Source organism: Lasiodiplodia theobromae (genome assembly GCF_012971845.1).
Source record: "Lasiodiplodia theobromae strain AM2As chromosome Unknown scaffold_60, whole genome shotgun sequence".
In the NCBI taxonomy this organism is placed as follows: Eukaryota; Fungi; Ascomycota; class Dothideomycetes; order Botryosphaeriales; family Botryosphaeriaceae; genus Lasiodiplodia; species Lasiodiplodia theobromae.
The window spans coordinates 731-135829 of record NW_023336542.1 but is presented as its reverse complement, the minus strand read 5'-3'; the positions used below and the strand labels follow the sequence as shown (position 1 = coordinate 135829).

At 54.2% G+C, this 135099-nt stretch overlaps 36 protein-coding genes across 36 annotated transcripts; 17 read left to right on the top strand and 19 right to left on the bottom strand.

The window, feature by feature from the left end:
• Positions 1-710: 710 nt before the first annotated feature.
• Positions 711-1605, bottom strand: LTHEOB_12277 (Pap2 domain-containing protein; the record flags this gene model as incomplete). Its single annotated transcript, XM_035509126.1, has 3 exons — positions 711-1168; positions 1305-1494; positions 1558-1605. 3 exons carry the CDS (start codon positions 1603-1605, stop codon positions 711-713), a joined length of 696 nt encoding a protein of 231 aa, XP_035364782.1.
• Positions 1606-4653: 3048 nt separating this feature from the next.
• LTHEOB_12276 (G protein signaling regulator protein) lies at positions 4654-6423 on the bottom strand (the record flags this gene model as incomplete). Its single annotated transcript, XM_035509125.1, has 3 exons — positions 4654-5636; positions 5689-6211; positions 6262-6423. 3 exons carry the CDS (start codon positions 6421-6423, stop codon positions 4654-4656), a joined length of 1668 nt encoding a protein of 555 aa, XP_035364781.1.
• A 6189-nt stretch (positions 6424-12612) lies between these two features.
• On the bottom strand, positions 12613-14256 carry LTHEOB_12275 (uncharacterized protein; the record flags this gene model as incomplete). The annotated part of the gene is made up of 1 exon (XM_035509124.1): positions 12613-14256. The coding sequence occupies one exon, from the start codon at positions 14254-14256 to the stop codon at positions 12613-12615; it is 1644 nt and encodes a 547-aa protein (XP_035364780.1).
• Positions 14257-17192: 2936 nt separating this feature from the next.
• On the bottom strand, positions 17193-18649 carry LTHEOB_12274 (uncharacterized protein; the record flags this gene model as incomplete). The annotated part of the gene is made up of 3 exons (XM_035509123.1): positions 17193-17988; positions 18094-18570; positions 18624-18649. 3 exons carry the CDS (start codon positions 18647-18649, stop codon positions 17193-17195), a joined length of 1299 nt encoding a protein of 432 aa, XP_035364779.1.
• Positions 18650-21170: 2521 nt separating this feature from the next.
• On the bottom strand, positions 21171-22415 carry LTHEOB_12273 (uncharacterized protein; the record flags this gene model as incomplete). Its single annotated transcript, XM_035509122.1, has 1 exon — positions 21171-22415. The coding sequence occupies one exon, from the start codon at positions 22413-22415 to the stop codon at positions 21171-21173; it is 1245 nt and encodes a 414-aa protein (XP_035364778.1).
• Positions 22416-23340: 925 nt separating this feature from the next.
• Positions 23341-24416, top strand: LTHEOB_12272 (S-adenosylmethionine-dependent methyltransferase; the record flags this gene model as incomplete). Its single annotated transcript, XM_035509121.1, has 2 exons — positions 23341-23615; positions 23666-24416. 2 exons carry the CDS (start codon positions 23341-23343, stop codon positions 24414-24416), a joined length of 1026 nt encoding a protein of 341 aa, XP_035364777.1.
• A 3920-nt stretch (positions 24417-28336) lies between these two features.
• LTHEOB_12271 (uncharacterized protein) lies at positions 28337-29973 on the top strand (the record flags this gene model as incomplete). The annotated part of the gene is made up of 2 exons (XM_035509120.1): positions 28337-28466; positions 28658-29973. 2 exons carry the CDS (start codon positions 28337-28339, stop codon positions 29971-29973), a joined length of 1446 nt encoding a protein of 481 aa, XP_035364776.1.
• A 1917-nt stretch (positions 29974-31890) lies between these two features.
• Positions 31891-33985, bottom strand: LTHEOB_12270 (MFS allantoate transporter; the record flags this gene model as incomplete). Its single annotated transcript, XM_035509119.1, has 9 exons — positions 31891-32502; positions 32595-32913; positions 32983-33013; positions 33111-33179; positions 33253-33354; positions 33421-33458; positions 33520-33580; positions 33635-33710; positions 33764-33985. 9 exons carry the CDS (start codon positions 33983-33985, stop codon positions 31891-31893), a joined length of 1530 nt encoding a protein of 509 aa, XP_035364775.1.
• A 3001-nt stretch (positions 33986-36986) lies between these two features.
• On the bottom strand, positions 36987-38201 carry LTHEOB_12269 (uncharacterized protein; the record flags this gene model as incomplete). Its single annotated transcript, XM_035509117.1, has 1 exon — positions 36987-38201. One exon carries the CDS (start codon positions 38199-38201, stop codon positions 36987-36989), a length of 1215 nt encoding a protein of 404 aa, XP_035364774.1.
• A 1308-nt stretch (positions 38202-39509) lies between these two features.
• LTHEOB_12268 (Kinesin light chain) lies at positions 39510-40232 on the bottom strand (the record flags this gene model as incomplete). Its single annotated transcript, XM_035509116.1, has 1 exon — positions 39510-40232. The coding sequence occupies one exon, from the start codon at positions 40230-40232 to the stop codon at positions 39510-39512; it is 723 nt and encodes a 240-aa protein (XP_035364773.1).
• A 4289-nt stretch (positions 40233-44521) lies between these two features.
• On the top strand, positions 44522-46434 carry LTHEOB_12267 (Het domain protein; the record flags this gene model as incomplete). Its single annotated transcript, XM_035509115.1, has 2 exons — positions 44522-46318; positions 46372-46434. 2 exons carry the CDS (start codon positions 44522-44524, stop codon positions 46432-46434), a joined length of 1860 nt encoding a protein of 619 aa, XP_035364772.1.
• Positions 46435-50297: 3863 nt separating this feature from the next.
• LTHEOB_12266 (Cellulose-binding protein) lies at positions 50298-51850 on the top strand (the record flags this gene model as incomplete). Its single annotated transcript, XM_035509114.1, has 3 exons — positions 50298-50993; positions 51046-51711; positions 51764-51850. The coding sequence occupies 3 exons, from the start codon at positions 50298-50300 to the stop codon at positions 51848-51850; spliced, it is 1449 nt and encodes a 482-aa protein (XP_035364771.1).
• A 3781-nt stretch (positions 51851-55631) lies between these two features.
• LTHEOB_12265 (Heterokaryon incompatibility protein or allele) lies at positions 55632-58042 on the bottom strand (the record flags this gene model as incomplete). Its single annotated transcript, XM_035509113.1, has 3 exons — positions 55632-57033; positions 57088-57761; positions 57812-58042. The coding sequence occupies 3 exons, from the start codon at positions 58040-58042 to the stop codon at positions 55632-55634; spliced, it is 2307 nt and encodes a 768-aa protein (XP_035364770.1).
• Positions 58043-59030: 988 nt separating this feature from the next.
• LTHEOB_12264 (Ubiquitin-protein ligase) lies at positions 59031-59833 on the bottom strand (the record flags this gene model as incomplete). The annotated part of the gene is made up of 2 exons (XM_035509112.1): positions 59031-59090; positions 59144-59833. The coding sequence occupies 2 exons, from the start codon at positions 59831-59833 to the stop codon at positions 59031-59033; spliced, it is 750 nt and encodes a 249-aa protein (XP_035364769.1).
• Positions 59834-62288: 2455 nt separating this feature from the next.
• LTHEOB_12263 (Heterokaryon incompatibility protein) lies at positions 62289-64820 on the bottom strand (the record flags this gene model as incomplete). The annotated part of the gene is made up of 1 exon (XM_035509111.1): positions 62289-64820. One exon carries the CDS (start codon positions 64818-64820, stop codon positions 62289-62291), a length of 2532 nt encoding a protein of 843 aa, XP_035364768.1.
• Positions 64821-66493: 1673 nt separating this feature from the next.
• Positions 66494-66982, top strand: LTHEOB_12262 (Heterokaryon incompatibility protein; the record flags this gene model as incomplete). The annotated part of the gene is made up of 1 exon (XM_035509110.1): positions 66494-66982. One exon carries the CDS (start codon positions 66494-66496, stop codon positions 66980-66982), a length of 489 nt encoding a protein of 162 aa, XP_035364767.1.
• Positions 66983-67143: 161 nt separating this feature from the next.
• On the bottom strand, positions 67144-68418 carry LTHEOB_12261 (Pepsinogen c; the record flags this gene model as incomplete). The annotated part of the gene is made up of 2 exons (XM_035509109.1): positions 67144-68271; positions 68326-68418. 2 exons carry the CDS (start codon positions 68416-68418, stop codon positions 67144-67146), a joined length of 1221 nt encoding a protein of 406 aa, XP_035364766.1.
• Positions 68419-70337: 1919 nt separating this feature from the next.
• Positions 70338-71956, top strand: LTHEOB_12260 (Cytochrome p450; the record flags this gene model as incomplete). Its single annotated transcript, XM_035509108.1, has 3 exons — positions 70338-70646; positions 70698-71060; positions 71123-71956. The coding sequence occupies 3 exons, from the start codon at positions 70338-70340 to the stop codon at positions 71954-71956; spliced, it is 1506 nt and encodes a 501-aa protein (XP_035364765.1).
• A 1871-nt stretch (positions 71957-73827) lies between these two features.
• Positions 73828-74644, top strand: LTHEOB_12259 (Pectate lyase; the record flags this gene model as incomplete). Its single annotated transcript, XM_035509106.1, has 2 exons — positions 73828-74332; positions 74400-74644. 2 exons carry the CDS (start codon positions 73828-73830, stop codon positions 74642-74644), a joined length of 750 nt encoding a protein of 249 aa, XP_035364764.1.
• An 894-nt stretch (positions 74645-75538) lies between these two features.
• On the bottom strand, positions 75539-76973 carry LTHEOB_12258 (uncharacterized protein; the record flags this gene model as incomplete). The annotated part of the gene is made up of 3 exons (XM_035509105.1): positions 75539-75730; positions 75848-76027; positions 76101-76973. 3 exons carry the CDS (start codon positions 76971-76973, stop codon positions 75539-75541), a joined length of 1245 nt encoding a protein of 414 aa, XP_035364763.1.
• A 3433-nt stretch (positions 76974-80406) lies between these two features.
• Positions 80407-81635, top strand: LTHEOB_12257 (Formylmethionine deformylase-like protein; the record flags this gene model as incomplete). Its single annotated transcript, XM_035509104.1, has 2 exons — positions 80407-80757; positions 80817-81635. 2 exons carry the CDS (start codon positions 80407-80409, stop codon positions 81633-81635), a joined length of 1170 nt encoding a protein of 389 aa, XP_035364762.1.
• Positions 81636-82951: 1316 nt separating this feature from the next.
• LTHEOB_12256 (Formylmethionine deformylase-like protein) lies at positions 82952-84510 on the top strand (the record flags this gene model as incomplete). The annotated part of the gene is made up of 3 exons (XM_035509103.1): positions 82952-82975; positions 83034-83176; positions 83226-84510. 3 exons carry the CDS (start codon positions 82952-82954, stop codon positions 84508-84510), a joined length of 1452 nt encoding a protein of 483 aa, XP_035364761.1.
• Positions 84511-84622: 112 nt separating this feature from the next.
• On the bottom strand, positions 84623-85747 carry LTHEOB_12255 (uncharacterized protein; the record flags this gene model as incomplete). Its single annotated transcript, XM_035509102.1, has 1 exon — positions 84623-85747. The coding sequence occupies one exon, from the start codon at positions 85745-85747 to the stop codon at positions 84623-84625; it is 1125 nt and encodes a 374-aa protein (XP_035364760.1).
• Positions 85748-88875: 3128 nt separating this feature from the next.
• LTHEOB_12254 (Succinate-semialdehyde dehydrogenase) lies at positions 88876-93097 on the bottom strand (the record flags this gene model as incomplete). The annotated part of the gene is made up of 8 exons (XM_035509101.1): positions 88876-88999; positions 89049-89310; positions 89365-89999; positions 90053-90422; positions 90482-90542; positions 90940-91968; positions 92015-92829; positions 92881-93097. 8 exons carry the CDS (start codon positions 93095-93097, stop codon positions 88876-88878), a joined length of 3513 nt encoding a protein of 1170 aa, XP_035364759.1.
• A 667-nt stretch (positions 93098-93764) lies between these two features.
• LTHEOB_12253 (Succinate-semialdehyde dehydrogenase) lies at positions 93765-95053 on the top strand (the record flags this gene model as incomplete). The annotated part of the gene is made up of 4 exons (XM_035509100.1): positions 93765-93919; positions 93968-94287; positions 94338-94682; positions 94851-95053. 4 exons carry the CDS (start codon positions 93765-93767, stop codon positions 95051-95053), a joined length of 1023 nt encoding a protein of 340 aa, XP_035364758.1.
• A 570-nt stretch (positions 95054-95623) lies between these two features.
• Positions 95624-97523, top strand: LTHEOB_12252 (Flavin-containing amine; the record flags this gene model as incomplete). Its single annotated transcript, XM_035509099.1, has 2 exons — positions 95624-96388; positions 96456-97523. 2 exons carry the CDS (start codon positions 95624-95626, stop codon positions 97521-97523), a joined length of 1833 nt encoding a protein of 610 aa, XP_035364757.1.
• A 1170-nt stretch (positions 97524-98693) lies between these two features.
• LTHEOB_12251 (MFS transporter) lies at positions 98694-100538 on the bottom strand (the record flags this gene model as incomplete). Its single annotated transcript, XM_035509098.1, has 7 exons — positions 98694-98923; positions 98984-99293; positions 99345-99659; positions 99709-99722; positions 99776-99956; positions 100005-100168; positions 100217-100538. The coding sequence occupies 7 exons, from the start codon at positions 100536-100538 to the stop codon at positions 98694-98696; spliced, it is 1536 nt and encodes a 511-aa protein (XP_035364756.1).
• Positions 100539-106122: 5584 nt separating this feature from the next.
• On the top strand, positions 106123-107233 carry LTHEOB_12250 (Aldehyde reductase; the record flags this gene model as incomplete). Its single annotated transcript, XM_035509097.1, has 4 exons — positions 106123-106431; positions 106486-106590; positions 106643-106818; positions 106870-107233. The coding sequence occupies 4 exons, from the start codon at positions 106123-106125 to the stop codon at positions 107231-107233; spliced, it is 954 nt and encodes a 317-aa protein (XP_035364755.1).
• A 3271-nt stretch (positions 107234-110504) lies between these two features.
• On the top strand, positions 110505-111179 carry LTHEOB_12249 (BZIP transcription factor; the record flags this gene model as incomplete). The annotated part of the gene is made up of 1 exon (XM_035509095.1): positions 110505-111179. One exon carries the CDS (start codon positions 110505-110507, stop codon positions 111177-111179), a length of 675 nt encoding a protein of 224 aa, XP_035364754.1.
• A 3588-nt stretch (positions 111180-114767) lies between these two features.
• Positions 114768-116164, bottom strand: LTHEOB_12248 (Erythromycin esterase; the record flags this gene model as incomplete). Its single annotated transcript, XM_035509094.1, has 2 exons — positions 114768-115986; positions 116037-116164. The coding sequence occupies 2 exons, from the start codon at positions 116162-116164 to the stop codon at positions 114768-114770; spliced, it is 1347 nt and encodes a 448-aa protein (XP_035364753.1).
• Positions 116165-117141: 977 nt separating this feature from the next.
• On the top strand, positions 117142-117894 carry LTHEOB_12247 (uncharacterized protein; the record flags this gene model as incomplete). Its single annotated transcript, XM_035509093.1, has 2 exons — positions 117142-117663; positions 117715-117894. The coding sequence occupies 2 exons, from the start codon at positions 117142-117144 to the stop codon at positions 117892-117894; spliced, it is 702 nt and encodes a 233-aa protein (XP_035364752.1).
• Positions 117895-118566: 672 nt separating this feature from the next.
• LTHEOB_12246 (Transcription factor) lies at positions 118567-120925 on the top strand (the record flags this gene model as incomplete). Its single annotated transcript, XM_035509092.1, has 6 exons — positions 118567-118572; positions 118677-118769; positions 118839-118898; positions 119107-119616; positions 119681-120715; positions 120767-120925. The coding sequence occupies 6 exons, from the start codon at positions 118567-118569 to the stop codon at positions 120923-120925; spliced, it is 1863 nt and encodes a 620-aa protein (XP_035364751.1).
• Positions 120926-122281: 1356 nt separating this feature from the next.
• LTHEOB_12245 (Ph domain-containing protein) lies at positions 122282-123752 on the bottom strand (the record flags this gene model as incomplete). The annotated part of the gene is made up of 3 exons (XM_035509091.1): positions 122282-122617; positions 122677-123471; positions 123534-123752. The coding sequence occupies 3 exons, from the start codon at positions 123750-123752 to the stop codon at positions 122282-122284; spliced, it is 1350 nt and encodes a 449-aa protein (XP_035364750.1).
• A 557-nt stretch (positions 123753-124309) lies between these two features.
• On the top strand, positions 124310-127895 carry LTHEOB_12244 (Elongation factor 2; the record flags this gene model as incomplete). Its single annotated transcript, XM_035509090.1, has 6 exons — positions 124310-124372; positions 124425-124445; positions 124522-125447; positions 125539-125833; positions 125972-127098; positions 127187-127895. 6 exons carry the CDS (start codon positions 124310-124312, stop codon positions 127893-127895), a joined length of 3141 nt encoding a protein of 1046 aa, XP_035364749.1.
• An 816-nt stretch (positions 127896-128711) lies between these two features.
• Positions 128712-130625, bottom strand: LTHEOB_12243 (Glycerol-3-phosphate o-acyltransferase; the record flags this gene model as incomplete). The annotated part of the gene is made up of 1 exon (XM_035509089.1): positions 128712-130625. The coding sequence occupies one exon, from the start codon at positions 130623-130625 to the stop codon at positions 128712-128714; it is 1914 nt and encodes a 637-aa protein (XP_035364748.1).
• Positions 130626-133097: 2472 nt separating this feature from the next.
• Positions 133098-134868, top strand: LTHEOB_12242 (Sugar transporter; the record flags this gene model as incomplete). Its single annotated transcript, XM_035509088.1, has 3 exons — positions 133098-133406; positions 133460-133851; positions 133905-134868. The coding sequence occupies 3 exons, from the start codon at positions 133098-133100 to the stop codon at positions 134866-134868; spliced, it is 1665 nt and encodes a 554-aa protein (XP_035364747.1).
• Between the last annotated feature and the right edge of the window lie 231 nt (positions 134869-135099).

Here is a 135099-nt window from a genome sequence, read left to right as displayed (position 1 = left end):
TGGTGGATGCAAGAACGACAAAGAGATCAGACCAACTATTTCTACTGAAGGTGTACCTTCCGATGGCGGCGAGGAGAAGTACTTTTGTGTGCGTGTTATTATCTCCCATAAAAGATAGATTGAATGCTAACTATGCCATATAGTGCCGCTGCGGATGTGGTCCGCTGTTGGTTAATTTATACCCTGCTTGTATAGAATGCCATCATTGGAGGTGTTCTGATTGCCGAACCGAGTGAGAATCGCGAAAGGCTGGGAAGAATTAAACCTGCTTGAAGAGTGAGACAATCAGGTTCCTATCTGTCTGGCTATGCATATTTAGCGAAGTAGGGGCGAATGGGAAAGCAATATCTTTATTCCTGCAGTTGCAATGAAGCTTTGCCGTTCCTTGGGAAATGGTACATAGCAATTGGCAATAACGGTGGTAGAAAACCTACAGCACTATGTCTCAACTATTGTCTGCTCTTCATTTCTAATTTTCGGTATGTACAGTCCAGTCCATGATCCATAGAACTGAGAACACTGAAGAGTAAGGGGAAAGCACCTGCTCAGAGACAAGCATTGTTACAGCTGCGCCAATACTTTACATGCTTTTCTTGACCCAAAAGGATCGATCTCCAACTGAATGTGGTTCAGGAGCCAGAAAGTCCTCCCCTCCAGATGCCATTCCACAACGTCTCATTATAGAAACCCTCCAGAAAAATACCTACCGTCTACCGCACCTTCTTCCCACCATCCACACCCCTCCTCAACTTCCTCCGCTCCTCCCAGCGCGCCCACCCCGCATCCACCAGATCCTCCTCAACCACCAGATCCCTAAACCGCAGCGCCTTCGCCAGCCCCAGCTCGAGCCCCCACTCCAACCAGCCGCTCCGCCTCAGCCAACTGGTGAAACCGAACCACAAGAGGGCGAACACGGCGCCAGCAGCGCAGCCCACCAGGACTTGCTTGTCGGTGTGGTAGGAGAGGTAGATGCGGGAGAAGGCGACGGCGGCGGCGGAGGCGAGGGCGAGGGTGGAGAGGGCGAGGCGCTGGGCGAAGGTGGTCGGGGTGTGCGTGTGGGTGGGGTGCGGCTGGTGGCGGAAGAGCAGGAAGAGGGCGAGGTAGAGCGAGAAGAAGGAGACGAACTGCGCGTGCGACGAGGGCATGCCGTAGCCTTTGCCGTACATTTCTGTATTTTTGGTCCTTGAACGTTAGCCGTAGGGAATCAGGAGGAGCGAGGTGGGGGAGGGAGACGGAGGGAATGGGTTGGAGAGAGCGGGGTGAGTGGAGGGCATAGCAGAGAGCAGGGCAAGGCTGGAACGTACGGCGCGGACGCTCTTCTTTGATCAACCGCTTCAGACACCAGTTCACGGCCTCGCAAGCCAGCTGGCCGGCGAACATGAGGGCGACCTCGGCTTCGCGGCTGGACCAGATCAGAGTGGTGTAGACGACGCAGAGGCCTTGGGGAACGAGGGCCAGCCAGGCACACAGGTACGAGAAGCGGTCATTGGGATCCTGTGGGTCTCTCGGTCAGCGCGGGCGGTGAGCGGGCAGCGGCGGGTGAGGGTTGTGGCTCACATAATGGACGTGGGTGAGGGAGAGCGAAGCGAGGACGGGTTCTTCCATGGCGAGCGGCTGAGAAGGGGAGGGGAGAGAAGGGGGAGAGAAAGCGAGGGTGTGTCGCGTGGGATGTCTGCGGCGCGGGTGTCTGCGGCGCGAGTTGGCGAGCTGCACAATGATGATGATGCATGGATGCTTGTTCGGCAGTCGGAGCGAGAGATTGCCGAGAGATTGTTATCTTATCTCTGATTGATGTGCGTCGATCCCGCACACCTTGCTTTCACTGCATCTCATCAAACCGCGTCTTTCGACCCTGCTGGATGCTTTCATAGCTGCGGATGCCAGAGAAAGCTACGCATGAATTGTTCACCAACCTCGACATCTATCGCACAGTCTCGGCGGGAGACACAGATGTGTAGGAACAATCTCCCGAAACCTTCACCCTCCATACCGACGCAGCCATTCATCCGAGGTGGGATCCAGCAGTGATGCGATACTGCTGCTACCAGAATGTGGATTCCAAGCGGATGTTTGAGCGCATCTGCTCAGGGATTGCGACGATATTGACGTCCTGAGGACTCCACCACTCGCAAACCTGACACTCCGGGCAACCGACCGGAACGCGCAACCACCATTGCAAAGATGACATGTTGCCATCAGCAGCCCGCCATCATGCTCACTGCGCTCATCCAGCTCTTCTCCCCAGACTCGACAACACTCGAGCAACCACGCGCACGTCCGAGGAAGTCAGACGCAGCCCTACCGTCCACTCTGGCCCCCATGCGGTACGGAATTCCTTCGCTACGATGCGGGACCGGGCCGCCGCTTATCGGTCGCCGGTGCTTATGCGCCATCGAAATAAACCCTTGTAACTTGCTAGCGCTGGGGTCCAGAAAACGACACGCCACAAGTCCTTTTGACCGTTTGGGTCCGGGGTGGCGCTATTGGCGCCATGAGTCGTGTAGTGCTAAACTCCTCCAACCCAGAATGATAGACACACGCCATGGACAAAGGAGCGGACGGCGCCTGAGCCTACCCTTTCTTTTGGGCCCTTTTGCTTTAAGGTTCTTTGTTGGATGCTGCGATCGACGTCGGGGTCCCGTTCCTGCGAGCAATAGCACAAGAGCGCGCACAGCGTTTCCTGGCACATGCGTTACTAAAGAGAAGTACACCCGGAGCAGGCTCCGACCGCCAGACGACGGAAACCTCCCGTTCAGCCAGCCAGCAGCAAAATCGAAACCCACATAGCTGCGAATGCGACCGCAAAACGCGTGATTTAGGGATTGAGAAAGAGCAAAAAGGGGAAAATGCAATACTTGACTACTCCGCAGATAAGCGAGAATCAGGCCACTGCAACTACCGACGAAAGCCGCAACGCAGACAGGCGGACGCGGCCTGCCCGTCTTGTCTCCACCAACGCTGCCGCAGATGCAAGCCCACGCGGGCGCCACGAACGCCTCAGCAACGCTGATGCGTACGGAGAACCGGCATCGAAAAAGGCAAGGAGCGCGAGAGAACCCATCGCCCCACCGTTTGTTCAGCCAGCCCTGAGAGAAGTTTATATTTCATAATCAAAGCACTCGTTTCACCATCCACGACACTTGCGCGTCGTCACATGCCCAAACACCGGTATCGGGCGTACTACCAAGCTGCTCATCTCTGTAGCCTCTCGCATACCTTTAATCCCGACCGATATTCCCTTCGCGACCTCGAGACGAAGCTTATAATTGCTCTCGCTTGTTGTACCTCTAGCCTCGGCGACACTCATTGCAACTCATAATACTGACGACACATCCTCACGTGATCGACGTCGAGCAAAAGCCAGCAGCGAACGCTCGTGCTCTGCTTTTTTAGTACATGCCCTAAGATCTGGGGGGTGGCTTGTGTGGAAGGGATGGCCGGGCGACCGGGGGGGATGGAGGCGGCCGCCGCCGGCGGCAGGCACGCGGCCCTTTTTTCGGCAAAAGCAGACAGCACATCGCAAGCCCTGCGCGACTTTGCTCTCTCTGCCCTGAGAGCCCTGCCCTTCCTTCCCGCTTTCCGACGGCGCGGTCCTGCTCTGATCTGGCCCCTTCCAGCAGGATGGTAGAAGGATGCGTAGTGTCCCGGAGCTGAGTGCGATAATTCTGACAGCACTACTACAGTTTTTCTTTTTTCTTTTTTTTTTCCTTTTTGATTGGAACAACATGCGGTCTGTCAAAGTTGATTCCTTCGAGGGAATGAGAATATGACGATGATACTATTCGGCCCTCCGCTCGGCGCCATTTTTTTGGTGTGTGACGAAAGAGAAATGATGAGCCGTGTGATCACTGTTGACCGGTACTAAGTAAAGTGGGCAACAAGCTCCAGATCATCAATCACATGTTCTCTCCTTCCGTTTCGGGCATTGAACTACTGTATTCATTTGTTTTGATTGCGATTACTGATCTTTTAGGCAATTCAGGCCCGGGCCTAAGTGCCAGGTGAAGAAAAAAGTGCTGTGCGGTTGGCACATCGTAGACATCAGAAGACACCTGCTTTTTGCGTTGCTACCTTCATAAACTGTGTGAATGATTGTATTAGAGAGAGACAGTGATCTGGTAAATGTACCTTTGTCCAAGCGAGTTCTTCTGAAACGGTGGCTGAAGAAATTATGTATGCATGTTCAGAAAGTGCGCCATTTAGCGGCATGGCTACGGACTGCAAGGAGATGACCAGGAGCACAGAATTTTCGCGACATCATCAAGACTGACATAGATAGAAAGAAAGGATTTTTGCATGTATTTTGGGGTGATGGATTAACGAATGAATTACTGCTTTTCCCAATATTAAACGAATGTCTTCGCCCTGGAACTCCTTTTTCCCCCGGCCTGCTATCCTAAAAGACCGTTCCGGGCCCAATCATCAACTAAAAATTTTCCTCTTCATCAACAAAAATATCGGGAAAAGACATCAGAAGTAGACAGCCACTCAGATATTAATAAGTAGTAGTCAAAAAGGGAAACAAAGGGGTGGTATCGTGCAACGGTCAATCTAGCATCAAAGAGACAAGCGACAAGAGTGCGGATCAAGCAACCAAGGAAAAGCACAGGGTATCAACGACGGACTCGTGCATCTCTCTCTCCAATCCCACACCTAGTACAGACACGCTCCGGGAAGGGCGAGGAAGACGGCCGTTGTCGTCGTAGTGATGATCATGCTCCAAATCTGCGCACCCTTGACAATCTTATCCTGGATGATGCGCACGCTCGCCTCCTGGACCCAGGTTTCCTTGTCCCAAATCTTCTCCTTGAGGGGCTTCTTCTCGTAGTTGGAGACCCACGCCTCGCTGTCGAACGAGTTGCTGCTGCCGAATGTGTCCATGCTCCAGGCGCGCCTCATCATGTTCGGCGACCTGTCGTTGCCGTTCAGCGTGGCTTCCTCGTCGTAGTCAAAGGTGCTGGTCGAAGTCTTCTTCATAAGCGAGGGGTCTTGAGATGGGGCGAGACTGTTGGTCGAAATCCTCTTTAGGCGCGCGGCGTCCTGAGATGGGGCGAGGCTGTTGGTGGAAATCCTCTTCAAGCGCGAGGGGTCTTGAGCGGGAGCGAGGGTGCTAGGGGGCTTCTCGTTGGTCGCGGTAGCGTTCGAGGAGGTGTTGCTGACTTCGCTATTCATGCTGACGCTGTCTTCTTCCTCCCAAGGCTTGAGACAACGCTTGTGTTCTTTGTGGAGGATGACACAGAGACCCTTGTAGGCCGCGATCATGGTCGTCGTGCCCATGAACAGGACGGGGAACATGAACAGGCGCCACCAGCGCGGGACACTGGACAGAAGGAGAAGCAGGCCAATGATCAGGCCGCCCGCAATGTGCGAGACACCCATAGTGCGGACGAAGAAGACACGGGGCTTGTTGCCGTTGCAGATGCTCCAGCGCACGAAGTTGGGGTGCGCCTGACCGCGCAGTGTCGCCTCGACCATTTCAGCCACAATCTTGAAAGCCGACGGGTGCGTCGTGTGCTGCAGTGCGTGCAGCACAGCAGACCGGTCACGGGCCGAAAGGTTGAGCTCACGCGGAGCGCCCGGCGCGATATAGTGCGCGATGACACGGTCGACCTCCTGACGAAGGGGCTGGACAGAGACTAGAGGTTGTCAGTAACGTGACACGTGGACGTTCAAGCATAGTGAACTTACAGCCCTGCCACTTGAGACCGGCAGAAGCGTTGGCTTCGTCAGCGATTTCACGGACTGACTCCTCGGAGAGGACGGGCTCGCCATATTGAGATGCCTGGCCTGTGAGGGAGACGGTGGGAACGCTGTGCCTATCGCCAAAGGTGGCCTGAGTAGGAGACAAAGTGTCCTGCCTGCTGAGGCCTGGAGAAGGCATGCAGTCGCTCCTGGGAGTAACTGGAGTAACGACCATCTCGTTCAGTCCAAGAGCGGCGGCTTCAGCGGGCTTGTCAAAGTCGATCTTGGGCATGAGCGGCGGAGGACGTCTCTTCCTATTTCCCATGACAGTGCTCATGGAGGCGCGTTGAGTAACCTTCTCCTCGACTGGTGGCTCTTCTTCATTCCATTCCGGAGATAGCGTCTTGCGGTCTGCCTTGAGAGCGTTGAAGCGCTCGGTGTAGTCCTGAAGCCAGAGGTAGAACTGAAGATTCTCGGCATCGTGGGTCACATAGACCAGGTAGTCCATGAAGTCGCGAAGCTGGCATGGCTTCGAGGGCGGTCAGTATCAGAAAGGCCGAGTGGCGTCGATAGACATACCGGCAGGGCCTTGTTGGCGATGATGTTCTCAAAAGAGAGCTCATCGGGGATGCCTCTCTTGCCGTTGGCAGTCCGCTCGACATAGCGCTGACATTCCTTCCGGTCAAGCGGGCCGTTGGACTTGGAAACGTAGTCGGGACGACGGTAGAAAAGGATAGACATTGTGAAATGAGTGTGGAGGAATTTGTCAGACTGAACCCGAGAACGAGGGACGAGGGTCCAACTAATAGAGAATGACAAAAAGGTCAGCCACAGAGGATGACGGTCAAGGTGACCGGTCTGATATACTCTGGGAGACTAAGGAACGACTGTGGAGGAAGGAAGAGGACGAACGGACTGGCGTGGGCTAGTAGTTAAGCCCGGGTGCAGAGGCTGCCGTGCAGCTAAACCGTTTCGCAGGCAGGGCATAATGGTTCTCAGCTCGCAATTCACAGTGCCAAGGCCATTTTCCCCTGCGTCCTGACGTGGGGTGTAGGGCGGAGTCAGGCCAATGGAGAGACTTTCCGAGAAGGTAAGGTCACAGCGGCGATCTAGGCTAGTAGGCGGTGGTTAGCAGTCTATCGACGCAGAACATCGCTAGGGTATTGACGCGTGTAGGGCCCCAGCGCACGCTTAACTAGCACGGCTCGAGTGTAGTGTGCCGTTAGCCAAGGGAGCCAGCTTCCCCAACAGGCATGATGGCAATCTGAGACGGGTGGTCGAAAATGAGCCAGTTCCTGAGGTTTAACCATGCTGGTCCTGTGCTAGGGCTGTGCAGGCTCAACGGAGACATGCCGAGATGCAGCGACCCGGTTCGCGGCCGTCGTCGATTGGCGCCGCACCGCGAGCCAGATCAGGCAATAGGCTCGGGCGGTCCGCGAGTAACGAGCGGACAAGGTTTTCCTACGGCGTTTCGGTGTAGCAAATTAAGCGTACAACGCTCTCGCGGGCAGAGGTGGGTCTCGACGCGTGGGAAGTGCTGGTGGCCCACGGAAAAGGGCGTGCAGCGGCGAGTCAGGATAGCGAGACGGTGGTCGATTCAGCTGGACGTTGAAAGAGAATGTGATGGGCGCCGGGATGGCAGACTGCTTGGGCCAACAGCGAGAGATCGGCGCAGGCAACGTCCTTGGAAGAGGCAGCACACAGTGTGCGTCGGCGTTCACGCATCCGGGTGCATTTCTTCAGGCGGATGGGTGGTGGCGCAGACAGGGCCGTGAGGCTCAATGCAAGCGTCATGGTGCAGTCACGGGCAGGCAGCCGCCTATTGCTGCTGATCGTCATCTCAGTGGCTTGCGGCCGTGGCATTGCCGGCGAAGCAGAGGCTCCCGTAGGTACCAAAGAAGCACCGATTCTTCAGCCTCTTTTCTTTGAATCCTGGCGTTCCCGTTCGGTGCCATGCTGGCGGTATTCCAGGCGAACGGCGCGCGGAGGGAATCCAGGAACGGGTCCTCTGCGCCCTGGATTTTCGCATCTGCTGATCGCGGGCGGGTGCGCCGGAGATGGTAGCTCCACTGGGCAATTGCATCGACGATGAGAGCAACGGCACAGGTACATCGCTTCCCAACCGACAGGCGGCCAGCAACCGTGAGGCCGAATGCGGAGAGGCGCGACGAGCGGTTCAGGAGGCTTTACGGGGAACGACAACGTTAGCTGTCAACGCCGTCGCGTCAGCCGGCCGGAGCGCGGCGTTCAGCTTAACGTGTTTGCAGCTGTCATGAAACCGAGTAATGGTGTTCCCCACTGGCGAGGTGATCTCTTCCCAGCAAGGGCGGCTGATCGGCGCGGACCACAGATCCAGTGCGGCGGGCGAGCCAAATGGGCTCCCCTGAGCGCGGTGCAATCTCGTAGAAACGGCAGTTGAGTGGCAGCCGAGTCATAAGCGACGCCGGTGAGGCTGTGGAGACGCCGCCACCCGAGCGAGAGGCAGCTGAGCAGTTTTGCCGGCCAATTGCAGCCATGGCGATGCTCTGCACGCGCAGCGCTGGTGTTTCGACAGCTGTATCCCGTCCCACTGCTCGTGCGCTCAGGCTGCAAGGCGTCCAGGGTGCGCGGCACAGCGGGCAGCTGGGGGGCTGTGAGAGCGGCCGTCTCTTGCGGGCGGCAGGATCGCGAGGGAGCAGCGCAGGATCTCAGGCGGCATAGATGGCAGTGCGCGGGACGGGGAACAGCCGCCAGCTCTGCGAATGAGGGCGCGGGGACTTGTCGGACCGGGAGCGGCGAGGGCGAGGGGTGGCCCGAGGCAGGGGAGACAGAGAGATTATTGGGGCGGGTCGGCCTCATGATCGCGGGTGCGGCTGATCTGATCCCGCGCCGACGGCCTGCGACCTCCCGATCGGACCTGGACCCGTACCATCGCAGCCATCTCAATCCTCCACCCAGCTACTCCGGCCCTACGTCAACCGTCATCTCATTTCATTCGTCTGGCCTGCCTGACCCAACGTTGGACGCGAGTAATTCGCCGAAGCCTCCCGCCGCCGGGTACCAGTGCAGCGCACGGCGCGCCCACCGCCTAGCCCCATTTCCGTTCTCCCATCGCCGCCTCAGACGCTCTCATTTGCCAACCCGCGGGAGCTTGAATACCCCGGACCCAAGGAGGTGGAAAGGAGACGATCGAGATGACGATATCGCAACGCATTTCTTCATCTCCTCTCTCTAGTGACGCTCCGCCCAACGGCCATTCGCTACCAAGCCCAATTGCCGGAATCATCTCCTCCAATACGGGGCCCATGTCGTGTTCCGCTTCCTATCACTTCGCCCACGACATCCTGCAAGCCATCACCAATAACTGTGTCTCATTTACTACTCATTGGCGCAGCCAAACTCCTTTGTACGCTTTTCTCGCACCAATCTCCAGTCGAACTCTCACCAAGCTGCTTGGCGAATGACCATCTCGTATGCTGTCACATGCTCGCCAGATGCGTAATTCCTCTCACTGTAACCTTCCTCCAACCCTCAAGACTTCACGCTGTGGTTCCAATCCACAATATTGGTTCGCCCCACCACTTCATTTCCTGTTACGCAAGCTTTTCCACGATGAATCACCACACAGCCTCACTTGTAAATTCTCCTAAATCCTAACACCCTCTAACCATGGCCACGCCAGAGACACTTCTCCTAAGAGCCAGGGCAGTCCCAGATTTTTTTTTTCACTCACGCATTGGCAGTGCACGCGCACTGGCATTCCTCCGGGTCGAAAAAGAAGAAAAAAAGTACCCCGGTGAATCCTACTCACGCAGATCCAAGGACTACTGTAGCCATTCTCACTAATAGAAAGCCCCATTGGATGGCCTCCCAAAACTACGCTTGTTGGTGGGTGATAAGCGCATCGTTTGTTGACAATGCAGCTGACAGTGACAAAATGGGCGTATCAGTCAACATACCCAAGCCTACTGTTCCCGAGTTACGATTCCATGAAAGCCCATATTTTCCATTAAGGTGCCGCCCGTATTGGAACAGCCTGTGCTACTACGCACAACGGAGCTGAACCCCCTTCCGCAGGATGGACAAACGGAGATCTCGTCTCGAGGCACACAACTAAAAAGCCCATCCCCCATGGCAAGAGAAGACCGTACGATGCACAGTGCATAAATGGCGCACTCGGGGAAAACTTGGTCTCGGGCCGCCCTTGAAGGAGTGGTGAGGAATGGTAAGCTGAATCGTGTGGTACCAGCTCACCACAACCTTCATCTTTCGCATACATTTCTTACGTCAACAATTATGAACTGCACTCTCTTTCGAATCAGAGGTCGCTATATTACTCTGTCTTCCTGAAGAGCCGTCCGAAGCCAGTGGAAATCTGATGCTTTAGACGGGTGGATCCATGAGAGCCCCTTGGCCATACTCCATCTCAGACAGGGGTTAAGCGGTGGACGTGTGCCACGCAACAGAGGCGTCTTAGAATCGTCTGGGCATTGCTTGTTCCCCGCTCAAAGGATTCTTTTTTATCTTTTTTATCTCAAGCCACTCTGCGACGAACGCGCCGGCCTTGCTTGGCGATCGCTGTGACGCCACCGCAGGATCACGCTTGACCCCTTACCCGCTCTGTGGCGATGCAGGGTCCCGGAGATCCTGAGAAAATCGGAAGGCGCCCTTCCGCCAGATGCAATAGGCTGCTCGACATTCCTTCAAACTAGCTGGCCTTCCCTAGAACGACAAAGCCCTCCCCTCGGTCAAAAGGGATTTTGAACGCACTATAGCGCTCGCTTCCCAGTAATTGGTATCATTTCGCAACAATTGAATCACGAAGACACGGTTAAAACTACTATTTTTCTTGGATAAACATCTTCGACGACTATTTTGAGCACTCCGAAGGTTGTTTAGCTAGTATGCTCTCTCGGGCCGAAGCTTAAGGTAGGCTTCGGACCGGTGAATTGACAGCTTGGCAACAATCACGTGTCAAACCCTCATGGAAAAGAGGGGGAATACTTGTGTCCAATCCAGCATTCAACACAACCTTACTCCCTCTGCTCAGGAGTATCCGCCATAAAGTCCCTCGACCCCTTTCTGTTTCGAAGTTTAGAGCATACCAAGGCTTGCCTCATTAAAGGTTAAGGGATCTTCCCTCTATGGTTGTGCATTTTACTTTTTGTCGAGCATATTGGTAAAAGGCTCCGGGCTAGTTACCGCCATACTATACTGATCTTCCGCAGGTAAATAGGGTTATCTTGTTGAACACACATATTCCTAGAGATAGGAGAGCAAGCCACGTCAGGCTCTGGGTGACTATCGCGTAAACCTTCTATCACTTGACAGGCCCTAGTAACGGTTCAATAGCCTCAGCCCACCTCACCAGCTACGCTGGAATCTTTTACGATAATTTAGTTTAGCTTAGTGCAGCATCTTTAGGCTAAAACATCTCACTCTGAACCTTGAACACGTTGACAGAGTTGCTGTGCTTACAACATGGTACTTCCAACGTACCGACCCTTCGTTAATTCAGTAGATGTACTATTGCCCGAAGCCTCAGCGTCCTTTTGTCCAGCCTGATCAATACGACGCCGATCATTCATGGCACGGCCGTAAAGGATGGCATCGTGGGCAATGCTACCATCTTCCATTTGGTATTAATCAGTTCTACATGCAGCAGTCCAATGTGACATTGATTACTCTTCAAGCTGCTTTGACGGGCCCACTTCACGCTCGTGCAGCAAAAAGCAACATCTCCTTGGGAACTCCGCGGAGCCTAAAGATAAGCGTCGCTTCCGCGATTCCTTCTGCTCTTTGCAGCATCTAGGAAGTGGCAGCCAGGCAGCCGTGATGCGGCTAAAATGGAGTCGATAGGCACGATTTCCGCCCTGGCCGCAATCCTTTCCGCCCCATGGTTCGGATAGATCTGGCCCCTGGGTGATCCAAGAAGCTTCGCCTCCCCAACGCCGTGGTACTGTGCGGCTCCACCACAACCTGGCACGAGCTTTGCTCAGCCTTCCGTCTTTCCGGTCAGAAGCGTTTCGTGCTCAGTTTCTTCCAGGGTTCTCATGATTCCAACTCTCCTTTGGTAGACGACCCACAGTACCAAATTCATCCCCGGCCAAGTAAATGGGCGAAATCCAAAGCTGCACAAATGATACTACCCAAACAATGCAGCATATAGAAACTGGCGATGCTTCTCCTACCAGAACCACGGATAAGCGCGACAAGGTCTTCGCCATGGCCACACTCTATCGTAAAGAAGATGTCTGTCGTGACCATCCGCTGTCGGGCCGACTCCGAGACGATCTGAGTAGCTTTGTGGGTGCTGGACTTGGGCCTAGCATTGACATACACCGACTTTTGCTACGATAACGCGCCAGACGCTACTCTGCATACACTATCAGGCTATGGATCCAGAGCATCAGTGTGTAGACCTAGCTAGCAGAAGGCTTCGGACGAAGATACTAGCGTTTTCATATTCGAGGGCAGGATCGATTGCAAAGTGATAGCGAAGAGAGCTATACATTGTCGGGTCAGGTGGTTTGGTCCATGGAGTGTGTCAAGAAACGGGGACATTGCATGGGCAGTTCACCTCATGTAGTTCGACTGTTCATACAGCTACAAAGTTATTCTAGAAAGACTACAGTTCTATAACTCCGTCTTGTTGGACATTAAGTCGACATTAATCCGTAATATGCCTCCGTCAATTCGTCTTCGGGAAGCCATGAATACAACAGCCTGAGATGTAACCTTTCAACCAACCACACCATCTAACCAATATTCAATCTCCTTAGACGCTAGTATCGAAGACGCAGCCTAAGGGTCCGCAGCAACAGCCTGAGCATTCATGGCCATGAGGCAGACTACCAGGACCACAACTCGTTTCTTCGCAAAGAAGATCATACCTCCTGTACAAGAACGGTGTTAGCAAACCTTCTTAATATCGGTGGTAAGATCTAGAGCTTACGGAATGTTCAGTTGCTTCACACGGGGAAAAGTGAGCTTCACCTGGGCGAAATCGTGGGGAGGGGGAATGGGGAAGTCCTCGTAGCGACGTCCATCCCATCCCAGGATATCCCACATCAAGGCGCCCTCATCGTTGTTTTCCCCCTCCCTCAGGAACTTGAGGAACATCTCAAGTAGCTGCTCACTGACACACCCCAGAATCCGCACTTCCTTCATACCGGCCGTCAGTCCCGCCAAGCCCAGCAGAATCATGCCGGTGCAGAGTCGATGGCACTTCCGGGACCCCGCGTACGTAGTGACCCTAGTCGTGTTGACATTCTTATGTCCCAAGAACACGGTGAACGTCTTCAACCCCGGCAGGTCAAACAACCACTTCCCAGCGACGCACTCGTCGCTGAACCGGCCCCTCTGCTCTCCGAGCAGCACCTCATTCAACCCCAAGACATTCAACCACGTCGGCGTATCCAGATCCAGCCTTAACCGCGTCAGCGTCCCGACCGCCCCCGCTCTCGCCTCCACCGTCCTCCACTTCAGCAGCGGCGCCCGCTTCACCACCACCTTCCCAAACAACGCCGGCGAATTAACAACGGCATGCACATCTGCAAAACAAAACTCGCACTCCCGCCTCAGCACCTCCGCAAACTCCCGCGACACCTGCCTGCTCGCGAGCAGCAGGCTCAGCACGGGCGCGACGGCGGCATACGGAATATCATCGTCGGCGCGCGAACAGAAGCCGTAGACGCGCTCGGTGTAGCGCATGATGCTGGTCAGGAATTGTGTCGGCACCTTGCGCGGCAGGTACTCCCAGCCGCCTGCGTGCATGAAGCGCGGGTAAACAGCCGGCGCGCAGCACGCGGCGTAGACGGCGTCGCGCTGCTCGCGCGGCAGCGCGAGCAGCGCGAAGGGCTTGCCGCTGGTGGCCCAGATGGCCGACGCGTGCCAGTGCGGCGAGCCGATGCCGCGCGCGTCGCTGCGCGGGACGGCGCCGTAGAGGGAGACGAAGGCGTTGGGGGTGATCCAGCCGCCGTTGTCGGACGACGCGGCGGCGGCGGCGGCGGCGGAGGTGGAGGTGGTGGTGGTGGACAAGGTTCGGATCAGGACCCCGGCGCCGTTGTTGGTGAGCTTGGCCATGATCTTGGCTCGGCGGAAGTTCTCGGGGCCGAAGTCGATGGGCAGGTAGTGCTTGGTGATGACGTAGATGCCGTACGAGCGCGGCGAGCTGTCGGCGGCGGCGGCGTTGTGGTCGGGAGGAGAGGGCGAGGGCGGCGCCAGGGTCTTGGGGGGAGGCACTTCGATGACCGAGTCTCTGGTCACGGTGAAGGTCGGCTGTTCTAGGGTCTTTTCCTTCCTGGACCACCAGATTTGTGACATGAAGAGCTTGCGCAGGATATCCAGGACAGGATCGACACCAGAAGGCAAGCCGGGATCGGGATCAATGTAGAGGCTCCTTACGGTGGAAAGCAGTGACCTTGGTATGTTGGGGTTCTTCAAAGGTGCTTCACGCTTCTTGCGCACTTTTTGAGGCGCCTTAGCATCCAGGCTATCATCGTCGGCGTGAGCTGAGCGTATGACGGTGGGTGCCGCACGCTCAGGTACTTTGTCGACCAGCCTGTGGTCGTGGAGGCCAAGATCAAAGCCCATGGTGTGGTTCGGTATTCGCGTATTCCGTGTTTCTGGTAGGACGTCGAGGTTGGAGGTCGAGTGTAAGAAGGTGTGGAAGTGTAGATGGCCTGAACCAGAAACAAAATGCCATCAAACCGCGCACGGACACCCTCAGGCAGGTGACAGTCTTCAATCACTGACGAAGCAAATGATCAAGGCAAGCTTAGTACGCAATATTGCTTACCTAACACATCTCTGCGTCGACGCCCACCCTCTTTCGGTAATGGTATCAAAATCTTACGCACATCGTCACTCGAAACCCAAGAAGAGCTGTGGGTAAAGACAAAATCTTTACACATTCGAACAGCAGGAGTTGCGCAGCCGTGATCCATGGTTTGCTGGACCCTGTATGTAGAACTATCCAAATTTAAACTCGGACAAATTTTCTGGGAAATAAGACTTTTGACCATCCGATTTCTACATAAACCCCTTGTTCCTTCATATTTGAGCCTACAACTGCTTCATGCACTGCTAATAAAGCACAGCCGCCAGCCGATAATACCTCAGACTTCTATCGCACTACGAAACGCTTAATAGCCTCAAAATGGCATCTTGCAATAAGCGTTCTCCATTCCTTAGCCTCCCCGGTGAGATCCGGAACCGCATCTACGAACACCTCCTCGATCCTTGCAATCCTTATCATCACCAGTATCGGTCTCATCCCAAGTGTCAGCCTAAACCCCACCACATGCCACTCATGCTCAGCTGCCGTCAGCTCTGTCATGAATATTCCTCGTTCGTCTGGCGCAATGCTATCTTCGTTTTCAGGGAATACGAGGATCTTCGCCGCTTCACCAGCCTTACGGTCTACCGCTCGCAGAAGCACTCCAAACTCCCGTACCCGGCCCACCTTGCACTAAACTTTTCCACGCTCAACCTTCTCACGTTCACCCGCCATCCTTTTCAGCTTTCTCTCAAACCTTCTCCTTACGCTCATGCCTCCAAGCTGTTCAACCTGTGTCTGGTTGGCGGGCTGGAGACGCTGATGATCAGAATACCGTGCCGAACACAGTCAAACAGGCACCGCATAGACTCGTCGCACATATCATTATTCTACACGCTACACAATATAGCACCACACTCGACGGTGACAGGGCTTGCTCTCATAACGTTGCTGCCTTATCTCAAGGACATCCCGGAGGTGCGTTTGGAGGGATGTGTGACGGAGGAGCAGAAGAAGACCTTTGAACTTGTACGAAGGGAGTTTAATGAGAGGACTGGAAACAGCAGGGCCAGAGACACAGCCGATGATCCAGAGCATCACTCCACAGCGGCGTGGATGCAGTTAGTGAAGCCGCCGGATGCCAAGGACTTCCCTTCTTTGGACTATTTGCTTCAGCTTGATCTTTCACAGACGACCTTGCCGGCTCATCTGGTCACCCCGAGTTTGATACCGTGGGCGGACCTGTCGCCAAGGTTGTGCGGGCTTTCTTTCTTCGATTTGCTTTTGATGTTAGAGCAGCATTACACAAACGTATTTCTGGAGTTGAGTGGAGCTATGTGGTTTTGCGACGGCTTAGACTGCGTATCGAAGCCAGGTTACGATCACGAGAGGGTGTTCGAAAGGGAACGGCTTACGTGTAGATCACAGGCTCGCAGCTTTTATACCGCCTGAGATAGCAGTAAACATCACAGCCACTAAGCAAAAAGCACAGAAGTCTATTCTCATGTCATCAAATAAAGGGAATGTGTACCCACCCAACTGCGTTTGTAAGGGGTTTCCCTTATTACGCTATGCCTCCCCGAGGGTAAAGAAGTGCTCGAATAACCTAGTTATTGAGGTTAAATGTGGCGTGCGTAGTTAACATACTGGTCTGTAGTAGTGTTCATGCTGAGATATTAGTGTAAGCCAATCTACGGGAGTTTCCAACTATTAAATGCTACTTAGTGATGAAGTCCTCATGCTCTTCTTTTCTGGTACTGACTGGAAGACCCTTTTATTGATCAAGAGACCGCTGGTAAATAGACCAGCACCGCTAAGGTCAGTCCCTTGTTTAGTGAGCTTCAACTCGAGCAATTTGGCCGATTGATATTCACAAAAATTGCTGATGCTTATTCACGGGCTGAGTGGAGTTGATTTAAACTTTTTGGGGCATGGCACATTCGGAGATGCCCACGCACGCATGGAGAAATGCAAAAGAGATGTTGCCTGCAGCGCATGCACAGCGTACAATCTCCCTGAGGGGAGCGCAAAAAGATATGCCCCCTATCGGAGTCGAACCGATGGCCTCGACATTACTAGTGTCGCGCTCTACCACTGAGCTAAAGGGGCCTGTTGACAGCTTGTTGACTGCCTGTGGACTGATCACATGACTTTAATTTGGTTGCTACGAAACAAGTACATGGAATCATGGAGTCCATCGCCTCAAGAGGAAATTTACAGCCTCAAAGTTGTTGGTCAATATGTTTTGTGCATGAACAATGGCGGCTGTACCTCGGTGCAGATGGATTCGCTGTACCCCACGAACAAGCAAACCACAAAAAGGTACGGAAATTCACTAAGCAACTGTATGAAACACATGTTCATCCAACTGGGGTTTTGTGCTACTACAAAATCCCTTGCCTGCTAACCTATTCAACCATAGTTAAGACTCTAACAGGATTTTGACCGTCCATGCATGAAATGACCCTTGATGACCTTCCTCCCATGAACAAGAGTGTCGCAAGTAAGGTATGTTGAATGACAACGCTGGAATGAGTATCGAAGAGAGGACGTATGCGGCGGCCCGCCCCAGTAAGAAAGCCGAGTATTAAACCTCCAGCTGTCGTTCTGCCATACAATTGCCGTCTGTACATCCGATCTGGCTATAGCAGTTGTGTTTCTCACCGTCACCTATATAGACGCACATGGTGTCGTTATCGCTTCAAAAGATTAGCTTTTCACATTGGTGCGAGGTGGCAGTCGTTGTGTTTACTTACATTTCCATGGGATCCAGAGTGTACAGGCCATGTTGCATCCATGACCTTCCAATGCTAGACAAGTACGAAGAAGGGCCAATGACATCCCATTCTGTCAGCGTCGGTGTTGCCCCAGTATGGTTTTCTCGGTGTAGCTGCTGGAACTGTGCGGCCATTTTTGAGCTGATGCAGCCCATGACTTGGACATGTGGGATCATTGAAAAAACAGTACTTGCGTGAAGAACAATGTATCCGACAAGGACATGTGGGCACGAGTTGTGGAGAGGGCTGTCCTCGCTCGTATACCTCCACTCTGCCACGTTTCCGACCTGATGACGGATGTAGATCGTCAGGTGCGATAGGTTCATTGTCTGTAGCAACTGAGCGATCGGACTAAGCTGTCCGAATTGGCGCCAGTGGTCAGTAGGTTGCCATCGAAGAGGGATGCCCAGCAACTTGATCCAGTCCAGAATAGGAAGCTCTAGAGTGATGCGCGACAGTTCGGTGTACTCGGAAACAGCCCGTACCAGGCGTTGGCCACCCCATATGACGTTAGAAGAGGCTTGGGTGGCTGAGAAGCGGAAATCCAACTTCGCCCACATGACGTCCTTGAACTCGTCGTATACCTGTCTATTCACAAGGAGCAGGCTGAGGGGAGAAACCGCGCCGTTGAGAATGCGGCCTCCATCTTGACCTTCCGTCCGCACCAGGGTACCGCGTGGCCCAAACTCGCTCTTGAGAAGCTCATCCATGGGACTTGGTCCAGAGGAATCAAGGTAAGGGAAGTTATTCCATCCCAGGCCCCACCCTCCCCTGAAATCGCGATTCAGATAGTGGAATGTCGCACATGCTTCGTAAATCTCGAGTCGCATCTCCGCGGGCAAGTCCAGAAGGCGGAAACACTTCCCACTTATATACCATAGGTATTGGTGCGTCCAGAGAGGGGAGCCCAGACCGATGGGATCCTGTTGAAGACGCGGGAAGACGGAGATCATCCAATCTCCGAATTCGACCCATTTCCGACCCTTCCACGCGACAACATGTCCTTCATCATTGAACCTCATGCGTCCAGTTACCGTTTGACTTTCCTCTCCCCTGCGCGAAGTCCAGCGTGTTATCTCGTAGAAACGCCCGAACTCTGCCGCAGCTCCCCATGGGGTTGGAGCGGCGGCAGCGACAGTGTATTCGGTTGAAGAGCTGTACCTCCGTGGGAACTGCGAGGTCAGGCCGAGAAGCTCGGTGATGGCATCGAATACGGGGTCCGGTTTGGGTACGATCGCAGAGCCAGGTGCTTCAGTTGTGATGGGTCGTGGGAGTGGCCTTGGTCGTTGCACCATCCTTCCCTGCGCAACCATCGCGTATGATGGTCGCTGTCCACTTAAGCTCAGGGAGTCCCTAGAAGTCCTTGTCAATGATTTCAGACCGTCAACCTTAGGACAGGTACATACCGGCCCTGCTTTGTAGGCTGCTGCATTGTTTATGGGTGTGGGTGTGCCTGGGTGGGAGTTCAATGAATGACGAGCACAAGCGCTGCTCAGAGCTGGAGTTTAGTCTGAAAGAGTGATGAAGGTTTGGTAGCAATAAGCGAGAGAGCGACGAGTGGCGAAATGAGTGAGGAATGCAGTCAGTTGAGATGCTCGGATCGAGGAGTCGGTGCTTCAAAACGGAAGGGCTGGAAATATATAGACCGAGAGGCCCTGTGACCTGCAGCCCGACGCTAATAAGCGGGGGAAAAGTGAATGTAGTGCCAGTAACACTTCAGGCGCGTGTGTTCGCAGACGTACGGGATAGCCCACACCGCAACTTGCCATCACTGGTTGATGCTTGCGATCCGCGCAGGCAGTAACACCCTAACGTTGAGAACCCTCATCTTGCAGCTTAAAGCAGTCCAACAATACGAAACCATTCTCGATTTACTATGCCGCAAGGAGTACGAAATAATTCTATCCCAGAGAGACAACTCCTGCTTGATTCCTTTCTGTCCAGCCGACGGTCCATGTTTATATACCCGCCGCTGGCCAAGGCGCCATCTACAAACAGCGCGCCGCAAGATTTCCAACAATCTGCCTTCTCCAGCTGATCACGATCGTATTTCGACAAACTCTCTCAAGCCCTGACGCAATTGCCGACATAGCAAAAGCCAAACAGCGTGTTAATGCCCGAGATGGAACGGCTGGGTCAATGTGCGACGGACAACAGCTACGAGCCTGCGATGGTTTGCCAAATGATGAACCGGCAATGATACTCCCACTAACAGCCACCGATTCTTAGAAGCTCTTCGCATCACGCGCAAGGAGAGCCTGCTCTCATAGCAGCTCTATCCACAAACTCCCCTAACAAAACGTCTCTTTTCAAAAAATAATCAAATTTCATATCAGACCCAAGCCCAAGTCTTCTATACAATCATTCAAGGGGATCGTCTGCCAGGAGACGAAGGCAATTCGGACAAGCTCGAAAGCCCTACTTTTCCAGTACTATCCATCTCACACCTGGCTTGACCATCTGCTTCAGGCAGCCTTTGACTCATGTGCCTCTGAACTGCTGCCTCGGACGACCCTTGCGAGGAGTTCGGGTGGGTTGGTCTCAAGCAGCGCCGTCGCAGGGGTATCCAGACAGCAGCAGTAACCGCCGCGATGGCCAACCCAACAGCAATTCCAACGCCCATGCTCGCACCTGAGCTGAGATTAGGCCCGTGCGCAGCTGCGTCCGTGCCAGTGGCGCAAGCAGTCGGGGAACTGGCGACGGCGCTGGTGGCGGCGGCCATGGAAGTGGCGGCGGCCGTGATTGTTGTGGCTTGGATACCGCAAGCCTCGCCGGTGGCTGACGGCACCCATGTCACGGCGGGAGTGGCCTTGACGTTTGTCACGTCGATCCAGCCGCTGTCAACGTAGTTTTCGGTATTTGCCTGGTTGACAAACTGCCAATGGCAAGGCGATGTCCATGATGAATTCACGACGAATACATGATTGCCGTCGCCGCCGAAGCCGGGGAGGGTTTCCACTGTGTGGAGAATGAGCTGATTGGATATGTGTTTGAGAAGACGGGGACGATGTACTTAATGAGCCACCACACCAGTGGTATAGTATCGCCTGGGTCTGAGTAGATTTCCACGTGACGTTTAATGTATCGCCGTTGTGCACTGTTGGCACCGCAGCTGCTTTTAACGGCCATGAAAAAAAGTCCGAGTTGATGGTCACAGCTTGGCAACAGGCGGCGAAGAGGCCGAGGGCCCCAACTGTGCGGAGGGATGCCATAATGATGTAGCTGCGCCGAGGAGAAGAACAGAACAAGCTCGAGTAAAACAGTGGAATAGGGCGGGGAAAAATCAAGAGGGACAAAGGAAGAAGATACAGCTGCTGTGCCGCAATATGTCCCTACAAAGCTTAGCGCCGGCGCTAAACACCCAGCAGCATGGTAAAGCTGCAGAACGAGTGATCGGAGAGTCTAAGCGCTGGGGATTCTTATTATAGCAGTCGAACAGTGGAGAGCATGACTCGGACAAGTATAAGAAGTAGAAGAACGGACGATCACACAGGTGGGGCTTGACTTCAGGCAGAATAAATTCCAACTACCAAGCGCAAAGTTCAGACTGATTCCTCCCACAACACTACATGGGTATCAAACCGCAAGAGAAATCCCTTCTTTGGCCGTGACGCCAAACAATAAAACCCACAAATAACAGGTGAGCGAAGAGCAACAACGCTACATCTCTTCGTTAAATCTCGTTTGGAGCGCAAAAAACAAAACAATTCAACGGCCGTGAAACAAAACCCGGACGCATCGCTTCAAACAAACGGCGCAGCCGGCGTGGAAGCGGGACAACAAACGGCCATAATCTGCTTTTTGCGCGTGAAATCGTTTTCGGACAGGCAGAAGTCATCGGTGCAAGGACCCATGTCCGCACAGCTATGCTCGTGATCGAGGAGCTCGCAGCCGAGTCCACTATTATTCTCTGTCAGCGTTTCTCCGCACTCCCCGGGGAGATCAGGGTGCACTTACGAGTCCGTCCTGACCAGCCAGCTCTCACCCCTGTCGACCAGCTTCGCCGACTTGCCGATGACGTCCCACTGCGTAATGGCCGACGGCACCTTCTCCTTCTCATCCGCCAACAGCTGCAGGAACGCCTCCTTGACCTTCACCGGCACGCACCCCTCGACGCTCACAGTCGAAACATCCTTGACGTAGTCCTTGGCGGCCCACAAGATCAACCCGGCCAGCACGCGGTGGCAGCAGGGCGCCAGCAGGGCGTCGAGGCGGTAAGCGCCGCTGCCGTCCTCGGCGGAAAAGTTCTCGCGATGACCCAGACGCAGCTCGAGCTCGTTGAGGCGCAGGCCGCGCAGGCAGCGGGCGTCGGGCTCGCCCCAGGGGCGGGCGGCGCGGTGCAGCCACACGCCGAAGAACTTGACGAAATTCCACGTCGTCATCTGCAGCGTCACCTTGGCCAGCGTGCGGAAGTCGGGCTTGCACTCGAGGAAGCGCTGCAGCGGCCACGCGCCCTGGAACCGGAACTCCATGTTGCGGTACAGCCGCGCCGAGAACTCCGAGTTGACCTGGCGCGAGGTTTGGAGGAGGGCGAGGACGGGCCCGGCGCCGTTGAGGACGCGGCCGCGGCCGAAGAGCTCGGCGCGCAGGTGTGTGCCCGTGCGGCCGTACTCGCGGTAGAGGAGGCCGTCGGTGCCGGCGGCGGCCATGTAGTTGAAGCCGTGCTCGAACTCGTAGGGGTAGCAGAAGGACGCGCAGTAGTCGTAGATCATGTTGCGGATCTCGCCCGGCAGCGACATCAGCGGGAAGTGCTGGCCGTTGGTCTTCCACTCGAGCGATTGCAGCCAAGATGCCGAGCCCGGCCCTTCCCAGTACTCCTTGACCGGCGGCAGGTGCGAGAGGTAGTCGCCGAGGGGGAGCCAGTAATCGCCATCGCGCACTTCGACGGTGCGGCCCGTCAGCCGGATGCGGACCACCGTGTCCCACATGCCGTCGTAGTTGGAGTACTCTGGGTAGTTGCCGAGAAGGGAAGCACGGGAAATGCGGTAGTAGCGGCCATGGTTGTGGTCGAGAGAGGTATAAGGAAGGGCCTCCAGAGACAAAGGAAGGGAAACATGGCAGAGGATTCTGTTCTTCAGGTTGTTCAAGGAGATGATCCTCTGTGCGGCCTTCAGGACAGGATCTTCATGGTCTTTTCCAGGGAGCGTGGATCCAAAGAGCGGGTGGGAAACCGCGGTTGATTGTATCGTGGCCGGCATGGTGTTGAAAGAGCTCAAACGAAGGAAGAGAATGAAAGAGAGACTTTCCGTAAGGCTCGAAGCGAGAGAGGGACGACAAGGATATAGCTAACGGCAACGGAGATCGGAGAGGGGGAGATAGTGTATTAAAGGGGTGGTATGCCGTTGAAACCGACGCTTGGGCCAGCGCTAGCTTGTGGTCGAGCTGAGATGGATATAAAATAAGCGTTATCGGGCAGCCCTATGCGATTGGCAGTGTCAGCGTTGCACAGGCTCGGCCCTACTTCCGCTTCATGAGAAATTGCCGCGCCCAATGGGTGGCCAGTGAAAGTAAATCAGCAAATAAGCCGGAGGGAGGTTTCCAGAAGCATTGAGCGTGATGAGAAGTCGGGATATTTGGGCGATCATTTCGCAGGCGATCAGACACTCCGAGACTCGATCGCAAGTACCGTTTGCAATGCCGCGGCTTCCACGGATGGAAGCGAGTGGTTGGGTGCGCGGGGGGCTCTAGTGTGTGGCTTGCGGGAGGTTGGGCCGAACACGAAGCATGCGGAGAACCGGCTAGTGAGGCTGTGTGCCAACGTCACGTCGTCCCGAGAGAGGGGGGATTGTCACTTGTTGCGTTTTGACTACGCAGCCACAAAGGTAGAATCACCGAAAGCGTCGAAATTAACAGCCTGCGCAATGGGGTGAGACGGAGCAGACAATGGTTCGCAGCGGATTAAACTCATCGGAACTCTCGTGATAGCAAAATGAGATCAGATTAGAAAATGCGTCTGAGCTTATCCCGAGTTAGAGTTGGCGTAGGAAATTGTTGCGAGGAGGGGTGCAGCGATGATGTTCAGGGGCAGTGAGGCTCGACCCGAGATCCGCGCGCGGCTCCAGCCTGCTCCACTCATCCCGCGCCCGCCATGCCTGTCATTTCCCCGACTCTCCCGGCCCTGCCATGCCACGCATCCCGCATCGCCTGCTACGGCACGCACGACGCGCCCACGAGCTCCTCCCCAGCCTCCTGCTCGCCTGTCGCGACATCGCCTCTGCTCGCAACGAGCTGCGCTGGCTGAGCGAGCATGCCGTAACCGTGGCCCCCGCCTCCTGGCGCGCGCGCCTGCGCGCCATGGTCCTTGACCGCTCCGCCGGCCGGCCGCTGCAGTACATTCTCGGCACAGAGTATTTCGGCGACTTGGAGATTGCCTGCCGGCCGGGCGTGCTCATTCCAAGGTCAGTCCGCTCGCCAATCGTCTGCATGCACCGCTGATCTTGCTTGTCAGGCAAGAAACTGCGGCTTCCGTTACCTATCTCACCGAGCGCCTCTCCTCGGCCGGCCTCCCTGAACGACTGCGCACCCTCGACCTTTGCACCGGCACCGGCTGCATCCCACTTCTCTTCGAAGACCTGCTTGCCGGCGTCCCGGATATCCGCTTGCTTGGCATCGACGTCTCGCCGCGATGCGTGAGCCTGTCTAGGCACAATGCGCGCCGTTGCGGGTCGAGGCGAACGAGCTTCGCACTGGCCGATGTCTTATCGGGGGGCATGGCTGGCCAGAGCTCCGTGCCTCCTCCTCTCATGACTCTGCTACGGGAGAGAAACATGCTCAACTGGGACGTCCTCATATCCAATCCCCCCTACATCTCCCCCCAAGCCTTCGTCCGCACCACCACCCGCTCGGTGCGGAACTACGAACCAAAGCTGGCCTTGGTGCCTCCCGTCTCGCCGAACGAAAGCTTGGACAGCGGGGACCTGTTCTACCCGCGGCTCCTGGAAATTGCGGATCAGGTCCAGGCCAAGGTCGTCTTGTTCGAGGTCGCTGACATGGACCAAGCACTCCGCGTTGCTCGTATGGCCGAATCAACACACTCCTGGCACACGATTGAGATCTGGAGAGATGAGCCCCAAGGCAAGGACCTCAACTCCAAACAAATCGTTGACGATATCCATGGCTTCCGCACTCTGGGCTGTGGGAATGGCCGCAGCGTTGTTTGCTGGAGGCACGAAGCCTCGCAATGGTCCAATACCAGATAGACATGCAAAAAGTGAAGAGGAGGAATAAAATCTGATAAGACTATAATTGCGCCAACCGGCCGGTCTCTGGTTTGTTGTTGAGGTGTGGTGAAGTCCCCACTGGCAGGCTGACATTATAGAAATGACCACGGAACACCAAGCCCACGAACGCTCAGATCATGGCCAAATTCCTGTAATTGGAGTGTTTTGGTAGGTCTTCACCTTGTTTCCTGGAAAGAATAGCGCCTGGCTCCATATCGTCACGAAACGGCCAACCTCTCCACACGTTCGCGACCGTTGTCCCGCAAAACTAGTCCATCGGCCCGGCCCTGACGAGGGTTGAGCCCCACCACTTTGTTCGGAGTTCATGGTTTCGTCGCGGCTATCCGGCAGTCCGGAAGTGTCAATTCCATCAGCAATCCGGAGCTCGGCACATGCCCTTATGCCTACTGCCCGTTGTTCCCGGAAATTCCACTGAAGTAGGCAAGCTTATCCACACTCGAGTCCTTCATGAGCCGATTGCCTTTGGTGTTGGCTGCGGAGAGCGTCTTCGGCTCTTTTCCGGATCTGGAGATGGTCCGAGTTGAGTGAGAAATTTTCGACCTCGACATCCACGAATCCGCATAACCAGGGCTTACGGATGTAATCTAAGCTGCGGGATATACGCATACGCTTGCATTGATCATGGTAGGAGTGTTTGTGGGGTTGGCGTTCTACGGTTGGTAGTATAATGCTGCCCTGCCAGTCCGGACTCCATCACACCTCAACAACAAACCAGAGACCGGCCGGTTGGCGCAATGGTAGCGCGTGCGCCTCCTAAATAGGAGTTGAAAGCGCAAGGTTGCGGGTTCGAGTCCCGTGCTGGTCGCTATCCAGTCAACTGGTGGTGTTGAGGTTGTAGATGATTTTTTTTTGTTGTTCAAGTTGGTTTCGGCCTTACGACGGACGTCATAGCAGCGCCACACGCGCAATGCGTTCCTTTTGCTTTCGTTTTGCCGCAGTAGGCGAGGGCTGCAAAGGAATTAGTTCTCAGAATGATACAGTGCCGGACTCCAGGGGCTGAAGTGGTAGGCATCCGGAACTTATCGAAGCTCAGCACACTTGAGATGAATACAGCCAAGAGGGCATGACTCAAATCATCTGGTCCGTTGCTGGAAGCATGACTAAATGGCGAGGTTGCCAAGCACCTATATCGCCGGCCTTAACCCCGAGCTGGGATGCCTTTTTGCATCAAGGCCTCCCCAAACACTGACACGTCGATCACGTACTCCCTAGTCCAACCAAAGGTTCAGCTAGCAAGCTGTTCCGTATTCCAGCTGTCAAGTTAGCGCGCAAATCAGCCGTTCGTGTTTCTGCGTGGATCCCATCGTGAAAAAAAAAATAAAAGACTTGGCTACAGTCGGGCAGGTCCGGTTTCGCTTCCACCAGCGATTCGCGCAGGGCAAGTAGGTTAGAGGGCGTACGGTGAGGCCCGGGAGTACGGGTCCCAAGTCCGGATTCTCCCGTCGTTCTCTCCTGATTTCCTGGCACTATTCTCCTCTCTCTCGGGGACGAAGTGGCTAGCCACCAGTCCGCATCGCCGGACGACTGTACATCAGTCTCCGCGCGAATGTTAAGGATAGGCAAAAGGAGAAGATCGCAGGCAGGAAGCCGGACGATCAGAAGGAAGTCGGGAAAGAAAAGCGAGCAGAATCCGGGATCCTTTTGGGGCGAGAGCGGTCTTTGGGAAGGGAAGGTGGTCGCGGTGGGGCCAATGTCGATTGCGTCTTCGCTGTTTAAACTATTTCCGGCAAAGGCGTCGCAGAGCTAGAAGAGAAAAAAAACGTGGTCGGGCGAGTTCATCACTGTTCGTTTCGTTTTTCGGTTCCATCCGTCCAGGTCGTTCGTTCGGTCGGGCTCCGTGCGTGTATGGTCTGCGTATGCCTTTGTGGCCGGCGTCGTCACCGGCAGACGTGGAAGGAGGCGTCAAGCCACCTTCAGGAGACAGGGCGGAAAAGCGATTCATTGGCGTGCATGGCGCGTGGCGGTGGATGGGGTGCGGACAATTCATATTGCTCGCGGGAGGGTTGGTTTGGACAGCTCAGAGGAGGGGTGTGCGTATGTTAGCAAGGCAGTCATGAATGATCGGCGGCACATGTGAGCGAGCCCCTGGAAGCGAGAGCGCAACAACGGCGATGTGATAGTGAGTCTTTTGCTGATCGGCGGGGCTCGGCGGCTTTTTTGGTTTATCAGGGGCATGGCCAGCAGCCAAGGAAGCAAAGAAGGAATGCGGCGGGGGGTTGTGGACATGAGTCTCTTCCGGCTGTTATTCTGAACTCGGGTCGCCGCGAGTGAATTGGTCTCCACGGCAGATTGCAATTATACTGCGGCCGTCGGTGATTGCTGGCAGCGTCATCGTCCAAAAAAAAAAGGGCGTTGCGGAAAGCGGCACACGAAACAAGATTGCGCCGGGGCGGTTGTGAGTCTCAGCTTGATGGGCATGTGCATTGCGATGCACACAGCTGACGACGGGCATCAAAGCCAGCTGCTTTTGATGTGCTGCCCGGCCCATGGACGGGAAGGCTCGCCTCGCGCCGCAGCGGGGCCTTTATTCTTTCTCTTTGCTCGGTATCTTCGTCATTGGTCGAATGGTCGTCTGCGAGCTGAAAGGTTTTAGTAATGACAATTCGCTCGTAGGCCTATACTGAGTGCAATCGCCGGGTGGCCAGCCCGGTCCGGGCTCCGCGATACTACGCCTCTTCGCCGTCTGATATTTTCATGGGCAGAGTAGCATCGTGAAGGATGTACGAGCGGCGGCACTTCCCCTATCCCGACAGGCTGGATCACGCTCCGCGGTAAAGAGGCGAGAGAATAAATTTCTGACAGGGCAGCAGGGTTGTCATGCAGGAGATGCCGGGAAAAAAACCTGACTTCCTTCGCGCGCTCGGCGTACTGGATGGGGCATAGAGCGGGCATGTCAACCCTTGTGGCGTTGCCTCTTGGAGGGTAGAGATGGAGGGCACCGCACAGGAGGGCATTAGGAAAAGGAGGACTCGAAATCAACGTCTTAGTAGAGCGGTGGTCAAATATAGTGGCTGCGGCATGTCACAAAAAAGGCTACAGGTCATAAATAGCAAAGCACGTCCAACACGGTCGGAACAGGCAATCCAACAGGAACAGGATCGATTTAGGCAGGGCGGGTGTAGTGCTGACGGCAGCTAGGGTGGCTTGCCCAAGTGCCGGCGCCATCTTTCTGCACCCTCGAAGCCGACCCCGGTTACGCGGCAGCCACGCGGGCGGCCAGCGTAGTGCGGCTCCTAGAAATAAAATGTCTTGGGAGAGCTTGGGGAGCCTGCAGGCTTGGGACGGCGACTTGGCCGCCTGCGCGTGCATCGGCTGGGCGTGGATGCGGGAGGGTGTTCTCGGTGGGATCAGCAGGGCATCGGCAGGCCAATGGGCTCACCGCATCCGGCGCCTTATCGCGCGCAGTGGGGAATGCGGCCTCCAACGCGCTCGCAGCGCAGCAGGCGGTTCGGGCTGGTGTGGAGGAGGCCAGCAGTCGCAGTGAGGTCAGCAAGCAGCGCACCGGTCACACACAACGGGCAGCGATCTCGAGGGCATGGCGCGTTTCACGGGGGCTTCCTGCCTGACTCGCATTTGGGCGGGTGGCAGCGCGCGCACACTCGCGCCGTCGGCTTACGCACTCGACAAGCCTCCACTTCCCTCTCCGCCCGGGGGGCCCAGCGGTGCCAACTCCCAATCGGGGCGCTCCGCCAACAGCCTTCAAGTATTCCAAGGCCTCAGGTTTGACACTTTTCACTACACAACCACCAACCTCCGTCTCCTGCCCGCGCCGGCCGTTGGGATCAACCACGCTCCCGCTGAGATTCGCGACGCCATACCCCTCCAGTACTCAGGCCCCCTCCCACCCATTAATCCACTCGCCTGCCCACCGCACCCCCATGGCCTCGTCCTCATCCTCCCGTCAGCGCTCCTACGACTCGCTGGCCAGCTCCGCCTCCATGTCGTCCGACTCGTCCGCCAAGCGCATCCGCCTGGAGCCCGCCCATTTCGACGACGAAGATGCTCACGGTGCGTACAAGACCAGAGCGACCCGCTCGACACGAACCCCCCGCTCGCCCCAGGCCCTGTGCACCCACGCCCGTGTCACCTCACCATCAACACCATCCACCACTGCCCTTTCCGTCTCCTCGTCTTGGCATCAACTTCTTGGATCGTCCAATTTTTCGGTTTTTCTTTTTTCGCCTGCTGACCATGATCAGTCCTGACATGCCACTCGCTGGAGCACAGCATGCGGTTAGCGCCAGAGCACGACGAAGCGCGTCTGCAGGAGATTGAGCAAGAAGAAGACGAAGAATTGCAAGCGTCGTCGGTGCGCTATGTCATCGACACCAGCAGCCGCCCGCAAGAAGCGCGCCCCCAAGAGCCGCTGCAGGTCGACCGCATCCAGCCACGTGACAAGTCGCGCGAGGAGTACGTGCATGCCCTGCAGCTGGGCTACAACCAGCTCATCGACGTGCTGCTGCGCGACGTGCAAAAGGCCACGGACGCCCTGGTCGGCAGCAAGCACGCGTCGGTGCGCAAGATCTGCTACGACATCCTGGCCAGCACCGAGAACTGCGTGCTGCACGCCCTGCTGGACGGCAACCTGGCCTGGGACGCCGAGCACGACGTGACGACGGGCCAGGCCCTGGACCGCCTGCGCGAGCAGGCCCAGCACCAGCCGTGCGTCTACCAGCGCGTGCTGGTCGACGAGCTGTGCCAGTCGCCCACGCCCGCCGAGCTGTTCGACGTCATCGAGGGCCTGCGCCGCTACGCCCGCACCGGCGAGTGGAGCCTGGCCGTGCAGGTCGACAGCGTGCGCCAGCCCGACAACTGGAACGAGAACCTGTCCAAGGCCGGTCGCCGCAAGTACCTGGCCGCCGCGGGGAGCCCGTACGAGGCGCCCAGTCCGGCGCGCCTGGCCGAGCTGGAGATGTTCTGCCAGCGCCTGCACGCCCGCCTCGACCGCATCCCCACGGCCGAGTGGCAGGAGCCGCTGCGCTTCCCGCTCGTCGACGTGGCCTACACGGTCAACTACGAGGCGCGACTCGCCGCCAACGAGCAGCACGCGTCGGCGCGCGGCTTCCTGATGAACCTGGTCGAGGCCATGTGCGCCGTGCTCTTCCCCAACCGCTACCGCGCGCGCCAGTTCCCCGTCTACCTCGTCTTCGAGGCGCAGCAGGCCGTCATGGCCGACCTGGTGCTGGGCCAGCTGTCGCAGGCACTGGCCGCCACGGGCGGCGGCTGCGCGTACTGGGCGACGGACCTGCTGCACGGCTCGGCCATGGCCGTCGACGACAAGAATTGGGCTCGTTACGAGAAGTGGGCCGTCGACCACTCGCCGTACGTGGCCAATTGCCGCGCCGACGCGCCGCGGCAGAACGAGGAGCTGGACCGCATCAAGCGCATCATCGAGGCCAAGAAGCGCGAGATGATTGAGCTGAAGAAGGAGTACAACGAGGGCCAGCTGCAGATGCGGTTGGCTGCCCGCGATATCACGAGGCGTGTGGCCAGGTGTAACCGCTACAACTTCTGAGTGTGTGTCATCGTTGTTGTTGTCTCTTCTTCAGACTCTTTCTTTTCATCCTTTGCTTCAATGTCCCCTTCCTCGTTCCTTTACGGCCTTGCCAGCATCCATCACCGCCGCCCCATCCCTTATTATGATTGTGTGTCGTGTGTCGTGATCGACGGCAACCGAACGATAGAAGGCTAGAGGAAGGCGGGCAGCAGGCAACGGCGCGGCTTTGAGGAGGACATTTTCGTCTCGTAATAGGGAGATGTCGCGTCGGGTCTTGTTTTATCGCGTCGGGGATCTCGGGTGTACCGGCTTTGCAACGGGGCGGCGGCTACCGATAGTGGGTACATGCCGGGGACGGACGCGGGATAGCGGGTTGTGGGTTTTAACGCGGCGTAGCGAGAGATGTGAGAGCAGGCACCAGTATGCGTGAGAGTGAGAGAGAGAGAACGGTCAGTCAGACATGGGGCAGATCGGAGCCAAGGTTAGCTCGTTGGCGACTTTTTCTTGGGTTGGGAGTCATATTGGCGTCTTTTTCGGTCTTTGGGGGTTTCTTTAGGAGTTCCTTTTGGTATCTTTCGGGATTTTTCTTCGCGTCTGGGAAGCGGGAAACATAGCTGAGACTGGCTGATATGTAACGGTTTCGCCGTTTAGGAAGGGCCCGGAAGATGGGTAGTAGTAGCTTCTTCTCTCATGACGAAGGAGGCTGGAAACGAAGTGTCGATTTTGATCCTTTTTCCATCCTGATGAACGGTTTGCCTGTTGGTGTGTGTGTGGAGTATAGAGGGGATGGAAAACCAGTGGGACGGGGCAGTGTGTGTGGCTGTCAAATACGCTTTTGTTTGGGGGGAGGAGGGGAGTTGGTTTGGGGAAAGGGACAGATCTTCTCGTTTCGGGCACTAGGGTCAGATTGCGACATACGGACGGTTGATTTTGCTATCATGCTCTCTGTCTCTTTTTTGCTCTGGGCGCGCGAATGAGCGGGCGTGACGGCTTTGCGCTTGCTGAGCTGGTGGCCGATTGCGTGCGAGCGGCCTCCCGTGACGCGAGATCAACCCATCATCATCGCTGAGCCGCACTCCCCGTTCCAACCAACCCCTGGTCAGCAACCTGCCGTTCGCGCGCAACATGCCGCGTCCTGCTTCTTCCATATCACTCGCAGCGGGATGTTCGACTCTCAGGATCTGGGGGATCGCCTTCTGTTCATTAGTCGGGCTGGATTAAGGTTTCTCGCGCTGCGGGGAGAACCCGCGGGCGCTGATTGCGCGGGGCTGGATGGCCGGCCCGTCAGGCACGCTTCGATCGAGACAGGTCCCAAAAGCAAACATTTCTCACCAGTGGTGAGCTATGCTCGCTGAATGATTTGCTCCTTATCATCGTACCAGATCCAATGCTTCCTGTGCGATAACGATGGTGCCACAGTCGCGGCTACACGGCAGTGCTTGGTCAATCACCAATATCGGCGCTGTATCGCGTGCTTCATCGTTTTTCGTCTAGCCTCCAGAACGAACGCTCCCGGCATCTGGCTAGCTTGGATCTGGTACGAAGGATCGCCTCAGAACCCCAGGAACCTGGTTGAAGGGTCGTCCAGTTCGCATTTGGATCTACGTTTTAGTGCGTGGTTCCTGGCGGGTGCAAGTGCTTGCGCTATCTCGGCTGCACGCAAGCGGAACCAGGAAATCGTTCCCGCTGGCTCCCTACGCTACGGAGATTTTCTTTGAGGCTCTGAGAGACGTTCTAGTACTCGGATTTTGGCGAATAGGCGTCGAGTGGTCACGTTCTCGGGAGAAAATGCATGTATGTTGATGACATCAATGATCGCGCGTTCCTTTTTTTGCCTACCAAACGCAGCCCTTTTTTGAATATTTATCCGTACTCCTCTTTTTCTCCCTTTCTCTCATATTACAGGGCTCAAAACTTGGCTTCGCTGAAATCACTCTACAAAATGTACCTGAACCCCTTATTCTCCAACTCGGTCATATCCCGCATACCCGCCTCGACGGCCTCCTTCTCCCTCTCCTCCTCGCTCATACCGGCCTGCTCGCGGTCGCGCTTCTTGTTGACGCTCCACATGTAGATGTACAGCACAACAACAGAAAGCAACTTCACGATGTAACCAACCAGCATAGCAATATAAGCCGAGTGGTACCCAGGAGCCTCGTTATCCTTGAACGTCTGCGGGCCGATGATGTTGCCGATGCAGTACCCCGTGAAGATCATGGCGCCCGTCAGCTGCTTCTTGGTGTAGCCGCTGATGTTGGAGCTGATCATGGTCAGCGACATGCTGAAGCCCAACCCCTGGAAGTAGCAGAGCCACAGCGCCACCAGCCGGCCCCACTTGTTCGTCGAGGGCAGCCCGACGAGCAGCGCCGAGCCGATGATGCAGATGCTGTTGGCGACGATCATCGTGATGCACCGCGAGTTCGGCCAGTAGGTGCAGATGAAGCCGCCGGAGAGGAGAGCCGCGAATTGCACGAAGCCGCCGGGGATCTGCAGGTATTGCGTGCCGAGCGTGTCGAAGCCGAAGGATTTGACGATGAGGGAGGTGAACTGTGTGGGGTATGTCAGTAAGTGGGGAACGTGGTACGACTTGACGGAAGGGGGGATTGAAAAAAAAAAAAAAAAAAGAGGGAAATACTCACGCTCGTCAAGGCCGAATTGGGCACCTGGGCGCCGATGGCCATGATGAACAGGATCCACGTCTTGGGGTCGCGCAGGAAAGCGATGGCCTGGTCCTTCTTGAAGGCCGTGTTCTTGACGCCCTGGCGGTTGGCGGCCACGCGCTCGACGGCCACGGCGCGCTCACGCTCGGTCAGGAACTTGGCCGTCGACGGCAGGTCCGGCAGCACGAGCAGCGACACGACGCCCCACGCCACCGAGCACGCCCCGAAGATGATGAAGACGTACATCCACCGCGCCAGCGAGCCCGACGTGATGTGTCCGATGGCATAGCCGATGAGACTGCAAAGAGGCGGGGTTAGCTATCAATTCTTTCCTGTTTTGGGAATGGAGTGCGGAGCTTTGACTTACCCGCCGAACATGGTGGCGATACCGTTCGTGCCTGGTGATTAGGAGATCGAATTAGCATGCTTTGATCTGGGAGGCCTGAGGATCCACCTTTGAGCGGTGGTGGTGGGGAAATGGGAAGTTTGCCGTACAGTAGTAGGCCTCCAGGCGCAGGGGCTGCTCCGCCGACGTGTACCACATGCCCATCATCAGAACGAAGCCTAGACGCAGATCCGTTAGTCTCTCTTCTCCTGCAGCGGGGAAGTGGGAACGGAGAAGGACGCGCGTGCATACCGGGATTGACGGCGGCCTCAAGGGCGCCCAGGAGGAAGCGGTTCACCGCTATGCCGCCAAAGTTGTGGCATGCCGGGGTGGTTATCAGGACGATGCCCCATGCTGATGAGAAGATTTTCGGTCAGCGCTCAGCTGCAAGGCAGGGGATCTTAGTGGAGAAAGTCTCACCGATGGTGGTCAAGCTCAGGAATTTGGCGATTGGGAATCTAGATTGAAGTCAGTACGCGTAGGCAGTGGGGTTGCAGAATGGGTCGAGGTCGCGCATACCGTTGCATGAGGTACCCGGACGGATACTGCGTCGCAAGGTAACCAAAGTAAAAAATGGAGCCTGAACAGGGTCAGCGTGAGGTTGCAGATGCATGATGGAAAGTGAAGTCTGTACCGAGCCATGAGTATTGACTGCCGTTGATGTGGGTACCGGCCTTGAAACCGTAGACACTGGCGTAGTTGATGCCATTCTGCATAAACGGTCAGTACTGTGGACACACATAAGGCTAGCGTGGCTACTGACCTTGTCGAGGTACTGCAGCATGTAGGTGACAAACAGGACGGGCACGATGCGAAAGTCGATCTTGCGGAGCACTGCTTTTGCCTCGGCCTCGGTATACTGCAGGTCCTTGTTCTTCTTGTAAATCTCATAGCTGTCGTCCACTGCAGTGTCGCTTGTGGAGGAACCACCAGAGGCCACGGCCGACTCGATGTCGTACACGGGCTGCTTGTCGTCGGTCGTCATTGTTTCTGCTGCCACTGGGGGGAACCGCTCGATCGGAACTTGCAGCACAAGAAACAAACTGGAGAAGAGAGGGACTCAGTCACGGCAGGAACAGGAAGGAAGTGGTGAGCACGGCGGCGGGTTTTGTCGCGCCCATCCTGTCAACTTCTTGATGGCGTGCTTGCCACGGCCGCGTCTGCGCTCTGGCTGGTGGAGGCTCCTACGTGCAAATGGCTCCGACGCCCTGCCGACACCGATAGCCACGAGGCTGCCCGCACTTCAATCCTATTGTGGCCGCCCAGACGCCTACATTTGCCGGACGCATCCCACGCGACCGACGGGTACGAGCCGCGGGTGCAGGTCTCCGCGGAAGGGGGCATGGGGCAGCTGCAGAAACGCTTGGATTATGACGGGCGCGGCGCGTGGGCAAGCAAAAACCAAGACGTTTGATTGGTGTTGGCGGAGGCTTGATGGCCATGCTGCCCTGCCGCGCCGCGATCACGACATTCGCGTCTCAATCACGACATGCGCCTGGCGACTCTCTTTTCCGAACGTTGCATCCGACGCACGCAGCAAAAGGTGAAATCCGCCATCTTACGTGCGGGCGCCTCACCCGGAGAGAAGATATTCCAAGCCTTGGGAAGGGTTTTGGCGGTCGGCTTGTGAACTTGGCGCCGTGTTTGAAGGCGCATTTGCCGCCGTCGGGTTGCTATCGTCGGCAATTTCCTAGGACGATGCTCATTAATGCCCGCTAACCAGTAGCGGGGACGCCGCGCTCCCTGTAGAGGGTTATCATTGTGTAAAAAGTATATGCGCTGCGTTCACCTTCAGCAACGTCCGCCACGACAAGTAAACAATCCGTCCATGATGCCATTGGCCCGCGGATCCTCCCAACGGGCTCTTCCGGCACCAATCCGGTTCCTGGCATCCGAGATTGGTCCATGGATTTCGATCAAGTCTCGTCTTGGGCGCGAGCTCCACAGATGTGAGGGCGGGCTCGTGTGGCGGTGACGATCTTTGGTGGTGGTGAGGACGCTTAACGCCGCGAAAAGCGGTTCGGACTTTCACGACTCGTGCAATTCACTAAGTTATAAGTCAATGAGTCGGGTCCACCTCTCAACAGGCTCAAACAAGCGTGAATTTATTTTTTTCGGTCGTGTTGTAGGCATTTGAAGCTATCATCCGGATGTAAATGTAACATTAATAATTATACATTCTTGTCCGGACGATGACTTCAAGTACCCCAATATGTTAGATTATATCAGGAAGAGAGAAAAAAAAGCACCATACACAAGCTGAAGGATAGTCACGGCCGTGTTCTAAGCGTAGTAGGCATTGGCCGAGGGAATACATTCCAGTTTCCGGCAGAGCGAAGAGACGAAGAATCAATTCGACCAGATACCAGCACTGGCTGACGTGGCGTTTGATGATGGGTAGATAGATGAGGATTGGTGGTTCCGTGGCTGGAGCAGGGCAGTTGGTAACTTCTTTGCTTTCCAGAAATGGCCCTTTCGGCAAGAACACAGTCATATGAAGGTGCTTTCTTAGGTAGCTTTCTTAGCAATAAAAATCTATTCTTCTTTTCTTCTACGAGTCGAAGCCTCACTGACGGCGCTCTTTGCCGTTTTCTTCCTCCTTCTTAGTACTCTATTGCTTCTACTGATCGTTGACTAAAGCTGCCGTGAAAAGCAAAACCTCCGCAGGGTCCTCTTCAGGCAAAGATAACTAGAAGCTATAGCAATTAGAAGCCTAGATGGTATAATCTATCTACTGCTGTCTCTATAAGTATTTCTTCAGAGTGGAGAAGTGTAATGCGGTCAAAGAACTGTTGCAAGGACACCTGCTCAGCCTTCCCACCCCCGCTGCCTTGGCTTACTGTTTTCTTTCTCTGTGTAGAAACTGTAATCTTGTTGCATCGTAAGCTGCGCTCTGTATATTCGAGATTGAAGGTGGTTAATGTGCCAAAACCCACAAAAAGAACCGCAGTCTAAGTTATATAATGCATGATTAATTGCTTTATGACTGTATTTTGAATGCTTTCTCCACAGGCTTACTTTAGAGCCGATGCGAGAAATCCTACCAGCGCACTTGAAAAGCATTCAACAGGTGATCATAGTATAAGTTTCACCATTTTCAAGAGCTCTCTAATTGTAGGTAAGAAGTTTAGCTTGAAGATCATATTAGACAATCTATCACGTCATTTTATCTAGCAACTTGGCCTATAGACTTGCGATGGAGATCGAATGCCTTTTACTCGACAATTGTATGCACACTGGCCCAGGAACTTCACACAAAAGGAAATCCATGCGAAAATGTGGAACCCATGGACAGGCCCGTCATTGTTACTATGAGCAATAGCGAAAGAGGATTATAAGCCTACAACCGATACACATACTGCGACAAGTAGGATACGGGGCTGATGATCTAGATGCGGGCATGCTCGAGAATTCTCCGTGCTTGAATGAATAGTTTGACAAGCAAGAAGCTACCGAGGGAGTCGGCAGCTTAGGAAACTGGAGCTTCTACGAATTTATTACTTAGGGCATTATAAATAATGTCCTCAATTTCACTGACGCTAGCAACCATTGTCAAATACAAATAGAATTAAGCGAATAATCCCAACGTCTTGTAGACGTCTAGTACATCTTTCAATAATTCTGCATAGGATTCATATAAACAAGCACCACCAAAGCTATCAGACTGTTTACACAAATTTCCTTAAATCAACGTAAAGCGCAACTGGGAAATCAATCTAAAATAATAGGCAGACCCGGGCTACGGAAGAAAAGGCTGTGAGAGCTGAGAACGCGTATTTAGTTCGTTATCTGAATGGCCGTAAAAGTTGAGATCCCTATTATATCATCCACACTGTAAAGCTTCTGAAGGCTTCGAAGAAATAAAGTGGGGAAAAGAAGTCACAGCAGTACATTTTCGTCAAGATGTAAAATACCGGCTCCCAGTCATAAGTGTGATACCCGAACAGTGCCAAATATACAGCATGACTCAATGCCAGCATTGTTCATCATGCTAACCCGGGTGAAACTTGATAGATCATGTCATCTGGGTCTGTTTCCTCGTAGCTTCTGTCACGTCTTTCAGTACTTCTCATGACTTGCTCCGATACTGAACTGGCTATTCTACTGTCCATATCGGTCGGTGGATATTTCGAGACGCTATGAAGCCCCTCATCTGTACTCATGGAGTCTGGCGTCAGTGGGCGCGGTTTTTCAAAGTCCCAACGACTTCGTGGGGAGCCTCGTCTTTCGACTTCTCTCATTCGCATCTCGTCGTAATCATGCCTGTCACCTTGCCACCACTTCATCTCGTCTCCCGTCAGTTCGCCGGGAAAGAAGTCTTTCAACAAAGGCTTGATGAGATCAAATCGGCGAACAGTGTTACTCTCCTCATCATTCTCGAGCTTCACTTCGAGATCCATTAGCGCATCCATGGCCTTGTAGCCGTAGATCACCTCCTTGAACAGGAGTGATATTGGTTGTCCTTCAGGATTGATGCTGACGCCGGCAACGAAAGCATTCTGGAACATGCCCATGGCGCCGATGACGAGCAGATACCAAGTATTCGATTGAATGCCGGCGACCAAGATTAATAAGCCCAGCCAGCAAAGTGCGAGGAAAGCGCAAATGATGCGAGTAAGCCAGAAGTCCACTGGAAGACCACTGAAGGTTATGACTCGTGTGCTGGTCTTATCACTGTGTTTGAAGATACCCCAACGCTCCCACGGACGCGTTCCACGAGGACCTTCAGCCGCAGCAAGACGCTCAAGGTCCATCCCTGAACCGGTTCCTCGCACAATAATGATGTCCTTCGACCCGTTGCCGGCAGTTATGGCAATCGTTTTGTCGGATTCCAGTGTTGTTGGGAATTTCTCGGCTTTCCATTGAGGGAGCAATCCCATGGTCGTGGCTAGCACGGTGCCAGCTGTCGTAACCAATAGAGAACTCCAGTCCCCGTGTAGGACCAAGGGGATAACAGCAATTGCGAGTTGAAGAAGAGCCACAGTCAGGTGAACTGGCCTGATAATGTTTTTGGGGATGTGCGACGATGGGTCGTATATGGCGATTCGCAAGGCTCTGCTTTTCTCATGCTTGCCTTTCAGCCTTTTCGTCATGAAAGCCTCATTGTCGCGCATCAGGCGTCCGATTAACCAGCTCTTGTTTTCCCTGTAGTATCCGTTGCTCAGATTGATAACCTTGCAAGCATAGTCCGGCGTTGGCATAAGGCGCCCATCTCCAAGGAGATTGACAAGAGAGATGAAGGAGTAAGAAACCCATCCAAAGCTGAAGCAAACAGGGGCAGGGCCGGATCCCGACACCTGTGCCATGGCCTTCTGCACAATGTCACCGCCGATAATCAGCAGAACAGACAAAATATCACTTGGATTACGGAACTGTGCCCCTAGCTCCGTCGTCGTCGGGCTAAACGTAAACATCCCATTCGTTGACCGTCGTGCACTGGGAAACGCAGGCTGAGGCGCATGGTATGGAGCCATTCTTTTAAATACAGCCTTTTGAAAGGAGTAGATGAAGAGACTGAAGAAAGGGGCGCCTCGTCGTGAATCCCTGGAGTATACGTTCAGACCGGTTGAGTTTGGATCGTGAGGCTGAACAACCTGGGTGAGCCGGGAATCCGCCTGAGGGCCGAGCACGAAGCAGCCCCCCACCCCCCCGGCAGGCATCAACAAATATCAGGCAAACGTCAGCCAACAGAAGGCAACGGGTCATGCATTCCGTCAGACTTGCGCATTATCGTTCTGAAGATATCGCCGATGCACTTTTTGTCAGCGAGTGAGCTGGATTGATGGCTTGCAAGCCCCCTTGTCTTACATGGTGTGTTCTAGCCCCGTATCATCCCCACTCTCGAGCCTCGTTGCATTTAGCGCTCGGTTATGCATGCAGTTCCATTCTTCGTTCGCTACGTATGAGATAGAGGCAAAATGCGATTCGAAGCCACACACGTAGAGAGGCTTAAAGGAGACGAACATTGATTCTCACGCATATAAATTTTTCAGACCAAAATTGGCTCAATGGTTCCACTACTAATCGGTACCCTAGTGACGCTCCGAGCGGGTCGAATGCTGACATGCAGATTCGACAGCGTGGAGATCTTTTATTGGATACGGGTATCCGGATGCATGACGCGCATCGGTACGCAATAGTGCCACACCCGCAGTAATACGTTCAGCCAATAATACAATCGGAAAAGAAAAAGAAAAGAAAATAAGAAACAGGAAGCCCGGAACGGCGCGTGGAAGCAGAGAGCCTCGTGGTTGGGGGGCCTAGGTGCAGGGGATTAAGCCACATGGCCTTTTTTACGTAGTATCAAGCGAAGTGGCGTAAAGTTCAGCGTGGCGATGGTGTGCAGGAATTCCAGCTGAAATGCAGGATGGGCGGGGCAAAATCCACATCGGCTTAGCCTCATATGATCCATCATCATGTGAATTGAGACAAGAAGTATCGTACACAGGTTAGAGATACTGAAGAAATTTCTGGGCCTAAGGCGACAAAAACAAATAGAAGACTAACATCTATAGTGTTTGATCAGACGTCGCACAACCAGAATCTCGTCGCGGGCCGCGATTCGGGGTATTCCGCACTTGTGCTCCCATTGTCCTTTCATCAGAACCCTTCTTCCATTCCTGGAGCTTTGCATCCATAGCTTTGCTCTCGATGTGATCTTTTCCAACCAGTTTCTCCATATTTTCAAGTGCTTTGTTCAGTTGCTTCTCCGCCTTCGGATCTTTTCCTCGCTTTTTAAGGATGAGTGCCAGGTTGAATCTGGATGTTATGGTCTCCCGATTCAGTTCTCCATACGACTTATCCCTTTTCAGAATATTCTTAACCTGGCGTTGAAGCTTTTCTGCCTCGGCATACTTTCCCCTTTCCACGTAGAGAGATGCTTTGTTGGACTTGATGATCATGTGAAAAGGGTCTGCGTTCGAAGAGGTAGCTGTGCATCTGTTCTCCAGTTCCTCATCAATCCTACAATATTCCTGTTCTGCAAGCTCGAGCCGATTCAACTTTTGATAGATGAAGGCAAGATCATTTCTAGTAGCAAGATGGTTGCTCCTACCCGTGGATTCAATGACAAGTTGCTTCTGAAGCTCCAGGGCCTTTTCGTGCTCCCCAAGCTCGAGTAAGACGTTTGCCAAATTGCCTTTGATGGAGAGTATGTCGAAAGCCGGAAAACTGTTTGGACGCTTGCTGATGGTATCATGAGCGTGCGTCAAGTGCATAGCGGCCTCTTCCATTTTGCCTACGCACCAGAGGATTGGAGCCAGCTGTAGCCTGCTTCTCAGGACATCCGGATGAGACCTTTCGAAAGCCTGAAGCCGAGCTTCTAGGGCTTTAGTTTCAAGTCGGCGAGCATCCTCCCATGCTCCAACACTGGCGTAACTCAAAGAAAGCTCATGTTGCATCGTGGCAATTTCTGGATGTGAGTTCCCGTTTCCGGAACGTCGTCGCATCAGAATTGCGTGCAAATTCTCCAGGAGCTTTTTGTCGACCTTTTCCTCTTCATCACGTTCTATGAGATATTTTTCAAAGAGCGTTGACAGAGAATCCGCATGATCCTTTCCAAGAGCACTATTATAGAACTTGGTGGCTTTTTCAAGGTGGGCTTTTGCGATCTTGAAGAGTTGACGAGAAGACAACTTGGATCTCACACTAGAGTCCCGATCTCTTGAATCTTCCTCAGCTTTATAGCGGCTTGCGAGCTTTCTCGCCACAGATCCTATAGTTCTTTCAACCGTAGCGATGCTCAATGAGTGATCGTCTTGCTCCATAGTTCCCTCCAGGTAGTAGTTCACGTCCTGAACTCGTTTTTCGGCTTCTGAGAATTTACCTGCGTTGTAGCACGCGCTAGCAAGCCGACTTTTGCTGACGAGGGTAGTGGGGTGGTGTTGACCAAAAATCTTTTCGCACTTGTCATGAACGCTCTTCTGGAACTTCTCCGCGGTGATTGTCTTCCCAAGCAATGCGAGCAAGTAGGCAAGATCCACCTCGCTTTCGATTGTTTGCGGGTGAAGTTCGCCAATTGAAGCCCTGTTACGGACCACAAGCCCTTCCGCAATCTCATGTGCTTCTCTCCATCTGCCCTGGCTAAGGTATATCTTAACCAATATCCCAATGAGGTCCAGGGTAATGTAGTGTTCAGAACCGAGATGGTCCGCCATGCACCTCAGAGCATTCTTGCATGTTGCCTCAGCCTCTTTGAAATCCTCTCGGAGTAGAAGAAGCCTCGAATGAAGTCCAGAGGCTCTTAGAGTAACCACATGACTTGGGCCCCATATCGCCCTCATGTTTTGAAGGACCTCTACATTCTTGGAGAGTGCCTCTTCAACTCGCCCAAGCTCTGTAAAGATCCTAACAAGTCGAAATTTGCTATCTAGCAGGTTCTTGGCTGTATTCTCAATTTGACCTTCCAGGTGCGCTGACCGTTTGCCAGTGTCTTTGTGAACGAGGCCGGGCTCTTCAGACACCACTGGAGCCTTTAACTTGGAGGTACGTCCATTGTCCTCTTGTTGTTGGCAATGACATGTCCGGCTGCCAACTAGTCTTTGCTGTTCAGTACACTGTAGGTTGTGCTGGTCGCCCTTCGAAGAACGATGAAATTCTGACTGCTGGGTTTGCAACACTTTTTCCCACTCAGATACCGCTTTGGAAGCAATCAGCTCCGCATTCCTGCTCTCACCCAGCAGCAATTTGAGAGAAGCTAGACAACCATAGTTCAAGACCATTTGAGTTGTGTCGCTTGAAGATTGCTGTTGGGTGTCTTTGTAAGTCGCGTTGATGGTTTCCAAACATTCGACAACTTCTCTGTAAGCTTTGGCAGAAGTGCAGCACATACTTCGACATTGAGCTAGCACAGATCGAAGGTTTAGCTGGCCTGGACCCGCCGATATGCTGTTCAATGTTCGCCAAGCTTGCTCAAACTGACCAAGACGGATGTATGTGCTCGCAATGGAAATCTCAATGTTATCCTGACGGTGACGGGAGATCTCATTTGAAAGCCGCTGTCGAGCCTTCTGATACCAATGCAGAGCAGATTCGAGATCCCATTTGTCAAAATAGACTCTAGCAATCCTCTCTTCCTCCATGGTGGCATGACTTCGTTCTTCCTTTGGCAATGGAATTGGAGAGCTTGATGAAGAATATGGTTTAGGTCGCGGGCCGTGTCTTTGATCATCCTTCTGGAATTCCTCAGGAATGGCGAAAATTGCGGATACCCGACCTGACTGTTGTGCCTGAGAATGGTCCTGAGCTTGTGTATGACGAATTTCGGGCTGCCATTGCATGCTGAATCCTCCGGGAGCCGTTGCTGTTCTCCTGATTCGAAATTTCAGTGAAGAATTAGGAGGAGGGTCTGTCTTAACCCTTTGTGGGGCTTGCAGCGGCTCATTGTGTTCGAAGGCTGAGTTGACAAGTGTCAGAACCTCGCTCCTGATGCTCAAGAACCTTCTCAGTGTAGTTTCTTCAGGCCCAGAAGACACGGAACTGAGCTTTCGAACCATCTGGATAATGGTTAACTCAGCCCTTTTCTTCATAAACTGTACTGTTCTTACCGGCTTGCCACTTGGGAATATATCCTTCTCAAGGATGGATTCGAATTTGCCTGTAATTTCACCCAACGGTCCGTCGGATGCGTTGGATAATGGCGCGAAAAGGACACCGACTGTGTTGGACAAGACATCTCTTACTCTCTCTGAGATGCTATTGCTCTTCACTGATCCTCCAGCTAATGCTAGCTCAAGGGTCCAGGCTGCATCTCCACAGCCAAGAAGTACAAGTCGACAAGACTCCTACAGTTTTATTTGATCAGAAGCGCAAGGCATAGAATAGAATATGGGGTCTTAAATCGAACCTGTTCAGTCACAACATGGACAAGTCCACGTATGAGTCGCTCGGCCATGATTTCACGTTCACAGTGACGAGTATTTCCTTCGATGGCCAGAGCTACCTTGAAAGACACCACATCTACTTGGCGTGTTGTCTCAGTTCGCGACAAATCCTTCTCGATACAGGCTTTGATGTTTTTGAGGCCTTTTTGATCCAAGTCGTGGACGATTATCCAGAGTCTGTAATGGTCAGTCGATCAATTCAAGTGATGGAAATAAGCGGGAATACCTTTTGAGCTCTCTTGTGCGGCGAAGAGGAGAGTATTTCCCATGATGAAGAGTCTGAGCTGTGAGCGGTGGAACCCCGTTCCGCGACCGCAAAGCGTCCAAAAAGGGCCAAGTAGAATTTGAGCTCTTAAGATCAACCGTTTCAGTATCTATGACCCACTTCTAGAAGCTGGGAGCTTGAAACTCACCTTTTGGGGCATATTGAAGCAGCAGAGATAGGATCGGAGCCGAGGCTGTAGTGGACTGTGGCAGGGCGAGGGAAAAGTGGGCGAGAAGCGAGGGGTATATGCAAATCGGGGCCTGCTTCCAGCTGACCGATCTGGTGCAGCTTTCACTTAGTTTGATTGGTGGAGTTACACGTCAGCCGAGTAACCCTGCATCAGCTGCAGCTTTGTGGCGCTTTGCATGTGGAGCTGAACGGAAGGCAAGGACAACGCGCTCGAATTTCGAATCCGTGCGCTGTGTCCACTGTCGTATGCGCAGTAATCAAAAATCCCTGTCATAGTGTATGAGCCACCGTGTCAGCCTCGCAACCAACAGCTGCTCTTCTCAGCCTCGTGCGAGATATGTCGCCAGTCGGTGTCATTTAAAAAGGAGGCAAACCATTAATGCTCACCTGCGAACTCAGCCGCAGCATCCGGAGTTGCCTAGCATTTACGAAACACGTTAGCCTCGACAGCAAACCCGCCCCGTGTAGCTGGGCCCCACGATTGGTTGAAAATTCTTTCCTCGCCTCAAGACCGGTCAGCACCTCCCTCATGGATCACTTGGGCTTGAAGCTACTTAGCAACCTCGATAAAATACCTTACCTAGACGGCTGCCGATATAACCCCCGCGTTGGATTTCATGCTTTCCCTGAGGAAGTTGGTTGGAAAGTCAATGAAAATCATGGCTGCGAAGCTGCGAAAGGTGTTCATGATGACTTCGAGGATTTCCTGCAGGCTTGGCTCTTCTTTGGTCTACTACACACCGTTTTGGTGGACTCAGACACGAGTATAGACGTATACGACAAATTCATCAGCGATGGAGGATGGATATCCACGAAAGATCTTGAACACAGCCTTGAAAGGTGGAGGCATCATGAGGAAGAGCAGTGGGAGAAATCACAACGTGACCAACGCATCAGAGAAGCGTATAGCATGCGAATGGTCCGAATTCAGATGGCACTCAACCGCGCGAGAGGAGTTTTGAGGCGCTATTGCTCGTTCGACGGCCCCGATCCCACTAGGAACGAATACCCCTGCCCTAATGGAGAGCAAAAGTCGTTTGACTTAGTATCGGTCTCATTGATTGTCTTGGGTGAGACACTGTCGCATGCAAAAGTCAAGATCGTGGAACAGATTGGGTTCAAGATTCGGGGCTGGCATGATGAAATTGCTGAAGGCTGGGGCACGAGCAGATACATAAAAAAGAAAATGGAGGCTGAATGGTGCCCCAAGACTCTACATGTTCTGGAAGGCCAGTTTCGCGGCAACACAACCGGTTTGCTTGCTGCATACTCCTTGCAGCCTTTCCTTGGCCAGGACCATAGAGACTGCACAAAGGAGGATTGTCAACTCACTACCGTGGGTGGCGCCAACGAATACAAGGTTCGGCATCATCTTACTTGCAAATGGACAAGCGGACCCGACTGTGGATGGGCGGGTACTGAGTCTCAAGCTTTAGGGGCCATAATCAGGCGTGGCGCTATACCCCTTCTGGTCTTGCAGCAGCAAAGTGGTGATCCAACGTCCAGAATCACCGTGAGACTTACGGATAACCTCGAGTGCAAGGAGTACGCAACCATATCTCACGTCTGGTCGGACGGTTACGGCAATCCAAAGGATAACAAGCTTCGTCAATGCCAACTCAAGTTCTTGAAACTCGCACTGGATAGTGTTGACAGGGGTCGGAACAAAAGCAAAAAGATTGCATTCTGGATGGATACCCTTGCTATCCCGGTTGAGAAAGACTTCAAGGAAGAACGGAAGATTGCGATCGGAAGGATCCACGAGATCTTTGTTCGATCCCGTTACACCATTGTTATCGACCAGGGTCTCTGTCAAGAAATGAGCGGCGAGAAATACCACGAGATAGCGATGAGAATCCTGGCCAGTGGATGGATGCGTCGCTTGTGGACTCTTCAAGAGGCATATCTGAGCGAAAGAATCTTCTTCAAGTTCAAGGATGAAAAGGCCCTCGATTTGGAAGATCTGGAGGCAATGTACCCTTCTGCCAACGACACATTGAATTCGTGTATACCTGCTATAGCGCGAAGCTACTTTCACAGTCTGCTTGGAACGGCAAGAAGGGCTCGGATTCACGATATGACTCCCAAGGAGGGATTGAGTTTGATTGCCTCGGTTTGGAAAGCTACACAATGGAGGACCACGACACACAAGCAACACGAAGTGCTAGCTCTGGCAACACTTTTCGATCTCAACACCGGCAGATCGGACGATGCAGAATCCCTCAACCAAGCGTTCATAGTCGGGGAAACAAATAGCCAGTCTTTGGATGAAAATATGTGTACTCTGCTCAGGCTGTTGGAGGAAGTTTATCCGGGATCCATTCCAGCTGGGATTATATTCCTTCCTGGAAAAAGGTTATCGAAAAAGGGTTATGGGTGGGCTCCAAGAACGTGGACATCAGGTCAGACCGTGGATTACCCCGACCCTCTGACTATCGACACGCCAACCACCAGATTCATTCCTGGCCAGGGGCTCTACGTTGAGTTTCCCGGTTTCTTGTTGCATTCATCTCCGGAGACCAACCCAATCACTCAGATGAGTGTAAACGTGTTTCTCCGCTTTCCTGTCGATAGCACGCTTACGGAGTGGTACGAGATCAAGTCCGCCGCCGATGAAGAAGAGATGGGGAATGGGCCGAAGGACCTGAATGCCAGAAACAGTTCGGCTTCGCGAGGTTATGCCATCATACTCCCGCGTCAACGTCCCCGAGATGTTGATGAGATCGCATTGTTGGTTGAGACTAGACCACCGGTCATTCAGCGTTCGTTTGACAACAAGAAGGAGACTCAAATATTCCATGTCTCCGTCGTCTTCAGAATCTGGATTAAACGGGTGATGAAAGTTGACGAAGATGACATCAACAAGTTTTACCCTAGGCCCAGTATCCGAGCAGACGAAGATGGCGAAGATGTCATTAGTAGGCAGATCTTTGGTGAGGCTTTAGATCATGGTCAGAAATGGTGCGTGGATCAGGACCACTATGTAAGTACTCCATCGGAGGATTCAACTTCAGATTCCTCTACTCTGGAAGACAGGAATGTGGTAACAAAAGATCTGAACTCATTGATGGGTCCTACCACTGCGAAGAAAATGAGTGATGGCTCTGACAGAGCAAGTACACGGTCGGGGTCTTCAGTGTTCGGTGGGTTTTTCAGAAGATCGGCAACGAACAAATTTTAGTTTGCTTCGACGGTTGAAGCACAACTCTTTTAAAGCTTTTTGGATTTCTTTGACAACAATCACTTAGTACAGTGGAGCACTACACAACAGTATGTCGGATCACCGGAATAATTTTTTCTTGATTTGTATTTGATTTCATGTTGCAGACTCCAGCAGCTTAGTGGAATATATATATGGAAGTTATCGATCATGAAACACGACATACCCCAATTTATGCACTCGAAAAAGGGGAGGGAAAAAAAAAAAACTCCATTCGCCAGAAAGGGCATATAACACAGGCAGCGCAACCTATTCTCAGAACCTTCTACTCTATTAATAATTTTCTACTGATGCCCGTAAATTTGCTTTAATTAATGAACATGTACGCGTTCATTATCCCTTCCTTCCACCTCCCTAACACCGGTGATTGCTCCAAACTCCCACTATCAGACTCCAGCCGAGAGTGAAACTCGTACTCCCACTAGCTTTTAAAACCGTCCACCATAAACGCATTTCCATCGGCATCCACAACGGCTGGACCGGGCTCAAGCCTATCTCGAACACGAGCCTGGCGCTAGTAAACTCATCCACAACGTCAAGTGTCCAGACGCCCGTGCTAGACACCTGTCTAGCACGCGTTTGGCAGAACTGCTGCGAATGAGGCACCCGGAAGGCGCCGGAGAGCGCCGATCTGGAAGACGTAGTAAAGCAGGTCGAGCCGGTCCTGCTCGGCCGTGGCTTGGGTGAAAGGCATGCGCCCGCGCGGGAGCTGTTGTAATGTCGCTCACTCCCGTACGCGTAGTTGCCCGCAGTGGGGCCGAATGTCGACGGTGTTGAGGGCGTCGGTCTCTGCGGTGGGGATGTCTCGGGTGTTGACGTTTGCGTTCGATTTTGGGATTCGGTAGGTTTGTGGAAAGTGAGCTTCTGGGAACAACAAAGAGGAATATTGCAGCCGAAGGCTAGCTTGAATTAATTTTTCGCACATTTCATAGGCAGTTGAAGCTATCGTCCGGACGAAAATGTCGAATTTAACAATTATATATTCACATCCGGACAGTAGCTTCAACTGCCTACATAAGTCGAATAATTTTGCAAATATTGTGGAAAGAATCATCTCTCTTCCAAAGCCCAGTTGTTTCTGACGCTGGTCTTTGGCGGCAGAACCCCTGTAAATGTGGGGCGGCTCGAGCGGGAGGATGCGGCACAGTCGAACCAGAGACGTTTATCTGGCACTTGCGGGAAAACAGACGGCAGGATTCTCGGCGAAGCGAGATCCGAACGCTTGAAGGTGGGGAATGTGGACGCCTGTCGATTAAGTTTTTGCTCGGTCCATGCCTTTCGGTTCCGGCGCCTTGGGTTGTCGTGTCTGATTTCACTTCGTACGAAAGCACCCGACGACCTTGGCTAGAGATGAAACTGCAAATGCCTCTTCAAAGCTCTTTGCGTTTTCTTTTCATCTAATAAACGCTAGACACGCATGGTTAGGTTTGAGAAGTAGTCGTGGTAACCTTGGAATGAGTCAGATCCACTCGCCAAGCCAACGTCGGGTAAGAAGGTGAGCGCAGGAAATCCGAGCAAAGCCGATCCAGACAAGACCGGCCGAAAGTCGAAGGTGAGATTCATTGCCAGTCGGAAGGCAGAATAGAGTACCAAGTGTTGGTGAGAAGCTTGGATCGAGGCAAAAAATGGCTATGTTGATAGAGAGGGGAAAAAGCCGAGAAGAATAAGGTTGCAGAGGTAAGTGTGATTTAGAATTCCGAATTAAGGAGCAAAAATCAGATCCGTTGTACTGTAATACCTGAGGGCGCTTAGAAGGGAGACGTAGCGCATATCTGTGTTTGTTACTTTGCAGATATAAATACTTTCGAAGGTATAAAAAAGAAAAGAAAGAGATTGAAAGACTAAAGGACACTGCAAACCATCTGGATTTAGGGAAAAATCACTTCAGTTGCGGAATCTACAACCCGCATTAAAAGAAATGATGTAAAAGGTTGAATAAGGCATAGTAAGAGGTGGGATAAGACTTTAAGGAGATGTTTGTGACTTATTGCGTAGAACGGGAATAATGGAGAGGCACAAAAGGCACAACGTTTAAGAAACTGTCAACTTTGAGAAAATTCTTACACACTACGAGTTGTAGGCGGGCGAGTGATTTTTGGATAGAAGAGATGAGAGTGTACGCCGCCATCACCATGAGAAGAGAAACGGCCAGGGGCTACCGCGTCGCTTCATCGGCGGACAGTGCGTGCAAGGTCACTTGGACCCTATACCTCAAACATGAAGTTCCAGTAGGTTATTCGGAGGAAAGCGAAGCTATGTTGGTCCGATGCCCTGCAATAATGAGGTGAGTTGTTTACACCAGCACAAAGCCGGTCACGCGGCAATACCTAGTGGCGTCATATGTAGGGGGTTTGGAAAGAGCAAGCAGAATGCTGGTGGGGTGGCGCAATGCGTCGTATTCGCATGATCCGAGCGGTCCGTACTGCATTCTCTTCGTCTGCACGAGATGCAAGACCGAGGATAATCCCTCCAGAGTAATTAAATTATGTGTCGGCGAAGGTCCCGGGAAAAGCAGTTCGGCGAAGCATTGGCCGGGCGAGTTGGTGGGTGCTCGATTTTCTCGTGGCCGAGTGCGAAGGGGGAAGTGTTGATATGCAATCTCGGCACAGCCAAGAAGCGGGAAAGCAGGTCGGGCAGCTAGTCAGGCACAAGACAACGCAGTCGACCGGGTAAAACGCGGACAGAGTTCGAACGCTTGGACTGAGCTGGATCTTTCCCTTGGGTCGCAGTGGCAATGCAACGGTCGCGGGTCTGGCTGGGCTAGACTCTGCGCTAGTGCAGTGGGCAGAGGTCATGTTTTGGAGGGCAATTCTCACCCAACAGGCCGAGAGACTGAGGAGACAGTCAGTCTGGATGAGGAGTGACTGCCGGGGAAAGGGCCGAGTGGGGGGTAGGGTGACGTCGGTGCGTTGCTACGGTGGAGGAGCTGGAGCCCCAGAGCGGAGCAGGACGGCACAAGTCCGGCACTTTCGGCTCCCAGTCGGATGGTGCATTCCCGTCGCTTGGGTGCGGCACAGAACCATGTTCTGCAGGCGTGTGGAATCTGGGGTAAACACCAACACCCCGCGGCCATGACACCGACGCCTCGCGCGCCTGCTCTTATACCTACTCAAAACTCTTAGCCAGGACGGCTGTGCAGAGTCAAGAGGGCGCAGTGACGACGCCCAGACCGCGGCCAGCGCCCAAAGCGGCTCTCTCCGTAGGGCGGCCCACCGAATCACACCCGTCACGCGATTCCGGAGAGACCATGAGGCTCCAGCACTCCGGCTTGGCGCAGAAACCGGTCTGCGGGTACCGGCGGGGGCTTCTAGACGTTGCTTGATCTGGAATGCGTGATTTAGCTGTCGGCACTTTGAAGAGTCTGCGTGTGGTGGCTGGCGCGTAAGCTGCCGTTTTGGGTCGGAAGTGGCTGCAGCTGCCTGTTCGGGCGGGGGTGGCGCCCTTGTCGGTCATGCACTCCGCATTGACGGCCTGGCAGAATCGCGGGGAGCAGTGTCGATCCTCCGCACGGTGAGCTCACCACGAGATCATGGAAATTTCTTGCGGCCACGCCGACTCACTCACTGCCGTGCTGTATAGCGGCCCGGACCCCATCCCCTCTTTGGTCAAGCTTTGGTACACGCCGGCCGCCCTCGGTGCCGAATTGCGTCGACAATGGCCGTCATCATGAATCGCCATGGACTACAAATAGGGACCCAGATCCCACGACTAGCACTGCAGCGTGCTCTTCAAGGCTGCAACCATGTTCGGCGCCTCGTCTCTCCCCAGATTAGCGGGCCTGCTGTGCCTTAGTGCCAGCGTCGCCCAGGCCGCGCTCCAGACCGGCAAGTGCGAAAATGTGCGCTTCGAGAACAAGCCGCGCACCTTCGTCATGACCGACATCTCGAACGAGCCCGACGACCAGATGAGTCTGGTTCGCCTCCTGACCCACTCCAACGAGCTGGACATCATCAACATCGCCGCCGTCACTTCCGTCTGGAAGAACGACTCGATCGACACACCCTCCATTTTCGGCGTCATTGGCGGCTTCGGCGACGTCCGCGATAACCTTAACGCCAACGTCCCCGAGGCTGGTGTTTATCCCACTGCTGAGGAGATCGCAGCAAAGGTCGTCGTCGGCCACTCCGTATACGGCCTGGCAGCTCTGAAGGAGTCTACCCCCAGCAACGCCTCGACTGCCCTGATCGCAGCCGCTGATGCATCCGAGGAGCCTCTCTGGGTTCTCGCCTGGGGCGGTGCCAACGTCCTCGCCGAGGCCCTCAACCAGGTCAAGCAGGAGCGTACTGAGGATGAAGTGGCCGCTTTCGTGAGCAAGCTCCGCGTCTACGCCATCTCTGACCAGGACAACTCCGGCCCCTGGATCCGCTGGAACTTCCCCACCCTCTTCTACATCGTCTCCATCCACGGCTTCAGCGAGTACTCCATTCCCACTTGGATCGTAAGCACCCCGTCCAATTCCCCCCTGACCCCTGACACTAACTTCCCACCAGGGCATCTCCGGCGAAGCTCTCCGCCCCTTCGACAAGGGCGGTCCGGACTCGAGCCTCGTCACCAACGACTGGCTGCAGGACAACATCCGCATCGGCTCGCTGGGCTCGCACTACCTGAACTGGTCGTACATCATGGAGGGCGACACGCCGTCCTTCCTGGGCCTGCTGCCCAACGGCCTCAACGCCCCCGAGCACCCGGAGTGGGGTGGCTGGGGCGGCCGCTACATCCTGGCCGACGCGTCGGGCGAGACGGCCACCTACAGCGACGCCTCCGACTTCGCCATCGGCCTCAACAACGACACCTTCTTCTCCAAGTACGCCTCCATCTGGCGCTGGCGCTCCGCCTTCCAGTACGACTTCGCTGCCCGCATGCAGTGGTCCGTCAACGCCGACCCGGCTGACGCCAACCACCACCCCGTCGCCGTCGTCAACGGCTCGTGCGGCCTCGATGCCCTCGAAGTCGAGTACAAGCTCGGCGAGTCGGTCGTCCTGGATGCTGGCGAGTCGTGGGATCCTGATGGAGATGACCTCAGCTTTGAGTGGTGGCACTACCGTGAGCCGTCTATGAGGCTGGAGGGTGATATCCCCCGTGTCTCGCCTAACGTGACTTTCACGCCGTTGGATGAGAGTGGCAGCCTCGTTGAGGTTACGCCGAACGACAACTTGGTGAGTGCTTACGTGATTTCTCTTTGATGAACATTGACTGACTTGCTGGTAGACGATCCATGTCATCCTTAATGTCCAGGATGCACGCCCCATGAACTTGACGGCGTACAGGAGAATCATCTTCAAGCCTACTGCTTGAGTTCTTTCGGTGGGATAGATATGTAAATAATGTAATTACGAGTAATTGAGAATATTTCGACAAGCAACTCTTCATAAGTATCGTCTGCATGACGCTCAGAAACTACATTAGGAACTGTCAATGTGATGGAATTGGGCAAGGAAACCAACCCCCACTGGTCATTCCATGGCAACATATCAGCCGATTGTTCATCATATCAAAGTATTATATGCCTTCTGGTGAAGTATCAAGCTAAAGCAAGAATCTTGCGGCTAAGTCTTTGTAATGCATCCTGCAGGATTGACTAGCTGTTTGACATGAACGGCTTAACAGCAGAGCGAACGATAATAACCACTCGCTCTTTTCGCAGTACATATATTGGTGCTAGCGTCAGCTTACATGAGTGGGCAAGCACCCAGAAAGATGCCAAGGTTCCAATTCTAGTGTCACAAATTAAATTACGCATACTATTACCATCGCCAGATTATCGATGACTCCGTCAGAAATTTGGTACCAAAAATCCCGTTCGCCGATCGCTGCGAAATTCCGCGCCAGGGAAGACAAGACTTCTGGTACAAATCTCCGTAGATAAGCTCTGCATTGAAACAGATTAATGCTATTGTCTAAACAAAAACGTTCACTTACGCTATTTTTTTGGAGGCTGCAGGAAAATATATGCTCCCCTACCTTTGGGTTGAATGACGATCGTAGCATTAGAAAATGGGAACGAAAGCAACGGGTGTGTTGCATAAGGCAAACCTGAAGAGGCTGTGTAGAGTCGTGTACACGTGTAGTTGCAGCTGAACATGTTTTAATACGACTGTGGTCTATAAAATGACTTATGTACCACCAAGCCCCTCGTCCGCAGGATCCGTCATTGTCGTGCGGGCTTTGTGCTGCGATGACCAACTCTTCATATTGCACACTTGATTGGAGCACTTTCACCATGTAAGGCAAACTTGCATAGCCTTACAGAAACATTTTTCCGCAGCTCAAGATGCCTGAAAGAGTGCCAGAGAGCTATATTTAAAGGCAGCTAGCAATAGTTTATGTCACTCAATATGCTCCGAATATCTGTCCTCTTTCATCTATCATCCCAAAACATTTTGTTTCCATTTTGAGGCATTCACAATCTCAGCTGGCCGATATGGAAGAGAGAGAAGCATCTGCCCCTGGTCAACATGACCCGCTGTGTGATGATGCAGACTGGTCCACGATTACTCAAGAAGCCACACAGAGCAATCATACAAGGCGTACTTCAAGAGACTCTGACGAAGTCTCAATTATCTCTTCAAACTCTGACCAGCGCTCACATTCTCCATTGCCTATCCACCCCCTGGATTCTGAGCTCACCTGGCAAGTAGCTCCACCACAGCAACTCAAAGGCAAACCAAACATTTTGTTCCATCGGAACATCGTGGTCAAACAGCATCGGATGCCTCTGGATCTGTTTCTTTCATTGAAATGGTACAAAGGAGAGCTTTTCGGCAATGTGTGGCTTTGGGAAGCTACTGGGGCAATTATCAGCATCTTTGCAATGATTGCGATCATTGCCATACTTCCTCAGATCCACAACAAACCTTTGCTTAGCTGGAAATTTGTATTAGCCCCCGCGACGCTCATATCGGCATTCATCACCATTGCGAAGACAGCAATGCTGCTACCGATCGCTGCGTGTATCTCTCAATTGAAGTGGATACATTTCTGGCACCAACAAAGGGATCTCATCCATCTGGAGACTTTTGACAGAGCAAGCCGAGGTCCCTGGGGCGCATTCACCTCACTATTCAGCGTTGGGGTGCGCTCTCCGATGGTTGCTGCAGGGTTTCTTCTGACAATACTTTCCCTGGCAATGGGTCCTTTCGCCCAACAAGTCGTCCACTTCGAAACACGCCATGTTCCGAATCCGTCACAGAAAGCGCACATCCTTGCTACTCGAGCATATGATAGCTGCAGCTCGCCGCAAGGTCAGACTCGGACTCTACAAACAGGTCAGCTATCTCCATTTCCACAGTGCATATGAAACACCCAGGAACAATTGTTAACTTTTTAGTAGGTACTTATTTGGACCCTCAGGCTCTAGGGGCTGGATTTTTCGATGCTTTCTTTTCCGATCCTGGAATGCAAGGCTCCCTTCTCAATGGTATATTCAGCACTGTAGATCCAATCGCTCCAGTTTGCCCCTCGGGGAACTGCATCTGGGATAGCTTCTCATCGTTGGGCGTATGTAGCATTTGCGAAAATATAACAGCCAGCGTATCCCGGGGCAAGTGCGATCCAGTGGGGCAAAGGTTCGATGTGTGGGAAACGGAAAGTAGTCTAAGTGTGGGTGCTACACAACTTTGCAAAGCGGATTCAGATTCCCGGGCAACCACGACCGGGGCCTATGTTGGAGCTATAAGAAACCACACAGTCATAAACTACACAGCAATGACCGCTGCACCGGACAAGAACCCAGTGATTGCGGGGAGAACGAAAGACCTTCCGGCCCCGCCAGGTATCGATCTTCTTACGGAGGTTCTGTTATTCAGGAAGGCTGGGATGTCGCTTTCAGTATCCCAGTCCTATGGAGGGTGGCTTCCATACTCCGGGAATCCAGAAGTACACGCTTGCCGATTAAAGTGGTGCATGAGGTCATGGTCAGACGTGAAAGTGGTGAGTTTCTTAACCCGTATCATTCGAATGACCGGCTTCTATCTAACCTGACTGCGTGACAGACCAACGGAAGCTTGAGTTACACAACACATAATTCGCCATTATCTGGTATTAAGTTCACCAACGGCTCTTACCTGTTTACCTCTAATATCACGGAGCATCCGTGGACGAGCTCATCATTTCAAATTGCAAGTATAGACGTCATTAGCATCGCAAAATTCGTGCGTCAGACGTTTTACTTTTCTCTCGCATCTGATGCATCAAGCTCGTCGCAGCCCGGTGCTTTTAATCCCAGCCGCCAGCTACTGGCTGTATCAAACATCCCTAAGACCTTTCAGAGCATCGCTGATAGCCTTACACTTCAGGTGGCGAAGGGAAGCAAGACAACCGCTGTGCCTGGAACTGTACTGCAGCCAGAGACTTTCGTGGTCATTCAATGGGAATGGATCATATTGCCTGGAGTATTGGTTCTTCTTAGTGCGGCCTTCTTTGCTATTACGCTGATAAGAAACAACCGCAAGGGTGCCCCAGTTTGGAAAGCTGACCTCCTTCCTTTGCTATTACATGGCATAATTGGCTTCGATCGGGCAGACTTGATTGCGGAAGAGCGGGATGACATTCACAAAATTGCCCGAGAAATGAAGGTTTACCTAAGAAGGGACGAAAACGATGTAGCACATTTCATGAAAGGTTAGAGTAGATCCTGTATGTACATTACGCTTAATGGAAACCATTAGCTTCGCCCGTCATTCATGTTATAGGCGAATATCTAAAAAAGATATATATGGTACTCGTATGATAAAAGCAATAGAACACTGTATCCGTAAACCACACCGTCTCCAACAGCCTACTTGGCTTCAAGTCAGAGCAGTCCCGCTCCTGAACTATTTATAAATCAAACAAACTCGCCCCCCAGCATCCTCCGTGGCGCAATTGGCTAGCGCGTCTGACTGTTAAATGGTAACATATCCAGTTACCTGCTGCAATCAGGAGGTTGACAGTTCAAGCCTGTCCGGGGGAGTTTCTCTTTTGCCGTTTGCTTTACTGATTTTCTTTTTGGTGACTCATTCTTCGTGTTTGATGGTGAGACGTTTTGGGGTTCAGGCGGCGTAGCTGTAGAATCCAGCAAATGGCATGCACCGTTTCCTCACAGGATATCAATATTCCCAAAAGAACATGTCTCCCTCTCAAACTCGCCATCCATAATGCCATGCACGTACGTTTCACCCATCAGCAACCACGCATTCTCCCCAGCGACATGCTTCCTGAACGTAAACGGCACATACATCCCCGCCACCAGCATAACCGCATCCCCAACCCTCGCCGTCGGCGGCGCCAGTCCAAAATACCCCTTCTCCGTAACGACAAACTTCCGATCCATCCCCACATCGCGCAGCACAATCATGAAGATCTCCTCCTTGCGGTGGTCCGGTTCCTTCTCCAGGTCCAGGCTACGGCGTAGCTTGTCCTGCAAGCTCGCCTTGGCCAGCCAGTTGAGGAAGAAGGTCTCGACGTAGTCTGGTGCCGGATGCCGCCTGTTCCAGATGTCGGTGATGAGGGTGCGCCAGATGGCGGAGACGGTACGCTCTCCGGTGGGTGCGTAGGTGCTGCTGCCGCCGTGCTTCTTGTTGACGAGGGATGTGACGAGCGACCAGAACTCCGTGCGCTGAGCTTTCTCCGCGAACTTGCTCCAGTGCAGCTCTCCGAGCGATTGGGGGAGGCTGACTACCGTCTTGATGGTGTCGAATGGCCTGGCCGCGACAGACAGTACGCGGTGGCCATCAGCCTCTGCAGTGCTGAAAGAAGGTGGTACGTTCGACGCGGCGCGGAAGACGTTTTGACCGGCGGGGCCTGCCCGCTGAAAGAAGGGCTGGCTGCCGAGAGAGCTGGCCAGCTTCGGCACCCACGACGGGAAGGCGTCGGTGCGGGCGCAACTTTCCCAGTCTGGCTGCAATTCGGGGAGGAAAACATCTTCTTCTGGTTTGATGACGGAGCGGTTCTCTTTTGTCCAGCCTCTGGACTTGCCGCGGTATTCGTCAATCAAACGGTTGCCGATGGGCTTTTTGGATTTCGGCTTGTAGGTTGCCTTGGGAAGGGGGTGGTTTACGAGAGAGAGGATGGAAAGACCTGCTTTTCCGTAAAGGAGACGGAGAGCAATGTCCAGGTAAAGGTCCTTCATTGGCCTTCTGTAGGCAACTTCCAGTACAGGGAGTTTGGCGCCCTCATTTATTGATGGTTGTAGAGATTCTGGCTCCATGAGTGCCATCAGGGCATATACCTTGTCACGGGGGTTTGTCGCAAGTCTGGTACCACCAAGAAATACGCTCTCAGTGAAGTCAAATTTCTGTTCTCTCTCATCCCATTGTCGCTTCAGGGTGAAGATGGAAGGCTGGAAGTTCACCCATGCCGGAAACATGGTAGAAGGCCCGCTCTGACAGATGAAGTAGACCCAAGACATGGCATTCTTGATAGACGTAGTAGGAATTTGCTTGCCGCCGTAGAAGAATGCGTACTTGGATGCCAATATGAACTCTTGAAGTGTCCATACTCTGAGTAAATGTGAGATCCGGCATCAGATGTTGTTAGGCTACTCATGTACTCACCTTTGGAACCACCCTTCCGATATTGCTACCATCAAAAAATGCCATGACACGAACTCTGCTGTCGCAGCCGATGCGTTCATGAATTCCTTTGCTGTGCGATATGTTTTGCCCCGAAACCGTATGTTTGCGTTGTTTACGTCTTCGGGATAAGGAGGCCATGATTCGACGAGACTGAATGCGATATCCCGTGTTTTGTGCTTCCGGCCCAGCCAGATAAAAACCTCATCTGCTCCGCCATAGATCCTATGCATGTTCTGCACTTGCACATTCTTCTCGTGGTCCTCTTCGCCTGCCTCCTGGTTGATACATATGGCATCCACCCAGAGATAGCGGCCGTCGAGACTTCCATCAAGTCCGAGAAGGGCAGCATGAAGGTTGGCACTCACCATACATGGTTTTCCATTGCATATAATTTTTCGTGTCTCGTAGGGGTTGAACGGCCAAAGCTGGTCATTATCGGGAGTGCGAAAATCTCTTGAAAATTCTGCAACGGGGCCCTTGTCACTCCATACGTAAGAGAGCGCGACGAAAGGAGGCCTTTGATCAAACCGGAACTCTTCCACGGAACACTCAATCAGGCCTTTTGGATCCGCCGACATGACTTTGAGAAGACGGAAGCACTCCGCATCACTCTGCAAACGGTCGTGCTTGAAGTGAACGTCAGAAGGAAGCGCCTGCAGATGGAAAGTCAGCCATCAGCTTGCCCTGATTACTGTAAAGGTACCTTCTCAGCTTTCTGTTGTGCTTTCAAGTTTTTAGCCTCTTCCAACTTGTTCTTGATGGACCCTGATTTCCAAGCATGGCGCATGTATTCCGAGGTAAAATAGTCCCGATTTGCGGAGAATAAAGCTACAAGACCCGTAGCGGTTTCCAAGCCTGGATCTGCCGGCTCCGGGCTGACATATTCCAACAACAACGCCTCAAACGGGACCTCTTCCTGTTCCGTTGGTGACATGTTCAAGGCGGATGCTATGTGAAGAACATGAAAGAGCTTGCATCGAGTTCGAGAAAACTGGAGAGTGAGAGGTGAGGGTAAAGGTGAGCCAACTTTCTCTTCTCCGCCCAAGCCCAGGTGCAAGATTACGTGGTGCTACATCGGCGATAAAAATGACGTAGCTGGTGGGCCTTGCATTTGTTTCAGCCCCCATGTTCGCCTTACAGCTCGGTGCGGGGCCGAAAATGCACTAGGCAACCAACCTAATCGCAAGGCCGCTTAGTCTAAATAGTTTAGTACAACCTTCTGCTATCTTAATGCGTTCACGCCGTATTGAGGTTTTAAATAGTGGCACACATGTGAGAAGCTCAACGAAGTCAGCTGCTTGGCACTGCTGTTTGTTCTAGAACGCCGCTTCAAGCTATAATGAAACAAAGAAATTTCATCAAAGGTCCAGTGATATACACGCCGATTAGCACTCCTCTGCTCCGAAGTCACGCCTGTGTTTTCTAAAAAAAAAATTGAAAGGGCTCATACTGACAGCGATTCTTAACAACGAAAAGCGATAGTCATGCAACCTCAGAGGTAATGACTTTGGAACCGCTACTCATCTGTTTCAACGAGTCCGTGTAAATGCATTTCTGATGCACTGGGAATCTCGAGAACAAAGGCCGAGACATAACGAGAGTGCCCCTACTAAGGGGCGCATTACTTCAAGCTGGGTGGAGAAGATCGTCGGGTAAACACCAGGTATTGTGTTATTTGTCTCCTCGATGGAGGTGCGGGCTAATCATTGCAAATTCCATAGCCCCTTTCCGCAATCTGAAAGTATTATACATTAGCTATACTGCGGAGGAGACATGAAGGAGAGTGGTTGGGGTTGCATTGTACGTATAGGCTCTGCAACCCCGATTGAATATGAACCGTCATATCAATGACCCGACGTCCTTTTTACAAACCATTCTCATAGGCGATTGCTCAGGTGCTTTTGCCAGGTTAAAAGGGGACTTTAAACTTCATAATCAACGGTGATCTCAGCCGATTCCACGTTGTTCACCCAGCTAGGAAACTGTTGGTCTGGTCAGCAAAGACCACGCAGCATCGTCATTCTTCATATCTTACCTGAGCCCTCCCCCATAATGCAACCCTGTCTCCAGGCCTCATCAGCTCCAAAAATCCAGCTCCATCACCCTTTCCATCATCGTCACCTTCCGGCTTCGCACGGCATTCATGACGTCTCCAGCACACCTCGTGATCTACAGGCGCCCTGTGGGCCACGCGATTGCACTGCACCGTCCACGCAACCTTGCCGTCTTCACTCTTCGCAAAGTCCCACCCGAGCGCATTGAGCAGCTCGCGCGCGGCAGCCGGCTCGCTCAGCCTATGCGACATGCCATGCTCAATGCCGTCGCCGACTGGTCCATCCTCAGGCACACCTTCAGCGCGGCGCAAAATGCTGGCCTCAAACCAGGTCCAGCTGCCGCGATACAGCCCATGGCCGCGATCACCGCCCCAGCCCTGGTCGGCGCTGCGCAGCACGAAGGTAACGGCGGCGATCTTGAAGTCGTCGTAGCCTTCGGAGGGATGCGGGACGGGAATGACCGGCGTGCAGAGGTAGAGGCCGGCGACGCAATGGTTCGGCATGCTCGAGGCGCGGTAGCTGCGGTTCTCGTGCCGGGCCGCGTGCACGCGCGGGTTGTAGCGTGCGAAGGCCAGGATCGACAGGACCAGCTCGGGCGGCAGCTTGAGGCTGCGCAGGATGTTGCGCACGGCGTAGACGTCGTTCGGGCTTGGCACGTGATCGGATGACATGGTGGTAGGCGGGGTCGTGGGGGTGCGCGGATGCTGTGGCTTCGACCACGCGGAGATCGGCCTGCGGTTTCTGGGTAGAGGATTGGGTGTCGGGGTGCAGCGGAACAGGTAGCGGATATACGAAGTGAAACAAGGGTAGAATGCTGACGTTGAGTGGCTACGACAAAGAACTGAGCTGAGGAGAAGTAACGGGTGATGAGTGCACTAACAACCCCGGCTGACGTCGCCGGTCGCACTTGCCAACAACGGAAATAGGGAACAAGACGACCGCCCCGCAATTCAATACCAGGCATAAAGCTCACAACCAAACAAAGACGTAGATTTGCTGTACCCACTTCCACGTGACATAAGCATGTGAAGCAGCCATATTATCTTCGCCAGCCTTGCGCTTCACAACCTATTCCACCCCTCGATGAAAAATGGCGGGAACCCAAGACCGTCCGACGTACGAATATGAACAATTGCCTAAAGGAGACCACATCAGAGTTCTTGACTTAGAACCTTCCATGGACCGCAACGCCGCCCTATGCGGCAAGCTGCGAACTGTCCAGCTTGATCACGATGATTATCCCTACGAAGCGATATCATACACCTGGGGCGAACCGGTCTTCCCGCACTTACTACATGTGGCAGCGGCAAATGTCCTCGATGAAACAAGAGTCCTTCGCATTACCTCAAATTTGGCAGAGCTGTTGCAGCGGATGAGGTATCTGCTGCACACGCGGACTTTTTGGATCGATGCAATCTGTATCAACCAACTCGACAACGAGGAGAAAAGTAGTCAGATACCCATGATGATGTCCATATATCGACGCGCCTTTCACGTCAACATCTGGCTCGGTCACCAGCAAGAAGAGGAAGCAATGATGCGTCTCTTGAATGAGTTTTCCCGGAGGCACACGCCTGCGAACGGGTCACCCAACGCCGAGATAGAAGCCGCACACGAATCTCTCTGTGGTATCCTTCGTCTTCCATGGTTCGCCCGACGTTGGGTTATTCAGGAGGCCGTCGTGAATCCTGATGTCACCGTATTCTGCGGAGCTGAGACGATGTCGATAATTCGCTTGTTCAACCTTGTTAACCAGCTTGGAGTTGAATCATCTCTCTTGTTCAAGTCTGTACGAGCAATGGAAGAGCTTTGGAGCAAGCTGGCCTGCGGACCGATACCTTCCGCTGAGGATGAGGCTTGGGACGGCTTACCAACACACGATCACGAGTGTCCCATGGTCGCGATTATGGAACAATTTGATCACTCCGACTGCGCCGATCCACATGATCGTATTTATGCTCTATCAGGCGTCCAAAGATGTGTGAACATTACCCCAGACTATAGCAAGACTACTGAAGAAGTTTACATCGATTTCGCCACAGCCATGTGTTTCCACGGACAGCTGCAGTGGATTTTGAAGATGGCATCAGACCGTCACAACGGAAGCACCGCTCCTGGGCTCCCATCATGGGTACCTGACTGGAGATTAAGACCTTTGCGAAGATCTGTGGTAGCGAACACCCTGTTCAAATCTACGGGGTTTGTCAATTTAGAACGCTTGGAGAGTGGGGAGTATGCAATTACCTTTGAAGACCGCTTGCCTTATTCTAATCCATATGCTCAATTCACCACAATAAACAATTTATTTATTCCAGATCGGGGTGGCAAAGATATCCACAGAAGCATGAGCGTTCATATCTCTCAACCGTCCATCTGTTCGAAAGGAGACCCATTTCCTTCTGATCCGAAGAAGGAGTATGTCTGTAGGTGGATCGAGCACGTATCACAATTTATGTCGGACACCTGTCGCAGCGTCGAGTTCCCCAACCATGTCCCATCTTCGAAAACTCTGTTGGAACACCTTTTGGAGATTTTTTTTGCCTCTCAGGTTGGAAAAACGTTCCCAAAACCATCTTGTAAGTGTCCACAGGAACTAATTTCTCCCAAGATATAAATACTGATTTGCAATATCTATACGAAAGCTTTTTTGAAGCTGATTGAGTCTACCTCGTGTGAAGATCAGAATGATATGACATACTTCGAGCAGGTAGCTTGCATAATGAAAGGGAGGTGTGTTTTCGTCTGTGCTGACATATATGGTATGAGGCTTGGAATTGGCCCTTCTCGTCTTCAAATTGAAGATCAAATTCTACAATATGGTACATCCGATTATTTTGTTGTAAGAAACTATGAGGGTATAAGTCGAGAATACAGCTTTGTCCGAGGGCCAGCACGTACTTATGAGTTGGTTGGCAGTTGTATCGTACGGGATTATGGGTTAGTGGATGTTGAGAGTTTTTATTAACAACGGCACGGCTATGCTCAAATAAAATGTTACGAAGACACTTTGGTGCGAGGCTGAGAGTTGCGGCGTGAAGAGATTATTTCATTCAATGAGATACACCACACAACACAAAAACCCATATCAAATTCTCCACCCCATCACCCCCTCACACCACCCACCCCTCAACAAATCCGAAAAATAACCATAAACCTCTCCAACCCCTCCCCGGGCCCCGGCAACCCCTCCACCACCTCCCCATGCATAACCCCATGCACATACGCCTCCCCCACCAACTTGACCATCCCCGGCCCGCGCCCCTGCCCCTCCTCCCCGCCTTCCCCTTCCTCCTCTCCCTCCTCCCCTTCCTCCCCCTCCTCCTCCACCGGCACCTCCCTCAACAAAAACGGCATCTCCCCACCCATCAACACCGCCGCAACATCCCCCACCGCAGCCTCGGCCGGCCCGACGCCCGTCCTCCCGCCCTCGGTCACGAAGACGCGGCGCGTCGCCAGCACCTGGCCCATCTGCGCCGCCAGCGGCGCGACGAAGCGTTCGAGGCGCGTAGCAGGCGGGGCCGCGGGGAGGAAGTCAACTGGGATGCAGCTAGTGTCTGGGTGCTCGTCGAAGATTAGGTCGAACAGCTGGCCGAAGGCGGCGGGCGCGGGGCTCTCGAAGGACTGGTCGGGCAGCATGTAGCGGTCGGCGACGAGGGTGCGCCAGAATTGGTCGGGGTTGAGGCGGCGTTTGCGCGGGTTGCGGCGGCGCGGGGTCGACGAGTCGGGGGGGTGCAGGCGGTCGGGGTCGATGTCGGGGCGCTTGGTGTGGGTGGTGGTGGTGGTGCTGCGCGAGGTGGTGATGGCGGAGAGGAGTTCGTCGTGGAGGGCGCGGATGGTGCGGCGGAGGGTGTCGAGGCCGCCGCTGGTGACGCTCTCGGGGGTGATGATGTCGGTGACGTGCGTGACGCGGTCGATGGGGATGCCGCCGGCTTCGAGGATGTCGGGTTCGGAGGATGGGCCGATGCAGGCGGAGTATGGGCCTGAGGCCTCGTAGACGAAGCTTTGCAGGAGGGTCAGGGCGCGGGTGGCGAAGAGGCCCCAGTCCGGGACCCAGGAGGGAAGGGGCGGGTCGGTTTCGCGGCTGGAGTTGGTGTTGATGGAGAGGATGTTCAGGTCTCCTGTGGACTGGATGATGTATTTTGCTGCCTCTGCGAAGATCTCAGTGATGGATTTGGAATAGTCGGGAATCAGCGCATCGCGGCATTCCTGGGATGTGAGACCGAGAAGTGCGATCACTTTATCCCTGAGATTTGTCGCTTGCGAGTTCAGGTTGTATCGTAGGAGGCGCCGTAAGTCCAGCTGGCCGTCTTCTTGAAATTTTTCGCGCGTCATGAATAGCGGGTTGAGCCGAAATGCTGCCTTCAACGCCACCGTCTCCGGAGTGAGGAAACGGGAAATCGATTCGATAGCTTTGGGAGGGAGGGAACACATCTCTTGTAGTTCCTTGCCCGTCACGACCTGCTTCCCACATTGAAAGATTGGTTCCTTCTTTGGGACGGTGTATTCCTGTAAGACCCACGCCCGTGTCCACCAGGGTCGTTGCACTAACGCAAGAAGTGCACCCCATGCTCTTTCACTATCACTTTCTGCACCTTCAGTATCACCTCGAATAGTGTCTCCGTCATCTGAAAGCTGCTCGGGATCGAAAGACTTTGAATGTTGGTCCTGCCTGAACGTATCCCTAACAGGCTGTTTGCCTTTGCTCTGGGGGAGGTCGTCGTCGTGGAAGAAATCAAAGTCACCTGGTACTGTTGCCTCCTCACACCCAGCCGTCACATCCCCCGTGATCATGTCCATTGCAGCATTGCTGTCGTCTTGGGCTGAGCCCAGCCAAACAATGACCTTTGAAGCTTCTTGATAGATTTCACGCATCATCTGCACCTGCATGCTCTTCTCTTCGTTGTCCAACTGATTGATGCACACGGCATCGATCCATAGAGTCCTCGGTCTGTCCGGAAGGCGCAAGTGTAGCAACGCACTGCATAGATTTGGCGCTATCGGAAGCAGAAGCCCGTTGAAGCTGATCAACGTCCCAGTGGATTGATCACCCCAGGTGTATGACAGTGCTTCGTAGTACTCTCCCGCTCCGAGTGCTATCTCACGTGTCTCGCAACGGATTTGGGTATCCCCTGAACCAGGCCACAGTGTGAGAATCCGGATGTTCTGGCCAGAAGTGAGCGGCGTATACTCGTACATGCGTGGACACATGTGGCTTGGAACTGTCCGAGTTTGCCTCATGGCTGCGAACATGGATACCATGGTTTCATAGAACGAGGTTGGCGACACAAAGCAAGCAACCTGATGGTCGGGAAGCTCCGGCGGCGCGCTTCCAGGCTGACAGAAGACAATTTGCCTCCGAGGTGCGTTGGGGTCAAAATAGTGTCTGTCTTCTTCTCCATCCTCCTCAGGCTGTTCTGAGGGTGCAACGTGTTGGAGGATTTCCCCGTGTTCATCGACGAATCTCGAACCATCCTTGGGCCACCATGTGATGTCTATCTCCTTTACAGAATTGTCTCCAGTAGCCTTTGCACGAAGTACCTCTTCGGGATTGTTTTGTTCAGTGAGGCGGCTGGAGGCCAGTTGAAGATCATAGTAAGTGGAGAACAACGGCACATGATTGGGAGGTGCATCCGTATCGGGATCGGTGATCGGTATCATTGAATGGCCGTAGATGTGGTCTTCTGCCTTACTCAGGCAGCGATCACAGGAATCGAGATCGACGCATTGGGTACATCTGTAGCGAATACGATATATGGTCTAACAGAGTTCAGAAAGCAGGTAAAGCTGCCATGTGCAGAGAAACGTACCTCACTACAGAAATTGCAGAAGGCGTCATGGTGATGTGTATTGGGAGAAGCTCTACTGACGTCTCCGTCTTCCCCCTGAAATGTGACGATGTCACCACCAAATTTGCACCAGCCCATTGTGGCACCACTGCGATTCTCTTTCAAGCAGAAAGACGGCTCATCAGAGGGATCGTCAGCCTGGGCTGGTGTTGCAGACAAAAGTCTGCCAGAGATTGAAAGGATGAAACTGAGCCAGGTTCCGAAAAGTAACGGAAAGTTCCACGGGTCAGAATGTCCTACGATACAGAATATGCGTCGTGTTTAAGGCTTCATCATTTCTGCCTCTGCGTGAGGTGGTGTCAACCCCGCACCACCCCTGTTCGACGCAAACCAGTTTTGGGCAAGACTACTGCTGCACGGCTTACTGCAATCGCCAGCCTTGGGACATATGGTCCAATGCTCATTGCCAGTGATCACGAGCACATGCTTAAATATCAGTCGCATCTCCAAGAGTGCCAACTCACACGTTTCGATTTAGGGAGTGCACGTTTCCAACGCCGGTTGGCCCAGAGAATCCTGGCCCGTTTATAATCGCAATAGGCGATTCGCAGGCTAGCCCTTCGCATGAATGTGTTGGCTGCAAACGTGATCCATGTGATCATTCCGCACTTGCTTTCGGCCTACCAAATTCTTTGCATTTCCAACACGTTTCGGATTCTGTGCATGCGGTGAGTCATTGGGGGCTCTTCATAACCATTCGAGATTCATTTAAACCTATTGAAAGGTCCTAAACAAAAGTACCCACAGGTCTTTACATTCTCTCAGTGGCTTGAAAATTATTCTAGATTGAACATGAGCAGTGCCTTGTCCAAATGAATTCTAGAACATGATGCGGTTATCGGATTTTAATAAAAATGTGAGTGACTAAAAAAAGAATCACTTGTAGATTGATATACAGGAAAAGTCACACAGATGTATACGAGTGCGGTAGCAGTTACCGGGACCTGAATTAGCATACTTAAATCCAACTTACAGCACGCCCAGCGATCGAGGCGCTCAGGCGCCACAAGTCAGAAGCAGAAATATTCAAGTATCATTGTGCAACATTCAAAGTTTTCTGTGAGGTTATATCAGCTACTAGACCTCGGAGGAGGATGCTAGTATCTCCGAACATGCATTATCAGCCTACTCTACCGAATCGGGAAGGTCAGCGATCCCAATCCGCAGTCTACGCCGCAGCATCAAGCAAACGTGCATACGGCCCCCAATTCGTCAGATTAAACGATACTTATCGCAGCTTTGCGCAAGTCGTCGCAATCTCGATCACGCCCAGACATCTTGTCATGACTCTCTCTCCACGACCCGCCAACCGCCACGGATTCGGCAAAATATAACTGGTCGATACGCCTGCGCCTCGGACCGACCCGAGTGGTTCCCCGCTCATGCTGGCCGCAGCTGCACAGCTAGCTGTCAGCTTACTGGGTTCCGCAGTCTTTTTTTCTTGGGAGAGCAGGCAGCGGCGCCGCCACGACTGTCATGTCCGCCATGGCCCTCGTGCATCCACGAGTAGCAGCGATCACAACGACGATAGTACCTTCGAGTCCCACCGCGTCACCCAATGCCGCCAAGTCAGCTGAAACGACGCAAAAGACGTGGGAAAACACGAGGGGCATCCCGAAGTCCACTATCGCACTCGCCGTCGGCATTGGCGCGCCGTTCCTGCTTATCGCAATGGGCTCCATCATGATCTGGGGCTACATAATTGGTCGGCGTGAGAAAAGTGGACGCGAGTTCAAGTTCCAGCGGCGGAAGACGGAGCAGTCTAGCCAGCAGGGCAATGGCCGGGTAACACTTGAGCTGGAAGGTAGGGAGGTGCAAGAGATGGACGGCTGTGTTGCGGCGGAGATCTCGGGCGAGCCACCGCCGGTGGAGATGCCGCAGGAGAGAGAACCGGTGGAGTTGCCGTTGACGGTGGGGACGGTGCCGCCGACGTCGGCGTGGGTGATGATGAAGCCGGAGACAATGAGATTTTGAAACACAAGGAAACTCTTGAAGCGAAGGCGTTTTGGTATGTTCTCAATCATTGATTGCAACGAGATGGCATCCCTTGGAGTATTTCGTCCATGGGCCACTATTCTACATATATACAGTCGTCATCATTCCTATTTACAATATCACTCGTAAACCCGTCTCATTTACTGGTACAGGTAGTCGTACTCCTTCTTCAACCTTCCAAATCCGATCTTCGGCTGATAGTCCGCAACCTTATCCGCACCGAAGTCGTGGATGGAATAGAACCTGCGCAAGAAGGCGGCACCAATCAACGCGAAGCCATTGCCATCGCTGTCGTCAACCGGCGGCATGCACTGGTCGCCAGGCCTGACGAACTCGTCACCACGAATGGTAAACGTCACATCATCCTCCTCGGCCTCCTCGCCAAGCGTGAACGACAGCGCCCACGACGCGTTCAGGTGCTGGCACTCCATGCGCTCCTCGCCAGTCATCAGCTTGGTGTTGTTCCAGCCGAGGTTGAAGTACACGGCATCGACAATGTTGGTCGGGACCGAGATCCTGCCCGCGCCGGTATCGAAGACGGCGGTGCCCGAGCCGTACATGGACCACGTCGTGTTCGCACCCACAGCATTCGAAATCAGGCCGCCAGCGCTGGTCGTCGGCAGCTTGCCGTCGTTGCGCACGTTAATCGTCGCATTCGTGCCGGTCGCCATGACGGTAACGGAGCGCAGCGGCGCGCGCCACAGCTGATACGGGTCCTCCTTGCGCAGCGGCGCGAAGACGACACCCTCCTCGTCCACATACGTCTCCTCGTGGCTGCCGCCGACCGTCAGCACGCCGTCCTGCGTGCCGTTGTCGGCCAGGTTGGTCCCGTAGTAGAGGCCGAAGCGCGGCGCGTCGAGCTGGCCGTCCCACAGCAGCGTCTCGACGAGCGACGAGGTCCCGTTTTCCGCGATGGACGAGAAGCCCAATCCGAGGAAGCCGTCGGCCGTGATGAAGCGCCAGCTGCTGGCGTTGACGGACAGGAAGGTCTGGTTCCACTCGACCGTGCCGCGCTCGTCGGAGAAGACGTCTTGCACGGCGTCGCCCGTCACGCCGTCGCCGTCGATGTACGGGATCGAGGCCGATGCGCCGAGGTCGACGGCGCTGGTGGAGGCCGAGATGTTGTAGCCGACGCGGTCGTAGCCGCTGAGGTTGGGGCACGAGGATTCGGTGCAGTCGGAGTTGACCATCCATGCTGTCGATGAGCCGGTGTCGAAGAGGAGGCGGTACGGCTTGGCGGGCGTGCCGACATTGAATTGGACCGAGGACTGTGGATGACGTCAATTGTGTGTTTTCTTGTGCCAATTGCGCGGAATACTGACATATGTGTTTTGGATGTGGACAGGCAGCTCGATGACCGATGCTGAGACTGCGGCAGCAGTGGCCAGGAGGCCGGCGCTTTGTTTTCCAATCATTGTGAACGAGTGACTGTGGAGAGACGAGAGATCTGCGTCGTGATAAACAACGGCTCTGGGCGTGGTATTTAAGGCTGAGATTGACGGTGCTATAGCTTTAAAGGGGTTTCTAAAAACAGCGGGTGGTGTGGTGAATACGAGCTCTTCGGCCGTTATGCCTACCAGATCCGGTAAAGCGCCGTCAATGCACCCTTCTAGCGTCCTCACCTTCTCGTATACCTACAGGCGAGTGGATTGTGCAAAACTACACCGCGATAGTATCATGAACAGACAGAAGCCGTTTGCCTGTCCCAGCTGCTTCTTCGAGCCCACAATCGTTCCCGGGTCGTGACGGTCTACCCCTGAAACATCACGACAGGACGTTAGCGTTCTAGAAGAGGAATCAGGCCTACTATCAGTAGTCGATACGGCTTCTCGTATATCTGCTAGTTAGTCTTGTAGACTAACGTGGGAGATGAAAGCCATCAGTCATGTCATGGTCGTTGGGCACGAGGAAAATAACAAGTCCTGTCAGACGTTTGCTTGCAGTCGCCTTGCTTGCAGTCGGCTTGCTTGCAGTCGCCTTGTTTCTCCCAGATTTAGATCCGCTACTTGATATACAAGCTAACGCTTGCTAAACTTATTGCCTGCGGTCTTGTCAGTTCAACGTAGACGTTCAATCCCATGTTCCAGAGCCTGTGAGTGCGTTAATATAAGCGTGGCGGAGATTCGGCAAGGGACTAGGTCAGCACAGACACCAGCCAGAGAGGCCTGTGGAGTCTCAACGGGAAAGTCGGCATCGTGAAGAATGCGGAGGAAGTTGCACTGCGGGAGATCACCACGGCAAAGCCTGAAGAGGTAGCTCGATGTGCAGACGGGAGGACGGGAGGGTGGTCATCAAACAGCCCACTTCATGCCGTGAGCTGACCCTGGAGACAGCCACACCGGGGCCCTCTCTTTGCCGCAATTCCAGAAGCTCCACACCTTAGATCCACGTTGTATAGTGGTGTTGCCGAAAAACGCCACCAGTTTATTGGTTGGAGTGGGGAGGGCACGTGCCTCGTGTGCCGTTGGAGCCGATTTAACTTTCCGCCCTACCCGTGGCGCTGCAAATAGGCTCCGCTTCTGCATGATTGCATCTCCGCTTTGCAATTACTCCTCTCCGCTGCATTCTTCTCCGCTGGGCTTTCCGCTCCGCCTGATCGCTCCGCTATGCATCCGAGCGTTCCGGAGACGTCAACTCATGGTGTTCCAAGCTCTTTCCTGATGCCATAGCGCCAACCACAGATACTCTATGCCATATCGCTTCATGATCTGAAATTATCCTCTGTAAGTAGCTTATGAACTGGCTGACTCTTCAAAAGGACACGGCATGGGCTTGATGCTGGCAGAAATTGGGGTATGCATCCATGTCAATGGACATTCGTTGTTCAACATCCTTATCGCTCCGAAATGAGCAGCTCTCAGTGTTAGAAGCCCTCGAATAGGATGTGGCGAAAGCCGTAGAGCCAAATGTTGGCTGATAAAGAAAAGGTGGTATCGATCGGGATCATCGTCGGGTAGGAACTCTGATGTGCAAGATTGCCGGTGACAGCGGAAGAAGATTGACAGATAAGGAACACCGTTTCTACGCAACTGCGCAGAAAAGGGAGAGTAAGAGGGCAAGGAAATCAGACTACTTACAAACTCATCTTTGGAAGCATGGAAAGAAACCGCACTCTCCCTCACCTCAAAATGAGGGGTATGTTCCGAGAGTGCCGGGAACCCCACATGGAGAACAGCACCCTCAACGCGTGCGGAATGAAGGCGGAATTAGTGCGGGGATACAACACCATCAGATGCGGGGGTGCCGAGGCCGCTTAAACTTTGTTTAAACGAAGGTTGGATCAAAACATAAAGTGGAGCAAGGCATGATTCCGTAAAGACATTTTCCGGCAATCATGCTGCTCGACCACTTGTACGACGCATTCACCATTTCGTTTGTTGTTCAGCTTTGCATCGCTGGGATAATCTTCCGCCTGTTATACAACAAGTATGCCAACGGCATCAATCATATCCCAGGACCCTTCTTGGCAAGCTTTACCGATCTGTGGAGGCTGTGGATAGTATGGAAGAGGAGGGCGGAGGTGGTGCACATCCGACTTCATGCACAATATGGCAGCCTCGTGCGAATTGGGCCGAATACTGTAATCGTCTCGGACAGCCAGGCAGCGAAGCAAATCTATGCGCTGAACGCCGGTTTCGTCAAGGTATGCACCTACTCACCAAATGATCAGCTACATGCACTTACCCTACGCCAGTCGGACTTTTATCCCGTCCAGCAAACCATCGCCAAAGGGCGGCCCCTGTTGACCATGTTTAGCTCGACGGACGAGGCCTTCCACGCAAAGCTCCGCCGCGCCGTGTCCAATGCCTACGCCATGAGCTCAATCGTACAGTACGAGCCGCTAGTAGACTCGACGGCGAAAGCGTTCTTGTCCGAGCTGACCAGACGCTACGCCAACCGCGATGAGGCGTGCGACTTTGGCACATGGCTGCAGTACTATGCGTTCGATGTTATTGGCGAGCTGACTTATTCGAAGCGGCTGGGTTTCGTCGACCGCGGCGAAGATGTCGACGGCATCATCCACGATCTCGAGTGGCTGTTGAACTACGTTTCCGTGGTAAGTCGAACATCCTTACCTTTACGCATGTCAATAAGAGCTGAACGATGAACTCTCCCCAGGTCGGCCAGATGCCCATCCTCGACCGCCTCTTCCTGAAGAACCCCTACCGTTTATGGAAGAGCAAGCACGGCTACTCCAACTCCAACACGCCCGTCGTCGAGTTCGCCAAGAGGCGCATAGCCGAAAGCAACAACGAAAAGGACGGCACCAAGGCTGATGGTGAAGCACCACGACAGCGGGACTTCCTGTCGCGGTTCCGCGAAGCACACCGCAAGAACCCGGACTTCATAAGCGAGGAGCGTGTACTCGCGTTGACCGTGGCCAACATGTTTGCGGGGTCAGACTCGACAGCCATCTCACTACGTGCTGTCTTCTACCACCTGCTACGCAAACCGGCGGCGCTGGAGAAGCTAGTTGCCGAACTTGAAGAGATGGAAGGGAAAAAGAAGAATGAGGAAGACACCTCCAGCGGCAGCGGCGGGGACGAGGAGTCTCTGGTGCTGCCACGATGGAGCGACGTGCGTGACCTGCCGTACCTGGGTGCCGTCATCAACGAGGCGCTGCGCGTGCACCCAGCCGCCGGCCTTCCATTGGAGCGAATCGTGCCGCAGGGGGGTGTCACCGTCTGTGGTGCATTCCTCCCTGCAGGCACCATCGTGGGCTGCAATGCGTGGGCTCTACACCGTGACGAGGCCGTGTTCGGAGACGACGTCGGTGCGTTCCGGCCGGAGCGGTGGCTCGAGGGGTCCGAAGCACGGCGGGCGGAGATGAAGAACTGTCTATTTGCTTTTGGGGCCGGCGCCAGGACGTGCGTCGGCAAAAATATCAGCTTGCTCGAGATGTACAAGCTGGTCCCCGCTGTGCTGCTGAACTTCGAGGTATGTTACTCATAATTCTGTTAGTGTGTGCAGGATTAGGCTAATGAGGTTGGGCAGCTTGAGCTTGTGCAGCCGGAAAAGGAGTGGACAATTCATAATGCGTGGTTCGTCAAACAGAGTGATTTTTTCGTACGGCTTCGACGGAGGATTCGGTGAAGGACAAACAAACACTGTGTTGTCATATTTAGTAACTGTTTCGATTGGTGGCCTCGAGACTCACCTCTCTTGCATGATGCAGGAGGTGCCAAACGTGCAGGCCACCGGCGGGCCGCAGTTTCCAGTGGCCTTGTTGATGCAGGCTGTGCCGTCGGATTTGATTATTCCTACAAGTTCACGTCTGAGATTCTCCGTGATGCACACACTCCCTGCTCTATCCGAGAATATGCGGTGACAACTGTTAAAGGGGCGAGATAGGCTCATGTGCATGTCCAGGGATACCGCTAGTGGATCTCACGAGAGAAACAGTTGTGTTCGATCCCGCTTGGTCAGCCACAGTGGAGTCCTCCCTGACGCCAGAGGCGCTTCGGTTAATCCCTACCATGCCTAATCTGGCCATCCACGATCCGCATCTGGACCTCAGCCTCCTTCCGAACCGCCCGCACAATTGCCGATGCGCCCCCACGGGACGGATTCCGTTTCTTATACCCGGCGGAAACACCAGACTCGGCGCTTGCCCAGTCACTCTACCAAGAAACGCCTCCTGCCCGAAACACTTAGTCGACAGATAAGAGTTGTTCTTCCGGTTGCGAATAGATTTTTCCCAAGGCTTGAATGTAACAAGCACGCAGTGGCGTACCGCGAGACACGGGAGGCCGCCGGAATCTCTTCGCCACGCTGTATATGCCCAAGTGACGCACAGATGGTCAGGCATCCCATATGCTGCCCATGGTTTCATGCGCCTTCTATTCACGAGTGTGTATACACGGCTTAAGCGAGTGAAGGCCGAAAAAGTGGAATGTCAGGGGAAGTTCCGCCCGCCGCAGCACCACCATGTTTGTCTCCCGGCCGGTGATCGATGTTGGGATTGCGGCTCACCACCGATGAACACGCTCGAGCCGCCGACGCGCTAGGCGAGGCCCTTCGGAAACACTGGCTGAGACTGATGGACGGATGAACATCGTTGTAGCACGCAAGTAGGATGCGATCGTCCGCCGAGCGGACGGTAAGTGGAATGTCGGACCGAAGAACAGAGGCTTGGCTAACAGTGCACGTTTCAAACAGCCAGGCCCGCCGCCAACCGCCAAGAAAGCCAAGTCCTGTTTGCTGCATTCTTAGCGGACTGCCAAGAACAATCAGACATGGAGCGCTGCTCCCTGCCAATTTGACGGGGCTCGGTGTCCCACCAACCCCGGTCCTGAACGGGGTGAGACAGTTGCGGCGCCTGTCAATTGCCGCTCTCGTGGCCTGACGCTGGGATCTGGTTAAGGTTGTTTGTACGCTTCAACAGATCCAGGACGCCTGAGAGGATTGGCACACTTGGCCGCGTCAACACCATCGCTGAAAGTCTGAAGGTTTCTTTGATGTCGATTTGAAGCATGCAGGCTGTAGAATTGTAGGGCTGCTAAATGACTCGTTTTTCGAAGTGACCGTTTGCAACATCACCAGTGAGCCCCATGGCTCCATATTGCATCCGAAGTTGTACACGAGTTTCAAACCACGAGACCCCACATCCCCCCTTCCAGATTGTTCTCGGACGGCAGAGCCCAGACTCCCGCCGGCCGAAGTGAGGCTTCAACATAGATATATAAATCTCAGCTCAACCGCTGCAGAATGTTTTTTCTCCAGCATCAAGTCTCTCACTTCCTTCCTCACATCCATTCTTTCAAAAACAATCTTCGGATAGATCTGTGATCATCCCCACTACCTTCGTTCCAACAACATACAAAATGCAGTCCAAGATCGTCCTCGGCCTTTCCCTCCTCGCCGCCACCGGCATGGCGGCCCCCTCCAACTCCATCCACAAGCGTGCCGACTTCCCCATCCCCTCCTCCAAGGGTTCCGTCTCCTACGATGAGGCCAAGTCCATCTCCGGCACCTTCGACGGTGGTCTCAAGACCTACGACCGTGGTGTTTCCTGCACTGGCCAGAAGGAGGGTGGCAACAAGGACGCCGTCTTCCTCCTCGAGGATGGCGCCACCCTGAAGAACGTCATCATCGGCAAGAACCAGATCGAGGGTATCCACTGCCTGGGCAGCTGCAACCTCGAGAACGTCTGGTGGGAGGCCGTCTGCGAGGACGCCCTCACCTTCAAGGGTGACGGTGACGCCACCGTCACTGGCGGCGGTGCCACCGGTGCCGACGACAAGGTCCTCCAGCACAACGGCAAGGGCTCCATCACCGTTGACGGCTTCACCGTCGTCGACTTCGGCAAGCTCTACCGTTCTTGCGGCAGTAAGTTACCCCTCATCTCCCCTCTCGCTTATTTCTCCCGCAAGTGGCTCACATCTCATCTCCGCAGACTGCAAGCAGAACGGCGATGCCCGCAAGATCACCCTCACCAACGTCAAGGCCTACAGCGGCAAGTCCCTTGTCGGCATCAACTCCAACTACGGCGATGTTGCCACCATCACCGACACCTGCGCCACCTCGGTCAAGGACATCTGCGTCGAGTACGAGGGTACCAACGACAACGACAAGGAGCCCGAGAAGATCTCTTCCGGCCCCTCGGACGCCTGCGTCTACTCCGACCTCCCCTCTTGCTAAGCGTCTCGCCCCTCGGGAGCTTAGTTCGGAGTCGCCTCTGGCTGACGCCCTTTCGCGGTACATAATCTTGCTTGCTTCTTGTATGTACATTTTTAGAAACACAAAAATCATGTAAATAAACACAACCTCGTGAGGTTGGAATACAATAGAGGCTTGCCTCCACCCCAAACTTTCTTCCACAATTCATGCGCACTGGTGAAGTGAGATATGCGGGCGATCGGATCGGGCGCGCCTAGACCGCATCCCCAAGACTTGAAATCGTGTGGGTCCAGTGGAGACTGAGAGTTATCTACTCTTCAACACATTCACCGCTCTGCAAAGCAAACAGCTCCTCTACCATCTATAAAACAAGATAGAGGATAAGAGCATAAACAGATGCATTTCGCACGTGCATTTTTCCCCTTGTGAGTTGCTTTTGTTAGAAGACAGGTCGAACCGATCAAAGTCACCGAGCCAACATGCGCCACCTCGGCGACTTCTTGGCATACTCCTGAGCTCCGCTTCACTGCATCGCCCCGCGTCAGATCGCCCAATTCAGAAAGTATCAACATGGGGTGCAAAAGTGCTCTTCGGCTACACAGTCGATTTCCCTCCTTTTTCAAGTACTCAAATTTCCAGTTGTCATGCCGTGGACTGGACCCCTCAATCACCTCTACAACACACTTCAGCCAAGCACGTTTAATAGGTTAGAACAGTAGGAGATCATCACCCATTAACAATAGTGCATCTACAATAGACCTGGGGTCGAAGAAATCCGTGCTCAATAAACTATGGCATTAAAGGACGCAAAAATAGAAATTTCCCTGAAACACCTTGCTTTCCGAGAACCCCTCCTCCTAACCCATAATTAATGTAGCGATCGAACATCTAACCTGATGGAAATAATTCCATATCTCAAGACAGCAGTCCTCCAAAATACCAGTTTCCACTTGGGTTTCCCTTTCCGTTGGAGATGTAGAAGATAATATCATCCTCAGCGTCAGTGGTGAAGAACTCGTTGGTCCCGGGTCCCGTCCCGTTTCCGAGCATGCAGTCACCCGTGCCGTCGTAGAAAGCAGACGTGGTGCAGTTGGACGTGATTTGACACTTGAAAATCAGGGCGTTAGCGTCGTAGTATTTCTCTTAGATGGAAAAAGATTTCTCCAAGACAGAAGAATACAAGAAATATAGGCGAAGCGAAGAAATTACAGCAAGATTACTTACCAACTCGCAGCAGTCCGTCGGATTATCCGCGACCGTAAGCACGAGCAAATCCTGCGCACCGGCCGCGATCGGGTTGCCGTTCACGCGGCTGATGGTGTTGTTGGCGGCGCAGGCAGCGAACACGGTGGCGACAGGCGCATTGGCAGTGAAGGTATTGGTGAGGGTGGAGAAAGTGGTAGACTAACTTTTGTTAGTAATTCATGGCACAAAACGATGCAGGGAGAGAGAATTTAGCTTTTAGCAAAAAACATACCACTGAGATGGTCGTGGATGATACCACAGTCGTGACAGCCGATGTAAACGTCAAGAGGGCATTGACTCGCTGTGAGCCAATAGTCGTCGTCGTTGTTACAGCAGATGTCGCGGTTGACGTAGTTGTTGATGCCTGCGCTGTGATGGTTGACGTGATGGTGCCTTGCTTGGGGTACACGCGGACAGTGTCGATGCGCACCGTCTGCGTGCAGTTGACAGACACGGGAAAGAGAGGCGGGTAAAGGCTAATGCCGGTCTCAAGGGGTGACTGCGCTTCCAGGTGCTTGAACAAACATCTGTTGTTGCTGCCGCGACTAGCTTCAGGGGCTTCGAGCATCATCCTGTCAAAGACGTTGCGCGCGTTTAGCGCTCCCCATCTCTTCTTCTGCTTCTGCTTCTTCCGGCTGGGGACATGTCCCCACGATGCGAGGTCGACTGATACCGGAGTGAAGCCTGCTTGCGTCGGGATCGTCGTCGTGGGGGTGTTGGTGATGGTTGAGTTGACTGATACAACGCTGGTAAATGTGGAGATGGAAGAGATGATTGACGAGATGGTGAATGTCGTAGTGACAGTTGTAATTCCCGATGTCAAGGCCTCAGTGGGTGCGGTGAAGCGCACGGTATTAGTTGACACTGACGTTGTTGTCTCGGTGCTAATGGCTGGAGTCACAGTCACTACAGGCGTGATGATTCCCCGTGCGAATCCATTGCCGGTAGCTGTTCTAACGGTTACCGAGGTTGGCACACTTGTGATGTTGACTGGGCCCCGTTCATAGGCTGTGAAGCAATTTTCGATTGTGTAGGTTGTCATCGTGATTTGGCCAGCCGCGAGACTCGCGACGGCAAGCAAGGTGGCAACTGCTGGGAGCATCATGGTGAGAGATATGGCCGTGGAGCAATTCCGGGCGATGCTAGTGAAGTTATTGTGGTATCGATGCAGGTAGTTCTTATATCTCTTGCACCGATGCACCTACTGCGTTCTTGCTCATGCATCAGGAAATGAACAGCAACTTGTGTGATCAGATGAGTTTGAAGCTATTGGGTACTTGGAGTCTGTTTTCTCGGCAGCAAGAATTCCATCCCTTTTAGGAATCGTGGCGTTGCGAAAAGAGCAAAATCAACATTCGAAGAATGCCACCGGGCCGCTTCCGACCGTTTTTGGCAGAGCGCGCCTTTCTTCAAGATCGGATGGCCCGATTACCTCTTTGCTACCGGGTCTAGACGCGCCTACAGCGATCGGTTTCACATTGGTATGCCCACCTTTTAGGTGTATGCTTAAGATTAGTGAGTTTTTTGGTTACTTAATAGAGTAGTACAGACAAAAGAATGCTAGCCATATCGTTAGTGTGCGGCATGATCTGAACGCGGTACTCTAAAATCTACGTCATGGAAATTCATTTGCCCATTTCGTTGTAGGGCTCAGACGCAGTTTGCTGATCGCATTTCGGATGGAGACATAGGGAACAACGCGAAACATCTCCATCCTGCTCATTTTTTTCCATGCCACCGTTTTCGGTATTTGACAATCCGATGCTTTGGAGCCACTGCAGCCCTTGATTGCCAAACGTAGTCGTTTTGTGTTTCGTTTAGTTTGTAACGCATCATATGAGGGCCCTATGAGGGCTCCTGGACTAATTTATAAGGAGGTTATTGTCTGATCAAATTGAAGTAACATGAAAACCCGCGAGACTGCACCAGACCTGAGGGACGGAAAATGTGGAAGTAGATATCATCCACTCACCATTCTATGACGTGATGGGGTATAAGGTATTGGTCCGGGTGTATCGGGCAAAAAGTATCATGCACGGCCGGCATGATCGTCTTGGGTCTTGGCCTCCAAACACATGCCCAGAGCACCATCAGATGTGAAGCATGAGCAATATGAGACTGCTTAAGATGTCAATCACAATTCAATGGACCATTTTGTTCAGAGATAATTTCACACATCTCCGTCGAAACAACGTTCGAGATGTGGCACATGATGGCTACCTGCTGAGTTTAAGGTGATGATCGACAGGAACCCGCGGGCCATCCGGAAGGCCGCGGCACCCGAGGTGCGAAACAAGAACTTCCTCCCCGAAACAGTTAGGAAGGACGCGTAGCAGTGGCGCAGTACAAAGAGACGGGAGATGGTGAAGTGACCAATAGGGATGCGTTGCCTATGCTCAGCCGAGCGTGCCGAGTGCCGCCGTCGCGTCGCGATTGGGCCTGCGCCTCCGCCATAGCACCCCAGAATACGAAGGTTCACACGTTTCGGACTCGGAAACCGTCTGGTCCCGCGTATTCACCTTCACATGGTATCAGAAGTAAGCTTTTCCAAGATGCCTGCGGCACCTCAAGTCGGTCCAGATTCAAGAAGCTGTGGCCCCTGAACCACATGATATAGAAGAAGAGCAATTCCCAGCCTGAAGATGAAAACTCATCACCAAACTTGATGCCTGAGGCCCTGACATCCTGACCAAATTGATCGACCATTCTTTCCGGACTGATACACATCATCACCTCATATAAGCCGAACATCAACCATGGCTACATTGTGGGAAGTGCTCCTGGCTTTTCTCATTCTGATCCTCGTCATGGGTGCCGGTCTGTGGATTTGGAAGGGTTGCGTAATGGCACGCCGAGAAAAGGTCGGCCAAAGCAACGTGTAAGATACTCAAGGTTGTTCCAAGACAGATTCCGAAGGCGTAAGATCATCTCTCCAAAATCCGTTTAAACCTGGGGATATTGACACTTGATGCGAATAGGAAAATGTACAACCAGAACGCTTCCTTCCTCTTACTTCCAACAATCGCTTACCGGATGGGCCGAAGATCAGCCAAAGTGCTATGCTGCGGCAATCGTATCGAACCGGCTCGAGACGTCTTTATGAATTTTGCTTTACATTCGACACATGTATTCACCGATGGCCATATTTATACCTTCTTTCCACATGGCAGGCTTGCTGGACGAGCCAATTATGCGGAGCTACTTTCGGATCCAAAGTTTTAAGAAGCGGGAAGCTCGCAAAGATGTGGGATGTACGCAGCTGTGTCCGTATCGCTACCACATAAAGGATCGGCTGGTGGTCACCATCGTCTTCATCCTCCGGTTCCACGACTGCGCCTGATACAGGGCTCTTCTTATTCTCTTTCCTTTTCGCCCCATATCCGACAAACCCAAAGACAAGGCGGATACAAGCACACGGGAGACTGATACGGGGGAAGATAGAGCGTGAGGTGCCATTGCGAGGCTGGCCCACTGGCTGTCTTGGGTGTACGGAAGCTGCTCGGGAAAATGCGGGAGAGACTGGAGTGCAGTTATGACGTTCTCTGACTCGGGGGAATCAGGGGACCCTCGCATTTCACCAGAGGATTAGTGGCACTGTAATTGGTGCTGAGTCGGGCTTCTGGTCGAGTTTATTGGTTTTTGAATTATCATCTAGAGAAGTGAGCATGTATGTACTTGTGGTGCTGTGTTTGGCTAAACACAAGTGCGCTACAAATTGAACTAAGATACCCCACTACTGACGAGCGTCCTGACCTACGTCATTCCGAACTCTTCAACGGTCTTTGCTCCTCTCCAGCATATAGTATCTCCAGGCGTAACTCCCCGATAAACGAGCGCGCGACAAGGTAAGGTGCGGTGACAGCGATCGGTGGCCCAGCCAAGACACCAGAGACGCAGATCGTGGCCGGAGCCCTGGCAGTCCCCAGATATTTCACCGGAGGGAGCTTATAAAAGACGTCCGGTGATTGATGGACTGCTTGCGAGTATCTGGGTCTTGGGGGTTCCGTCGAACGCGTCGTTGCGGACCAGGTGCACACTCCGTCGTTGGTGCTAGTGATAGTCGCACGGAAATATAGGAGAGCTGGTGTGATCAGAGATGGGCGACGGCGCGGTAGAACGAGCGTTGGCGAGGATGACGATACATAGGTACACCGGAGAGTTGAACTCTCAGGCACTTGCGACCGAGCGGGCCATCGGGCCCGGCGCCAACGGACGACGGATTAACAGCGAGCCGGAAACATGGTCCGTGCGTCTCGTCGTCCCCGCCAGTTCCGTCGCACACTTCTTGTCATTCGTTCGTCCATCAACGTGTGAGATGATGCCTCACCATCTCATGTTCTCGCCACGCGGCCACCTCCGTCGCTTAAGGTTGGCCATGGAGGGTGATGCCTTAAACCAGGCCGAGTTGGGCGGTGTTGCCTGATTGCGGCCTGCGCTAGCCGATAATGGCAGCGCCACGATCTGCACAGGCCTACCGCATTTTGATACATAATGGACCAGCTGATGCCGCGTCAGTATCGCGTTCAGACACCACCAACATGTCCTTCACTACTACCGCTACCTCTTTGTTTAGTCCTGCTCCCTTGAGAGGCCTGGCCGGCATGCTCCATGGATGGATCCCTCAGGACAACAGCGCTATGGCCCCTCGTCACCCTCAAGCCCCATCCAGCATTTCTCAAACGCCAATTTCCAGAAAACGGAAGAGAGATGCACCCTCTGCACAACAGGGAACGCCTTCCCAGCCTACCAAAGCCAGTTCTGTTGAATCAAGACAGTATGGCATGCGGAAGAGGGCCGCCAAATCTTACGCCGAAATCGACTCAGACGATGAGCTCATCAACGAGTCTGACTCCGGTTCCGACTCCGAATATGACACTGCTCCCCGGAAGGTATGAGCTCTGACGTCAATTTCCCCCGTCCACCCTCCTCGTACTCATCCCCATTCTAGAAGCCCAAGAAAGCAAAGAAGACCAAGCCCCTCCCCAAACACCTCATCTTCCCCTTCCTGCGCCTGCCGCGCGAGCTGCGCGACATCATCTACACGTACGCCCTGACGGACCCCATCGGCGGCGTCTACGTCGAAGAGCGCACCCACCGCTACCGGCGCGGCCCCGCCCGCATCCCCGCCGGCCCGCAAAACTACCTGGCCAACTACAGCCACTGGACCGCCAACAGCGCCGAACAAGCGATGCCGCCGTGGCCGCAGGTCGAGGGCTACGGCCTGCCCGACCCGGACGCCCAGCCGCACACGGCAAACCTGACACCGGCCTTGCTCGCCGTCTGCCGCCAGATCCGCGACGAGGCCACGCCCGTCCTCTACGCGCAGCCGCTGCTGTTCGAGGACGCGGCCGCCCTGCACGCCTTTCTGGCGCCGCTGTCGCCGGCGACGCGCGGCGAGCTGCGCGAGATCACGATTTTGGGGTGCAGGGGCAGTTGGCGCCGCAGCATGCGTGCCGCCTTCGACGTCGCCGCCCTGACGCTGCTGGCGGAGGGCGCGGTCGAGAATTTGAAGGTTCTGCGGTTCCATGATGAGATGTGGCGCGAGAATGATTGCGCGAAGATGCCGGCGCGTCGGTTTTATCGCCGCGCGTTTCGCTGGCTGGAGGCGGCTGCGAGGGCGAGGGGCGTCGATGAGGCGGTCGGCGTGGTGCAGTTCATTGGCGGTTGTAACGAGGTCTCGACGAGGGATGATCACAATGAGTGGATTGATGCGTTTTGGGTGGAGTTGAGGAAGCTGGTGGTGAAGGGGTTGCGGCATCGGAGGTAGGGGAATTATGGGGTTGGTTTGTGGTTAATTTTTGTCCTGTATTGAGATCAGGCGCTGGGGTCTCTGATGATGCATCGCGTTGGAGTCTGGAGTATATTCGAGCGTATGCTAACAGCTTTCTCTGTTCATCATGTTGATTTTCACGTCATGAGAGCAAAATGTTATTACTGAATTTTGGTACGCGTCCAGGTGATTGCCTTGCCTCAAGACGGAAAAATAGAAGAAGAACCCGAGAATCGCCCGTTGATCACGAGTAGGTCGTTACACCGCATTTCGGGTTGCTGGAGGCTCTATGTTAGCTCTTTTAGAGCATGACGGTTAGCACGGACCCTGAATGAGACCAGGCGGTGGTTTGTTATGGCATTTTCGAGCGAATTTTCACCCGGCAGCATATGGCCTTAGCCGAGAATCTCCTTACAGGGCAGCACAGTTCTTATTCAGGAAGCTGTCACAAAGCCTGCATATATATGCTTCAAGAAAATTGTTCTGTGCGACATCGTTGAGTCTCGTCAGTGGAAGATGGCGTTAACGCCAAGGATTGGGGGCTGAAGTGCCATTGGTCGACTACCATTAAGCTTACGCCCCTTCAAGGCTGTGCATCGGCTAGTCGGACAATGCTTGATTATAATTGGAGCTCCTTCCCGTCCGGGAGCACCATGTTCTATTTCAAGCCTCTCAGCCTTGTATCGGCTCCGCTTGCGGGGAGAGCCAACAACAACACGACTGCGCTATACCGCTCGTTGACTGGAGGATCGCTGGCCAGTCGATTTTGCTCCACTTGATATCGATGGCATGCCTGGTACCCGTAAGAATAGGCAACAGATGGCTTGGCCCGGTGGATCCCATGTTCTGAGCGTAAGCGGGCGGTATATTGCTTCGTGCCGCCCCGCTTAGCCGTTGCGACAAAGTAATCCCATTTCCCCCGGTCGTTCCAAATTATCCGACAGCAACATGGCATCGTTGCATCCAAGTCGCAACCATGAACTTCAAAGACTGAACCTTGATAGCCCGGCTCCGGAGATTAGTAGATCAAGTAGTCCAGCGTCTGCATGGTTCCCCAGAAGCCATGAACCCTCGCCCTTCCAAGGAAGCACAAACACTCTCAACCCGGCAACAAAATCTCACTTTATTGAAGATACAACACAACTGCAGCCGACGGATACCCGTGCGCCGAGGACAACATCATGGGGGATTTACTGGAGATCACCGGCGCTTATGACCTTCTTCCTCGTCGCTGGTATTGCTTTCGCTTTAGGGCACCACTTCCATTACCAATCCCTAGACGGCACCGAAGTATCGTCGGAAACGAAACAGCAATGGGCTATCAGGATAGGAACTGGGTTTGCTTTTCTCTGCAAGGCATCTCTTGTGGGTTCGGTTGGAGTAGCATATACGCAGCGGCTGTGGGTGACGGTGAAGAAGAGATATCTGAGCCTTCAGAATCTGGACGATGCCTTCTCTCTCACAACGGATCCCTTCTCCTTCTTCAGCGGGGTGCTTATCAGCGCTAAGCTCCTGTGCCTACTCGCTGCGTGCATGTGGTGAGTCTGCCAAATGGCATCATTTTGAAAAATTGTTAATCAGTACCAGGTGCATTCCCATTGTCGCCACTATAACGCCCGCAACACTGACAGTCCGTTCGGGTCTTTCCAACGGCACTTCTCTGGCTAATGTTCCTCTTCCCGCGTACGGAAATGAATTAACGGGTATCACATGGGTCAACTTCGAAGGCGTGGGAAGAGTCGAGTCAACGTCGGCCGCCGTCGATCGTCTCATAGCTGCGACATCCTCATCCATCTCGGTGCTACCCTTCACTCCCCCGCATCCGAACGCGTCCTATTCACTGGACTTCTACGCACCCGCGATCAAATGCGAGACGCTTTCCGCCGCGGCCGCAAACAACACCATCAAGCTGGACGACCCGAGCAAACTCCGGAAGGCTTGGAACGAGTCTATGAGCAATGGCGCACTGAATCCCCTGTTCGAACAGCTGTATATTGGCAACACAATGACGGTTCTCGACGAATACTATATAGCCAACCATTTCTTCATCCAAACGGGCGGCCCGAGCGGGAGCAACTACTCGTGCCACGCGTGGAACGCATCATACACGGTCGACTTCCTCAGCGTCGACGGCACCCTCTCGTCGACCATCACGAACCTCGAGCACGTCACGCCGCTGAACATCAACGGCAGCGAAGTCGCCTCGGACTACGCGCCGGGCCAGATCGCGTACTGGGCGCTGATCTCGGCTCTCTCGGACGTCATCGTCACCAAGGTCTATTTCGGCTCGACCAACTCGCTGATCGGCGCCGACACGGACATCTTCAAGTCGGGCATCCCGGCGTGCCCGGAGATCCGCAACAACAAGGGCAGCGGCAGCAACGGCTTCGGGGACATCCTGTCGCCGTGGATGTGCCGCAACGGCTCGGTGCCGCGCGCCATCGAGGACCTCTCGCACAATGTTAGCCTCAGTCTCATGAGCTCGGCGCTCTTCTCGAATAAGACTGAGGTTGAGGTCACCGTCACGTCGCCGCAGAACTATTACTCGTACAACTGGCGCAATCTGCTGTACGCGTACCTGGCGGCGGCCATCGTGGCGCTGGCCTGTGTTGCTGTCGGCGCCCATGCCTATGTGGTGAACGGATATAGCGCCAGTTCGTCGTTTTCCAGCATCATGTTCACGACCCGCAATGCCGATCTGGATAAGTTGTCTGTCGGTCAGTGTCTGGGCAAGCAGCCGATGCCAAAGGATGTGAAGAGCACCATGTTACGGTACGGCGTACTGCGGTCTTCTGAAGGCCAGACTCCGCATGCAACTTTTGGATTTCGTGACACAGTCGTACCCTTGAAGAAGGGGGATTCGTGTTCGTAAAAAGTCTAATGTATTGTCGAAGAACGTAGTAATAGTATTTCCGCCTTGAATCAAACGATAATTCCCTCTTTTCTCAGAACGTGATCCAGATGAGACACCACACCCCCTCCCATCACGACAACGCCAACTTCCACCCCAAAGCCTCAATCGCCCGCTTCCACGCCGCCGCCCTCACCCCCCTCCCACCCCCACCCTCACCACCACTCCCCCTCCTCCTACACCCCACACTCAAATCCCTCTCCTTCCACACCGTCTCCACCGCCGCCCGCACCACCGGCACGTTGCTGACTGGCCACGTCTCCTCCAACGTCGCGAAGACGTCCATCACGACCGCGCGCTCCGAGTAATAGTAGCCGCCTTCTCCTTTACCACTGCCAACACCTCCTCCTTCACCAACGCTACCACCACCACCACCACCACCGACGGTAGCGGCAGCAGCAGCAGAAGCGAAAGCGTCTTCCTCGGCGAAACACCCGGCCACGAACAGCGGCCACACGGGGAACAGCACGCGCGGCATGCCGCGCCGCACGATGCGGGTGGTGTAGAGGGTGAAGAAGCGGCGCAGGTCGGCGCGGAGCTGGGTGGTGCGTGCGGAGGCGGAGGAAGAAGAGGACAGGGAGGACGATGAAGAGGAGGAGGGGGACGAAGACGAAGAGGAAGAGCGGAAGGGGTCGGGGTAGTCGAAGCCGGCGACGTGGCGGAGGTAGATGAGGGCGGCGAGGCGGAAGGATTCGGCGCAGCTGTGGACGTAATCGGCGTCGGCGTCGTTGTCATTGTAGGTTGATGATGATGGTTGTTGCAAGGAGTTGAGGCGGGCGAGGAGGCCGGCGGCGCGGTGGGTGATTGTGGGGTCGGCGACGTGGGAAGGCTTTGGTTGATCAGTGCAGCTCCACTTCAAGCTGGCCAGATCGGCCGTCTGGGCGATAATGTCGAGCACCTCGAGTGAGCAGCCGATGTGCGGGTCGATGGCAGCGACGGTGGCCACGGCGTCGATGTGGAGCGGATGGGTCGTGGGGAGGGGATTGGCCAGACGGCCCACCGCTGATGACTCTTCCCCTTGCTGATCGGCCGTGGTAGTGTTTAGGAAAATACTCCGTGGCCGGAGGTATCTGGTAGCAAAGTCGGCGACGTGCGTGTCTATCATGTGCGTGTAGGACTCGAGGATGGCCGCGGCGCCGCGTGCGTGTGTGATCCACGACGAGCGGCTGCCATCGGCGATCTCTAAGGAGCAGAGCATGATGCATGCGAGAATGCAGCTCTCGAGGCTTTCGGCCCGGCCAAGCCGAGAACGAAGCTGTTTGATAGCATCGCTCTTGTACTGGAGAGCCCAGGAATTATGCCGGTCGTTGGCGGCTATCGCCAAGACAGCCGACAGTAACGGTCCTTCGGTCTGACAAAGAGGCAGAATTAGAGATCTGTAGTTGTTTTGTGCACCATCTTGAAACACCCTAGCCTTGCATATTACGTGGCTGTCTGGGAGATATCAGTCGGAAGTCATGGTTCCTATCATCCGACGCCCACGTACAATAATCAAGAAGCTGGTTTTCTTCGGGCCTTAAGAAAGGGAATAGTTTGAGTAGGCGGAGAAAAGGTTCGGGTACGAGTTGGTTCTCCCAGGACTGGCGAGCATTGGAAGTGGACTGCAGTACGCCGAGCGGGCTGTGAGAACGGCGGCTTGTTTCCGAAGAGACGTAATCCGGGCAAAGCGCAGAGACGTCGCCCACGGTGAAATTGACGTAATAATACACTGTCGTTCTAGACTTGCGAGGTGGAATATGGTCTGCATCTGTCGTGCTCCCGCTCCTGTCAGTATTGCATCGGTTAGATACGGAGGCACTGGCTTCACGCACTGCACATGACCTGGAACTTGAAGCGTCCGCCGAAAGGCTTCTGATGCGGGTAGATGCACTCGACGCGTTTTCGCCGGCATCGGAAACACTTGGGCTGCTCTTCTGATTAGGTTGAGCGGGTGACACCAATCAAAAGGCAGAGATGACGGGACGCTGCTCACCCCCGCATCGCTTTTTGCTTCCTTTTGCGGGAAATGTTAGCGCTGGCGGCTAGAGGCGGGAGTTCAGTCCTACTCTTGCATGATTCGCATCCCTTCCGACTCCGTCCCCCTCGCTGGAGTGATGCAGTGGCCATGGCTGGGTTCATGTCCGATGAGGACGTAGAGAGTGAAGTAAGGTTAGTGCTTGCGCAGAAGGGTGGGGTTGCAGTGGCCTAAAATTTAGCGGGAAACCGGGGCCGAACTGTGGAGCCGTGGCGCCTACCCCGCCTGATTTGCTATTATCAAACAGATGGAAACAAGGGCGGCTGGTTATATCAATGACGGAGAACATTCGCCATTGGTATTTAAAATGTAGTGGCTCTGTAGCAAACACGACTCAGGGACTTGACAATAATTTTGTTCAAATTGATACCACGCTCCTTGTTATGCACCAACGCCAAGCTCCTGTTCGGCTCCTACGGCTTTACTCCCTCGGCCGCCGGTACCAGCATGAAGCAGTGGGTCTCAATGCAGGTTCCAGGCCCTCTCCCTCACATGATGCATCAAAACACCCAGCTGGAACCCGACCACTCGAGGTGCTGCCTACTTCAGATATTCTACGATCGCTGGTCGTTCTCTCCACCGCTTCAATCCCGCCTGCTATCCTCAGGCCATTGATGAGAGGCTTCAGCCAGCATTCTCATGCACTCTTGAAGTTCCCGCCCATATCATGGATGATGAGGAAGACTTTCTATCCACAGTTTTGCTGCGGCTCATCAGACGATGACATAAGGAAGAAGATGGCTGACTTGAAACGGCTGGGATTTTCCGGTACCATCATGGCCTATGCTAAAGAGTTGCCGGCTACATCGGATGCAGAGAAACAAACTGATAATTTCAGGTCAGAAGTTGATTTCTGGTTGGAGAACAATCTGAAGACAGTTGAACTCACTGATCCAGGCAACTTTGTTGCAATAAAATACACTGGAGCTGGCCGTTTGGCAGCGCAAAAATTGAGGGAGCTTTCGCAGTCACTACCGTGTGAAACTACTCCGCTCACCATGAACGAAAGTCTGAGAATTTTCGGTAGTGTTGCTGAGGCAATCGCAAGAATCTCCAATGCGGCAAAGACCCGTGGAGTACGACTTTTGATGGATGCTGAAACTCAAGGAACACAGAGAGCAATCGATACACTGACCATGGTGAGCCGATCAATGAGTATTTTGACAAAATCATAGCTGACAAGCATACGTTATTTAGTCCCTCATGGCGCACTTCAACAGGAACAGCAACGCAGTTGTCTACAACACATATCAAATGTGAGCGTGTCCAGTCCATTCATGCAGTGCGAGTGTCCTGCTGACACTCAGACTAGGTATCTCAAGTCCACACCAGAGAAACTCTCGCGTCATCTAGCTTCGTCACGAGACTACCAATTTACGCTGGGCGTTAAGATGGTGCGAGGCGCCTACCTTCAATCCGAGTGGAACCGATCACTCATCCACACCACCAAAGAAGAAACGGACCTCGCCTACGACACAGCGATCGCACTGCTACTCTACGGTGGAAAGCCAACCGCGGAGATATTGCCTGACGTAGCACGCTGCAGAGACATCGTACGCGACGGAGACCGGCTTTTCGCATCAGCGCTTCAAAAGCGCCCGGATGTATGGCAGAAGATAGATAGAACCCAGCAGCGGCCATGGAATGCAGATGTCGTGTTCGCAACTCACAATAAGACCTCTGTACAAACGGCGCTAAGTATCCAGCAGCGACTCGCGGAGACTGAAGGAAAGCAGGGTGTGTGGCCGGGGAGGGTAAACGACGTCGCGTATGCCCAGCTGCTTGGCATGGCAGACGAGCTATCCCTGCACCTGTGTTCACGGAAAGAGACTACAGATACTGGCATTAAGTGCTACAAGTATGCTGTATGGGGTTCGTTGAATGAGTGCGTACTCTATTTGTTGCGGCGTGCAGAAGAGAATCGCGATTCGCTGGCGAGGACAAAGGCAACGGTGCGCGAGTTGTTGCGGGAACTAAGATACAGAGCACGGAGATTTTTATCATAGACATGAGAGTCTATAATGCGGCTTCTTTTCTTTCTCATACCCTTTTCTTTTACAAGGGCAGTGGCTACCGGCTTCATGATCTCCCACGGCTCTGACAAAAGCTGGATTGGTGTGCTAAAAGAGGCAACAGTTACTATCCATTAGAAAAACTCTTCAAGTCGCTCAAGTTTTACGCAACATATATCAGTCGAGATTTCTCATTGATTGATCGTTATCACACTCCTGCATATGAGACTGACTCCTACGCACCACACATCGAGAATGATAAATTCCGCGATACCTTCCTCAACCTATGCCGGACGTATTTCAAAGCTTGGAGTGGTAAACAGTGTTGATACCTCCAGTGACAACAGTCTTGAGCGTTGTGTATTCATCAAGACCGTACTTGCTGCCCTCTCGGCCAAAGCCCGAGTGCTTGACGCCGCCAAATCTGTCTAGTCGTCAGCAGATGCAGTGCGAGTTCATGAGTACGAACGTACGGTGAGGGAGGATCAGAAACTGAACCAGTATTTAATCCCACCATGCCAACATGCAGCAACTCGCTCATGCGCTGTGAGGTTTGGAGATCCCGAGTGAAGACGTAAGCAGCCAGCCCGACTTCGACCTCGTTTGCGGACTTGACGACTTCTTCCTCAGTCTGAAATTTGAAGATAGCTGCCACCGGGCCGAAAGTTTCCTCGCGTGCGATCTTCATGTCTTTCGTCATGCCTGTAATGATGGTCGGCTCAAAGAAGTTAGGGCCTGTGGTAGTCATCAGCAATCTACTCCAAGTAAGTGTCCCGTACAGGATCGAACCTAAAGCTGTAACCCGGTTTCCACCCAGTTCGATCTTAGCGCCTTTCGCCTTGGCATCTTCGACGTGTTCAACCACCTTGGAGATGGCATTCGCGTGAATGAGCGGTCCGTGAGTGACGATGTCGTCGAATCCAGATCCAACACGGAACCTCCCTACGACCTCCCGAAGCCTGTCAACAAAGGCATCGTGGATCCCAGATTGGACGAATATTCTGTTCGCACACACGCAGGTCTGGCCAGTGCACTTGAATTTGCTCGCAATCAGACCGGACACGGCTGTGTCCAGATCAGCGTCGTTGAACACAATGAATGGTGCATTTCCACCGAGCTCAAGGCTGAGCTTCTTCAAGCTCGAGCTGCACTGCCTCATCAGCAGTTTCCCAACCCTGGTGGAGCCAGTGAATGAGATCTTCTGGACTTCCGGGGATTCGCATAGCGCAAGGCCGATTTCGGGGGTATTGTCAAGCGCGGTGACAATATTCAGAACGCCCTTTGGAATGCCTGCGCGCTCTGCGAGCACCGCCAGAGCATTCGCGGTGAAAGGCGTCTCGCCGGCAGTTTTGACGACGCAGGTGCATCCGGCAGCGAACGCAGCGGCGGCCTTCCTGGCCAGCATCCCTGCCGGAAAGTTCCACCTTGGATAAATCCTCAGCATTACTCCCAGCACATGGCAAATGAGATGACCTACGGTGTTATCATCCCGCAAACGCCCACCGGCTCCCTAATCACGGACGCGCGAGTGCCAGCCACGCTGTGCGGAACGACGTCGCCGTAAATCCTGGCCGCCTCTTCGGAAAACCACTCGATGTAGCTTGCAGCAAATAAGACTTCACCCGAAGCATCAGGCTTCGCTTTGCCATTCTCCCAAGTGATTAGAGTGGTGATGTCCTGTTTGTTCTCCAGGATCAAGTCGTGCCACTTGCGGATCAGCCTCGAGCGCTCCCGCCCTGTCCGTACTCGCCATTTTGGAAATGCTTTGGCCGCCGCTTCGATGGCGAGCTGGGCGTCTGCAGGAACGCATTCCGGGCACTTTCCGATGAGCTGGCCGCTCGCGGGGTCTGATGAATCTTTTCAGAAAGTGCACACATCTTTGACGAGATGGAGACCAAGAGCTTACCATGGACCGCGAATGTCTTCCCTGAGACGGAATCCACCCATTCGCCGTCGATGTACGTCTTCTGGACCAAAAGACTCGGGTCTCTGAGCGTGGGAGCTTGCATTTTGGAAATATCACGGAGGAGAAAAGCAAAGGCCGAAGGATCGTGATTGTATTGGCATCATCGCTAATACATGTCCTGCAGGGACGGTTCTCGTCGCCGAAAAGCTGCACAGCTCGGGTGCGTGGTCCGGGGGAACGACCGGGGTTCGAAAAAGGAAGCCCATACCGACCGTACCCCGCAAATAGCCGCCCACCCCAACTCCAAAGAATTCATGACATCAAAACATTTTTTTGGGGAAGCGCTGGGCAAGTTACCTCGAGAAGACGAAAGGGAAAGAAACAACGAAAAGTACAATCCCAATTTACGTGCACAACAACGTCACCCCCTCCTCCCTCACAACATCAACCCAACTTACACATCCTACACCCCCATTCTTCTTCCCAACCCCATCCCTCCTCCCCCACACCATCCTCACCACCCCCGCCGCCTTCCCAAACAACGGCACCCCACTCTTCCTCTCCTGCACCTCAAACCACCTCTCAAACCTGCCCCTCAACCCCTCGCCCTCAGCCTCGCACGCCGCGACGAAGCCGGGCCAAACGATACCGGTCGTGTAGCCGTCGTACTCGGCGGGTGCAGTTGCCGCCATGGCGTCGTCTTCGTCCTGGATGCGCTCGAGGTGCTCAATGGTGCGGGCCACGCTGGGCTGCAGGATGGCGGTGCTGGCGACGTCGTGCACGCGCCGGTAGAAATACACGACTAGCGCAGCGCGCATGGCGCGGACGAGGTGCGCGAGCGCGCGGCGGTTGGCGGCGACGGCGGCGGGGTGGGCATCGGTGTCGGTGCCCGGGGGGTAGTAGGAGTCGGAAGACGAGGAGGAGGAAGAAGAGGAGGAGGAGGAGGAGGAGGAATTGGAGGAGTGCAAGGGCGACGACGGCTCGTCATCATCCCATTGGCAGATGGCGCGCTCGAGGGCTCTGGCGCGGCGGAAGAATTGGGCTGGGGAGGGAGAGGTGGGGGAATTGGGTGCAGACATCATGGCCTCGCGCTCGTTGCCTAGGCGGGTCGTCTGCGAGATTAGCAGCATCAGTGACTCCGGGATGCCGTAGACGTCCGGGTAGAGCGTGTGCTTGGTGAAGTCGCCGGCGATCTCGAGGTGCAGGTCGTGGACGCCGATGTCGAAGCTCTTTTCGCGCTTCCAGGGGTGCTCGAGGTCGCCGTCGTCGTCGTTGGTTTCGTCCGACGCCCAGTCGGTGATGCGGAAGGGTGCGGCGTTCTTGCAGCTTGGTGAGGTCGTCTCGTGCATGAGCCTGATGTAGGCGTAGTGGTGGTGCAGGAGTCGAGCTTTGCGCGATATCCGGGGCTTGGTGAGGCCGCGTAGGCGGATTAGGCGCTCTGCATCGAGGAGGTAGGCTCTTGTGTTTTCGGTAGCACCGCTGAAGGCCTGTGGCTGTTAGCAGCAGTAGCAGTGTCATGAGCAGAGGACATACGGAGATAGTAACCATGCAGAGGATGGCCATGAGCATTTCTTTATACTTTGCCTTCTTTTGCACTGACATCTCATGCTCCAACGAGGCTTTCAGGCTTTCGTGCGCCTGTAGCCTGTAACTATTGGCAACACCGTTCCAATAAGTCTTTGCCGTGCTAGTCGACGAGGCGCTCAGGTTGAAAGCACTGATGGCCATGACGCCGTTAAATACGGAGGCTCGTGCATAGCTTGCTTTGTAGCCCATGGTGATTTCTGCAAGAGTTGTCATGGCGCACGGCAACTGAAGAATATTCCATGGCGTCTTTCGGTGATACTTCAAGGGAGAGAAGAGGCGGATAACGTGGTCTTTGTAGTTGTTCAGGAGCAGACTTGCATCTCGATGAGCCATCGAGTCTGGATATGGGTTCAGGTACGGAGTTAGGAAAAGGTCCGTTGGGTTCCCAGACAAAGGGAGACCCTGGTCACATTGCTGGGCTTCATCCGCGTAGGGCTGTTCTTGAGCGTCAAATACCTGATCGATAGCTGAGAGAGCGGCGACGAATTGCTCATCGTTAAAGTCGACTACGTCTGGAATAAGGTCAAGGTCCGGCAGAAGGCCTGAGAAAGCTTGATCCTCCTCATTGGCCGTCGGAGGCACGACAGGAGATGCGGGGCGGGCGCACTTGAAGACGGCAAACGGGCCGTGCGCAAGGCCATCGTTTCCCTCTGACAATTCGAGCTGTTGGGATTGGTCATCCAGATTCGCTATTACACGGTCGGCTCGTCTTCTACGCATGCTCGTGCGAAGCTCATCACTCATGGCCAAGCGCTCCTTTTCTGCCCGGTTCTCAGCCTTCGCTCAATACCATGTTCAAAGGCCAGACGTACCCGTAAACAAGGGCCGACGATAGCGGCCATCTTCGACGTCATCAGCCGCCCATGGCCGGCCAACCTGCACAAAGGTGAGGCGAGACTCGTAGCCCCGGCATGTCAGGCCCAGACGCTGGCAGCTGGTGCAGATGGGCCTAGTTTCGTCGCATTTCACCCTCCGCGTACGACAGGTGGCGCAACCATCGAGTGATCGAGTCCGCGGCGGCTTGGGCATTTTAGGAGCAGGTGGGGGAAAGATGATGAATGACGAAAGTCGAGCGAGACGGTTGGGTGGGGAGCAGGAAGGTCATCCCCGATAGCTTATCGCTCGCTTGAGTACGAAGCGGCGCTAACCGTAAATGGTAGCACACCCAACCCAATCCACCAAAGTGGGATGTGCCCTCGAACAGTGCGCTTGCCACGAGTTCCTATTGCGGGCCTTTACGCTGTATCTAACTTATTATGTCTATTATACTACCATAACTCATCCTGGCATTTTGGCGTCAAAACACATCGATTGCTGAGCCAAATCTGTGACAGCAACGATGCCTCCAGACCCTAAGATGGATGAACGCCATGCAATGCTTTGTAATATCACCTCTAAGCTGTGCTGGAATCTACAATGTTGGCATTTCTCCTACAACCCCCGAATAGATGCACGATGTCATTGGAAGCAATAACCGAGGTTGGGGTTGCTAGCCGCTTTTGGTTCGGTTTTACTGGAAGTTTCCCGACCAGTATGCATGTAATTGGCCACAAAGAAATCCTTCTTACATTATGCGCGCGTACCCCTCGCTACTCACTGCGAAAGTCGGAGACTTGTCCCAGCCGTTATTTGAATATAAGAGCACGCGTCTCTCCAAAGTAATCAATGATCCAAACTTACACCAAGACCAGTGACGATGCAGTCAGACAATATGAAGAGGGATGACCCGATTACAGTCGACGAGGCTATGCAGATTGCAAAGACAAGGTTGCCGAAGAATATCTGGGAATTCTACGTATGCGGGTCCGATGATGGGAACGCGGTAAAGCGCAACTCCGAGGCATTCGATCGGTAGGGTTTGAGAACTGAAAACATTCAGCATACACTAATGGAAATTAGTCTCTTCATTCTACCCCGTGTAATGCGAAATGTCACGAGCGTCGATACAAGTACCACGCTGTTCGGTACTAAATACCCTCTTCCAATTGGCATTGCTCCGAGTGCAATGCAAAAGTTGGTTGGCGGTAATGGAGAAGTCGACATGGCACGCGCTGCAGCTTCGTTGGGCATGAACTTGACTCTTTCTTCTCAATCGACGACCAGTCTAGAGGAGGTCATGCAGGAAAGGAATTGCATGGACAACCACCCGCCTTTTTGGATGCAAATCTATATGACTCAAGATCTTGAAAAGAGCATTCCTCTGATAAAGCGTGCTGAAGGTAAGCCACTCGATTCACAACTGCTGAGCTTCAGGTTAATCATTCTTCAGCTGCCGGGTACGAAGCACTGGTCGTGACGGTCGATACGCCTGTCCTCGGAAACAGGATCAACGAACGAAAGACTCCATTGGTTCTGCCTGAGAATCTCCGCTTGGCCAACATCGAATCACCAGCAAACGCGCCGAAACTGCGAAAGCCAACTTTCAATCGATTGCTAATGGATGCCCGCACAGCCCAGCAAGCCCAAGATATCATCTCGTCCGCTGGTGGATCCATGCATAGTGCGTCGTTGGAATGGACATCGACAATCAATTTCCTCCGCAAAACAACGAGCATGAAGGTCATTCTGAAGGGCATCATGACACCAGAAGACGCAGCTCTGGCGGTTAAGCACGGTGCTGATGCTATCATAGTATCAAACCACGGCGGAAGGCAGCTAGACTGTGCACCCTCGACGATCGAAGTCCTCCCTGATATTTCAAAGGCAGTTGATGGGCAGATACCTGTGATCCTGGATGGGGGAATTACGCGTGGCACTGACGTACTCAAAGCTGTGGCTCTAGGGGCAGATTTTGTGCTTGTGGGGCGTGCAGTGTTGTGGGGCCTTGCATTTGACGGCCAGCGCGGAGTCGAGACGATCGGTCACATATTGGAAAGAGAGCTTAGTCGTGCTATGGCTCTAGCCGGTATCGTAAATTTGAAGGAGGCGGACAGGAGGATGCTTGCTGTTGCAAAACAAGAAGGTTTTGGCATGGCACGACTGTGAAGGGCGGTGGACATGATGGATCTCAGGTAGAACTTATTCCAATTCTTTAGTAAGATTGCATTTTTTTTTTTCCTTTGCTCTCATCTCATTCCATCAAATGATTAGCTTGCCGTGGCATGTTTTTGGTATACAATGTGCTTAGCCAATTAGAACCTCCGCACGCCGCACCCACCCGACGGCTTCTCCGCCTCCAATTCTTCGACAACTCTGGAGCCTCATTCAGACGCCTGTCTCCTAGGGCTTGAGTTCCAGAGTGATTTTGAGCAAATTCTGAAATGTACACCAATCAATGATGAATGTGTTCCGAAGTACGTCCCAAAAGAGAAGTGGTAAGGAAAGTGTCCCCGGCGCGGCGGCTTATCTTTCGGCCTATCGGATAGGTTGCATTCTTGCCGTGCTCACTTCAGAAGTTGACCCCATCACAGATGCGCCTATGATTTTACTTTCCAGATCAGCCCCGCCTGGGACTGCGATAGGCATCGATATGTAAGCACCGTTCCTTATATCCAACTGTCAAGCTCCTCGCAACCAACCGGCCATCGACTCTCTGTGCCCTGCTCATCACGCGCAATGTCTCCCAAAGTCCAAGCCATCGACCCCGCCGGCACACCAAAGGCGTACCACGCCCAAGGCACGGTATCGGCCACGGGCAACACGATCCAGATCTCAGGCCAGTACGGCGCCACGACGGACGGTCACGTGCCCGCGTCGTACGAATCCCAAATCCACCTCGCGCTGCTGAACCTACGCCGAGTCCTCACAGCCGCCGGCGCACGGGTGACGGACATCACGAAGCTCACCCTCTACATCGTCAACTACGACCCGCAACGCCGCCTGCACACGCGGCACATCCAAAAGTTCCTCGGCACCCACCGGCCGGCCATCACGCTCGTGCCCGTCTCGCAGCTCGCCAACCCGGCATGGCTGTTCGAAGTCGAGGCGACGGCCTGCGTCGGCCCTCCCGACGTCAAGCCCCCACTCTCGACGAGGAAGAGCGCCGGCGATGACGCCAAGGACTGGCTCGACGTCATCGTGGTCGGCGCGGGGCTCAGCGGGCTGGCGGCGGCGCGCGACGTGACGCGCGGCGGGCTGCGGTGCCTGGTGCTGGAGGCGAGGGACCGCGTCGGCGGCAAGACGTTCAGCCAGGCGCTCGAGGGCGGCAAGGGCGTGGTGGATCTCGGGGCGGCGTGGATAAACGACACGAACCAGAGCCGCATGATCGATCTCGCGCGCCAGTACGGCGCCGAGCTGATCGAGCAGAACACGACAGGCAACTGCGCCTTTCAGGACTTTGACGGCAATTGCTCGTCGTTTCCGTACGGGGGGCTGCCGGCGGTGAGCAATTACCTACCAACATGGTGAAAAGGAAGAAAAACAAGAGCTGATTTTACATCCCCCACAGTTTGACGCCGCGACCCAAACGCACATCGCGCAGATCCGCGACATGGTCGAGGCGCACTGCCAGGCCGTCGACGTCTTCAACCCCAAGGACACGGACCTGGACTCGCTCACCTTCGACGCGTACCTGCGGCGCAACGGCGCCAGCGACGCGGCCGTAGCAACAGCGACAGTGTGGACGCGCGCCATGCTGGGCCAGGAGCCGGGCGACGTGTCGGCGCTGTACTTCCTCAACTACTGCAAGTCGGGCGGCGGGCTGCTGCAGATGCGGTCGGACCGCAAGGGCGGCGGCCAGCATCTGCGCTGCCGCCAGGGCATGCAGCTGTTCGCCACCGAGATGGCAAAGCGCCTGCCGCCGGGCACCGTGAAGCTGTCCACGCCGGTGCGCGCCCTGAAGCAGGTTCCCGGCGGTGGTGTGATGGTCGAGTCGGATGTCGGGACTTTCCATGCGAGGAAGGTGGTCGTGTCGGTGCCGTCGCCGGTGCTGCTGCGCGCCCTCGCCTTCGACCCGCCGTTGCCGTTCGAGAAGACGGTCCTGGCCGACTCGGCGTCGTACGGCTACTACACCAAGGTCATGCTCGTCTTCGCCCAGCCGTTCTGGGTGGAGAAAGGTTTCTGCGGCCTCACGCAGTCTTTCCGCGGCCCGGCGTCGGTCGTCCGCGACACCAGCGTGCCCGTCGACGGGAAGTGGATCCTGACCTGCTTCCTCGCCGGCGAACCTGGAAAGGAGTGGGCGAAGCTGCCGGGAGGCCGCCAGGTCGACGCGCTGCTGGAGCAGGTCGGAGAGCTGTTCGGCGATGCGGATGCGCCGCGGAAGCACTTCGTGGAGGCTGTGTCGCACGAGTGGATGCAGGAGCAGTGGTCGGGGTGGGGCTGCCCCTGCACCGCGCTGCCGCCGGGCGCGCTGGACGCTGTCGGTCATGCGTTGAGGGAGCCGGTGGGCGATATCCACTTTGTGGGCACCGAGACGGCGGGGGAGTGGAAGGGCTACATGGAGGGTGCTGTGAGGAGTGGCGAGAGAGGCGCTGCTGAGGTCTTGAGCCTGCTCTCTCGGGCCGGTGCGAAGTTGTAAGATGAGTGAGCAAATGAGCCTTTTGTTTGAAAAGTACCAATCTAAGATCCTCAATTCCGCTATTTGGTTCATATGAGAATGTTAATTTGAAGTTAGCAATCAGCCGGGCCAATCAGATCCACCGCGTGCTGAAGAACACTTGCAGAATAGTCTCCGTCGAATCACCTAGCAATCATTCACGCCATCTATGGCTGAAATTCACGAGTTTTCCTTCTTGTGTTTCAGGTATCAATACTATCAACACTCCCCTTCCGACGTGGTTCGGCTTGCTGATACCTAGGCGGCGACCATCAACGAAGGGTGGCAGCTCGTATCAAAGTCTATTCCACTTTTTAGATACAGTATGACAGAATATTGAGATGATTCTCGTTCGCGTGAACGATGCTACGTTCCCTTTTCCGCTCGCGTTGGCGCCGCGGAAACTTATCCGAACCACTGACGCACCACAATATCGACGTCGTCATCACGAACGGCTTGATTAACAAGATCGGACAAGCTCCCGCCCCAGTACGCCAACCAGGTCTTCGGTCCCTTGGCAAAGCTTGCTCCTCGGCCGAGGGACATCGGACCTAGCAGCCAATGAAAGATACCCTGTGTCAAAGCTCTCTCTAGTATGATACGATCTGCACGTCGGAATACCTAGCTTCGCCGTCCTGCTTTTCCGAAGGGATGTATGCTGCGTGCCCTGGTAGGAAGCGGCTTCTCTCGGCAACCCCGGAACAGTTCGCGCCCAGATGCCAGTGATAGCAGCCTCAACGAGCCGCACCCACTCTATTGGTGGTATAGCCTTTGACTAACGAGAGCGCGAAGATTGACTAGCCTAAGAAGATGCCCGGAGGTCCTCAGAGAGGTACTGTCCAGATTTGCGAAGTTGATTTCCTTTATGGAACCCCCCCTATGATATAGTTTCAGCAGAGGCTTTCGTTGCCCAAAATTAGAGTTATTCAATGTACTTGCATCCAAGTTCTGGCAACAATCAAAAATAGATTTCCTGAAAGTTCTTCATTCCGTCGTCTATAATGTCTCTAAGTTACATAGGCCGAAAAGATTGTTCTAGACGAAAGTGACGCTTCATTTCTCAGCGCTGCAAATGATCTAGTTCAATGGAAAGACGCCGCTCAGCGGATTGGCCTCTCAGAAGTCAAGAATATGAGCCCCTCGCAACTCTGTCTAGACCAAGAATCTGAATCCCTTATCGACTGCCTCTCCAGGAAGCCCATGTTCCTCGATCACCCGCTTCCGGTCCTCTTCGCTCGTCTGCTCTAGAAGCAAGATTCCTGCATCAATCTTCTTGTTGAGGCGAACAAGCAACATACGCAGAACGGTGGCGAATACGGCAGCCCACAAAGACGTGATGGCATTGACGATCATGGGTACAACGTAACGGGGAGCGTACGCATCTGCAATTAATTCATCAGTTTCATCAGAAAGCAAGGCTTCACCGGGAGCATAGGTCATACCTTGGTACATGTACGGCGAATAAATCTGGCAAACGTTCGAGAGGGCGTTGATTCCAGCCAAGGCTGCCGCACGCTTCGCCGGGGGACGTGGCAACGTGTTGGAGATCCAAGCCAGAGCGACGACGTATCCGGAGTAGTTCGCTCCGATCATGAGACACATTGCGAAGTAACGCGGGCCAAACTCGGTAGTAGCGGCGGCGATGATGAAAGCTGCGACAGCCAAGAGCGGTGGGAGAGCGATGTGAAGGTACCTCTCGCTCGTGCGGTCGGCATGCCACGCGTTGATGAGGATCGCAATCACGCCAATGACCTGCTCAACTCATGAGTTTTCATACCGTGACACCCGTGGTATATCACTTACGTATGGTGGAACAGTGAGAAGCAGCGTTTGCACTTTTCCATAGCCGAGCCCCTCGACGACACTGGGGAACAAGGTGGTGACGGTTCCGGAGGAAGTGAAGCCATAGATGGTTGCCAGAAGGAGCCAGGCTTTCGGGTCCTTGACAGCAAGCTTGGCGCCATGGAAGAAGGTCTGCTCTTCCGCATTGACCCAATCGTCCTCACCAATATCCTCTTGGAGTCTCCAAACAGCCATTTGTTTTTCCGGCTCCGAAAGCCAGCTTGTTGTGCGAGGGAAGTTGGGCAAGATGAAGAATGCAATCAGCGCGAGGACAATCTGGCGAGAATTAGTACACGAGCAAGAGTCGTGGTGGAAGTAGACATACGGTGATAGCACCCTCTGGAAAAAGGAGTTAGCAGGTAGTCGAACATTATGCGAGAGGGAAGGCATACCGATGATGAATAGCCATCTCCACGCACCAAGGCCCCGCGCACCAGCCATGTTGTCGGTAATACCAGCTGCAATCAGTCCAGAGAACGCCCCTGAAATTAGAGATCCTGAGTAAAGAATCGCAGTTCGGAGGACAAGCTCCTTCCGAGTGTACCATGCCGACAGGTAGTAGAGACAGCCGGGCTACTGTACGTCAGCTACAGTAACAATAGTCAGACACATGATACTCACGAAGTATGCAGCCTCGACGAAACCGAGGACAAAACGGCAAGCGACCAGTCCGCCAAACGATTGAACAGCTCCAGTGCAGGTAGAGATGACGCCCCAGATCACCATGCATGTCGGGAGGTACAGAGCAGGCTTTCCAAATTTGTTGAGCATCAGGTTGGACGGCACTGAAAAGAGTCAATATGCGTAGAGTTATTGACGAGTAAGAGACTTACCCTGCATGAGCAAGTACCCGACGAAAAGGATACTTAAAGCTGTCTGGTACTGATTCCCCTTCAGATTCAAGTCATCGCTCATGCCTGCGATTTTTGCTGCTGCAATGTTGTTGCGATCAAGATAATTCATGATGTACATCAACAGCATCATGGGTAGAAGCCGCAGGTCGATTTTCCTCTTGACATGGACGTTGAGCTTCTCCCGCTCCTCGGCCGGCAAGTCGGCTAACAAGGGCGGCAACTGGACCCGCGGCTGCTTTCCTGCGTTCGACAATGTCTCGGCATCTTCGACGTGAGTGGCGTCGACCTTTGCGATATCCATCTTGCCGTTTAAAAATATCGTACAGAAGAAAGGAGTCGGAAGATAGAAAGACGGCTGGTCGTGAGTTCTGATGAGGTAGCGGGAGCCAAGGCTTGGTGAAATAAATAAGACCTGGCCTTGGTTTAGTCAAGCTTCCCCGCATCGTACCCCGGCTTTCGTGGCGCCCCCCGGCCGGTGAGCGGAAAAGCTGTGGGGAAGGCATATCCGCCACCCCACAATGTTGCATCGGAGAAGCACTTTGGTGGGTCCATCAGTATTGTCATCGAAAAGCACGGCTTCTGTAATCAACAACATCCTGTTGGCTCTTTCCCCATGCACGAAACCGCGTTTGCTCCACCTTCGGATGAAGGCGCAAACGAAAGATAGCTCTCCGCTCCCAGTATGGCCACCCACCATGAACCGCACCAGTCAAGCTTCCCGAACAGTCCGTCAACGTCCCGCTGTTCCGCCACAGACTTGTACCACTTTCTTGAAAGAATAGCCCGTTCCTTGTCGGGAAGGTAGAACAAGCTTACCCTACGATAAGTCGTCAACAGCAGGCCAGGCACAGACCAATAGTTTGCAACTCCGAGTGAAGATAGTCGAAGAAGGTGATGCAAATGTTTCACATGCCAGAGATAATGCGAAACTCTGCGAAGCGTTCCACGTCATGAAGGGATCATTTACATGTGCTCTCAAAAGCTTGCACGTGCATCGGAAACGTGCATGTGTTTGTTTGAGCAGTTGAGACCGTCCAGTTAGCACAAGGAATTGTTGTTGAAACCACAATGGATTGGCCCTCTAAGGGGCACACGACTGGCAGAGACTACGTACACTCAGAGGTGAGACTAAGCCCAAATAGGCTTTCTTTTCTGTAAATACTATGTGCGGCTCTTCGTACTTAACGAATGTCTTCGTCGCACAGGCTTCCAGATGTAAGCGGCCTGCTGCAGTCATCAATCCTTCTTTACGAGGGCCATGAGAAATATTTTACGTATTATGTAGTATTCGATCCTTGTAATCGGTAAACATAACTTTAATTAATGCTTTGAAGGACACCAGTTAACCACATCGTGTTTCTCATTTGCATTTTTTAAAAGAACAAGAAGAAGAAACGGCAACAATACTTCATAAATGGTAGAGGTTGCTGAGCGTTGCAGTGATGATGACATGATTGTAAGCTGACAGCTGAATTCGGCGAGAATCTGCTTTTTCTATTGGTCAGAACAAGGGTACGATGTTCGTCTTGTTACATGCGTCGCTATGTTTAGTATAGTGTCATGGTAAAAGTCCCCGAAACTCAGCTCGGCAAAAAACCCACATCTACGGTACAGAACCCACTCTCTTCAGCCACCTTCCCCGTTCCACATTTTCCCAGCCGACCACTGCAGACGTACTGTGGAAAATGCCAAAGACTTCGTTTCGCTGCCAAATCTGCAGCAAGACGTACTCAACAAGCAGCCACTTGCGTCGTCATGAGGCCACACGTGAGTCAGGTGACCTCGCAATGAAACACGGCCGGCTGAACAGAATCACAGATACTGCTCGCACCGCATCAACTTGCCCTTTTTGCAATCGGGCCTTCACAAGAGTGTCAGTTTTTGAACCATTTGCAGCTAGTTATACACATTCTGATGATTTGTCAGCGACGTGGCTCGCCGCCATGTCCGAACCTGTAACCCGGATGGACGTAACGTGGCCCTTCCAACGGCAAAAAGAGGTAAAAAGCGGCGGGCCTGTGACGGATGCTCAAAAAGCAAGCTTTCCTGCGATTCGGGGAGCCCGTGTAGCCGTTGCCGCGCTCGGAGGGTGCCGTGCACTTACCTACTCGTAGGCACCCCGGAACCTCCACAGAGTCAGGTGAACAACAACATTTCCACGGCGGCCGTCCCAAAGGTTGACGGCAGAAGTGATGCACATCCTCCATGGCGCATTCCGGTCAAGTTCCTCCTGGACTTTACTGATCCTGGTGCCGCGACAACCACTGAAAAATTCACCGACAAGCCCACTCCCGAGCCTACCGATGACATTATCTACCCGAGCCTGGATGCCGAATTGGCTGCATTCAACCTGTTCTTCGATCCTGGATCTTGGTTAATTGGTATGTCTGAGTTTCAGCCGGAACTCCTCGAAGTCCCCGTGACATGCCCGTCCGAGTTTCCTGGGGGAGTTTCCAAACTGGAAACGCGCATGCAGCATGTCGTTGCAGAGCTTAGCCGTACCCATGAAGCAATGAGCCATCAGGGTTCAAGGTACCAGGACCCCTTCAATTATGCTCTTGCCGAGTCTGTCTTTACCGCTGGGAACGCTCGGGACTTCATCTGGGCCTGCTTCAACACCATCCATCAGCACAATCCAGTCATCCACTGGCCAACTTTTGACTGCGAGATTGCGTCTACTCCTCTTTTACTCTCTGTAGTTCTCTTTGGTTCCATGTATTTGCCGCAATCTGGCCCTGCCATGTCCGCACGTCAGTTTTTCGACCTTGCCGAAGAATACATCTTTCAACACTCCACATTCCGGCGGCTATTTGATAAATTCTCTCCGGAGGGTCTCTCTGATGAAGAGATCGAGATACTTCAAGCAGCGGTAACCATGGAGGCCGTCCAGGACAGCATCAATAGCAAAATAACGCGACGGCGCATTCGCGTTGAACGACACCCGCGGCTAATTGCTATAGCAAGATCAACTGGGCTGTTTCGAATGAAGAGAGAAGAACACGTAGTTGACTGGAAGGCTTTTATCAGATCGGAGACACTTATAAGGTGCGCCATCGCTCTCCTTTACATTTTCGGGTTTACAGTTTAACAAAAATTACAGAATCGGTTTCTGGACGATTATGAATGACAACTTCCTCACAGGCATTTTCAACAACCCGCCGTTGGTGGCCATATCCGAGTTGAATGGTCATCTTCCTTGCCACGAGGACCTTTTTGATGCGGAGACAGCCGAAGACTTCTGGCAGTTAATGACCTCGTTGCCTCGACGCGTCGAGCCCCCATCGCTGTCAAAATTTGTCTCATTGCTCCTCCAAGACACTTGGTCTGGACCTGGAGATGATATGTACAGCGGGGTCACAGCATCTCATCTACTAGCAGTTTCCCTGGGTGAGTTTGCCATGAATGCTTTTGATACTACGCTAACAAATATCCAGCGCTGCTTTCGATGACCGTAACCTCGAGAAACAGTTGTTTAAGAGACTCAGTTTTCGATACTATTACCCGCGCGACAGACCGGTGGAAAGCCCTGTGGGATCTTGTCTTCGAACGTGATAGATTAGATGAATCCCGGAGACTAGGATTCGCCAAACATGCACCGGAGACTCTTTGGTTGGTTAGGACCATCATACGTGCTACAAAATTGGGAGATGATTCCTCTGGATTCATGCAGAATGTATGCACGTATTCACTCAAAGATATCAATGACTTTGTACGAAGATATAAAGAAACATAGGTCTTTTTCTGTCTTTTTTCGCCGGGAGGGAGGGGGAGGAAGGAGGTTCAAGGGCAAAGGCGCAAGAATAAACAATCTACATCAAAGCGGCGGCGTTCATGGAAATTCATTTCGGACCCAATTTAGATACAGTATTCTGAGCTGTCCAATATCTTCGATTCCAAGCCAAAAGTCTTGTAAAAAAAAAAAAAGCAAACTTTTCGAAACAACTGCATCGTCCAGCGCCTTATTTCCTATACCACATGCGCGTAATTTTTGTGTTCCTCATCTTCTTTTGCAGCTGGAACACCCCATACAGCAGTGCCTCCGGTGTCGGTGGACATCCTGGAACGTAGATATCCACCGGTACAATCCTATCCACGCCTCTTACAACGCTATAACTGTAGTGATAATAACCTCCACCGTTCGCGCAACTGCCCATGCTAATCACCCATTTCGGGTCAGGCATTTGATCATAACATTGGCGCAGTGCTGGACCCATCTTATTGGTGACTGTCCCCGCCACTATCATGACGTCCGCCTGGCGAGGCGAGGCCCGGAAGATGATACCGAGGCGATCTTGGTCGTAGCGGGGCATGGATACGTGCATCATCTCGATTGCGCAACAGGCGAGACCGAAACTCAGAGGCCAGAAAGAGCCTTGACGTGCCCAGTTCGTGATCTGGTCTAGTGTAGTCCTGAGTATGTTAGTCTCGCCAGAGACTGGCGCTTGGGTTTGTATGCATACAAAACATGTTCCGCCACGTTCATCTTCTTGCGTTCAGGACTCAATGCTGTAGACGTGTTCGGCGCTGGGCCATCTTTAGGCCGTAGTGTTTGATGTTGCACGCATGTTTGGCTGAAAGGTCTGACAAAAAGCAAGTCTCGAGGAAAGCTAGCGCTCCAGCGGCCAGATGCCATAAGCGCTATTGCCGTCAGCGAAGTACTAAATCAGACGTCATGAAAGATGTAGACACTTACTGCTACGCAGTTGGCGTGCACAGAAAGCAGCCATTGTTTAAGTACTACAGAAATAGAGCGAAAGGGGGCTTCTGGTAGCGCAGAAGCACTTCTCAAAGAGCAACATGAGGGTTGGCGAAAGAAGTCCACGGGGCCCGCTCGTGTCCTTATACTCATCGGAATAAAACCCACTTGAACCCACTTCTCCTCCGATATTTCGTGACCACTCCCTCGGCTCTAGAATAGCTAGCCGTGGACGTAGAGTCAACTTAATTTGTTCACAAGAATGACCAATAACAAAATGCGCATGTCTGTAGCAAGCGTAGGTTGGGGACTAGTAGTGCCCATTCAATGGATATTGTATAATTTGAAAACTTGAAGCTATTGTTTGATTGGCTGTGCGAGTACCTTGCTGATACAATTTCATAGTTAGCCCCATCAGGAAGTTTGAGCGCCCGGATAAAGTGTGCTTGGAGGAAATACCGGGCCAAGTTAAAAACAGATGGCTGTTTCTAACTCGGCAAATGAAAAGAGATTGCTATAGGCAATTTGATTTTGTCACCGTAGTAAGCTGCAGTAATCTGAGTAGTGTGAAAAGATGCCAATCAGTGAATGCGGCGAGTGGTGGTGATGAACCACTGCCGAACGGACTAAGCTAAACCCAATCGGGAAGAAACACTGGCTTGGTAGCAACAAAGGAGCAAACCAAGTAAATAGAGCAATCAATCGGCAAGATGCTGGCCTCGTGGGAAAACATTCCCGGAGGACTACTTATCAGAAGATTTTTTAATTCTTTGCAAATAGCTTTATACAATATATACGTAATTTCCATCTCCGATCGATTCTAAAATAGTAAGTAATTCGACAGTTAGTATAGGAAAAATGGAGAAAATTTTCCGCGAGAAGCAGAGTTATGCAGAAGGTGATGTTAAAACCTAGAGACGTGTGAGTAGTAATTATGTTTCGGAACGGAATCCTACAACATCCGCCGGGGCGCGCTAAATCCATGGTGTTGTGCTATTGGGTTGCAAGCAAGAGGATGATTACCAAGCGAACAAGACGTGGGGGTGGGACTGGGCTGACGCTTAAAATGTAAGCAACAGCCGTAACTACTTGCTTACATGCAATTCCGTTTTTTTTTTCTTTTTCCACGCCGAACTTACTGTTCTCCCTCCACGCCACAAGTCACACAATAAGTAACATCTTCAACACCATGTCAAACCGGCCCGTCCTTATCTTTGGTGGAGCTTCTATTGGAAGCACCTACACAACTCCTGAAGCTGTCAAAGAGCTGCTTTCGACTCTGCAGTCACTTGGAATCCGCAAGATCGACACGGCCGCCCGCTATCCTCCAACAAGCCCTGGAACCTCGGAATTACTTCTCGGTGACGCTGGAGCCGCTCACCAGGGCTTCACAATCGACACCAAAATCCTGGCTTCCGGAGATGGCTCCGGTAATTTGGCGCCGGCGGCGATTGAGCAGTCGCTCCAAGGAAGTTATGAGCGGCTAAAGCTAGAGAATGTCCGTCAGAAATGTGCCTAGCCCCACATATTGCTACTGATGCCGATACAATAGGCTCGCGTGAATGTGTTGTACTGCCACAGACCGGACAACCAGACGCCACTAGAAGAACAGGCTGCTGCACTCCAGGCTCAGTATGAGAAAGGCCTCTTCAAGCAGGTATGCACCTTATACCACATGTCTAGAGTCAAATACTCATAGTTTACGGTAGCTTGGAGTATCCAATTTCTCGCCCGAAGTGCTCTCAGAATTCATCGAGATCTGCGATCGCAAAGGCTACATCAAGCCGAGTGTCTACCAAGGCCAATACAACCTCGTCTGCCGGGGTAGCGAAGATGCGTTATTTCCCACACTCCGGAAGCATGGCATTGTTTTCAACGCATTCAGGTGAGTATTCGTAGCACCTCAGACCTTCCCAGCTGACTCTGCCGCCCGCAGTCCTCTCGCCGGAGGGTTCCTCACCGGCCGGCTGACGGCCAACGAAACAGAGGGCACCCGCTTCGCAGATGGAAACGTAATGGGACAGGCCTACAAAGCGCAGTACGACAAGGAAGAGATGCACAATGCCATAGCCAGCCTCAACGACATCATCGAATCCCTCGGCATCTCCAAAATCGAAGCGAGCCTGCGCTGGATCTGTTTCCACTCTGCACTCGGTGCACAGGACGGTGTCATCCTTGGTGCGAGCAAGCCGGCGCAGCTTGTCTCCAATGTGGAAGCCGTGGCGAAGGGACCATTGCCAGAGAAGGTCGTCACCGCCATGGATGCCATCTGGCGCTCGATCTCGGGCAAGGCTGACTAATTGAGAATTTTCTTTCGTCAGCGGAAGCCAGATGGGCTGCATCCGGAGCTCGGAGTATAATGAATGAGTGATTACATTGTTGAAGAAGGGATATGAGTCCGACATGGTTCTGCTGCTTTATCCGTGGTCATTTTACAGTATTCTGGCCATTTCAGGAATTCGAATTTATCCAAGCGGCCATCCAAATGCAGAGCTGTATTTAGCCTACTTTGGGAGCTCGCATTGGAATTTCGATGGAATAGTAAATGGACGTGCTTGTCCACTTTGGTGCAATGAGCGCTTACGCTGTGACCTTTTCCAACAGCATGGCATTTTCCAGGCTGGCCAGCACAGTGCACAGTGTTGAAGTAGCAAGTCACATGCTAGTCACGTGTTCAGGCTTCACTTTGTTGTACATAAATATCCAGTCGTTATTCTATAGTCTAATAGTTAATTCTCTTCCCTTTCTTCTAGTCTCCTACACAATATCCTTGCCTCTTTGAGTCAATATTCAACACACAGCACTCCAGACCGGGCAATTCCTCTCATCACGGGTCTTTCACTTTTCAAAGTCATCAAAGCCTATGTGGCTAAGCCTCCCCGCATCGTTCAGATGAAATTTATGTCCAGTATCAACTTGACCATCCTCATAGAAAGTTCACGGGACGCACTCACATTCTTATACTCATCGGAATAACCCCACTTTAACCCACCTCTCCTCCGATACAGTCCGTGCCACAAAGATGGACTACCCACCCGATCTCGCCCTCAACAATGCGCACAACATCCGCTTTTGGTACTCTCTATTTTACAAAGACTCCAGTTCAAGGTCGAAGTGTAATTGATCCTGAGGGATGTCGCATCGCAGATGCTCAGCTTTCTACGTGAATGTGAACCTTTACGAAGAGCTTCCAGCAGAGAGTCCTCATTCGTAAAAGCATATTGGCTGTTTTGAATGCGTCCGTTTGAAGACTTCGGCAGCCGAAATGCGAGTCTATGGACCAGCTCCATAACCCACCATGCATCCAGGTCCCATCCATTGCCAATGGCACGTATGGGAACCGGCACCTGTTGATGAATGTAACATGTTCTAATACTCAAGCTAAATTGAAACTGGAGAGTACGCGTTCGTAAGGGAAGCCGTAAACTATTTTCGTCGAATTCATACGCACGTGACTCATTGCAAGGAATATTGTTTCGCCGTGTTATTATTCAATTGTGTTTTTACTTTACTTTCTTCTCTCTTTAACAGCCTTATTTTGTAGGTAGAGCGTGTTAGAATACTAATTCACACCGATCCATAACGTGAACACTGTAAGAGAGAATACTAGTTTGCGACGAACGCTTTTCTAGGCTCAGATAATCTCTCCATCTGAACAAACGTAATGAGAGGATGGAGGGACTGAGCCCATACCTTTTCTCTGACTGGAGAGAATACCCATTGAGCCATCTTGAGTCGGCAAAACTCTGTCGCCATGACCGTCCCTCATAAGGTATAGCCCCGAGGTGAAATCTCTGGGCCGCAAAATTGTACATGGATCGAGATGACCGATGGAAGGCGAACATCTCGCCTACTAAGGTTTAGGATTGTGGGCTGCTGGTGAACATTACCCCCCTCACCTATGCCGCTTATCCGGCGTCATCGAGTCGGAGTGGTAGCAAGCTCCGAATGATCACCGATAAGGAGCATGCCTTGAGAGGGAGTTGTGTTGGCTCTCACGACGACGGACTCGATGGCTTTTTGACACGGTTTGACCATAGCAATAGATTTCCCCGGATGTTGGAGAGGTTTTCTTATGATGTTGGCTCCCGGGCAAGGTGACGGCTCCCCAACGACCATGGAGGGCACGGCCACTCGTCTTAGCAAAATTCCCAACTGGCCATCGCGAATGGAAAAGTAGTGGAGAAGGAGACGATTGCGGAGATGAGAGCGAGGCTTCGCGCCGCCCCCTTGTAGGATCCGGCTCACCAGACAGTGTACATCACCAAGGAAAATGGTGGGGCAGGCGGACGTGCGGCAAATTGAGTCAGTGACGTAAGGAACAAGGGTCCAGATCCTCACTACCAAGAAGGATGGGCCATGTTCTTCGAGAAGTGACCTGGTAATGACCAGCATGTATGCCGTTCTTGGCCGTCCAAGGCCAATGGCGTACGGCAGATGGAGGGTGAGACGATCGGGGGAAACAGATACTTAAGACAGCCCATGCGTTCAGGCGGCTCGGCCATGTAGGCGGAGCCAAGCAGAGACTGCCGACCGTCTATCACTCCTGGGAGGGATCTGTTAGCGAAATGGTGAAGGTGGCATGCCCCACCCAGTCCAATGGGATTTATATCCGGACCAATCAAAGCAAGAAGCTGGAAGGTACAGCTTGTGAGCCGACGGGGGCAGCTAGCGATCAACGAAATGCAAGTAGTCATCGATCTTGGAACGATGCCTGAGAGCCGGCCTTGCATTGCGATTGAGGCTACATCAGGCTCATAGTTACGCAACTATGCGTCTCGGGCCTAAACAAAGAGCCGCATGGAGTGGGTTCATGGGGCGCAACGGTTGGTGTAGGGCAGGGTGCGCTGCGGTACATGTTCCGATTGGAGACGTGTCAAGGAACGATCGGTGCTGTCTGTGAGGCCGGTAATGTGTTGTATCTCGCCAGGTGATGAGCCGCACGGGATTATGGGGCGGCTGCTACGGGATCCTTGGTAGCCAGCAAAAGGTGTCTCTTCTCATGCCTCTCATCAGTCCATCTCAGCCCAGTGCGTCTCATAACGCGTGAATGGGAGGCGAGAGTGACGGACGGGATGACTTGCTGGACGGGTGACCTACCTGGTGGACATTTACGGTTCGGAGTGGTTTCCGACGCACGCGCCTTATCCCGGTTATTGTTTCCACCTCTCAGCAGCGCTTCTCGCGACGAGAAAACCTGTCACCGCAGCGCTCGGGAGGACGCGTGCTTACTGCCAGCAGCCATTGTCCCACGCGAATACCCCAGTTTCTCGGCTGTTAGTCCAGAGCAGGCGATGTGCAGAATTCTCGACGCAGGGAGCCCCGCCTACCCCGGGGCTGCTATCGCCTTGCATCATTCCCGCTTGCAGACTGCCACCTGCTGGCGTCACCTCCACGCAACTTATCCTTGCCCCTACTCTCCTAGCTGAAGACGTCTCGCCACCCAGCATTCCCACAAACGGTTTATCTCACGCTGTGTCTCCTTAGTAGTAGCTCTCACCAGCACACGAATCTCGCCACGCCGGTCTCATTTCAAAACCACCTCCGTCGTCCCAGCACATTGAGGTACTGATGACGTCCATCGTGGACCGGTCCCTAGCCTTTGGGCCTAACTTCGATACGGAGCGCAACTTCGAAGACCCAACGCTGCTCTCCGACGCCCTGACCAGCTTCTTCGATACCGCCTTGTCCCAGCCATCCAATCCTTCTCAAGCCCCTTCCGGGAACGATTTTGCGGCGCATATCCAACAAGTGACATTGGGTACCGATATTCTCGCTGATGCGGGCAGCGACTCGGCACGTCGGGACAGTCTTCTTCCATGCGAGGACGCCAGCAGCCCGCAGACGACATCCGCCTTATGTGAGCCTCCTAAAGCAGCGGGCAAGCGTAAAGGCCGTAGCAGGGCCACAAGGCAAAATCGGGGCGAGACAGCCAAGACACGAGCCAAGCGAGAGGTGAACCTGGAGAAGAACCGATTGGCTGCGAACAGGTGCCGGAAGAAGAAACGAGAGTGGATCGACAGACTGGAGGATAAGCACCGCCAGCTTTCGGCGCGCAACAAGTTTCTCCGTGAAGAGCTGGCTGAGCTATATGATACCGTCTACACGCTGAAAGAGCTGGTCCTCGGCCATGCAGATTGTGGATCGCGTCCCATCGACGACTACGTGAGACGTGAGGCGGAACAGGTACATACCAGAGTGCGCGACAACTTACCGCCGCCCGTGTTAGCGTCTCCCATGTTGTAGCCTTCTCCGTTCGTTCCCCTATTCTGGGGCCAGTTTAAACATAAGTCATTTCTCCTATGATGCGGTCCTAACATTGACGTCGATGGAATGTGTGGATTCGCATGGGCATAACATGACTTAGTTTCGTTGTTGAAGTTGAGGACTTTGTTTCTCTTTATTTAGATATCCATAATGCTCAGATGTTAGGAACTCACTTTCTGCGTGCTTCATCGGAAGCTACGGAGCGCAACAGTAACGAGTCCAAGGCGTGAGTGATCCGCTTAATCTTTGTTATGCAGCATACGTAGATGAGGACGAGACATTCCAGCTGAATTATATAATCCGTTCCGGCTGGTTTGTGGGAGCATAGTCATCAGCTTCATCTGGCGGCGGCGGCGGAGTGGTATCCGAGGCCGCGAGATAGACGGAAGTCACCCAGATTATAAGACGTGGTTCCTGGTAGGCTCGGCACAGCACTGCCGGCCGGAGTACTAGACGTCATCGCGCTGCCATGAGCCAATGAGCGTAGAAAGTCCAAATGGAGGCCATCCAGATGGGAACTCTCGTGCCAAAACAGGTTTTAAAGCCAACCCACCAAGAATGCAGTCATTTGTCCGGGACATAAATGCACGCGCACGAGGTGCTGAATGCGGGATGGTGTCTGTTCGGAATCGTTTCCGCTGCCTTGCTCTTCATCAAGAGAGCGTCAACAGGCTCAGGCTGCCCTCTCTGGACAGGAGATAACTCCCACAGACGCGAGATGCGGGTTTTAGACGGAGATCCAGCGAGCCAATTACTCCAGTACGATGTGGCACGGTGAAGCGTGTCGTGCGAGAGGAAGAAGTCCAGGTCGGCGCTACGGAGTATACTCCGTCCGGTGGCAATTTCCTCGTCCTATGCCAGTGCTCCCCAACTTCCACTGCATATTTGAGACTGACAGGCGACCCTGGTTTAGCTCCCTAGCTCTTTCCGTCCTCCTGCGAAGTGGTCCACGTCCATCAGTGGCATATAAGGCAGGTTGTCTATTCCGATCCACCCTACTGAGGCAACAGGCTTCTAGCCCGTGGACCAGCGTCGCACGCTCCACTCTGAAATGTAAATGTCGTCTTCTCTTCAGCCCATACAGAGCCTTGTACACCCACCGCCGATCGAGTCTGACTTGAGCCGCTACCGCAAATCCAGCCAGGCCAAGCATGGAGTTGTCGTTGCTGTCACTTACCAACGCCAGTAAGCTCCAGTCATCGGTCCAAGTCCTCTCCTAGGCTTGCATCCGCAGTGCGACGGCAACGCCCTGTCTGTGTGCAGTTCCTGGTGTGGATTGCATATCCGGTGCCGATGGTGGCCCCCAGCGCATATCTGCCCTGGAGAGCCGCATTACAACTCTATCAATGCAAGGCTCGACCTCATCCACGACGCCACGCCGGTACCGCGGGCTTCCACGAGGGCGAGATAACTGGAATAAACCCAATTGCTGATGTTCAATGTGGTGTCGGCCAGTTATTATACCGGTTTATGACAGCCCGGGCAGGTCGAAGGCTTCATTGCTCGCATGACTATTGACCTAAGTCATCAGCGAGTCTGTGCGCCAACTCATCGCTGATGGATTCCAAGATGCCGCAGAGCTTGCGCATGCCTCAGCTACTGCGGATGCAGCAGTCGAAAGCGGGTGGCGCGTCTCTCTAATCGAGCTCAGCCTCGCCGAGCGTTGGAATGTGGGATGTAAGCCTCAGGTAACACCACTGCGACGATAGGAGGCCCAAACCGTGCGGTCGTCATAAAATTCCATCCAGTAAAGACGTTGGGTAGGCGTCCAAGCTGTAGTGCAGTTAACTCGTCTCTTTCTAAATGCTGCGGTCCACAAATTCTTGAACAAACAGAACATATCCGACGCACCGTAGCGTACATTACACGGGCAAGTGCAATGATATAGATATTTCCATGCGGATTGGTGATCAATGCTGACTTGTACGGCTTGCTGTCAACGAAATGGGAGAGGATGCCCATATATAAACCGGGTACCGGAGCCGGTACTCCATGCCGACGGGGAGACGGGGTCTATCTCCGAAGCGACAACATATTTGCGTAATCTTTGGATCTCGATATCGGATTTCCATCTCGGCTAAACGGACATTGGGTATCTGAGCCTGCCAGGAGAGGATCTCTCTCTCTATACCCTGTCTGGTCACCTCTGCTTACCGGTGACATCAAAGCGCGCAGCTCGCGGAGCGCTGTCCACCTCCCCACCACTTTCCACGAGTGAGGTGGATCGTCTGCCTACGCGGACGTCACACCCCGACCATAGTGGCTTTGATGCGCAGTTTTCACGATGATCGAATTTCCACGTCAGCCACACAGTATTGCACCACAGTGACGACGTCGCCGAGAATTTGTGACCTTATGGTTTTCGTGCCATGTAACATATCCAGCGATTCATCCCTCACGGCCACGAAAAAGCAATGTCTGTGGCAAGAAAAACCGGGCCGTCGTGCACTGCTTGGTCTAAATCAGCGCTGACATCATTTGCGTCGAGTGGCGCCTCGTTAAGCTCTCATAGGAGCCTATCCTCTCCTACTCCACAGAGACTGGCTAAGCGACAGTCACTATTCTCGTGATTCTCATTCTCTAAACGAAAAAAAAGAGTGGGGGGGAAGGCATGACATGCCCAACCTGGCAATCTCTCCGCACGAAAGCAATAGAGCAGGGAAAAGCGATCGGATTTGCCGATGAAGAGACGACCTGCGGGCTCTCTACTCATCCCTTACGGTAAAATTTTCCGACAATCCAGTGTGGTCCTGGTCGTCCATGGTTGCTCGCGCTGGGTGGCTGCATACGCGCTTCTGAACCGTGTCTCCAGCGGGGGCCCGACGGAAACGCGCGATAGCCGCCCAGTGGGTTTACGGAATAATAAGCCGCAACAATAACGAGCCAGCAACGGATGCGGGCGCCGCTCCGATGAAGTAGTATTCCTCCTCGGCCCGTCTTTAGATGTCCTTGGTAGAAAGTTTCTAGTGTAGGACGCGATTAGCTCCAGTGCACGTGCACACACACTCTCTCGCAAACCTCTCACAGAGCCTCCTCCTACGGGTTTGTCGTCCGCAGCCAGACCATTTTATCTTAGATAATGGTTTAGAAGCTTAAACAGTTAAGGAACAGTCGTCCAGCGACGCCGAATAGGTAAAGCTTGGCCGTACCCAGTACGTCACGCCGATGACGTAGGCCTCCTAAGGGGCAAAAAAGTACTGGAATGAACCCGATTGTCAAGGTTTAATACAGCGTAGTCAGTTAATATACTCAGGTACACTGACTGTACATGCATTTGCTACAAGACGCTACTCGGAGCAGCCACAACAAATTGAGTTCCATAGCATGCACAGGCTCTTGCATTTGGCAACACACAGCTGGCTGAAGAAGCATGGCTAATGGGGACCTCACACGGTGGCCATGAGATAAGAGCGACGTGGACGGCGTCCGTTCTGTATTCAGATTCCATCACGGCTTGGGAGAGCTATGTCATTCCGTCCCAGCTTGATACTTCACAAAATTAAGGATAGTGGCAGCACTGCTATGACAAGGAATGTACAATTCTCTGGAAATATTTTCTAAAATGTCTCAAAAGCCAAATGGATACGTCTCCCCTGCGGATGGTTGTTCGTCAGGCTGTGCCGTCTCAAACGCGTGCACCGCCTCCGTCTCGTCAAACCAGACAAAGCAATCTAGCTGACGGGGTAAGACAGCGGTGGAGTAGTGGCTCCAGCGCTCAGTGTATGGACGGTAAATCACGCCAATGAATCTCTCCAAGCGTTTCTTCATCAGTTCCTTCCTCAGTCCGTCGTTCAGCACACCCTTGCGCAGATCCAACATGAATGAAGGCATCCCAGTGTCATGCATCAGCCGCTCGTAGCTATCCGCGCGTGAAGGTTTGACGTTCATGACCTCCATAGGATCATCCCACTCGTGCGCGGCAGCAACGGTGCCTGTGTGCGTCCCGCAGCCGATGATGGTGCAGCTGGCACCCCACTGCTCCTTGCACAGTTGGCCCATGTTGAGCTCTTTCCTGCTCTCACCCATGTCCGTGAAGCGCGCATCGCCGACATGTGAGTTGTGCGCCCACACAACGGCCTTGGCTGGAGAACCCCCATTTCTACTCTTACGATTTTGCAGCAGACGGTTCAGAGTATTGAAGAAGTGCGAATCGCGCAGATTCCAGCTGGCGTCACTACCGTAGAACATGGCCCGGTAGTACTTCTCGGCATCACGCACCAGGCGCGCATTCATCTCCGCATCGAAGAAGCCATCGCCGTCATCCTGCCCATCAATGTCGAGCCGCCGCTCCAACAGGTCACGCAGCATGTTGACGACGCCCTTCTCGCACGGCGCCACGCCCTTAGCGAAAGTCCTTCCATAAACGACCGGGTCGTCCACCCACGGCTCCAGACACGAGTACCGCATCTTGGCGAGCGCGGCTAGGTCCGGGTCGTGGTGGCTGAGATAGTCCTGTACATGCCGGATCGACGTGCCCATCGAGTACAGATCCAGACCGGCGATCTGGGTGCGCTGCTCGGCCGGAAGCGCAGCGTTGTGCCGCCGGAGCCAGTGCACGAATGACTGCACTTCGGTGTTGCGCCACATCCAGCGCGGGAAGTGGTCGAAGACGCCCATGTCTCTGGGCGACTGGTTGGTGGACTTGGAAGGTGTGTGCCGTACGTAGCGGTCCACTACTTTGGCGTCTGGCCAGTCGGCTTCGATGGCGACGATGTTGAAGCCATGGTGGGTGATCAGGCGTTGTGTTATGGCAGCTCTCGCGCGGTAGAACTCGGAGGTGCCGTGGCTGTTGGTGCGGTCATTTCTGTACTGCTTTGGACAAAGTGCAATGGATACCTTCCGTCGCCAATCAGGACAACGCGGGATTGTCCAAAGGAATCAAACATAGCGCCGAAGGCATTTTCATCAATCGAAGGTAGCCGCTGAGCGGCTTCCTTGATCATTGTAGGTACAGACCGAAACATATCAGCTGGTAGAGAAGCTAGCTTTTCTTGAGACTGATGGAGTACTTCACGCGTCTTTTTCCCCCGAACATGCCTGTATTTGCCTCATGGTGGTGTTCGCGTTATTATTAAGCCACACTTACGTCAGTGACGTCAATACCTTCTTACCGTGCCACTATGCCGCACATGGAAACAAATTGTTTCGTAACGAAGGTTAAAGGTTATCGGAAAGGCTGCGCGATACTTGAGAATCTTCAATATCTTCGTAGATGATTCATTCTCCGCATTGGTCGAGGTAAACATCACTCTGACGGACAAGGTTCGAAAGCCCGATGAAGAACGTGGTGCTGAAGTCGATTTCTCATTTTCCTACCGCTTTGGAGATGCAAGCGTCCTTGAAGCTCACATTTGGTAGCTCTATCGCGATATGGAGCACCTCAAGCAGATCGGCTTCCTTGACGGAAAGCGCTTGATTGAGCTCCTTTCTGCATTCAACAACACATGTCAGACTTTGGCCTGTCAGGCAAGGGAGCCGCGAAGCCTTACGAGTCCAAGTAAATATACCGGTCGAATTCATGCGTGAAGGGCTGGCAGTCGGGGAAAGAGAACGTTGGTTCAAGCGGAGTGTCAACGTCGGGACTTGTTGTGTGGTATCTGCACCTTTACTAGTATACATTCCTACAACAAAAGCTGTACTGGCCGTCTCTAGGGTTGTTCCATTTGTATTGCAGTGTCACAAGCGAAAAAATAGAATATGCGTGAGGAGATGAGTTGTTGGTATCGGCAACGACTTTCGGCGCCGCTTGTCCGAGGCCATGACTTGTGGAATTGAGCCAGTGTGCCTTATCAACATCAGCTCTTTCCCATGTCCGGGGCCCACTCGTCTCTCGAGCAACTGACCAAAACACAAACCTATTCTTGTATAATATGTGATTTCGAAAACAATCGTGTTTTTTGAGATGGATTCACTTCCAAATGACCCCGTCCACACTTTACCAATGCTGAGCATTGAGCGGCACGATAAGCGCGACCTGATGTCTCTGCCGCGAGAGCTCCGCGATAAGGTCTATGACTTCACAACTGAACGTGGCCACACACAACATGCCAAGCATAGCCCGATTCCTCTACCTGTCACTTGCTTCATCAACAAGCAGATGCGCAGCGAGGCCTTGGCGCGCCATCTCGCCCAGGTGCGCTGGGAATTCGATGTTAGGAAAGCTCCGTACGGAAAGGCGCAACTGGGCCTTCTCAAAGTCTGGCTCGCCGCTCTCGGAGACGATGCCGCGTACCTTGCACGCTTTAAGCTCATATGTCAGCTAAAGATGTACAGGTGGGAGGTCTATATCAGCCTTGTTGCGGACAGGGAACGGAATGGAGCACGGAACGTGGAAGCCGACGAAAGAGACGAGCATGGCTTGTGGCCCGGGGCTGCAGGAATTGTTGCTTTTGAGCGAGAGGGTCGCATCCACTATCAGGCCATGTTCCCGGGGTACAGGCCTGTTGTTTGGAGAAGGCTTGATGTGAGTCATTCCCTGCTGTTGCTGGGAGCGGTTTAGAGCTGACGTGTGCAGCTTAATTCGATCAGTCGAGATGGCCACGCACAGATGAATCTACACGAAGAGATCGACGAATATATCAGAGAGGTCATGGTCAAGCCATTAGCGCAAAAACGCCGTAACGGAATGTTGACTGGCAAGGATATCAGAACTGCCGTAGAAGGGCTCCTTGGTCACAAATGGAGATGTTGCTAGTTGATGCATTCTCCTCCATTAGCAAGACAGGATGAACAACAGCTCTACCTGATACTGCGCCTCATTCTGGAGGAGTCTTTAGAGGAAATGCGAATTTCATCGCCATGACACAGCCCCGTTGGGATAGAGAAATTATTGCACAACTTTTGTCTATCGACAGAATTTCTGTTTGACATGATGATTTTGGAACAACGAAGCAGCAGACGTGTCGAAGAATGTTTAGGCCAGGTATGCCTTAGGGCTGGTGGTGGCCGAGCTTGCCGGATAGCCGCTGCAATGGCTTAGACGATCCACAGTGTGGGGAAGCACCGCGTATGCCGGTAGGAGGGAGCCGGGAGCGATAGGATTGGGAAGGGCAACAAGCAGGCGCCCGCGGGCTGTGCCTCGGCGATGCAAGGTGAAGTTGCAGCGACGATGTCACGCAATCACAATGGGTGTGGCGCAGAGGAAGGCGGCGCTGACGCCCTTGCCGCTCTGGGCATGGCGGGGCCCGCGTGAGGAAGCTGGCAGGGGCTCGGGGCTCAGCTCGGGCGTCAGCATCTGCCTGGTTGAGCTCCATTTCTCCACGCAACATATATTGCGTACCTCCACCTGCACACGCCTTCTAGAACCCGGTATCCTCCTCAATTGATTCACCTTCCGCACACCCGCCTCAGCCTCTTCTCGTCGACGATGGGTGTAAGTGCAACCCAGCCCAGCGCGCGCGAAGCTTGCGATAGCTGCCCCTCCTTACCCCGCTGTGAGGTCATACCATCAGGCTGACACGAAAATCCGCCTTCCAGCTCGCATCCAAGCTCGCTGCTGCCGGCCCTCCGCCTGGAGGCCCGCCCGGCGGCAGCTATCCTCCCCCCGGCGGCCAGCAACCTGGCGGATACGTGAGTTGCCACTGCGTTCCTGCCCGAATGCTGCGCCTTGTGCGACACGCACGCTAACCCAGTCGCAAGCCCGGTGCGCCTTCGTACCAACCCTACACCCCCGGCGCTCCCGGCGGTGCTGCTCCTCCTGTAAGCGTCCCGTGAGCTTTTTTTTCGTTGCCCCTCCAAGCCTGCCTTCGTCATCGCTCGGCCCGGAGCCCTGGTTGCGACTCAGACGCCAAAACATTCCGCACACCTCACCACCACCACTGTCGGACACACCTCCACGTCCTACCCCCCTCTCTGGCTCGACATTTGACGGCGCACCATTTGCAAACGTCGCGCCATGTCCTACCAGGCCTACCCAGGAGGCTACGGCGCGCCCCAGCAACCGCCGTACCCACAGCAACCGCCGCAGCCTGGATACAATCCTAACGCCTACACGCCACAGTCTCCCGCCCAACCCTATCAAGGCTACGGTTCTCCTCCACCCGCCTCGCCCTACACTCAAGCGCCGCCCCAGTCTCCCTTTGGCCAACAACCATCAACGCCGTTTGGTCAACAGCAGGGCGGCTACAGCAGGCCGCCACCTCCTCCACCGCCGTCCAGCAGACCCGGGCTTGCGGCTGCAGGAAGTGCGCCTACTCCCCAGCCAGGCTATGGACAACAGCCGCAACCCTATGGACAACAGCCGCAATCCTATGGACAGCAGCCGCAACCCTACGGACAGCCCCCGCAACCCTACGGTCAACCGCCGCAACCATATGGCCAGCCCCCGCAGCCGTACGGACAACCTCAGTCGCCGTTCGGACAGCAACAACCATACGGACAACCACAATACAACCAGGGCCCGGGCTATGGTGGATATGTTCGTCGGGCGCATACACGATTTGCTCAATTGAAGTACATTGGCTAACGCTTTATTGTTTTAGGGTGGTCCTCCCGGCCAACCTCAGTATGGCGGCCCTCCCCCCGGCGGCGCTCCGGGCGGCGCGCCCCCGTCAGGCCCGCCCAACCCCGCCCAGGTGCAAGCCTACAAGCAGACCCTCATGGCCGCTGTGCAGGAGAACAACCTTCAGAACTTCTACCCGCCCAACTCGCCTGCTCTTGACCAGCTCGCCCAGCGCGCCTCGCACCAGATCGCCCAGCTGTGCCAGCGCTGGCGCTTGCCCCAGGAGATTGGCAATGACGTTGTCAAGCTCGGCTTGTTTGACATCTTCCTCTACATCGATGACTCTGGCTCCATGCAATTTGAAGAGAACGGCGAGCGCATCAAGGACCTTAGGCTCATCCTGGAGCGCGTTTCCTACGCTGCTACCCTGTTCGACGATGATGGCATTTCCGTCCGCTTCATGAACTCCCTTCCTCCGCCGCAGGTGACCGAGCATATCAAGACTGAGCAGCAGATTGAGCAGCTCATGTCCCAGATTCAGTTCAAGGGTCTCACTCCCATGGGCACGCATTTGAAGGAGCGCGTTCTGGATGAGATTCTCCGCCAAGCTCGCGCTGGCCAGCTCCGCAAGCCTGTGCTCGTCATCACCATTACTGATGGCCAGCCCGCTGGTGAGCCTCAGAATGCCGTTTTCGAAGCTATCAGGAACACCACCTCCGAGCTCGGCCGTATGCCGCAATATGGACCGGGTGCCATTCAATTCCAGTTCGCTCAGGTTGGCAACGACGAGAAGGCTCGCGAGTTCTTGTCGAAACTCGATCAGGACCCTCAGGTGGGCTCGTTGGTGGACTGCACGTCCAACTACGAGAACGAGTCAGCCGAGATGGCCAGGTCCAACCCCCCTGTTGACCTGACGCCTGAGCTCTGGCTTGTGAAGCTCCTCCTTGGTGCCATTGATCACTCTTACGACCGCAAGGATGAGAAGGCCGGTGGCGCTCCTCCGCCCGGCGGCTACGGTGGTCCTCCTCCCGGCCAGTATGGCGGCCCTCCTCAGGGTTACGGTGGCCCGCCTCCGGTAAGCTAAACTGAGAATCACCTACTTGGTATCTGCTAACAAGTACGATAGGGCCAGTACGGCCAGCCTCCTCAGGGCTATCCTCCGCAGGGCGGTTATGGTGGTCCGCCTCCCGGCCAGTACGGTGGTCCTCCGCCTGGTCAGGGCGGTTACGGCCGTCCCCCGCCCGGCCCGCCGCCGGGTCAGGGTGGTTACCCTCCCAGGTACTAAGCTGGACATGGGATAGTTTTATGGGCGATAGGCATTCTTTCTTGCGGCCTGGGCCGGAAGTCATTTCTTTTTTTCGGTTGCGACTTATGATGCCACTCTGAGGACTGGCATTGATACGGACTTTTTTCCCCACTTAAAGATTGATTACCCCCATGCACCCCTGCTGTAAGGCCAGATACTCTTTTGATGAATGCGAAAAATAAGGGAAATGATAATTCTCTAATTCCCATACGAATAATGCGCCGCAAACGCGTGACGTGTTTTGTTTTCTCTCGGCAAACGCCCAACGCTCCTGTTGCCGAAGTGATGATTGTTGATCTTCGACGTAAGCTCAACTCAAAGTCTGGGACACCATTCCCAGCTCACTGGAGTCGACCCGCCCCTAGACCGAGATCCAACGCTAATCTGACGTCCGATCCCTAGCGCGCTGGTGGTGCATTGTGTATGCGCCAACAGATGCAGGGTGACCATCTGCATTCTCGCCCTCTTCTCCAAATGTTGAGCCCAGGACGAATAGAAGATGGAAATACACTCATATCCAAAACACTGCACGCCCCCTTCTTCATTTTCCAGTAGACGGTTTGTTTCATGTCCATTTCAGCAAGCGATGGCTGCTTTTGCCGCGCGCTTATTTCTCATCCGCATCTCTTCCAAACCGATCGATCATGCGACAAGCAATACAAGCACCGCAGGATGTTTCGCCAAGGAAATTGTGAATTCGAATTATTATATTACAGTTTGATTACAAAAGCTAAATATAAAGCGCCAAACGAATCCCCTCGCTCAACGAGAAAAACAAGAAAAAGGCTGGATGATGGGAATGTCCCAACACCGCCCTCTTCTTGACAAGTGATATTACAATTTATATATAGGTCGAAATCTTTTGTTATCGTAAGGGACAGTAAGAAAAGTAAAGGAGAGGGCAAAGCGCGCTTTGGTCCAAGGCATATTCCGCCGTAAAAAAAAAGCGCACTTCGGCAATTCAAATCAATTGCAGATCCCGTTCAATCAATCAATTAATCAATCAATCGGTCCATCGTAAAATCATATTTGTGCTTTGCTGCTTCCGAAGAAGAAAGAAGTCCGAGTTAAAGAAGAAAAAGAAGCAGCAGCATTACAGAGCAGATAACATATTTTCCCCGTCAAAGCAAGAAGACGCTTTAGAAAGGTCACCGGGGTGATTTGCTTCATCCGTAAAGTTTGTTAAGCGACCGGCTGCCATTTCAAATGCGCCCTTGATCACTGTATTGTGGAGGTTCGGTGGTAGTACAGGCGTGCATCCTTCATGAACACATGCTTACGTTTGTTTTTGCTTTTTTCTTCTTTTGTTTTGTTCTCTTCACTATAAGCGCTAGATTACCGCACTGGTAGTGCAGCAGCGCGCTGGCCGCTGGCTGTGCTGGAGCCGGACACGACTCTCGATCCGGGGACCGGGGCACCTGGCGCTGGCGCCGGCGCTTGTGGTTGACCATCGGCGACGCGGCGAGCCATCTCCGCCTCCTTGCGTCTGGCGAGAAGGCTCTTAAATGCGCCGAGCCATTTTGTCATGTTCTCTTCGTCAGGCGCGCAGAAGCGGTAGTTGCGCTGATCGGTGATGAGTTGCATGCAGAAACGTTTCGTCTTGGACATGGGGTCGATTTCGACAGCGTTGAGGATGTTGTTGAAAGGGATGATGAGGTTGGCAGAGTACTCCTGGACTGATTTAGAATCATGCGGTCTAATCTGGGTATCGAGGGTGAAAGGGTACTTACATCTTCGTTCTTGTAGAGACCAAGTGACTTGGGGCGGAGTACCACCCAAAGCTTCTTCCACTGTCTAACACCGCCTTTCGACTTGAGGATATACAGCCAGCCTTGGCATACCACACGTTCATCGTCTGACTTCTTGCCAGCACCACCAGCTTCAGCGTTGGCGCCAGCGCTGCTCATCTGGCTCACGTTTCGGCCCAGGCTCGGACGTCCGCTGACGGAGCTCTCGTAGCCAGCGCCAGCATTGCCTTCATTTGGCTGCGAAAAGGAGAGCGTCGACTCGCGGAATCCGGTGGGGACTGGCGTATCGGAGTAGTCGGAAAAGGAGGCCTGCTCGTTGCCCGAGTAAGGGAAGGTGTGCGAGGGCCGCCTTGCGCTGTGAAGATCTTCTGGGCGCATCGAACTCGGCGGCCGGGTGAGGCCTTCGCCCTCCGACGAGCTGGACAGGAGCTGTTCCCGTGCCTTGCGCTCTGCGCTGCGATTCCGGTTGTTCACGGTCTTGCCTCCTCCGCTCGGGCTCGCCAGGATCATCTCCTGTTCCTCCTCGTCGATGCGCGACTCGCGGCGGATGAACTCGACCCAATCTTGCGCATCTTGATCAGAAAGCGCAGCAAGATGGTAGTTGCGCGAGGGCGAGAAAAGTCCGAAGACGTGCTTGGCTTTCTTGGAATTGTCGCGCTGGCGGGCGACGGCGGTGATTTCGTTCAGGGCTATTTGGTGGCGCAGGCGCGTCTCGTCGCGGTCCTTGTAGATGGAGAGGGTATGCGGGCGCAGCACAAGGTAGACGGTCTTCCAGGTCTGAAAGCGCATTCGTTAGCATTTTTGTTGCGGGTTTTCTCGCGGGAGGTGTGATTGCGAACCTTGGTCTTCCTCGTGCGCTTCAACAACTCGCCTGACTTGAGCACACGGTCAAACTCGAAGCTGCCGTTCTGATTGACGGGCGAGAAGACACCCAGGCCCAAGTCTCCCTTCCGCGTGGCCTCATCGGGCGGCGGCGGCGTGCCGGTCCTGATGCGCATGGGAGCAGCAGGGTGCGAAGGGATGTTCTGCGGCGCAGTAGCGGGGGCTACGTCGGCCATTGTGTGCGTAGAAGAAGGTGTGCGGACTAGATAGCGGAGGCGCGGGTATGATGTATCGGTAGGATCGCAGGCGGCTACGGGGGCATGGGCGTGCTGCGTTGTCACGGAGTGCGAGTATGTTTGAAGCTTGTCGAATGCGGAGATGGTGCCAGGGGTGCGACGGAAGGCATGAGCGGTGCACTTTCACAGGGCGCTGCGTGATCTGGCCTGGAGTCGCAGCGCAGGGCGCGGGCAGCGGGCAGGCGTAGAGTTTTGGCAACGGCGTTGGGCGGGGCCGCGGTCACAGAGTCGTGTGCTGCATATTGCTTGTTTAGGGGCTTGAGAGAAAGTGAGCTAGCGAGGCTGCACGATACGGGGACGTGACGGCATAGTACATGGCGCATTGACACATCATGAGCCATTCGTTGTAATGCCGCACGCCACACCAACAGCGGGGCGCAACATTTCTCTCCGCTGCCTACTACAAAACTCCGCTTTTGCGCGCGCTCTCCGCTGCATTACTTCCAGCGCACGCACACCCGCCTAACCTACTGCGCAGACCTAGCGCCCGCAGCACCATGCCCGTCGTCGGCGCAGAGAAGCTCGTGGAGCTGCAACAAGCCCACGATGGGATCCGCAACGTGCGCCCTTGCATCCACCTCTTTCAACGCTTTTGCTGACTGTCTCCTCCAGATCTGCATCCTCGCCCACGTTGTACGTTGAGCCGTGCCTCCCTCGCGATACCCACGACGTTTCCGACCAGCACACTGACACATCTGAGACATGAAAGGACCACGGCAAGACGTCGCTCACGGATGCCCTGATCGCAACCAATGGCATTATATCACCAAAGCTTGCCGGCAAGATCCGCTACCTGGATTCGCGCCCGGACGAGCAGCTGCGCGGTATCACCATGGAGTCGTCCGCCATTTCCCTCTATTTTTCGCTGATGCGCCGCTCCGCCCCCGACGCCGAGCCGGTGCGCCAGGAAAACCTTATCAACCTCATAGACTCGCCGGGCCACATCGACTTTAGCAGCGAGGTGTCGACAGCCTCGAGACTCTGCGATGGCGCAGTCGTGCTGGTAGACGCGGTCGAAGGAGTGTGCAGTCAGACCGTAACGGTCCTGCGCCAGACATGGGTAGAGAAGCTGAAGCCTCTCCTTGTCATCAACAAGATGGATCGTCTGATCACGGAGCTGAAAATGAGCCCTGGTGAAGCGTACACCCATCTGAGTAAGTTGCTAGAACAGGTAAACGCTGTCATGGGCAGCTTTTTCCAAGGTGAGCGTATGGAAGACGACTTGAAATGGAGAGAAAGAATGGACGAGCGCATCAGCGCCAAGGCAAAAGAGCGCGCCGACACGGTCGATGGCAGCGAAGTACCTAGCGAAGCTACCGCGGACTACGAGGAAAAGGATGACGAGGACATCTACTTTGCACCGGAGAAGAACAACGTTATCTTCAGCAGTGCCATTGACGGCTGGGCGTTCACCGTAAAGCAGTTCGCTGCGCTGTACGAGCGGAAGCTCGGCATCAAGCGCTCGGTGCTAGAGAAAGTCCTGTGGGGAGATTTCTATCTCGATCCCAAGACAAAGAAAGTCCTAGGCTCAAAACACTTGAAGGGGAGAGCGCTCAAGCCCATCTTCGTGCAACTGGTTCTGGAGCAAGTTTGGGCCGTCTATGAAGCCACAACAGGCGGCAGCAAAGGGAAGGGGTGCGTGGATTTCCTTTTCTCCTTTCTCACCTGTGTTCGTTGTATAGGTTCCTATAGCGAAATCAGAAGCTTATTCTTTCGTCTCATGCAGAGATTCTACCCTGGTCGAGAAGATCACCAAAGGTCTTAACCTCACCCTTCCGCCTCATATCCTGCGTTCGCGAGATCCCCGAACTCTCCTCATGGCCATCTTCGCGGCCTGGTTACCGCTTTCGACCGCTGTCCTGGTCTCTGTTATCGAGTCTCTCCCATCGCCCCCAGCCGCCCAAGCAGCGCGGATGAAGGAGCTTGTCGAGCAATCACCTGGCGCAGACCACGTTGATCCTAAGATTCAGGACGCGATGGTCAACTTCAAGAAGGAGAAGGGAGCGCCCGTTGTTGCCTATGTCAGTAAGATGGTCTCCGTACCAGAAAGCGAGCTGCCAGAGAACAAACGGCGCGGAGGTGGCAGCCTGAGCGCAGAAGAAGCACGGGAACTCGCACGCAAAAAGCGCGCCGAGTTCGCACGCGCACAAGCTCTCCAGAACGGCGCCGACGACGACGAAGTGTCCAGCATGACCCAGACCTTCGGTGCCACAGCCGTCATCAGCGAAGATGGGCCACAGGACGCAGAAGGGGGTGAATCAGAGCAGCAAAAGGTCGATCCCGAACACCTCATCGGCTTCGCGCGCATCTACTCGGGCACGCTCAGCGTCGGCGACGAGATCTACGTGCTGCCGCCCAAGTTCACGCCGGCGGCGGCGCACGCCAGCCCGGAGCCGCAGAAGGTGACGATCACGGCGCTGTACCTGCTCATGGGCCGCGGGCTGGAGCCGCTGACGACGGTGCCGGCGGGCTGCGTCTTCGGCATCGGCGGGCTGGCCGGGCACGTGCTGAAGAGCGGCACCATCTGCAGCCAGCTCGACGGCGGCGTCAACCTTGCGGGAGTCAACCTCGGCTCGCACCCCATCGTGCGCGTCGCGCTGGAGCCAGAGAACCCGGGAGACCTGGGCAAGATGGTGGCCGGCCTGAAGCTGCTGGTCCAGAGCGACCCGTGCGTGCAGTACGAGGTGCTGGAGAGCGGCGAGCACGTCATCCTGACGGCCGGCGAGCTGCATCTGGAGCGCTGCTTGAAGGACCTGCGGGAGCGCTTCGCGCACTGCGAGATCCAGGCTGGCGCTCCGATTGTGCCGTACAGGGAGAGCATCGTGGCTGCTGCCGAGATGAACCCTCCGCAGAACAAGGATCTACCGCGCGGTACGGTCGTCGCCGTCACCACGAGCAAGCACGTTACGATTAGGCTGAGGGTGCGTCCGCTGCCCGCGCCTGTCACGGAGTTCTTGGCGAAAAACGCGGGTGCGATCAAGCGGCTGTACGCCCAGCGTCGCGCTGAAGAAGAAGAAAAGAAGGGTGTGGTGGATGCCCCCGAGGGAGAAGGAGAACAAGAAGAAGAGGGCAAGGAAGAACTTGAGGCAGACATTGACGTCACCGAGGGCGGCAACGTCCTTACCATCAAGGATTTCCGGAAACAACTTCTCGATGCCTTCGCCGAGGCCAAGGGCGAGAGCGAAGTTTGGGCCGGCGTCGCGGAGAAGATTGCGGCCTTTGGACCCAGGCGGATAGGGCCGAATTTGCTGATTGATGAGACCGGGCAGAGGGTGCTGCCACATCTGTAAGTATCCCCTGTCTTCATTATCCAAGACATGTGGGAGCATGCGCGAGACCGCGGACATCGAAACGCTAACAAGACACCATCACAGCCTCTCCACCGACCCCGAGCACCACTCGGCGCTCGCGCCCGCCTCGACGACCGACGTCCTCACGCCGCACGACTTCACCGACAAGATCACCTACGCCTTCCAGCTGGCGACGTACCAGGGCCCGCTCTGCAACGAGCCGGTGCAGGGCATCGCGGTGCAGGTCGAAGCCGTCGAGATCGACGCGGGCGCGGCGGGCGACCGGTCGGCGCTGGGGCGGCTGACGGGCGAGGTCATCAAGGCGGTGCGCGGCGGCGTGCACGCCGGCTTCCAGGACTGGTCGCCGCGCATGCTGCTCGCCATGTACAGCTGCGAGATCCAGTGCAGCACCGAGGTCCTCGGCCGCGTCTACGGCGTCGTCACCCGCCGCCGCGGCCGCATCGTCAGCGAGGCCATGAAGGAGGGCACCCCCTTCTTCAGCATCACCGCACTGCTGCCCGTCGCTGAGAGCTTCGGCTTCAGCGAGGAGATGCGCAAGAGGACGAGCGGTGCCGCACAGCCGCAGTTGGTGTTTGTGGGTTACGAGATGTTGGATGAGGATCCGTTTTGGGTGCCGTGGACGGAAGAGGAGATTGAGGATTTGGGTGAGTTGGCGGACAAGGAGAATGTGGCTAAGAGGTACATGGAGAGTGTGCGGAGGAGGAAGGGTCTGTTCATCAAGGAGAAGATTGTGAGGGATGCGGAGAAGCAGAGGACTTTGAAGAGCAAGTAGGCGTAGGTCTGACTGGTTGAGATGCGAAAATAACGTCCAATGAAAATTACGGTTTGAGTGAGTTCCGACAAAGATATTTTTCAGGCGCACGTGGTCGTTGAGGGTTCATTCGACGAGTGTGATCAGGAAGGATATGCGGTTCTGGTTCTGGTGGTGTGGAAGTTGTTCGGCGGAAGATCTGGAAGCCAGGTGAGGTATATAAATCGACAGGTCAGCCTTCCCTTTCGCCCACAGGGCACTGCCACGGTTTCGTGGCAGAATGGTAACTACTCTAGTTACCACTTAAATGAAAGAACATGCTAACCTCACTTGTGATAGGTCGAAAAAAGAAAAGGACAAAAACAAAGAGCAGCTGCCTATCCACAATAAAAATCCCAATGAAGCCTTGGGCAAGCTTGGGGGTTTTTCCCTGCCAAGAGGGCCATAGAGCCCTCCGTCCGCCGAGCTACGGCTCAGATGGGCAGGCGCAGGTTTTTTGCCTTTTTTTTTTCTGGTCAGTCAGCTCGTGGTTTTCCTTAAAGGTGAACGGAGAGCAAGATAAGTGCCACAAGAGTGGTTCGAACGGCGGTGAAGGCGATAAGGCGGTCGGCGCGCTGGGATGTGAAATTGGAGGTTATTCCTGTGAGAAGCCTTTCTTTAACCGTGTCCCTTCATAGAGGCAGACGAAGGTTTTTTTTTTTTCCTGAAGCTTTACAAGAATCTTCTCCGGAGTAGTACCCCAAAGTAGAGTGATAAGCATTATTAGAGTATTCCTGCCTACGAAATCCCAGAGTATCTAAGCTTTTCAGTGAACGTCCATACTTTACAACCCCATCATCACACGTCCTTTTTCATTTCCGACTCCACCACCCCATCGTCGTATCTCGGCCCCTCATCATCACTACTCACGTCCTCATCCTCTCCCTTCTTCGCGAACAACAACCTCTGTTCCTCGAAATCAGGGAACACCTCAGGCCCAAACCTCTCAATGACCTCGACCACCTCCTTCGCCACCTGCCTCCTCCTCTCCCTCAGCCGCACCAACGCACCCTTGCTGAACGGATTCAACGCGACCAGCAGCGGCGGCAAGCTCTTCACGACGTCCATGCCCACCTCTCCGATCCTCAGCCCGGCAAACGTGACGGCGACCATCAGCGCGAAGAAGGCGGGCACGAACAGCTTCAGCGGCAGCCAGGCGGGCACCCACGTCGTGGCCCTGGCCCACCAAGGGGCGGCGTCGACGCACAGCTTGCCGCCGCCGCGGCAGAAGACGAGCCAGACGGAGACGACGCTCGTGTACCACACGTACAGGGCGGGCGCGAGGCCGAGGGCGACGAGCATCTTCCACGTGCCAACCACGTCGCGGGCCTCGAGCTTGACCGACGAGTTGGCGAGGGCCTTGCGCTGTTTCTTGACCGAGATGGCCTTGGACGTGACGAAGACGGGCCAGAACAGGGCGAGCGACGGCAGGGTGCCGGCGACGAGGGCGGCGAGGAAGAAGACGCGGTACAGCAGCGTGGCGAGCACGAAGAGCCAGGGCCGGCGGCCGACGTCGCCCCACTCGACCTGGTGGTCCTTGACGCCCAGCGCGCGCAGCTGGCGGTTGTAGGCCAGCACGGAGCGCGTCAGCGCCTCGACCTGCGGCGCGTGCCGGAAGCGCGCGTAGCCCTCGAGCAAGCGCCGGTTGAGCTCGACCGTCGTCGCGAGCGGCAGCTTGGCCCGCAGCGGCTTGTACAGCCGCCGCGTCGCCTGCACCAGCATCAGCGTCTCGTGGTCCGGCGCCTGCTGCGTCACGGCGGCCAGCGCTTCCTCGATCGTCGCTAGCAACGAGCTGACGGCGTGCCGCTTCTCGTCGCCGCCGGCTTGGAAGGCGTCGACCTGGGCGGGTGCAACGCGGATGGGGCTGCCGAACTCGACGACGGCGCGCGAGCGGAACTTGTTGGGGTGGAAGTAGTTCATGCCGCAGGGGAGGATGGTGAGGCCGCAGTCACGCTCACGGGCGAGAGTGCCGAGTGCGATGATGGCGGCGCCAGCCTTCAGAGGGAGGAGAGACGGGCGGTCATGAGAGCCGCCTTCTGGGAAAATACCGATGCATCCACCGGCGCAGAGCTCGTTGTAGACGGCGTCGAACATCTTGTGCTGGTCTATGTGCGGCGATACCTTGAAGGCGGCGCCCTCGCGGAGCGCCTTGTGCAATGGATGGTCGGGCTCGAAAGTCTTAAACGGAGTCCGCAGGCGCAGCGAGTCTTGAGACAGGATCTCGGCGATGGGCTGCTGATCGGGGCTCTCGTCGCCAACCTTGGGCAGGATAAGGTTGCCGCCGACCATGTAGGCGGAGGAGGTGAAGTCGACGCCATCCTTGCCACGCACCAGGGTCGGGTCGCCTTCCGGATCGGGCAAGTAGATCTTCCCGGCACCCGGCTTGATGTTGTCCATTGCGCGCACAACAGGCAGCGCGCCCATACGACTAGCCAGCGCGCCGATGTACGGCTCCCGCATCGACTTTTCGGCGATGAGGAACGACACGCGCCGGTTCGCATGGTGAGAGAGGATGCGCATCAGCAGTGCCGAGTCGACGAATTGGTTGGCGTGCGGCGCCGCAATGATGACGACCGGCCCCTTTGCAGGCACACGCCACGCGTTGCGCGGGTACACTTCGCGGAAGAATATATCCAGGCATAGCGTGAAGACAAATACTCCTATGTCGTAGATCCAGGGCACCAGCAGTCGCCGGTGCTGTTTCGAGGCCATGGTGGGCGTTGGGGTGGTGTCGTCGGGCGCAGTCGAGATGCAGTGATGGCTCTAAAGTTGCGTGTTGCGTCGCAAGTCGAAAAACTGATGCCTAGCGTGGGTGTCTCAGCTTGAATCCTGTTTCGCTTCTGCGCGATTAGGTAGGAACGAATCTGGAGACCCCAAGTCTATGTACAATTGCGTGCTGATAATCCAGAATTCAAACACTCGCTCCGCTTAGTGTTACAACGATGCAGAAGCTCTTTTTGACATCCGATTCTCAGTGCTGTCATTCATCTACGTTCTCGTCGACGCTTCGACTGCCCCAAGTGCGATTGCACACGTGTGGCCGTATCAAACCAAGCTTGTTTGCGAGAGTAGTCCTTCTGCAAAGAGACGAGGTTGACATCAAAGGGTTTCTATGTGGTACATTTACGCATTGATGACGCCAGGCGAGGCAGCGAGACTTAGTTATCGCTTAGTGCCAAAGTAGTGCTTACTACTACATCTAATACTGATAGAGATTAGCCCAACCATACGGACGTACGTTGCCGGGTAGACTAGGCGTAGGCTGTAAGCACCGTTGTTTGGGCAACGCACCGCTAAAGCCTATCGAAACGTACGATAAGCACCATGGCTGCTTTTGGGTTGAGATTTCCACCGCGCTGGATGCCTCACGAATTAGGCTGCTCTCACTGAAAGGAATGGCCAGCGACAACGCAGCATCGTAGGATTGGGCTGGGCGTTGGGGCTTGGGGGCGAGAAGGGTCGGGCTTCTTTAGGCATACACAGTGCGATGGTGTTGGTGGGGCGTCTGTCGCGTGGTCCATTGGTTGCCTGGGTCCCTGGTGTTGGCTGGACGGCCTGAGCCGAGAGCCAACCCAGATTCGGCTCGACATCTAAACTCCACCTTATGCCAGTTTTCTGCATCTTACAATATCACATATCCACCATGCTGCATAACAACTTCCACAGTCGTGTCTAGCGCGAAAGACAGACTGTTTCGATTTCTAAGCGCTCCGGACCACGGCTGGCTGAGTCAGAAAGCGCAGTTCTGATTGCGGCAGGTCGATCATGCTGCTTGTGTCGCAGCGTGACTCTGAGCAGTAAAAGTCGCGACTATCTTGCGCAGATCGATGGAGCGAACAGCATGGTACGAGTCCTTCGCGCGGCAAACAAGATGAACAGCCCATCCGGCGCGTGAGTGACAAACTGTCATCATCATCACTTGCTCAGCAGGTTGGATTTGTGCGCTGGGACCGCCAGATGGCCGCTCTACCGTGATGCTTACTGCGGAGAAAAGTCATCATACGTCATACGATGACACGGAATCCGGTACAACCGAACGCTGCTGCGGAAACAGAGATGTTCGCGTCCCGACGGCCGAATGCGCAAACGCATCCGCAGATGAACGGCCTGACCGGTCCGGATAGGCAGGATGCTGCAAAGTCTGCTGTGTCCGGCCCCGGACAGAGCCGCCTCGCGTCGCACGGGCCCCGGAAGGCTGCGGCCGGAAGGCAGTGGAGAGGCTGGTCGGCTGGAGCCTGGCCAGCACATGCGGCGGCAGCCGTCGTAACCAGACAACGCAATGGACAGCAGCTGCGCACGCTTTTAAGAGAAAGAGGCAGAAGGATGGCGCAGCTGAAGACTAAAAATACACGCGTCGTAAAGGACCAACGCGGGTGGCGAAGTTCGCGGTGCGTGCGTCCACAGCCCGCGTGCGAAGCCGAGTAGCGGTGAACGTGCTCACGAGCAAAGGCCGAAAGAACCACCGTGCCAGAGGGGCGATCAGCGATAGCGCGCGGCAACGCCTCAAGGTTGAATCGACGTGACGATTATCGATTTTGGGGCCAAAAAGCAATGCGCGTGGTTTCAGCTGGGCGGGCGAGGCGCTGTTGTTGAGCTTTGGCGGTGGTGGGGTGAGGTTGTGGTGGTGGCGAGAGCGCGCCTGCGAGCAGGTGTTCGGCGGCTGCTCCCGCGCCTTCCCCAGCGTGACCGGCACGAACGGGAGCCTCGCGCGACGACGGGTGACGGACATGCAGGTCATATGGACTGGATTGATAGGCAGACAGGCGTCGCTTGCGGTGCGTCTGGGCTTCTGGGTTAGCCAGGGCGGACGTGACAACTCAGGTGGTGACGCGGAGCCCACACGTTCCAATAGCTGGTCGCTTCGGGTTAGGGCGATGGAGACAAAAAGGCGGTATTGGACAACTGTTGGCTGTAGGCGGCTCTCAAGGCGGAGGTGGTCCTAGTTGCGGAGATCCTCGGGCCTTTGCGTCGCGCCGCGCTCGGGCTATCCCTCGACTCCACTGCCATGAGCCCGAAAATTCTCAATGCTCGACTGACGGGTGGGGAACGTGCTCAGCTTAAGTAGAACAGCTGTTGCCGCCACAGGGTAGAAAGTCTAGCCAGTTCCCCTCGCACCGTTGCGGAACAAACTACTCAACACACCACACCTCGGCCCGCCTAGCCACGGAGAGAGGACCACGCACCATGGACGAGAAGGACTTTAAGGATTTCCAGAGCTACGACGCGCGCAGCGTGCGGAGCACGTCGACAACCTCCAGCGGCAGCACCCACGTGCCGCCCGTCATCGAGTACCACCAGGCCAACGAGAGAGATGTCGACCGGTACCGGAACAGCTTCGGCGCTATCATCGACACGACCTACATGCAACCGGGTGGAGACGACGTATACGATGCCAAGGTCAAGCTGCTGAACGAGGCCCTCTTGGACATGGGTATGGGCAAATATCAGTGGCTCCTCACGGTCGTGACCGGTCTCGGCTGGTTCCTGGATAGTGTATGTCCACTCCTTCCCCTTCGGGTTAGTCCTCCGCTGACATCTCCACTCAGTTTTGGATGTTCTCGTTCGTCTTCATCCAGCCCGCCATCACCAACGAGGCCAAGTTCTACACCAGCAATGCCGCCTTCCTAACTGTGTGCCAATATGTCGGCCTTACTGTCGGCGCCTCGGTTCTGCCCATGCTGTCCGACTTCATTGGCCGCAAGACCGTCTTCAACTTCTCGCTTGCCCTCATGTGCATCACTGGCCTCATCGGCGCCGGCATGCCCACCTTCACCGGCCTCTGCGTTGTCGCTACCTTCATGAGCGTCGCCGCCGGCGGCAACCAGGCCGTCGACAGCTCCATCTTCCTGGAGATCATCCCTGCCTCGCACCAGTACCTCTTGACCATGCAGGGTGCCTACTCCGGTCTTGGCAAGCTGGTCGCCGCCCTCGTCTCTTGGTAAGCTTAACCATCCTGCCCCATCCTTCAGCCACCGGCTAACCCACCCGCAGGCCTCTGATGGCCAAGTACTCGTGCGCCGCCGATGCGACGACTGAGACGTGCAACTACGCCAACAACATGGGCTGGCGCTACGCGTGGTGGACGCTCGGCGCCATCACCGTCTTCTTCTGCATCATCCGCTACTTCTTCACGCTGCACGAGACGCCCAAGTTCCTGCTAGGCCAGAACCGCGACGCCGACGTGGTCGCCACCGTGTCGGCCATCGCGCACTACAACGGGCGCCAAACGTGGCTCTCGCTCGAGGCCTTCCAGCACATCGAGAAGATCCACGGCCCGCCCACGCTGCGCGCCACGGCCGCCAACAGCTCCAAGGCGCGCCTGTGCCTGCAGCCCTTCCGCCCCTCGTGGCTGCGCAACATCTTCTGCACCCGCAACCTGCGCACCAGCACCACCGTGCTCATCGTCATCTGGTCGCTGATCGGCATCGCCTTCCCGCTGCACGGCACCTTCGTCGCGCGCTGGCTCGCCTCGCGCTACCCTGCCACCGACGCCTTCAGCACGTCGCTCACCTTCCAGACGTACGTCTACACGGCCCTCTGCGCCATCCCCGGCCCCATCGTCGCCGGCTTCCTCGTCGAGACGGAGCGCCTCGGCCGCAAGCGCACGGGCGCCATCGCCACGCTCCTCGCCGGCGTGCTGTCCTTCCTCTACGCCACCGCCCGCACCCAGGGCGACGTCATCGCCTGGCAGTGCGTCCTGGCCTTCGCCCAGAACGCCGTCGTCAGCCTGATGTTCCAGTACGTCTCTGAGACCTTCGCTGCGCCCATCCGCGGCACCGGTATGGGTGTTGTCGGCGCCGCGGCGCGCGCTTCCGGCCTGGTCGGCGCCCTCGTCGTCGCGCTGTGCGACAGCAGCAGCAGCGCGCCCGTCTGGGTTGGCAGCGGCTGCTGGGTCGTTGCCGCCGGTCTGTGGATGGCCCTGCCGTATGAGATGAGGGCGAGGGCGTCGAACTAAAAAGCGGTTCGTTGCCTTTTTTGTTTTTCCGATTATTTTTTTTATCCTGTCCATATATATTCCTTCATCGGATTATCGTAGATTGGGTGCGCGTTTGCTTTTAAGGGAGTTTGACTGGTTGCGCGGGGGGTTGGGATTTTTCTTTTATTATACCATGACGACGATCATAACGATGGCATTATGAGACACGCTCTTTGTTACAAGATACCAACACACAACTCTGGGAGGGGG